Source organism: Pseudophryne corroboree, chromosome 4, assembly GCF_028390025.1.
Source record: "Pseudophryne corroboree isolate aPseCor3 chromosome 4, aPseCor3.hap2, whole genome shotgun sequence".
Taxonomy (NCBI): Eukaryota; Metazoa; Chordata; class Amphibia; order Anura; family Myobatrachidae; genus Pseudophryne; species Pseudophryne corroboree.
The window spans coordinates 280,986,063-281,130,241 of record NC_086447.1 but is presented as its reverse complement, the minus strand read 5'-3'; the positions used below and the strand labels follow the sequence as shown (position 1 = coordinate 281,130,241).

The 144,179-nt window shown below is 44.9% G+C and overlaps 1 protein-coding gene and 1 long non-coding RNA gene across 3 annotated transcripts; both read right to left on the bottom strand.

The window, feature by feature from the left end:
- Window positions 1-46,384: 46,384 nt before the first annotated feature.
- Window positions 46,385-113,769, bottom strand: LOC134911345 (polyglutamine-repeat protein pqn-41-like). Of its 2 annotated transcripts, XM_063919594.1 has the most exons (6): window positions 113,388-113,769; window positions 63,605-63,679; window positions 63,059-63,090; window positions 48,013-48,072; window positions 47,725-47,937; window positions 46,385-47,107 (listed from the first exon to the last, which is right to left on the bottom strand). In XM_063919594.1, the coding sequence occupies exons 1-6, from the start codon at window positions 113,390-113,392 to the stop codon at window positions 46,428-46,430; spliced, it is 1,065 nt and encodes a 354-aa protein (XP_063775664.1). In that variant the 5' UTR covers window positions 113,393-113,769; the 3' UTR covers window positions 46,385-46,427. The 2 variants fall into 2 exon arrangements, with proteins under 2 accessions (XP_063775664.1, XP_063775665.1); XM_063919595.1 differs by lacking the exon at window positions 113,388-113,769 and having other exon boundaries at window positions 63,059-63,122; window positions 63,605-63,681.
- Window positions 52,176-53,242, bottom strand: LOC134911344 (uncharacterized). Its single transcript, XR_010176496.1, has 3 exons — window positions 53,157-53,242; window positions 52,647-52,742; window positions 52,176-52,264 (listed from the first exon to the last, which is right to left on the bottom strand). It is a non-coding gene; the product is annotated as an uncharacterized LOC134911344 (long non-coding RNA).
- Window positions 113,770-144,179: the final 30,410 nt, after the last annotated feature.

Sequence of the window (144,179 nt, the reverse complement as noted above, 5' to 3'; positions counted from 1 at the left end):
TCAGCACACCATTGAAATCCGCCAGAAACGAAACCCACATAGCGAGGTCCCGCCAAATCTCAGCCGAGAAACGGACAAAATGGTGCGGCCTGGACACCCCAGCCGTGGACCGTTTCAACTTCCGACACAAAAACCCGGCCCATGGGAATCACCTGACAAGCAAAGTTCAACAGGCCTAGGAGGGATTGAGCCTCCCGCAACGTCACTTTACGCCGCTCCGAGCACTGCGCAATGGACTCCCAAAGTTTTGCAACCTTGTCCTGAGGCAGCCGGCAAGCCCCCGCAACCGTATCGATCTTGTTACCTAAAAAGGACAAACAGGAGAGGGACCCCTCCGTCTTGTCCTCGGCCACAGGGACGCCAAAATGCCCCAACAAGGCACGCAGCGAAAACAGCAGGAAACCACAGCGAGGTGAACCCGCGGGCCCCACGCACAAAAAATCTTCCAGGTAATGTGCAATCCTGCTACCTCCGCAAGAAAACTCCACACACCAATGTAAAAAGGCTGAACTTTTCGAAAAAGGCACACGAAACGGAACACCCCATAGGCAGACACTTGTCTACAAAGTATTCCTCCCCGACGCGGAAACCCATGAATCGAAATGACTCCAGGTGCAAAGGGGAGCAAGCGAAAAGCCAATTCAACATCCAGTTTAGCCATGAGGGCCCCGGGGCCACAGCCCCGAACCATGTCCAAAGCATCCTCAAAGGACTGATACAACACCGAACAATATTCCGGCGAAATTGCATCGTTCACCGAGGACCCAGATGGATAAGACAAATGTTGAATGAGCCGGAACTTACCCGGAGCCTTTTTGGGCACGACCCCCACCGGGGAAATAATCAAATCCTTGACAGGCGGCAGCGCAAAGGGGCCCGCCATTCTCCCCAGGTGAACCTCCTGCTCAACCTTTTCCCGAAGCACGTAGGGGAAATCCCGAGCAGACTGCAGGTTCCTGGCAGCCCGAACCAAAAACTCCCCCCACCACTGGTAAACGAAAACCCGATGCAAAACCCTCCCGCAGAAATTTTGCGTCATCTGTGTTTGGGTACCACCCCGACCATTTTAGCATGGCCCCCAAACGAACTGGGGTCGGCGCCCTAACTAGCGGCAAGCCCCCCAGCTGTTTTTCCGGCTGGGCCCGCGGCCGCCCTGGCACCAAGTCGCCCCCAGCGGAAGCATTCGGAAGCAGGGTGGGATCCGTTACATCGTAAGCAAAGGTGGCGAAAACGACACCATTGCCCGAGGGGGCACGTGGAATTGAACGCAAAACACTTCCCCTTTGCCGGCGCCTGCAGCAGAGAACGGGCCGCGGTCCAAGGGCGGCGCGGCGGAGCCTCAACCGCGGACCAAAACTGACTCGCCGCCGCGGCCTGTGCCACAGTCACCATCTTCATATCCTGCGCTCGCGTGACCCGAAGCCATACCTCCACATCTGACGAAATTGCTTGTCATAATGCAGCCACAAATCGTCCTTAGACTGACGCTGCATGTCATGCACGAGGTGGATATACCTGATGACGTTCATGTGTTCATCAGGGCGATCCTCCAAGTAGCACACCGCGAAGACACACAAACCAGTTGTCATACGAGCGGAAGGCCTCCGCCCCAATACCGCCCTTCTCAAGCGCTTCCTTACCTTCCCTCTTGGTGTCCTCCGTCAATGTAAAAAGGTTGACGTATTCCCCTCGTCTAATCTTCCTCCTGCAACTCTAATGCAACCCTCGCAAGACTGGCATGCACTCGCAGTGAACCACGCCCGGCAAATTACGCCTCCTCCTTTCCCGACGGGAACTACTACTACTCTTCCGAGACCGTTTATCTCGGTGCCGCGCCTCACGCCGCGCGTACTTGATAGCCCTCTTCCTAGCCTTTGCGGTGCTACTAACCGCAGACTGGCACGACGAAGAAGAGGAAGAAGATCTACTTGATGTACTGCCGTACGAGGAAGAAGAGGACTCCAGCGACATAGCAACTGTATCGGCGTCCCACTCACCAGCAGGCCCGCCTACGGAAGGCGAAATGTCGGCCACGACTGGCTCCTCGTCCTGATCGCCATCCGGATCCGCACCTGAAAAAGAAGGGACAACCGCCACAGGAGCCGAAGCCCCCCCGGCGGGAATGAAAGCAGACGCCCATGCGGGCGATGGGGTAGCGCTACCCAGCAATGCAGCGGCGGCACCCAGACTGCGACACGCCTATAGAAACTGCGCCATGGCGGGGCCAAAAGCACCTGGGAGAACGGCCGCGTCGACCGAAGCGGGAACCACGAGGATGGCTCCAACTGCGTCTTCACGCCACCCAGGCCGGCCCCACCTGTGACCGGCGCTAGCCGCCCTAAGAAACCCCATTCTCTCCTGCGGAGCACCACGAGCCACAGCGCTGCCCCGGCCCCCACTGGCCCCACCCCCACCGGGAGAACTCGCTGACCCCCGCCTCCAGGCATCACACCCCCCCCTCTGGTCCCGTACCGACACCACCAAAGGCCCCCGGGAGCCCCCCCTGCTAGAGCGAGGAGAGCGCCCAGGGAGTCCAGCAGCCCCACGGGCGCGCGCATGCGCCCGCGACACGGAAAACGCCTGGCTTAAGGGACGGCCAGTGGAAGAGCCACTGGCCCCATCCCTACAAGCAGTCCCCTCATTCTCTGGGGAGCCGCCGGTGACTCTCAGCGGTGGAGGGTGCAGGGAACGCGCGCGCACGCGTCCCCGCACTGCAGCAGCCGGCGGGGGATTCACACCAGCGGGCACCCCAGCCGGCTCCCCCCACCGGCTGCCAGATCCAGTTCGCCACCGGCTGCCGCCCTGTCCCCCGCCAGCCGCCGCCCGTGATCCGCCCATCGCCCGCGGCCTAGCCGGCAAAGGGGCGGACGCAAGCGCCCGTGGACGGGCGCCCGCAGCAGCACCAGCAGGCTCAGCCCCGGCCGTGAGCAAAGTGCTCAGGCCCGAGTCACCGGACGCCGGCTCCCGAGCAGGAGCTGTATCAATATAGCGGGCAGGGGGGCCAGAGGAGCGGCGGGGACGGGGCATGGCAGGCCACAAGTTCATACCCTCCAACAGTACCTTTTTAATAGGTACAGTACCTTTTTTTTTTTTATGGTCTGTACCAATTTTTGGCTCTCCAAACTTCCATTGAAAGCATAGGAAAAGGGGCGTGGTCACGCCCCCTTACCCGCGCCCACGCCCCTTTTTCTGCTTTGTACCGATTTTTCTGTGTAAAATGTTGGAGGGTATGCCAGTTAATCCCAGGTAATGGAGACAGAGGGGGCACAGTATAAAGCACACTGCCACAGCAGCAGCAACCTAATATTTCACAATGTGCAAGCAGCACAACAAGGAGACAAAGGGGGAAAGAGCACTCACCCTCACAACGACAAAAGCAGAAGAGGCTGACCCAGCCCCTTTCTCAGGCTTAAGAACCCATTCCACCTACCCCCAACATTCATTCCTATTGGCTGACAATAATACTCCCATAATGCCTTACCGTCCTGCCCCCAGACTAGTTGAGGTTTAACCCACTCCTCTCCTATTCTGTCAATTCGTTCTCCATACTGCTCACCTGTGTACCACTCTTACGGGTAGCTTTACTAAACTGCAGGTTTTTAGAAGTGGAGATGTTGCCAATATCAACCAATCAGGTTCCAGCTATTATATTTTAGAAGGTGCTAGATAAATGAATACGTAGGGCCTGTTAGGGATCTACCTGATGAGGTCACCTGGATGTGGTGGGTTTGCCAATATCTTTGTAAAGAACATCAGTTTTACTTGATGTTAAACTGCATCCTCTTTTGTGCGTGTGTGTGTGTGTGTGTGTGTGTGTGTGTGTGTGTGTGTGTGTGTGTGTGTGTGTGTGTGTGTGTGTGTAAAATAACAATCAAGAATACGTTTTGTACGGAACATAGATGCATGTTTCATCACTGGGCTCCTTGGAATGCTCAAATGTGTCTTCCCTAGTTTGTGTGTCACGTTTTACCAGTGTTTGAATTCATGCTAAAGCTGTTTAAGTACCGTTTAATGACCAAAGTTAGATTTTGAGGAAATTTGTGCACTGAACATATGTATAAAGATTCTGTTGCAAGAAAAAGAAAAAAAAAACATTCTTGTGTATTATGAACTGCACATGTTCTCCGTCTACATTCAACTTCCAAACCACAGTTTTTCTACAACAGGCATATGTCATACATACAAATGTTTTTACTTATGCCCCCTTTGGAGAGTGTGTAAGGCCATTTCACTTGGCATGGCTGCAGAGAGCTTGGCCATGTCCAGGTAATGCATAGCCTAAATTCTGGAGGTGTGGCCACACCCCCTTAGAAAAAAAATCTTTAAAAAGGTATTTTTGTACCATGAAGCAGTGCACCCCACTGAACAAGGGGTCCACCATGAGCCTCTCAACCAAGGGCAAATACAGGGTGGGGTGATTAGTGTGATCGTTTCCCTGCATAACGTGTGCTGGTCTATGGAGACAGTGACGCAGGATGCTTAATGAGAAGAGGGGACCAGTAAGGGGGCAGCAGACCAGGGGCCCTGCCAGGGCCCTTCAGCAATCCCCAAGTCCATGTCATTTTTATCCACCCCTGCCACCTGATGACCCAGCCAGACAAGAATCATCTGGGCGGCGTAGTCAGGCAGTGACATTTAGGGTCAGCAGTTTACAGTGGGGGAGTAGGAGTCATGTCAGAGCTGGGGAGCCAGGAGGGAGACAATGCACTCCAGGACTAAGTAGAACTAAGTAGCTGTGGTGGACAGTGGACACCATGATGCTGCAAAATTCTGCATGTGTGTAAGCCTGTGTGTGTGTGCAGAGGCTACACTACATGGCATCTGTATAGAACAATTCTGTGTAGAAAATATGAGATGTACAGAGACAGACCTGGTGGAAAGAGACACCTGTATTCCTCTGAGGAGCAAAAAGTGTGAGAGGACACCCATCAAAGGGTATTGTCACTTGTGAAGGCTGGTATGTAGACGTGACAACAGGAGTGTCAGCAGGCTGCATGTAAAAGACAGTCGACCTGTAAACCGAGTACCCTATATAATGATAGTTTCCCAAATAACCATTGAGCATACAGATGATTCCTGGGCTGTGAATAAAACAAATATCTATTGTGTAACAGATAACAATATAGACAACAAAAATAAATAATTAAAGAATAAGAGTTTTATTGTTAAGATTTTCATCAAAAATAACTAAGCCCCTTACAGAGAACTCGGGGATTTCTAGTAGTTTACCCATAACTTATTTATCATACAGCCACACAATGGTCAATGTGCCTTTGATGCAGAATCTGGAACATAGCCACAAGGTACGTAATTGTATAATACTGAAATAAAAATCCCTACTGTGACACTAATAGCACTTAGGCTAAGTCTAAGTCTTAATGCCTCATTAAGTCTTTTGCTTTAAAACTGTGTTTCAGACAGTTGTACAGGTACTTCTTTTTATTCTAGTGTAGTATACATAGAAGCTGTATTTATTTTTTTATTTTAATCAAAGCACACATTTGCAATAATTCAAGCAATTAGCCTTCATTGATTTAGCACAGGTTAGGCAATGAAAGATAATTACTGCTTAGTTAATGTACATTTTTGCATATTTGTACATTTTATTAAATAGCACTCATCAATAGCCATTTACGAACTTTAAAAAGCGAAGGTGCAGTGTAAAAATGCTCAGTCACAAACTTCATTGGAACATACTTGCTCTGCTTTTTTGATGGTAGTCTGAGCAAATCATTTGGTTTCTAGGGCTTCTATGAAATAAATCTGCTGGTCGTAAAAAGACATCTGTATAAAGTGCGTACCATCTTATTTGGGATGAAAAAGTTCAGAGATGTGACATCCAGACTGCTTTCATATAAAGTGTCACACATACTGTAACAGGGCTGATGTAGAGTTGGAAGTAGTGATGTGCACCGGAAATTTTTCGGGTTTTGTGTTTTGGTTTTGGATTTGGTTCCGAGGCCGTGTTTTGGATTCGGACGCGTTTTGGCAAAACCTCCCAGAAATTTTTTTGTCGTATTCGGGTGCGTTTTGGATTTGGGTGTTTTTTTACAAAAAAAAACTCAAAACAGCTTAAATCATATAATTTGGGGGTCATTTTGATCCCATAGTATTATTAACCTCAATAACCATAATTTCCACTCATTTCCAGTCTATTCTGAACACCTCACAATATTATTTTTAGTCCTAAAATTTGCACTGAGGTCGCTGGATGACTAAGCTAAGCGACCCAAGTGGCCGACACAAACACCTGGCCCATCAAGGAGTGGCACTGCAGTGTCAGACAGGATGGCACTTCCAAAAAATAGTCCCCAAACAGCACATGATGCAAAGAAAAAAAGAGGCGCAATGAGGTAGCTGTGTGACTAAGCTAAGCGACCAAAGTGGCCGACACAAAGACCTGGCCCATCTAGGAGTGGCACTGCAGTGTCAGACAGGATAGCACTTCCAAAAAATAGTCCCCAAACAGCACATGAGGCAAAGAAAAAAAGAGGTGCAATGAGGTCGCTGGATGACTAAGCTAAGCGACCCAAGTGGCCGACACAAACACCTGGCCCATCTAGGAGTGGCACTGCAGTGTTAGGCAGGATGGCACTTCAAAAAAATAGTCCCCAAACAGCACATGATGCAAAGAAAAATGAAAGCAAAAAGAGGTGCAAGATGGAATTGTCCTTGGTACCTCCCACCCACCCTTATGTTGTATAAACAGGACATGCACACTTTAACGAACTCATCATTTCAGCGACAGGGTCTGCCACACGACTGTGACTGAAATGACTGGTTGGTTTGGGCCCCCACCAAAAAAGAAGCAATCAATCTCTCCTTGCACAAACTGGCTCTACAGAGGCAAGATGTTCACCTCCTCCTCATCGTCCGATTCCTCACCCCTTTCACTGTGTACATCCCCTCCTCACAGATTATTAATTCGTCCCCACTGGAATCCACCATCTCAGGTCCCTGTGTACTTTCTGGAGGCAATTGCTGGTGAATGTCTCCACGGAGGAATTGATTATAATTCATTTTGATGAACATCATCTTCTCCACATTTTCTGGAAGTAACCTCGTACGCCGATTGCTGACAAGGTGAGCGGATGCACTAAACACTCTTTCGGAGTACACACTGGAGGGGGGGCAACTTAGGTAAAATAAAGCCAGTTTCTGCAAGGGCCTCCAAATTGCCTCTTTTTCCTGACAGTATACGTACGGACTGTCTGACGTGCCTACTTGGATGCGGTCACTCATATAATCCTCCACCATTCTTTCAATGGTGACAGAATCATATGCAGTGACAGTAGACGACATGTCCGTAATCGTTGTCAGGTCCTTCAGTCCGGACCAGATGTCAGCACTCGCTCCAGACTGCCCTGCATCACCGCCAGCGGGTGGGCTCGGAATTCTTAGCCTTTTCCTCGCAGCCCCAGTTGTGGGAGAATGTGAAGGAGGAGCTGTTGACGGGTCACGTTCCGCTTGACTTGACAATTTTCTCACCAGCAGGTCTTTGAACCTCTGAAGACTTGTGTCTGCCAGAAAGAGAGATACAACGTAGGTTTTAAATCTAGGATCGAGCACGGTGGCCAAAATGTAGTGCTCTGATTTCAACAGATTGACCACCCGTGAATCCTGGTTAAGCGAATTAAGGGCTCCATCCACAAGTCCCACATGCCTAGCGGAATCGCTCTGTTTTAGCTCCTCCTTCAATGTCTCCAGCTTCTTCTGCAAAAGCCTGATGAGGGGAATGACCTGACTCAGGCTGGCAGTGTCTGAACTGACTTCACGTGTGGCAAGTTCAAAGGGTTGCAGAACCTATCACAACGTTGAAATCATTCTCCACTGCGCTTGAGTCAGGTGCATTCCCCCTACTTTGCATATATCGTAGGCAGATGTATAGGCTTGAATGGCCTTTTGCTGCTCCTCCATCCTCTGAAGCATATAGAGGCTTGAATTCCACCTTGTTACCACCTCTTGCTTCAGATGATGGCAGGGCAGGTTCAGGACTGTTTGCTGGTGCTCCAGTCTTCGGCACGCGGTGGCTGAATGCCGAAAGTGGCCCGCAATTCTTCGGGCCACCGACAGCATCTCTTGCACGCCCCTGTCGTTTTTTAAATAATTCTACACCACCAAATTCAATGAATGTGGAAAACATGGAACGTGCTGGAATTTGCCCAGATGTAATGCACGCACAATATTGGTGGCGTTGTCCGATGTCACAAATCCCCAGGAGAGTCCAATTGGGGTAAGCCATTCTGCAATGATGTTCCTCAGTTTCCGTAAGAGGTTGTCAGCTGTGTGCCTTTTATGGAAAGCAATGATACAAAGCGTAGCCTGCGTAGGAACGAGTTGGCGTTTGCGAGATGCTGCTACTGGTGCCGCCGCTGCTGTTCTTGCTGCGGGAGGCAATACATCTACCCAGTGGGCTGTCACAGTCATATAGTCCTGAGTCTGCCCTGCTCCACTTGTCCACATGTCCGTGGTTAAGTGGACATTGGGTACAACTGCATTTTTTAGGACACTGGTGACTCTTTTTCTGACGTCTGTGTACATTTTCGGTATCGCCTGCCTAGAGAAATGGAACCTAGATGGTATTTGGTACCGGGGACACAGTACCTCAAGCAAGTCTCTAGTTGCCTGTGAATTAACGGTGGATACCGGAAACACGTTTCTCACCACCCAGGCTGCCAAGGCCTGAGTTATCCGCTTTGCAGCAGGATGACTGCTGTGATATTTCATCTTCCTTGCAAAGGACTGTTGGACAGTCAATTGCTTACTGGAAGTAGTACAAGTGGTCTTCCGACTTCCCCTCTGGGATGACTATTGACTCCCAGCAGCAACAACAGCAGCACCAGCAGCAGTAGGTTTTACACTCAAGGATGCATCGGAGGAATCCCAGGCAGGAGAGGACTCGTCAGACTTGACAGTGACATGGCCTGCAGGACTATTGGCTTTCCTGTGTAAGGAGGAAATTGACACTGAGGGAGTTGGTGGTGTGGTTTGCAGGAGCTTGGTTACAGGAGGAAGGGATTTAGTGGTCAGTGGACTGCTTCCGCTGTCATCCAAAGTTTTTGAACTTGTCACTGATTTCTGATTAATGCGGTCCAGGTGACGTATAAGGGAGGATGTTCCTAGTTGGTTAACAGCCTTACCCCTACTTATTACAGCTTGACAAAGGCAACACATGGCTTGACACCAGTTGTCCGCATTTCTGTTGAAATAATTCCACACCGAAGAGGTGATTTTTTTTGTATTTTGACCAGGCATGTCTATGGCCATATTCGTCCCACGGACAACAGGTGTCTCCCCGGGTGCCTGACTTAAACAAACCACCTCACCATCAGAATCCTCCTTGTCAATTTCCTCCCCAGCGCCAGCAACACCCATATCCTCATCCTGGTGTACTTCAACAGTGACATCTTCAATTTGACTATCAGGAACTGGACTGCGGGTGCTCCTTCCAGCACTTGCAGGGGGCGTGCAAATGGTGGAAGGCGCAACCTCTTCCCGTCCAGTGTTGGGAAGGTCAGGCATCGCAACCGACACAATTGGACTCTCCTTGGGGATTTGTGATTTCGAAGAACGCACAGCTCTTTGCTGTGCTTTTTCCATCTTAACTCTTTTAAGTTTTCTAGCAGGAGGATGACTGTTTCCATCCTCAGGTGAAGCTGAACCACTAGCCTTGAACATAGCCGTTCCTTGCCACTCTGTGTCGTAAATGGCACATTGGCAAGTTTACGCTTCTCCTCAGACGATTTAGATTTAGATTTTTGGGTCATTTTACTGAGCTTTATTTTTTGGGATTTTACATGCTCTCTACTGTGACATTGGGCATCGGCCTTGGCAGACGACGTTGATGGCATTTCATCATCTCGGCCATGACTAGTGGCAGCAGCTTCAGCATGAGGTGGAAGTGGATCTTGATCTTTCCCAATGTTACCCTCCACATTTTTGTTCTCCATTTTTTAATGTGTGGAATTATATGCCAGTAATATATCAATAGCAATGGCCTACTACTATATATACTGCGCACAGCTGAAATGCACCACAGGTATGGATGGATAGTATACTTGACGACACAGAGGTAGGTAGAGCAGTGGCCTACTGTACCATACTGCTATATAGTATATACTGGTGGTCAGCAAACTGTGCAAAACTGAAATGCACCACAGGTATGGATGGATAATAATAATAATAATTTTATTTATATAGCGCTCTTTCTCCAATAGTACTCAAGGCGCTTAACAGATACATAGCATAATATAGTACAGAAAATAATGAAGTACATTTTCATAAAATACAGAAGCATGAAGATACTAAAAGGGACATTATGGAAATGCTTGAGTAAACAGAAAAGTCTTGAGTCTACTTTTGAAGGATTCTATAGTTTGGGCCTCTCGCACTGTGCGGGGAAGTGAGTTCCATAGAGTCGGAGCCGCATGACTAAAAGCTCGACACCCAGATGAATTACGGTAGATTCTAGGTACTGCTAAAAGTCCTTCATCTACAGATCGCAGTAATCGAGTGGGGCAGTATGGGGTCAGAAGCTGTTTCAGGTACCTTGGGCCTTGGTCATGTAATGCTTTGAAACTCCGTAAGTCAATCTTGAAGATGATTCGCCATCTTACAGGCAGCCAGTAAAGGGAGTAGAGGATGGGTGTTATGTGGCTAGAACGGGGCTGGTTGGTTAATAGCCTGGCAGCTGTGTTTTGCACCAGCTGTAAGCGCTGCAATACTTTTGCTGGTAGACCAAGGTAGAGGGCATTACAGTAGTCTAAACGAGATGATACAAATGCATGTATGACTTTTGGCATATCATCTGAGGGAATTAAGTGCTTGATTCTGGCTATGTTCCTCAGGTGAAAGAATGAGGATTTGATTGTGGCTGATATCTGAAGTTTAAGTTTCAAGCCACCATCCAGGACAACGCCAAGATTCCGCACACGATCACTGGTCTGTAATTCTGAATCCCCGAGTGTAAGTCCAGTTGGTTGGCTATGCTGCAGTCTTGTCCTTTGATGTTGCGGTCATATCATAAGACCCCTGTTTTATCCGGGTTCAGTCGCAGCCAACTGGCGTTCATCCACTCCTGTAGTTCAGCTAGACAGCCATTTAGGGTTGCTATTGGGTTATCAGTGCCCGGAGCAAAGGACAAGTACAGTTGTGTATCATCTGCATAGCAGTGGTAGACCATGCCATGGTGCCTGATTATTTCGCCCAATGGGAGCATGTATACTGCAAAAAGCATGGGGGATAGTATAGAACCTTGTGGGACACCACATGGCAATGGCACTGGTGGTGATGAGTATAATCCAGATGATACTCTCTGTGACTTGCCTGTGAGAAATGATTTGATCCAGCTTAGGACTGTGCCATCCAGACCACAAAAATGTATCAGTCGCTCAATCAGAAGCCCATGGTCCACAGTATCAAATGCTGCTGAGAGATCCAGAAGGATTAATATTGAACAGTCACCTCTGTCTTTTGCCATCAGAAGATCATTTAACACACACACCAGGGCTGTTTCAGTGCTATGTCTTCTCCTGAATCCTGATTGAAATGGACCATAAATATCATGGGTTGTCAGGCGAGTTTCCAGTTGATTTGCAACGACTTTCTCAATAACCTTTCCTAGGAAAGGAAGGTTTGATACCGGTCTGTAGTTGGTCATGCAGTCGGGATCTAAATTAGGTTTTTTAAGAAGCGGTCTAACAATTGCTTCCTTTAGGGGTCCAGGAAAAATGCCTGTCTGCAAAGAGCATTGAACAATTTTTGTAAAGACAGGACCAATTATATCCATACAACCTATTAGAAGCTTGGTTGAGGCTGGGTCCAGATCACAGGTGGTGGGACGCATAATCTGAGCAATTTCAGCAGTGTCCTTTACATCCACTGGGTCAAAGCTGGTCCATGAAGGCAGGTAGCTTATATTGGCAGGCTTTGTAGTTTGGCACTCCTTTGATGGCACTGTGGAGATTCCAGCCCGGATGGTGGATATTTTATCTGCAAAGAAGTTTGCAAACTCGTTGCATCTTGCCTGGGAGAGGGTCTCATCAGTCTGCAGGCATGCTGGCTTGCAAAGCATCTCCACTGTGCGGAAAAGTTGAGCTGGCCTATTGTTTGCTGCTGGGATCTCATTTGACAGGAACTGTGCTTTCTTACGAGTGATTGTCGATTGATATTCTTCGTTATGCTTTATTAGTTTTATTTTGTCATCCACTAGGTTAGTCTTCCTCCATCGTCTTTCCAGTCTACGCCCCCTTTTCTTGAGCTCACTAACACTGTTGTCGAACCATGGAGCTTGACGTTGTGGTTTACAGGGTCTTAAACTAGAGATGTGCACTTGAAATTTTTCGGGTTTTGTGTTTTGGTTTTGGGTTCGGTTCCGCGGCCGTGTTTTGGGTTCGACCGCGTTTTGGCAAAACCTCACCGAATTTTTTTTGTCGGATTCGGGTGTGTTTTGGATTCGGGTGTTTTTTTTAAAAAACACTAAAAAACAGCTTAAATCATAGAATTTGGGGGTCATTTTGATCCCAAAGTATTATTAACCTCAAAAACCATAATTTCCACTCATTTTCAGTCTATTCTGAATACCTCACACCTCACAATATTATTTTTAGTCCTAAAATTTGCACCTAGGTCGCTGGATGACTAAGCTAAGCGACCCTAGTGGCCAACACAAACACCGTGCCCATCTAGGAGTGGCACTGCAGTGTCACGCAGGATGGCCCTTCCAAAAAACACTCCCCAAACAGCACATGACGCAAAGAAAAAAAGAGGCGCAATGAGGTAGCTGTGTGAGTAAGATAAGCGACCCTAGTGGCCGACACAAACACCGGGCCCATCTAGGAGTGGCACTGCAGTGTCACGCAGGATGGCCCTTCCAAAAAACCCTCCCCAAACAGCACATGACGCAAAGAAAAAAAGAGGCGCAATGAGGTAGCTGTGTGAGTAAGATAAGCGACCCTAGTGGCCGACACAAACACCGGGCCCATCTAGGAGTGGCACTGCAGTGTCACGCAGGATGGCCCTTCCAAAAAACCCTCCCCAAACAGCACATGACGCAAAGAAAAAAAGAGGCGCAATGAGGTAGCTGTGTGAGTAAGATAAGCGACCCTAGTGGCCGACACAAACACCGTGCCCATCTAGGAGTGGCACTGCAGTGTCACGCAGGATGGCCCTTCCAAAAAACCCTCCCCAAACAGCACATGACGCAAAGAAAAAAAGAGGCGCAATGAGGTAGCTGTGTGAGTAAGATAAGCGACCCCAGTGGCCGACACAAACACCGTGCCCATCTAGGAGTGGCACTGCAGTGTCACGCAGGATGGCCCTTCCAAAAAACCCTCCCCAAACAGCATATGACGCAAAGAAAAAAAGAGGCGCAATGAGGTAGCTGTGTGAGTAAGATAAGCGACCCTAGTGGCCGACACAAACACTGTGCCCATCTAGGAGTGGCACTGCAGTGTCACGCAGGATGGCCCTTCCAAAAAACCCTCCCCAAACAGCACATGACGCAAAGAAAAAAGAGGCGCAATGAGGTAGCTGTGTGAGTAAGATAAGCGACACTAGTGGCCGACACAAACACCGTGCCCATCTAGGAGTGGCACTGCAGTGTCACGCAGGATGGCCCTTCCAAAAAACCCTCCCCAAACAGCACATGACGCAAAGAAAAAAAGAGGCGCAATGAGGTAGCTGTGTGAGTAAGATAAGCGACCCTAGTGGCCGACACAAACACCGTGCCCATCTAGGAGTGGCACTGCAGTGTCACGCAGGATGGCCCTTCCAAAAAACCCTCCCCAAACTGCACATGACGCAAAGAAAAAAAGAGGCGCAATGAGGTAGCTGTGTGAGTAAGATAAGCGACCCTAGTGGCCGACACAAACACCGTGCCCATCTAGGAGTGGCACTGCAGTGTCACGCAGGATGGCCCTTCCAAAAAACCCTCCCCAAACAGCACATGACGCAAAGAAAAAAAGAGGCGCAATGAGGTAGCTGTGTGAGTAAGATAAGCGACCCTAGTGGCTGACACAAACACCGGGCCCATCTAGGAGTGGCACTGCAGTGTCACGCAGGATGGCCCTTCCAAAAAACCCTCCCCAAACAGCACATGACGCAAAGAAAAAAAGAGGCGCAATTAGGTAGCTGTGTGAGTAAGATAAGCGACCCTAGTGGCCGACACAAACACCGGGCCCATCTAGGAGTGGCACTGCAGTGTCACGCAGGATGGCCCTTCCAAAAAACCCTCCCCAAACAGCACATGACGCAAAGAAAAAAAGAGGCGCAATTAGGTAGCTGTGTGAGTAAGATATACGACCCTAGTGGCCGACACAAACACCGGGCCCATCTAGGAGTGGCACTGCAGTGTCACGCAGGATGGCCCTTCCAAAAAACATTCCACAAACAGCACATGACGCAAAGAAAAATGAAAGAAAAAAGAGGTGCAAGATGGAATTGTCCTTGGGCCCTCCCACCCACCCTTATGTTGTATAAACAGGACATGCACACTTTAACCAACCCATCATTTCAGTGACAGGGTCTGCCACACGACTGTGACTGAAATGACGGGTTGGTTTGGACCCCCACCAAAAAAGAAGCAATCAATCTCTCCTTGCACAAACTGGCTCTACAGAGGCAAGATGTCCACCTCATCATCATCCTCCGATATATCACCGTGTACATCCCCCTCCTCACAGATTATCAATTCGTCCCCACTGGAATCCACCATCTCAGCTCCCTGTGTACTTTGTGGAGGCAATTGCTGCTGGTCAATGTCTCCACGGAGGAATTGATTATAATTCATTTTAATGAACATCATCTTCTCCACATTTTCTGGATTTAACCTCGTTCATCATACGCCGATTGCTGACAAGGTGAGCGGCAGCACTAAACACTCTTTCGGAGTACACACTTGTGGGAGGGCAACTTAGGTAGAATAAAGCCAGTTTGTGCAAGTGCCTCCAAATTGCCTCTTTTTCCTGCCAGTATAAGTACGGACTGTGTGACGTGCCTACTTGGATGCGGTCACTCATATAATCCTCCACCATTCTTTCAATGGTGAGAGAATCATATGCAGTGACAGTAGACGACATGTCCGTAATCGTTGTCAGGTCCTTCAGTCCGGACCAGATGTCAGCATCAGCAGTCGCTCCAGACTGCCCTGCATCACCGCCAGCGGGTGGGCTCGGAATTCTGAGCCTTTTCCTCGCACCCCCAGTTGCGGGAGAATGTGAAGGAGGAGATGTTGACAGGTCGCGTTCCGCTTGACTTGACAATTTTCTCACCAGCAGGTCTTTCAACCCCAGCAGACTTGTGTCTGCCGGAAAGAGAGATCCAAGGTAGGCTTTAAATCTAGGATCGAGCACGGTGGCCAAAATGTAGTGCTCTGATTTCAACAGATTGACCACCCGTGAATCCTTGTTAAGCGAATTAAGGGCTCCATCCACAAGTCCCACATGCCTAGCGGAATCGCTCCGTGTTAGCTCCTCCTTCAATGTCTCCAGCTTCTTCTGCAAAAGCCTGATGAGGGGAATGACCTGACTCAGGCTGGCAGTGTCTGAACTGACTTCACGTGTATCAAGTTCAAAGGGCATCAGAACCTTGCACAACGTTGAAATCATTCTCCACTGCGCTTGAGACAGGTGCATTCCACCTCCTATATCGTGCTCAATTGTATAGGCTTGAATGGCCTTTTGCTGCTCCTCCAACCTCTGAAGCATATAGAGGGTTGAATTCCACCTCGTTACCACTTCTTGCTTCAGATGATGGCAGGGCAGGTTCAGTAGTTTTTGGTGGTGCTCCAGTCTTCTGTACGTGGTGCCTGTACGCCGAAAGTGTCCCGCAATCCTTCTGGCCACCGACAGCATCTCTTGCACGCCCCTGTCGTTTTTTAAAAAATTCTGCACCACCAAATTCAAGGTATGTGCAAAACATGGGACGTGCTGGAATTTGCCCATATTTAATGCACACACAATATTGCTGGCGTTGTCCGATGCCACAAATCCACAGGAGAGTCCAATTGGGGTAAGCCATTCCGCGATGATCTTCCTCAGTTGCCGTAAGAGGTTTTCAGCTGTGTGCGTATTCTGGAAAGCAGTGATACAAAGCGTAGCCTGCCTAGGAAAGAGTTGGCGTTTGCGAGATGCTGCTACTGGTGCCGCCGCTGCTGTTCTTGCGGCGGGAGTCCATACATCTACCCAGTGAGCTGTCACAGTCATATAGTCCTGACCCTGCCCTGCTCCACTTGTCCACATGTCCGTGGTTAAGTGGACATTGGGTACAGCTGCATTTTTTAGGACACTGGTGAGTCTTTTTCTGAGGTCTGTGTACATTTTCGGTATCGCCTGCCTAGAGAAGTGGAACCTAGATGGTATTTGGTAACGGGGGCACACTACCTCAAGAAATTGTGTAGTTCCCTGTGAACTAACGGCGGATACCGGACGCACGTCTAACACCAACATAGTTGTCAAGGCCTCAGTTATCCGCTTTGCAGCAGGATGACTGCTGTGATATTTCATCTTCCTCGCAAAGGACTGTTGAACAGTCAATTGCTTACTGGAAGTAGTACAAGTGGTCTTCCGACTTCCCCTCTGGGATGACCATCGACTCCCAGCAGCAACAACAGCAGCGCCAGCAGCAGTAGGCGTTACACGCAAGGATGCATCGGAGGAATCCCAGGCAGGAGAGGAATCGTCAGAATTGCCAGTGACATGGCCTGCAGGACTATTGGCATTCCTGGGGAAGGAGGAAATTGACACTGAGGGAGTTGGTGGGGTGGTTTGCGTGAGCTTGGTTACAAGAGGAAGGGATTTACTGGTCAGTGGACTGCTTCCGCTGTCACCCAAAGTTTTTGAACTTGTCACTGACTTATTATGAATGCGCTGCAGGTGACGTATAAGGGAGGATGTTCCGAGGTGGTTAACGTCCTTACCCCTACTTATTACAGCTTGACAAAGGCAACACACGGCTTGACACCTGTTGTCCGCTTTTCTGTTGAAATACCTCCACACTGAAGAGCTGATTTTTTTGGTATTTTCACCAGGCATGTCAACGGCCATATTCCTCCCACGGACAACAGGTGTCTCCCCGGGTGCCTGACTTAAACAAACCACCTCACCATCAGAATCCTCCTGGTCAATTTCCTCCCCAGCGCCAGCAACACCCATATCCTCCTCATCCTGGTGTACTTCAACACTGACATCTTCAATCTGACTATCAGGAACTGGACTGCGGGTGCTCCTTCCAGCACTTGCAGGGGGCGTGCAAATGCTGGAAGGCGCATGCTCTTCATGTCCAGTGTTGGGAAGGTCAGGCATCGCAACCGACACAATTGGACTCTCCTTGTGGATTTGGGATTTCGAAGAACGCACAGTTCTTTGCGGTGCTTTTGCCAGCTTGAGTCTTTTCAGTTTTCTAGCGAGAGGCTGAGTGCTTCCATCCTCATGTGAAGCTGAACCACTAGCCATGAACATAGGCCAGGGCCTCAGCCGTTCCTTGCCACTCCGTGTGGTAAATGGCATATTGGCAAGTTTACGCTTCTCCTCCGACAATTTTATTTTAGGTTTTGGAGTCCTTTTTTTACTGATATTTGGTGTTTTGGATTTGACATGCTCTGTACTATGACATTGGGCATCGGCCTTGGCAGACGACGTTGCTGGCATTTCATCGTCTCGGCCATGACTAGTGGCAGCAGCTTCAGCACGAGGTGGAAGTGGATCTTGATCTTTCCCTAATTTTGGAACCTCAACATTTTTGTTCTCCATATTTTAATAGGCACAACTAAAAGGCACCTCAGGTAAACAATGGAGATGGATGGATACTAGTATACTTATGGATGGACTGCCGAGTGCCGACACAGAGGTAGCTACAGCCGTGGACTACCGTACTGTGTCTGCTGCTAATATAGACTGGATGATTGATAATGAGATGAAATCAATATATATATGTATGTATATATAATATCACTAGTACTGCAGCCGGACAGGTAGATAATATATTTATTAGGTAATGATGACTGATGACGGACCTGCTGGACACTGTCAGCTCAGCAGCACCGCAGACTGCTACAGTAAGCTACTATACTATAGTAGTATGTACAAAGAAGAAAGAAAAAAAAAAACCACGGGTAGGTGGTATACAATTATGGATGGACTGCCGAGTGCCGACACAGAGGTAGCTACAGCCGTGGACTAACGTACTGTGTCTGCTGCTAATATAGACTGGATGATTGATAATGAGATGAAATCAATATATATATGTATGTATATATAATATCACTAGTACTGCAGCCGGACAGGTAGATAATATATTTATTAGGTAATGATGACTGATGACGGACCTGCTGGACACTGTCAGCTCAGCAGCACCGCAGACTGCTACAGTAAGCTACTATACTCTATAGTAGTATGTACAAAGAAGAAAGAAAAAAAAAAAACCACGGGTAGGTGGTATACAATTATGGATGGACTGCCGAGTGCCGACACAGAGGTAGCTACAGCCGTGGACTAACGTACTGTGTCTGCTGCTAATATAGAGTCTAGACTGGATGATAAATTATTGATAATGAGATGAAATCAATATAATATCACTAGTACTGCAGCCGGACAGGTACTATATATATTTATTATGTAATGACTGATGACGGACCTGCTGGACACTGTCAGGTCAGCACAGCACCGCAGACTGCTACAGTAAGCTACTATAGTAGTATGTATAAAGAAGAATGAAAAAAAAAAACCACGGGTAGGTGGTATACAATATTATATATATATATATATTATATACAATTATATATATATATATATATATATATATATATTAAACTGGTGGTGATTGATTATTAAACTGGTGGTCACTTCAGGTCACGTTGCAACTTGCAACTAGTACTCCGAGGCCTAAGCAGACAATCACAAAATATATTATTATACTGGTGGTCAGTGTGGTCACAACAATGGCAGTGTGGCACTGACTCTGGCAGCAAAAGTGTGCACTGTACGTTATATGTACTCCTGAGTCCTGCTCTCAGACTCTAACTGCTCCCCACTGTCAGTGTCTCCCCCACAAGTCAGATAATACACTTACAGTCACACTATCTATTATCTAATCTATAAATATCACTTCAGCAAGTAGTATAGTAGTATACAGTATAGTAGTACTCCTCCTAATAATGCTCCCCAAAATACTGTGTCTCTCTCTTCTCTAAACGGAGAGGACGCCAGCCACGTCCTCTCCCTATGACTCTCAATCCATGTGTGAAAATGGCGGCGACGCGCGGCTCCTTATATAGAATCCGAGTCTCGCGATAGAATCCGAGCCTCGCGAGAATCCGACAGCGTGATGATGACGTTCGGGCGCGCTCGGGTTAGCCGAGCAAGGCGGGAAGATCTGAGCCTGCTCGGACCCGTGTAAAAAACCTGAAGTTCGGGAGGGTTCGGATTCAGAGGAACCGAACCCGCTCATCTCTATCTTAAACGCACAAGGGCGATAATATCAATTGCAGCCATAACATCCCTATTTTAATAATGGACTAGGTAACAGGGATCTTCACAGGCACCCAGTATAGCAGAGAGATCCTGATTTGCTGCAAGAGCCTGGGGAGTCATACCCCTCCTTGGAAGATACCTGGTCAACTCCACGGGCAGAGATCTTATTTGAGGGGTTGCAACTGAGAACCAGAGGGAGTAGTGGTCTGACCAGATGGTTTATTTTTAGGTCAGTGACTTCTAATCCAATCTGAAAGACAAGGTCAAGAGTGTGACCACTTTTATGTGTGGCAGAGGGAATGACCTGTGTGAAGCCCAGACCATTCATTGTGCACAGGAGGTCTTGGCCAAGGCGTGAGAGCTCATCATCCACCCATGCATTGAAATCCCTGAGGATGAGCCATCTTTGATGTTCCAGAACCAGGCCAGCAACAGTGTCTGCAATTTCTTGTAGAAATATCTTTCCATCTCCAGGTGGCCGGTAAATGAGAAGTACTCTGAAAACCTAATCCTGTCGAACTCCGGGCAGCAATGCACTCAAATGAGCGAGTAGTTTCAATAGGGTGGACCTTAAGTTTAAGTTCTTTTTTGAAGCAGATAGCCACCCCGCCACCCCTGCGGTCCAGTCTTGGGTTGTGGATGACAGAGTAGTTTGTTGGTACTGCAGCCTCCAATATAGGTGCTGCATTTTCATCTAGCCAGGTCTCTGTAATACAGGCTAGATCTGCAGATTCAATAAGGTCAGCAATTGTTGCAGTCTTGTTTCTTATAGATCTGGCATTACAAAGGACTGACCTGATTGGGCATACCAGAGGGCCTTCAGTTTTCTTTATGTTAAGTGCAGGAGCTCTGGGTATGGGGGTCACAAAGTGAGAGTTGACAGTTCTGTCCTTCCAAACGTAGGGCCGTCTTTTGGGTATCAGTTCTATTTGATTGTTCTTTGAGTATGGGGGTGAGCAGGTGGGCAAAGGACTTAGATGGTTACCGGGGGAAATACATTTCCGGCCTGCTCGCTTCCCACGAATGCGCCTGTGTTTTCTTTTTAAAATGCCAAGGGATTGGAGAATAGAAGCCTGTGATGGTGTGATAGGAACTGCAGAACGTGGTGGACAGAGTGAAAGAATGTAGCTGGAGCAATACGTATACATTTGGTCATCAATGACAGATTACTATAAGTTTGAGCTGCATATGATGATGAGAGAGGGAGAGAAAGCAGTGTTATTTTTTTATTTATTTTTTATCTTGTTTTTTTTCTTTTTTCAATTTGGGTTTTGTTTTCCCCCAATTCGGTATGTGATCCAAAATTATAATGGAATTATTAACAAAGTTATTGCTATAACCTATTGTGTATATTTGAAGCAAGTATACTTGGATAGTATACTTGACGACACAGAGGTAGGTAGAGCAGTGGCCTACTGTACCGTAATGCTATATATTATATACTGGTGGACAGCAAACTGTGCAAAACTGAAATGCACCACAGGTATGGATGGATAGTATACTTGACGACACAGAGGTAGGTAGAGCAGTGGCCTACTGTACCGTACTGCTATCTATTATATACTGGTGGACAGCAAACTGTGCAAAACTGAAATGCACCACAGGTATGGATGGATAGTATACTTGACGACACAGAGGTAGGTAGAGCAGTGGCCTCCTGTACCGTACTGCTATATAGTATATACTGGTGGTCAGCAAACTGTGCAAAACTGAAATGCACCACAGGTATGGATGGATAGTATACTTGACGACACAGAGGTAGGTAGAGCAGTGGCCTACTGTACCGTACTGCTATATAGTATATACTGGGGGTCAGCAAACTGTGCAAAACTGAAATGCACCACAGGTATGGATGGATAGTATACTTGACGACACAGAGGTAGGTAGAGCAGTGGCCTACTGTACCGTAATGCTATATATTATATACTGGTGGACAGCAAACTGTGCAAAACTGAAATGCACCACAGGTATGGATGGATACTAGTATACTTGACGACACAGAGGTAGGTAGAGCAGTGGCCTACTGTACCGTACTGCTATATAGTATATACTGGTGGTCAGCAAACTGTGCAAAACTGAAATGCACCACAGGTATGGATGGATAGTTTACTTGACGACACAGAGTTAGGTAGAGCAGTGGCCTTCTGTACCGTACTGCTATACAGTGGCGGATTTAGGGGGGGCACCAAGGCACGTGCCCCCCCTGTCATTTTTAGTGCAGACTGACATGCGGACGAGCGTCCGCATGTCAGTCTGCGGTCTCGTTTCGTCCCCTGATGTTAGGAGGGACACGGAGGGCACAGTGCACGCCTCCCTGTGTCCCTCCTGGGTCTCCGGCGGCCGCGGGTCTCATAAAGGAAGTGCCGTTCGTGAGCACTTCCTTTATTACAGTGACCCGCGGCCGCCGGAGACACAGGAGGGACACAGGGAGGCGTGCACTGTGCCCTCCGTGTCCCTCCTAACAGCAGGGGAGCGGGGGGAGCAGCGGCGGCGGCGGAGGAAGGGGGGGGACGGGGGACGCACGCACTGGGGGGGAATATCTGGCACTGGGGGCATATTTGGCAGGGAGGGGGGGGGGAGAATATCTGGCACTGGGGACATATATGGCACTGGGGGGAATATCTGGCACTGGGGGCATATCTGGCACTGGGGGGGTATCTGGCACTGGGGGCATATGTGGCACTGGGGGGGGGATATCTGGCACTGGGGGGAATATCTGGCACTGGGGGGATATCTGGCACTGGGGCATTGTCTGGCACTGGGGGCATATGTGGCACTGGGGGGGGAATATCTGGCACTGGGGCATATGTGGCACTGGGGGCATATATAGCACTGGGGGGGCGATATCTGGCACTGGGGGCATATGTGGCACTGTCGGGGAATATCTGGCACTGGGGGTATATGTGTACCTGGCACATGGGGGGGGGGCTATATTTGGCACTGGGGGCATGTGAGTACCTGGCACCGTGGGGGAATATCTGGCACTGGGGACATATGTGGCACTGGGAGCACAGCCCTAGCAACAAGGACTACCTCCTAGCAACGAGCATGACACCAGGTGCATGAAACCCCTGGCAACGAGCATGACACCCAGTGCATGAAACCCCTGGCAACGAGCATGACACCCAGTGCATGAAACCCCTGGCAACAAGCATGACACCCTGAGCATGAAAACCCCTGGCACCGTGCATGGAACCAAGAGCATGAAACCCCTGGCAACGAGCATGACACCCAGTGCATGAAACCCCTGACAACGAGCAGGTATTTGAAAAGTAATTAGAAGCCTTACTGTAGGACTTAATGTGTAATGGGCATTACGGTGTGTGGCATAATGTATCACGGACATTGCGGTGTGTGTCATAATGTGTCACAGGCATTACGGTGTATGGTATACTATATCGCTGGCATTGTGATATGTGGTATAATGTCTCAGGGTCATTGCAGTGTGTGGCATAATGTATCACGGACATTGCGGTGTGTGTCATAATGTGTCAGGCATTACGGTGTGTGGTATACTATATCACGGGCATTGTGGTATGTGGTATGTCTCAGGGTCATTGCAGTGTGGCATAATATATAACGGGCATTGCGGTGTGTGGCATAGGGTATAACGGGCATTGCGGTATGTGTCACAGGCATTACGGTGTATGGTATACTATATCACGGGCATTGTGGTATAATGTCTCAAGGTCATTGCAGTGTGTGGCATAATGTGTCACAGGCATTGTATGTGCTATAATGTATCGGGCATTGCAGTGTGTGGTATAATGTATCACGGACATTGCAGTGTGTGTCATACTGTGTCACAGACATTGTATGTGCTATAATGTATCAGGGGCATTGCAGTGTGTAGCATAATGTATAACGGGCATTGCGATTCCTGTCATAATGTGTCACAGGCATTACGGTGTGTGGCATAATGTGTCGGGGGCATTACAGTGTGTGCATATTGTGTCATGTGCATTATTGTGTGTGGAATAATGTCTAAGGGCCATTGCAGTATGTGAAATAATGTATACTGGGCATTACTATAAGGAGGAAAAATGACAAATAATGTAAGGGGCATGAATCAGGATTATTTTTCTTTCCTGTGGTGGCAAACGTCTGGGCGTGCAGGTTGCAAAACTGGGGTATAAGGTAGTCTTTTCCTGCAATACCACGCCCATTCAAACGAAGCCACACCCATTCCAACGAAGCCACGTCCCTTATGGTGCCCCCCCTGTAATTTTTTTCTGGATCCGCCCCTGCTGCTATAGAGTATATACTGGTGGTCAGCAAACTGTGCAAAACTGAAATGCACCACAGGTATGGATGGATAGTATACTTGATGACACAGAGGTAGGTAGAGCAGTGGACTACTGTACCATACTGCTATATATATAGTTATTAGTGATGAGCGCCTGAAATTTTTCGGGTTTTGTGTTTTGGTTTTGGGTTCGGTTCCGCGGCCGTGTTTTGGGTTCGACCGCGTTTTGGCAAAACCTCACCGAATTTTTTTTGTCGGATTCGGGTGTTTTTTTCAAAAAACCCTAAAAAACAGCTTAAATCATAGAATTTGGGGGTCACTTTGATCCCATATTATTATTAACCTCAAAAACCATAATTTCCACTCATTTTCAGTCTATTCTGAATACCTCACACCTCACAATATTATTTTTAGTCCTAAAATTTGCACCGAGGTCGCTGGATGACTAAGCTAAGCGACCCTAGTGGCCGACACAAACACCTGGCCCATCTAGGAGTGGCACTGCAGTGTCACGCAGGATGTCCCTTCCAAAAAACCCTCCCCAAACAGCACATGACGCAAAGAAAAAAAGAGGCGCAATGAGGTAGCTGTGTGAGTAAGATTAGCGACCGTAGTGGCCGACACAAACACCGGGCCCATTTAGGAGTGGCACTGCAGTGTCACGCAGGATGTCCCTTCCAAAAAACCCTCCCCAAACAGCACATGACGCAAAGAAAAAAAGAGGCGCAATGAGGTAGCTGTGTGAGTAAGATTAGCGACCCTAGTGGCCGACACAAACACCGGGCCCATCTAGGAGTGGCACTGCAGTGTCACGCAGGATGGCCCTTCCAAAAAAACCCTCCCCAAACAGCACATGACGCAAAGAAAAAAAGAGGCGCAATGAGGTAGCTGACTGTGTGAGTAAGATAAGCGACCCTAGTGGCCGACACAAACACCGGGCCCATTTAGGAGTGGCACTGCAGTGTCACGCAGGATGTCCCTTCCAAAAAACCCTCCCCAAACAGCACATGACGCAAAGAAAAAGAAAAGAAAAAGAGGTGCAAGATGGAATTGTCCTTGGGCCCTCCCACCCACCCTTATGTTGTATAAACAAAACAGGACATGCACACTTTAACCAACCCATCATTTCAGTGACAGGGTCTGCCACACGACTGTGACTGATATGACGGGTTGGTTTGGACCCCCCCAAAAAAGAAGCAATTAATCTCTCCTTGCACAAACTGGCTCTACAGAGGCAAGATGTCCATCTCATCATCATCCTCCGATATATCACCGTGTACATCCCCCTCCTCACAGATTATCAATTCGTCCCCACTGGAATCCACCATCTCAGCTCCCTGTGTACTTTGTGGAGGCAATTGCTGCTGGTCAATGTCTCCGCGGAGGAATTGATTATAATTCATTTTAATGAACATCATCTTCTCCACATTTTCTGGATGTAACTTCGTACGCCGATTGCTGACAAGGTGAGCGGCGGCACTAAACACTCTTTCGGAGTACACACTTGTGGGAGGGCAACTTAGGTAGAATAAAGCCAGTTTGTGCAAGGGCCTCCAAATTGCCTCTTTTTCCTGCCAGTATAAGTATGGACTGTGTGACGTGCCTACTTGGATGCGGTCACTCATATAATCCTCCACCATTCTTTCAATGGGGAGAGAATCATATGCAGTGACAGTAGACGACATGTCCGTAATCGTTGTCAGGTCCTTCAGTCCGGACCAGATGTCAGCATCAGCAGTCGCTCCAGACTGCCCTGCATCACCGCCAGCGGGTGGGCTCGGAATTCTGAGCCTTTTCCTCGCACCCCCAGTTGCGGGAGAATGTGAAGGAGGAGATGTTGACAGGTCGCGTTCCGCTTGACTTGACAATTTTCTCACCAGCAGGTCTTTCAACCCCAGCAGACTTGTGTCTGCCGGAAAGAGAGATCCAAGGTAGGCTTTAAATCTAGGATCGAGCATGGTGGCCAAAATGTAGTGCTCTGATTTCAACAGATTGACCACCCGTGAATCCTTGTTAAGCGAATTAAGGGCTCCATCCACAAGTCCCACATGCCTAGCGGAATCGCTCCGTGTTAGCTCCTCCTTCAATGTCTCCAGCTTCTTCTGCAAAAGCCTGATGAGGGGAATGACCTGACTCAGGCTGGCAGTGTCTGAACTGACTTCACGTGTGGCAAGTTCAAAGGGCAGCAGAACCTTGCACAACGTTGAAATCATTCTCCACTGCGCTTGAGACAGGTGCATTCCACCTCCTATATCATGCTCAATTGTATAGGCTTGAATGGCCTTTTGCTGCTCCTCCAACCTCTGAAGCATATAGAGGGTTGAATTCCACCTCGTTACCACTTCTTGCTTCAGATGATGGCAGGGCAGGTTCAGTAGTTTTTGGTGGTGCTCCAGTCTTCTGTACGTGGTGCCTGTACGCCGAAAGTGTCCCGCAATTCTTCTGGCCACCGACAGCATCTCTTGCACGCCCCTGTCGTTTTTTAAATAATTCTGCACCACCAAATTCAAGGTATGTGCAAAACATGGGACGTGCTGGAATTTGCCCATATTTAATGCACACACAATATTGCTGGCGTTGTCCGATGCCACAAATCCACAGGAAAGTCCAATTGGGGTAAGCCATTCCGCGATGATCTTCCTCAGTTGCCGTAAGAGGTTTTCAGCTGTGTGCGTATTCTGGAAACCGGTGATACAAAGCGTAGCCTGCCTAGGAAAGAGTTGGCGTTTGCGAGATGCTGCTACTGGTGCCGCCGCTGCTGTTCTTGCGGCGGGAGTCCATACATCTACCCAGTGGGCTGTCACAGTCATATAGTCCTGACCCTGCCCTGCTCCACTTGTCCACATGTCCGTGGTTAAGTGGACATTGGGTACAGCTGCATTTTTTAGGACACTGGTGACTCTTTTTCTGAGGTCTGTGTACATTTTCGGTATCGCCTGCCTAGAGAAAAGGAACCTAGATGGTATTTGGTACCGGGGACACAGTACCTCCAACAAGTCTCTAGTTGGCTCTGCAGTAATGATGGATACCGGAACCACGTTTCTCACCACCCAGGATGCCAAGGCCTCAGTTATCCGCTTTGCAGTAGGATGACTGCTATGATATTTCATCTTCCTCGCAAAGGACTGTTGGACAGTCAATTGCTTGGTGGAAGTAGTAAAAGTGGTCTTACGACTTCCCCTCTGGGATGACCATCGACTCCCAGCAGCAACAACAGCAGCGCCAGCAGCAGTAGGCGTTACACGCAAGGATGCATCGGAGGAATCCCAGGCAGGAGAGGAATCATCAGAATTGCCAGTGACATGGCCTGCAGGACTATTGGCATTCCTGGGGAAGGAGGAAATTGACACTGAGGGAGTTGGTGGGGTGGTTTGCGTGAGCTTGGTTACAAGAGGAAGGGATTTACTGGTCAGTGGACTGCTTCCGCTGTCACCCAAAGTTTTTGAACTTGTCACTGACTTATTATGAATGCGCTGCAGGTGACGTATAAGGGAGGATGTTCCGAGGTGGTTAACGTCCTTACCCCTACTTATTACAGCTTGACAAAGGGAACACACGGCTTGACACCTGTTGTCCGCATTTCTGTTGAAATAGTTCCACACCGAAGAGCTGATTTTTTTGGTATTTTCACCAGGCATGTCAACGGCCATATTCCTCCCACGGACAACAGGTGTCTCCCCGGGTGCCTGACTTAAACAAACCACCTCACCATCAGAATCCTCCTGGTCAATTTCCTCCCCAGCGCCAGCAACACCCATATCCTCCTCATCCTGGTGTACTTCAACACTTACATCTTCAATCTGACTATCAGGAACTGGACTGCGGGTGCTCCTTCCAGCACTTGCAGGGGGCGTGCAAATGGTGGAAGGCGCATGCTCTTCACGTCCAGTGTTGGGAAGGTCAGGCATCGCAACCGACACAATTGTACTCTCCTTGTGGATTTGGGATTTCGAAGAACGCACAGTTCTTTGCGGTGCTACTGCTTTTGCCAGCTTGAGTCTTTTCATTTTTCTAGCGAGAGGCTGAGTGCCTCCATCCTCATGTGAAGCTTAACCACTAGCCATGAACATAGGCCAGGGCCTCAGCTGTTCCTTGCCACTCCGTGTGGTAAATGGCATATTGGCAAGTTTACGCTTCTCCTCCGACAATTTTATTTTAGGTTTTGGAGTCCTTTTTTTACTGATATTTGGTGTTTTGGATTTGACATGCTCTGTACTATGACATTGGGCATCGGCCTTGGCAGACGACGTTGCTGGCATTTCATCGTCTCGGCCATGACTAGTGGCAGCAGCTTCAGCACGAGGTGGAAGTGGATCTTGATCTTTCCCTAATTTTGGAACCTCAACATTTTTGTTCTCCATATTTTAATAGGCACAACTAAAAGGCACCTCAGGTAAACAATGGAGATGGATGGATACTAGTATACAATTATGGACGGACTGCCGAGTGCCGACACAGAGGTAGCTACAGCCGTGGACTACCGTACTGTACTGTGTCTGCTGCTAATATAGACTGGTTGATAAAGAGATGTAGTAGTATGTATGTATAAAGAAGAAAGAAAAAAAAAACACGGGTAGGTGGTATACAATTATGGATGGACTGCCGAGTGCCGACACAGAGGTAGCTACAGCCGTGAACTACCGTACTGTTCTGTGTCTGCTGCTAATATAGACTGGTTGATAAAGAGATGTAGTAGTATGTATGTATAAAGAAGAAAGAAAAAAAAACCACGGGTAGGTGGTATACAATTATGGACGGACTGCCGAGTGCCGACACAGAGGTAGCTACAGCCGTGGACTACCGTACTGTACTGTGTCTGCTGCTAATATAGACTGGTTGATAAAGAGATGTAGTAGAATGTATGTATAAAGAAGAAAGAAAAAAAACCACGGGTAGGTGGTATACAATTATGGACGGACTGCCGAGTGCCGACACAGAGGTAGCTACAGCCGTGAACTACCGTACTGTACTGTGTCTGCTGCTAATATAGACTGGTTGATAAAGAGATGTAGTAGTATGTATGTATAAAGAAGAAAGAAAAAAAAACCACGGGTAGGTGGTATACAATTATGGACGGACTGCCGAGTGCCGACACAGAGGTAGCTACAGCCGTGGGCTACCGTACTGTACTGTGTCTGCTGCTAATATAGACTGGTTGATAAAGAGATGTAGTAGTATGTATGTATAAAGAAGAAAGAAAAAAAAACCACGGGTAGGTGGTATACAATTATGGACGGACTGCCGAGTGCCGACACAGAGGTAGCTACAGCCGTGGACTACCGTACTGTACTGTGTCTGCTGCTAATATAGACTGGTTGATAAAGAGATGTAGTAGTATGTATGTATAAAGAAGAAAGAAAAAAAAACCACGGGTAGGTGGTATACAATTATGGACGGACTGCCGAGTGCCGACACAGAGGTAGCTACAGCCGTGGACTACCGTACTGTACTGTGTCTGCTGCTAATATAGACTGGTTGATAAAGAGATGTAGTAGTATGTATGTATAAAGAAGAAAGAAAAAAAACCAACGGGTAGGTGGTATACAATTATGGACGGACTGCCGAGTGCCGACACAGAGGTAGCTACAGCCGTGAACTACCGTACTGTACTGTGTCTGCTGCTAATATAGACTGGTTGATAAAGAGATGTAGTAGTATGTATGTATAAAGAAGAAAGAAAAAAAAACCACGGGTAGGTGGTATACAATTATGGACGGACTGCCGAGTGCCGACACAGAGGTAGCTACAGCCGTGGACTACCGTACTGTACTGTGTCTGCTGCTAATATAGACTGGTTGATAAAGAGATGTAGTAGTATGTATGTATAAAGAAGAAAGAAAAAAAAACCACGGGTAGGTGGTATACAATTATGGACGGACTGCCGAGTGCCGACACAGAGGTAGCTACAGCTGTGAACTACCGTACTGTACTGTGTCTGCTGCTAATATAGACTGGTTGATAAAGAGATGTAGTAGTATGTATGTATAAAGAAGAAAGAAAAAAAAAACACGGGTAGGTGGTATACAATTATGGACGGACTGCCGAGTGCCGACACAGAGGTAGCTACAGCCGTGGACTACCGTACTGTACTGTGTCTGCTGCTAATATAGACTGGTTGATAAAGAGATGTAGTAGTATGTATGTATAAAGAAGAAAGAAAAAAAAAACACGGGTAGGTGGTATACAATTATGGACGGACTGCCGAGTGCCGACACAGAGGTAGCTACAGCCGTGGACTACCGTACTGTACTGTGTCTGCTGCTAATATAGACTGGTTGATAAAGAGATGTAGTAGTATGTATGTATAAAGAAGAAAGAAAAAAAAACCACGGGTAGGTGGTATACAATTATGGACGGACTGCCGAGTGCCGACACAGATGTAGCTACAGCCGTGGACTACCGTACTGTACTGTGTCTGCTGCTAATATAGACTGGTTGATAAAGAGATGTAGTAGTATGTATGTATAAAGAAGAAAGAAAAAAAAACCACGGGTAGGTGGTATACAATTATGGACGGACTGCCGAGTGCCGACACAGAGGTAGCTACAGCCGTGAACTACCGTACTGTACTGTGTCTGCTGCTAATATAGACTGGTTGATAAAGAGATGTAGTAGTATGTATGTATAAAGAAGAAAGAAAAAAAAACCACGGGTAGGTGGTATACAATTATGGACGGACTGCCGAGTGCCGACACAGAGGTAGCTACAGCCGTGGACTACCGTACTGTACTGTGTCTGCTGCTAATATAGACTGGTTGATAAAGAGATGTAGTAGTATGTATGTATAAAGAAGAAAGAAAAAAAAAACACGGGTAGGTGGTATACAATTATGGATGGACTGCCGAGTGCCGACACAGAGGTAGCTACAGCCGTGAACTACCGTACTGTACTGTGTCTGCTGCTAATATAGACTGGTTGATAAAGAGATGTAGTAGTATGTATGTATAAAGAAGAAAGAAAAAAAAAACACGGGTAGGTGGTATACAATTATGGACGGACTGCCGAGTGCCGACACAGAGGTAGCTACAGCCGTGGACTACCGTACTGTACTGTGTCTGCTGCTAATATAGACTGGTTGATAAAGAGATGTAGTAGTATGTATGTATAAAGAAGAAAGAAAAAAAAACCACGGGTAGGTGGTATACAATTATGGACGGACTGCCGAGTGCCGACACAGATGTAGCTACAGCCGTGGACTACCGTACTGTACTGTGTCTGCTGCTAATATAGACTGGTTGATAAAGAGATGTAGTAGTATGTATGTATAAAGAAGAAAGAAAAAAAAACCACGGGTAGGTGGTATACAATTATGGACGGACTGCCGAGTGCCGACACAGAGGTAGCTACAGCCGTGAACTACCGTACTGTACTGTGTCTGCTGCTAATATAGACTGGTTGATAAAGAGATGTAGTAGTATGTATGTATAAAGAAGAAAGAAAAAAAAACCACGGGTAGGTGGTATACAATTATGGACGGACTGCCGAGTGCCGACACAGAGGTAGCTACAGCCGTGGACTACCGTACTGTACTGTGTCTGCTGCTAATATAGACTGGTTGATAAAGAGATGTAGTAGTATGTATGTATAAAGAAGAAAGAAAAAAAAAACACGGGTAGGTGGTATACAATTATGGATGGACTGCCGAGTGCCGACACAGAGGTAGCTACAGCCGTGAACTACCGTACTGTACTGTGTCTGCTGCTAATATAGACTGGTTGATAAAGAGATGTAGTAGTATGTATGTATAAAGAAGAAAGAAAAAAAAAACACGGGTAGGTGGTATACAATTATGGACGGACTGCCGAGTGCCGACACAGAGGTAGCTACAGCCGTGGACTACCGTACTGTACTGTGTCTGCTGCTAATATAGACTGGTTGATAAAGAGATGTAGTAGTATGTATGTATAAAGAAGAAAGAAAAAAAAACCACGGGTAGGTGGTATACAATTATGGACGGACTGCCGAGTGCCGACACAGATGTAGCTACAGCCGTGGACTACCGTACTGTACTGTGTCTGCTGCTAATATAGACTGGTTGATAAAGAGATGTAGTAGTATGTATGTATAAAGAAGAAAGAAAAAAAAAACACGGGTAGGTGGTATACAATTATGGATGGACTGCCGAGTGCCGACACAGAGGTAGCTACAGCCGTGAACTACCGTACTGTTCTGTGTCTGCTGCTAATATAGACTGGTTGATAAAGAGATGTAGTAGTATGTATGTATAAAGAAGAAAGAAAAAAAAACCACGGGTAGGTGGTATACAATTATGGACGGACTGCCGAGTGCCGACACAGAGGTAGCTACAGCCGTGGACTACCGTACTGTACTGTGTCTGCTGCTAATATAGACTGGTTGATAAAGAGATGTAGTAGTATGTATGTATAAAGAAGAAAGAAAAAAAAAACACGGGTAGGTGGTATACAATTATGGACGGACTGCCGAGTGCCGACACAGAGGTAGCTACAGCTGTGAACTACCGTACTGTACTGTGTCTGCTGCTAATATAGACTGGTTGATAAAGAGATGTAGTAGTATGTATGTATAAAGAAGAAAGAAAAAAAAAACACGGGTAGGTGGTATACAATTATGGACGGACTGCCGAGTGCCGACACAGAGGTAGCTACAGCCGTGGACTACCGTACTGTACTGTGTCTGCTGCTAATATAGACTGGTTGATAAAGAGATGTAGTAGTATGTATGTATAAAGAAGAAAGAAAAAAAAACACGGGTAGGTGGTATACAATTATGGACGGACTGCCGAGTGCCGACACAGAGGTAGCTACAGCCGTGGACTACCGTACTGTACTGTGTCTGCTGCTAATATAGACTGGTTGATAAAGAGATGTAGTAGTATGTATGTATAAAGAAGAAAGAAAAAAAAACCACGGGTAGGTGGTATACAATTATGGACGGACTGCCGAGTGCCGACACAGAGGTAGCTACAGCCGTGAACTACCGTACTGTACTGTGTCTGCTGCTAATATAGACTGGTTGATAAAGAGATGTAGTAGTATGTATGTATAAAGAAGAAAGAAAAAAAAACCACGGGTAGGTGGTATACAATTATGGACGGACTGCCGAGTGCCGACACAGAGGTAGCTACAGCCGTGGACTACCGTACTGTACTGTGTCTGCTGCTAATATAGACTGGTTGATAAAGAGATGTAGTAGTATGTATGTATAAAGAAGAAAGAAAAAAAAACCACGGGCAGGTGGTATACAATTATGGACGGACTGCCGAGTGCCGACACAGAGGTAGCTACAGCCGTGGACTACCGTACTGTACTGTGTCTGCTGCTAATATAGACTGGTTGATAAAGAGATGTAGTAGTATGTATGTATAAAGAAGAAAGAAAAAAAAACAACGGGTAGGTGGTATACAATTATGGACGGACTGCCGAGTGCCGACACAGAGGTAGCTACAGCCGTGGACTACCGTACTGTACTGTGTCTGCTGCTAATATAGACTGGTTGATAAAGAGATGTAGTAGTATGTATGTATAAAGAAGAAAGAAAAAAAAACCACGGGTAGGTGGTATACAATTATGGACGGACTGCCGAGTGCCGACACAGAGGTAGCTACAGCCGTGAACTACCGTACTGTACTGTGTCTGCTGCTAATATAGACTGGTTGATAAAGAGATGTAGTAGTATGTATGTATAAAGAAGAAAGAAAAAAAAACCACGGGTAGGTGGTATACAATTATGGATGGACTGCCGAGTGCCGACACAGAGGTAGCTACAGCCATGAACTACCGTACTGTGTCTGCTGCGACTGGATGATAAATAATGATATAAAAAATATATATATATCACTACTGCAGCCGGACAGGTATATATTATATAATGACGGACCTGCTGGACACTGTCTGTCAGCAGAATGAGTTTTTTATAGAATTAAAAAAAAAACACCACACAAGTGAAGTCACACGACGAGTGTTTAACTTTTTCAGGCAATCACAATATAGTATACTACTAACTATACTGGTGGTCAGTGTGGTCAGGTCACTGGTCAGTCACACTGGCAGTGGCACTCCTGCAGCAAAAGTGTGCACTGTTTAATTTTAATATAATATGTACTCCTGGCTCCTGCTATAACCTATAACTGGCACTGCAGTGCTCCCCAGTCTCCCCCACAATTATAAGCTGTGTGAGCTGAGCACAGTCAGATATATATACATAGATGATGCAGCACACTGGGCTGAGCAGTGCACACAGATATGGTATGTGACTGAGTCACTGTGTGTATCGTTTTTTTCAGGCAGAGAACGGATATATTAAATAAAACAAAACTGCACTGTCTGGTGGTCACTGTGGTCAGTCACTAGTAAACTCTGCACTCTCTACACTTCTACAGTACTCCTAAGCTCCAGTAAATCAGGTCAATCTCTCTCTCTCTCTCTCAACCCTAATCTAAATGGAGAGGACGCCAGCCACGTCCTCTCCCTATCAATCTCAATGCACGTGTGAAAATGGCGGCGACGCGCGGCTCCTTATATAGAATCCGAGTCTCGCGAGAATCCGACAGCATCATGATGACGTTCGGGCGCGCTCGGGTTAACCGAGCAAGGCGGGAGGATCCGAGTCTGCTCGGACCCGTGAAAAAAACCATGAAGTTCGGGCGGGTTCGGATTCAGAGAAACCGAACCCGCTCATCTCTAATAGTTATACTGGTGGTCAGCAAAATTCTGCACTGTCCTCCTACTATATACTACAATGCAGCACAGATATGGAGCGTTTTTCAGGCACAGAACGTATAATACTGGTGGTCACTGGTCAGCAAAACTCTTCACTGTCCTCCTACTATATAATACTGCTGGTCCCCAGTCCCCACAATAAAGCAATTAGCACACTGAGCACAGATATTTGCAGCACAGTCAGATATGGAACATAGATATTTGCACTTGCAGCACACTGAGCACAGATATTTGCAGCACAATTTGCAGCCCACTGAACATAGAAACTGAGAGGACGCCAGCCACGTCTTCTCACGATCATCTCCAATGCACGAGTGAAAAATGGCGGCGACGCGTGGCTCCTTATATAGAATACGAATCTCGCGAGAATCCGACCACGGGATGATGACGTTCGGGGGCGCTCGGGTTAACCGAGCAAGGCGGGAGGATCCGAGTCTGCCTCGGACCCGTGTAAAATGGGTGAAGTTGGGGGGGTTTCAGATCCCGAGGATCCGAACCCGCTCATCACTAGTTGGAAGTAAAGTGGACATGTTTGGAAAATGTAAATTTTTGCACATACGGTTTGCAGAGCTGTATGCATCTCGGGATGTGGGTGCCTTTGCATAGTACATAGGCGGCATACGTGCCTGGTTTACTACAAGTCATAATCTTCAGTGCACCTGCATCTGCCTTATACTCTCTAAAGTAGTTGTTTTAAGGCCTTATTCAGGTTTGTCAGCAAACCAAAAAATTAAGCAATTGGGCAAAACCATGTTGCACGGCAGGTGGGGCAGATGTAACATGTTTAACATGTGCAGAGAGATTTAGATTTGGGTGGGGTGTGTTCAAGCTGACATCTAAGTTGCAGTGTTAAATTAAGCAGCCAGTATTTACCCTGCACAGAAACAAAATAACCTACCCAAAATCTAAATCTCTGCACATGTTACATCTGCCCCACTTGCTGTGCAACATGGTTTTGCCCAATTGCTTACTTTTTTGGTTTGCTGACAACCCTGAATAACCTCCTTGGTCTACTTTTGTTGTCTACTGTATAAGCAGTAGTACTGTAACTGCTTGTAGCAATTAGAGATGTGCGGCGGGCAGTTTTCGTGTTTTGTGTTTTGGTTTTGGTTCTGATTCCATCCTCGTGTTTTGGATCTGGATTGGCTTTGCCAAAACCACCCTTTCGTGTTTTGGTTTTGGATCTGGATGATTTTTGTAATTTTGATCCCACGGTATTAACCTCAATAACATTCATTTCCACTAATTTCCAGTCTATTCTGAACACCTCACAATATTGTTTTTAGGCCAAAAGGTTGCACCGAGGTAGCTGTATGACTAAGCTAAGCGACACAAGTGTGGGGCACAAACACCTGGCCCATCTAGGAGTGGCACTGCAGTTGCAGACAGGGTGGCACTTAAAAAAACTAGGCTCCAAGCAGCACATCATGTAAAGAAGTAAAAGAGGTGCAATGAGGTAGCTGTATGACTAAGCTAAGCGACACAATTGTGCGGCACAAACACCTGGCCCCTCTAGTAGTGGCACTGCAGTTGCAGACAATATGGTACTTAAAAAACTAGGCCCCAAACAGCACATAATGCAAAGAATAAAAAGAGGTTTAATGAGGTAGCTGTATGACTAAGCTAAGCCACACAAGTGTGCGGCACAAACAACATGGGACGTGCTGGAATTTGCGAAGATGTAATACATGCACAATATTGGTGGCACAGGAGAGCGTACCCCTAAACCACAAACACACATGGCAAAGCCTGTAAAATTTATTTGGATAATAATAACCCTTTTATTTGGAGTTATTATAATAATATGCAGCACAGGCGAGCGTACCCCTACACCACACAGGGCAAACCCTGTAAAAATTATATTTTGATTAAATGTTAATAACCCCTTTATTTGGAGTAAATAATATACAGCACAAGACACTACCACTGGTCTGATGCAGGACAACACAGCCACACTGTAAGGGACTTATTATACAGCAGCACTGGACATATGGCATCAGAGGACACCACCACTGTGACTGGTCACTGGACTGACTGATGCACAGGACACTACCACTGGTCTGATGCAGGACAACACAGCCACACTGTAAGGGGCTTATTATACAGCAGCACTGGACATATGGCATCAGAGGACACCACCACTGTGACTGGTCACTGGACTGATTGATGCACAGGACACTACCACTGGTCTGATGCAGGACAACACAGCCACACTGTAAGGGACTTATTATACAGCAGCACTGGACATATGGTAGCAGAGGACACCACCACTGTGACTGATCACTGGACTGACTGATGCACAGGACACTACCACTGGTCTGATGCAGGATAACACAGTGACACTGTAAGGGACTTATTATACAGCAGCACTGGACATATGGTAGCAGAGGACACCACCACTGTGACTGGTCACTGGACTGACTGATGCACAGGACACTACCACTGGTCTGATGCAGGACAACACAGTGACACTGTAAGGGACTTATTATACAGCAACACTGGACATATGGCAGCAGAGGACACCACAACTGTGACTGGTCACTGGACTGACTGATGCACAGGACACTACCACTGGTCTCATGCAGGACAACACAGCAACACTGTAAGGGACTTATTATACAGCAGCACTAGACATATGGCAGCAGAGGACACCACCACTGTGACTGGTCACTGGACTGACTGATGCAGCTACACTGGACTGAGCAGCACAAGGCAGCACTATAATCGCCACCCCACTTTCCCGCCCACACAGACACTGAGGACGGAGACACATCCTCTCACTATACTCTCCAGGACTGGAGTGAAAATGGCGGCGATGCACTGCTCCTTATATGGTATCCAAACCCTGCAAGAATCCGACAGCAGGATGATGACGTTTTGCCTTGTTCTGGTTCCCGAGTCAGGTGGGAAAACTCGAGCCGGAATCAAATCCAGGCTTGGGTAGTGAAGTTCGGTAGGGTTTGGTTCTCTGAGAACCGAACCCGCTCATCTCTAGTAGCAATAGACGCACAATCAGCTTTTTGTAGAACCATTTATTGTCATGATATATGTAAAGTGATGACGGTACATTATAGAGCACCCCTGGAGCACACCGTTTATTTGTAAGGCATGCTACAGTATCACTGCTTCTCTGACGCACACCCATGCCGAAATTACAAAGTCCATGAGTATGGTACTAGTAGCAGTGTGTAAACAGCATGAGATTTTAATGTAAAATATACAGTTCTTTATATCCAGCATAATATTGATAACATCAGAATTCTAAATTATTTTAAAAAGTGTAACCATTTCTCATTTCCGGAAATTGAACCCAGGTACACGGGTATGCTAGACGGTCACAATACCACTAAACTAAAGAAGACATGGGCCTATATTTACTAATAATCCGAGTTTGACCGATTTGTGTTTTTTTTTCTAAGTCCCAACACGGGAATTCACTACGCACAAATCTCGGCAGTGTTTGGGCTATTCGTTCTGGTTTTCAAGGCTAAGTTCAGAAATACGAATGAATAGACCATCAGTCAAATGCGGCTGTTATTTCATACAACACGGGTATTCACTATTAATTCGTATTTTGGTGTTAGTCTCTGAATGCTCAAGTGCGTTTTTTTGTTTTTTTGCGATTCATTAAAAAAAGCAGCAAAAAAATAGACCTGCTTTTTCCTGGCGAGTTTGGATAAACATGCACGGATCAGTGAGATCTGTGCATGGTTATCTATGGGAAAGGGTCGTTTAGGGTGTAAAAATAATATTGTTTTTTGTAGCAGTACTACAAGTCCCAGCAAGCCTCCCCCGCAAGCTGGTACTTGGAGAACCACAAGTACCAACATGCGGTGGAAAAACGGGCCCGCTGGTACCCGTAGTACTACTACAAAAAAAATACCCAAATAAAAACAGAACTCACACACCTTGAAAGTAAAACTTTATTACATACAAGCACACCTACATTCACACATACTTACCTATGTTCACACGAGGATCGGTCCACTTCTCCAAGTAGAATCCACGGGGTACCTGTGAATAAAATTATACTCACACAATCCTGTGTAGATCGGTCTTCTTCTGAGCTTGTAATCCACGTACTTGGCAAAAAAACAAACCGAAAAACCCGAACCACGCACTGAAAGGGGCCCCATGTTTACACATGGGACCCCTTTCCCCGACTGCCAAGACCCCCCGTGACTTCTGTCACAGAGGGTCCCTTCAGCCAATCAGGGAGCGCCATGTCGTGGCACTCTCCTGATTGCCTGTGCGCTCCTGAGCTGCAAGTCAGGCAGCGCACGGTAGAGATACAATGTAGCGCATAGGCGCTCCATTGTATCCAATGGTGGGAACTTTGCGGTCAGCGGTGAGGTTACTCGCGGTCAACCGCTGACCGCAAAGTTCCCACCATTGGATACAATGTAGCGCCTATGCGCTACATTGTATCTCTGCCGTGTGCAGCCTGACTGAAAGCTCAGGAGCGCACAGGCAATCAGGAGAGTGCCACGACATGGCGCTCCCTGATTGGCTGAAGGGACCCTCTGTGACAGGAGTCATGGGGGCTCTTGGCAGTCGGGGAAGGGGTCCCATGTGTAAACATGGGACCCCTTTCAGTGCGTGGTTCGGGTTTTTCAGTTTTTTTTTTTGCCAAGTACGTGGATTACAAGCTCAGAAGAGGACCAATCTACACTGGATTTTTGTGAGTATAATTTTATTCACAGGTACCCCGTGGATTCTACATGGAGAAGTGGACCGACCCTCGTGTGAACATAGGTAAGTATGTGTGTATGTAGGTGTGCATGTATGTAATAAAGTTTTACTATCACGGTGTGTGTGTTCTGTGTTTTGTTGGGTATTTTTTTTGTAGTAGTACTACAGGTACCAGCAGGCCCGTTTTTCCACCGCATGTTGGTACTTGTGGTTCTCCAAGTACCAGCTTGCGGGGGAGGCTTGCTTGGGACTTGTAGTACTGCTACAAAAAACAATAAAAAAAATTACACTTGGCTATCAGCCCACCATCCGCCGCCCTTGGATGGGGGGACAGCCTCGGGCTTCACCCCTGGCCCTTGGGTGGCTGGAGGGGGGACCCCTTGATTGAAGGGGTCCCCACTCCTCCAGGGTACCCCGGCCAGGGGTGACTAGTTAGTGATTTAATGCCAGGGCCGCAGGGACCTATATAAAAGTGTCCCCCGGCTGTGGCATTATCTCTCTGACTAGTGGAGCCCGGTGCTGGTGTTAAAAATACAGGGGACCCCTACGCTTTTTGTCCCCTGTGTTTTTGGCACCAGGACTAGGTGCAGAGCCTGGTGCTGGTTGATCAAATATGGGGGTACCCCTGTCAATTTTTCCCCCATATTTTTTCAACCAGGACCTTCTCAAAGAGCCAGAGGCTGGTTTTGCTTAGGAGGGGGGACCCCACACAATTTTTTAATTGATTTTTAACACTTTAATTTTTTTTTTAAAGATGCACAATGAAGCCCTGCACGGATCTCACAGATCCGTCCGGGATTCCTTGGGGTAAATTTACTAACATGGGAGTTCTATTTAAGATGGGTTGTTGCCCATAGCAACCAATCAGATTCTACTTCTCATTTATCTAGCACCTTCTAGAAGATAATATCTGGAATCTGATTGGTTGCTATTAGCAACATCTCATCTTAAATAGAACTACCATCTTAGTAAATTTACCCCCTTGTGTTTTGTCAGGCAGTGTGACTCATCACTCCCGTAAAACGCTGCCTGACATTACGAATCACATCGACATCGGAAAAGACGAATGTTGCAAACTCGGCAGCTTAGTAAATGACCGTCACAGGATTCAAAAAGTTGCAGTAAAATGCACCCGATACCATTCGAGTTCAAACACCCTTAAAAACGGCTAAAACACGAATATTAGTAAATATACCCCCTGGAGTCTTCTTTTTCACACCAGCAGTGATAAAGTGATGTCACTGACTGCAATGTCTTTTTTTTTTTTTTTTACTGTGCTGGTACTGTGTATGGTAGTTGTTAACTATCATTTTCAGTTGGCCAACAGATGCACAGTCAGCTTAATGCAAAAATACCTTTTTCTGATACCGGTAGTCACTGTATATGAATGTAACTTCACCAGCCATGTACTGTATAAGCAGCAGTACTGTAATCAATCACTGACAGTCTGCTGCCGTCCTGCTACCTTCATTGCAGGACTCGTCCAGTACAGTATGTGAAGAACGGGTCCTGCTTATGTGCAAAGTACTGATAATCTGGTCTTTGCGCATCCAGTAGCAGTTGCTATGGTATCTGAATAAAGAGTCTCTTATCTCCATCATTCTGGCAGACTTAGGCATTTCCATCTGAGTCAGTCACCGGTTCTTTCTTAGAATGAAGGTACATGATCATCCCTTTCCAGTTTCTGGCATTACCATTTGGATGGTCCACAGCTCCTTGTGTTTTCACATGGGTCAGGGCAGCTCATCTATCGTTCAGGAGTCTTAGGGGGATGTTCAGTTGTTAGAAAAGCCAGTTGGGTGTCTGTTTTTTCCTATCTAATAGACAGGAAAAAACACTCAACCGACTTTTCAAACATTTGAATTCCCCCCTTAGTATTTAACCTTTTCTAAATGTCCTACTTATACTTGCAGTCACTGAATGTCCTTAGGGAACACATCTGTCTCTTGATAGATCTTCTCTAGTCCCACAAAAGGATCATTGATTGGAAGAAGCTCTCTTTGACTCTCATGAATTGTTACCACTGACATATTTATAATATGTGCAGTGTGTGCGGTGCACACGAGTCCCCGGGGTCAAGGGGGACCCACAATGAACACCCTGTACCCATTATTTTTAATACTTACCCTCCGGAGTCCCACGGCGCAGCAGCAGCGCAGTAGGAAAATCACTGGGAAAATGGCCATGGTGATCTGCGCATGCACTGTAGACCTTGGTACAGTGCCAGGGTCCTCTAGGGACCATAGTGGCCAGAAATACAGCACTGCAGGCTACCAAGGAGGGGGCCCAGACAGAGCCTCTCTAGATGCGCCCCTGGATGTTACAGTACATTGAAAGCGTTGCTGGACTGCAGATTTCATTGAGTGTTCCTCCCTGCAGACAGACTTTGGAACTTGCCAACACAGATTTGTCTATTCTGGTGTCACCACCGAGTGTCAATGCACTTTTGTATACAGTCCCTGGGTACTCTAGTTTCAACCCTCAACACTGTGGTGTATGCTCCGTTTCACTCCCATCCTCTTCAGTGGAACAAATCCCTTCTGCAACTAAAGACGTTAATCCTCTGTTGGGATATCTGACACTCACTCTTGGGGTGACTCCAGAGGTCCCACTTGGATAAGTGACACCCCTTTTTGGATTCAGGTCTGAAGTCCTCCTCACTATCTTAGGTGGCAGAACAGTATCCAGTAATCAAACTTTACAGGGCCAGTGGATGGCACAGAAAGTAAAGCTCTCAATCCACTTTCTGAACATCTGAGTGATCTTCAAAGCTCTCTGTCTAACTCTGAAGCATGCTACTCATCCAGCGTCATCTGGTCCAGCTACAGTCAGACATTGTTACAGAATTTGCCTTCATAAGCCCTCAGGATGGCACTCACAGTCACAGCGCCATGTAGGGAGGTCAGTTGCATCCTCATCATCTTCCAGCATTTGCTTTTCAGCTCTTAGTTATTGCTGGGGCTTGTCATACATCAATAGAATGGGGTCGCATCACAAACACAGGCTACCAAGATATAGTTCCTGTGCCTGAAAGCTTTGAGCTCTCCTGGTGGATGCTCTAACATTACAGAGGACATTACCCACTTTCATATGCGTCTGTCCTCTGATCTCAGGGATCCTGCGGGTCCATTGTAGGTTGAAATTGGAGTGATGCATGGTGAGCCTCTTGGCTTCAAACTGCTCATGGCATCCATAGACTGTAAATCTTCTACAGTACACCACACACCGTCATGCCTGTGACACATTATGACACACACCGCAATGCCTGTTATACATTATGCCACACACTTCAATACCCCTGAGACATTATACCACATACCACAATGCCTGTGATATAGTATACCACACACCGTAATGCCTGTGACACATACCGCATGCCCGTTATATTTTATGCCACACACCGCAATGCCCGTTCCACATTATGCCACACACTGCAATGCCCCTGAGAAATTATACCACATACCACAATGCCCGTGATATAGTATACCACACACCATAAGGCCTGTGAAACATTATGACACACACCGAAATGTCCGTGATACATTATGCCACACACCGTAATGCCCGTGATACATTATGCCACACACCGCAATGCCCATTACACATTAAGCCCTACAGTAAGGCTTTTAATTACTTTTAAATTACCTGCTCATTGCCAGAGGTTTCATGCTCTTGGTTCCATGCATGGTGCCAGGGGTTTTCATGCTCAGGGTGTCATGCTCGTTGCCAGGGGTTTCATGTGCTAGGTGTTATGCTTGTTGCCAGGGGTATCATGTGCTGGGTGTCAAGCTCATTGCCAGTGGGTAATATTCATTGCCAGGGGTTTCATGCACTAGGTGTCATGCTCATTGCTAGGGGGTAATGCTTGTTGCCAGGGATTTCATGAGCTGGGTGTTGTGCTTGTGACCAGGGGGTAATGCTTGTTGCTAGGGCTGTGCTCCCAGTGCCACATATTCCCCCACAGTGCTAGATAAAAATATGCCCCCACAGTATCAGATACACATATGCCCCCAATGCCAAATATGCCCCCCCGTGCCATATACACACATGCCCCCAGTGTCCCATATGCCCCCAGTGCCAAATATGCCCCCCCAGTGCCAGGTACACACCCACCCCCCGCTGCTGTGCTGTATGGGAAGGAGGGTACAGTCTGTGAGTCCGGGAAGGAGCCGGAGGGCACATCGCATGCGTCTCCTGTGTCCGTCCTGTGTCTCCAGCGGCATGTCTGTCAAATTAAGTGTCGGTTCGTGAGCCAATCATAGCTCGTGGACCAGCAGCTGCGGCTCCTAATTGGCTGCCGGTCCACGAGCTCTGATTGGCTCACAAACCAGCACTTCATTTGACAGACACGCCACCACCGCTGCCGCCACCGGAGACCGAGGAGGGACATAGGAGAGGCACGCTCTGTGCCCTCCAGCTCCTTCCCGAACTCACAGCAGCAATCAGTGGCGGCACCCCCACAGCCCTGTGCCTCCAAGCCTCTGCAGTGGCTGTGGGGGTGGTAGTTACGCCACTGACTAAGGGCTGATACTAATTTGCCATTGCACTTCTTGCTTTGCATAAGATTCACATATTTCTGTTGGCACTCAAATGCTTTGTGACCTATCTTTTGAGAATTACAGCATTTGAATTTTCTGAATTATTCACTTTTTGTATGCAATGCAGTAGTTTCGGTATTAGAAGATCAGTAACTTTGCTCTGACTGTGTATGTGGTTAACTTTGCTGTGTTTGCACCAGGATCTATTGTAACCATCCAAAACATTTCACACTTCTGTTTCATTTCCATAGAAATTTTTCAGGTTGTATAATTCTCTAAATCTTTTTAGCTTGATAACCCCATTATGGGTGTACACTCAATCACCAATAGTACTGAAGTAGCTGCAAAGAGAAGTGAGGTGGGGAATTGCATCACGGACCTGGTTTACCGCTACACAGTGGGTCCGATGCATTTAGTCAACATTACAAATACACCAAGAACTTGTATGTATAGTGGCTACGATTGCTGATTTTTGTGACCTCACCTCCCAGAAATCCAGTACGGGAGGTTCAAGTGGCAAGTGCAATGGGTGTGTTTGTGTGTGTGTGGGGGGGGAGATGATTTGCATCATCATGGCTCCACCCCCAACAACTGCAAATTGTGTCATCATGGTGCAGTGGGTTATGGAGTACTCTTCAAAGTTCAGTTGGCTTTCCATACGTTCCTGGGAGAGAAGGCAATTATTACTATATATCTAAACCTTTATGTCATATGCCTTGCAGTATCCCTAATCATTGCACCAATGACCACCAAACCTTTACACCTTGGGGTAAATTTACTAAGCTCCCGATTTTGACCGAGATGCCGTTTTTTCATCAAAGTGTCATCTCGGTAATTTACTAAACTCAAATCACGGCAGTGATGTGGGCATTCGTAATATTTTGGAAGTTCAAGGTAAAAATCACGAATGAATACACCATCGGTCAAAATACGCCTGTTTAGATATGAATCTCGGTCATTTACTAACCATTCGTAATTGTAATTTCTGCCGTGAAAATGCATTTGCGGCCGCGAAAAAATACAATTCGTAAAAAATTCCTAAAAAAAAACGCGCCAGCTTTTGAAAAGCGTGTTTACATGTGTACTCAATTATCCATTACTCACACCTGAATGTTTGGCCCTATAAAAGTGTTCCAGGCACATTTTGAATTTCTCTCACTCTGAAATGGCGGCTGTGGTGTGTGCCAATGAATTTATGTTTGCTGTGGGATACCTTAGACTGCTCCATGAGGCTTCCAGGAATCAGGCCCAGGTAAGTGAACATGGTCAGCAGGTTGTCCAGGTGCCGCGGAGGCTGCGCCAGCCTCATTTTTTTAGAGGTCGTTTAAAACTTAAACGCATTGTCCGATGATAGGGTCATACAGATGTTCCGCCTAAATAGAACCAACATTTTCCACCTGTATGACCTTGTCAAACTGGGCCTAGACCCTGAGACAGCACGCTCTCGCTCTGTCTCAGGCCTACACAAACTCCTGGCTGTGTTACACTTTATGGCTACTGGGAGCTTCCAGGCTGTGGCAGGCGACGTGATTGGTATCTCACAGCCCACCTTTTCAAGATATTTGAATCAGGTGAGTCTAAAAATACATAGGCGGTTATGTCTAAGTGTTGCTTCTGTAAGTACAAACAACACAGTATTGTATAGAATACCTAACATGACACTCACCTTAGCTTGTTTAATGTCCACTCAGGTTTTGGATGTCTTGGATCCACATATTAATGCCTCAATCTGCTTCCCTACCGAGGAGTCGGAGTGGCGTGCTGTCAGGGTAGCTTTCTATGAGCTTGCTGGCATGCCCAATGTGCTGGGGGCCTTAGATTGCACACACGTTCAGCTGAGATCACCTAGGGGCCGCCAATACATATATACGAATAGACATCTGGCCCAATCAACTAATGTCCAGGTGGTCTGTGATGCAAACTTTAAAATTATGAGTGTTGTTGCAGGTTACCCTGGTGGCTGCCATGACTCCTTCATCCTCAGTCAGTCATCGCTCTTCGATAAATTTGAGGCCGGACAAATGCCTGATGGCTGGCTGTTGGGTATGTTTAAAATGTTTTGTGTGTATGTCTTTTAACCACAAACTCTAGTTTTGACTAGGGGAATGAATAATCTAACACATGTACTAATGTTGACTATATCTGTTTTTCAGGTGATGGGGGTTACGGCTGCTACTCTTGGCTCCTTACTCCATTGTCCCAACCTGATTCTCCTGCTGAACACAGTTACAATCATGCACATAAGGCTACGCGGAATGTGATAGAAAGATGTTTTGGTGTGCTGAAGTCACGGTTTCGGTGTCTGGATAAATCTGCAGGCCTTTTGTTGTATAGTCCCTCAAAGGTGACTAGAATTGTGTTCTGCTGCTGTTTTCTCCATAATCTGTGTTTAAGTCAACATCTGGCACATGATGAGGGAGAAAGCAGTCAGCAAGCAGAGGAGTTAGAACCATCTGGTGACAGTGTGAGTACATATGTAGGGAGGCAGGTACGGCAAGAAGTGATCCAGCGGTATTTTTCTGGTAAGTTTTTGTCGGATGTAATTATCCTTGACTAAACACTTTGCAATACTTTCAATTGTGTGTTTTGTTACTTACTGTTTGTTGTTTATAGTGGTGTGTACATTGTACTTAGTTTATGTTATAAATACATTTTCAGTCATTACCCATGAAAAACATACATACATACATACATAGCAGCTTCTACAATGTTTGAGACGGACACAGGAAGTTGTGTGTTTGTCAAATCAAAATTTTTATTGCGTAAATCAAATTTGTCAAAAGTCTTATTTTTTCCGCTTGTGTGTGCTGGGTGCTGTGCTTTGTGCTGGTTCACTGGCACGTGCTCGGGAGGAACGCCGAACAGGGGAGGTTACTGGCGTTTGGATAGGGGTCGTGGTTCCAGAGCTGGAGGTCACTTGTTGAGCTGCCATCAATGTTATGTTGTTGCTCAAATTATTTATGCTAGCATTCAGTTGTGTGTTGGTTGCAGTGTGGCTGGCTACAATCCGGGATAAAGACTCATTCACAACCTGGTTGTGCTGAATGAGTTGTACGAGTGCCTGCTGATGGCGCTGTTGCTCATCAATGATGCGCGTTAAATGAGCCAGCATTTGGTTGTTGTCTGCCCGTATTTGCTCCATCGATGTTGCGATTCGGCCTACTTGGACAATCAGTCTGCCCGAGTTGCGACTAATGCGCGGTAGATGATGGGGCAGACTGGCAAGGTGTTGGGTATGTGCGGTCAGGCTGGCATTGCTTTGTGCCTGTTGGCTTGTCCAACTGGCCCAAAAGTCATCTGGTATTTGTGGCTGGGGTGGAGCTTGTGCCAGTTGTGGACTCATGGAGGCTTGGGGGATATCCTGCAGCTGTATTGGCTGGCTCGGGTCAACAGGTGTTAGTTGCAGTGTGAAGGTTGCCTGTTGGTCTTGTCCCTGCTGGTCCACGCCGGCCATCAAGCTGGGCTCTGTATGGAGTGGCCAACATGCAATGTTTATTTTTCTTAAAATATATTTGCTAGTTCTACACATTACTACATTCATAATACTCCATTTCTCAAGTTTTTAGAGTTGTTTTTCTAAACTTATAATTTGTTTTTTCTCAAAAAACATATATACCATCACAGGCGTGCACATAGACAGACTTGCGTAATCCTCACCTAACTACCTCCCCTCCACAGCATTACAGTGTTATGTCACCTCCCCTGTCCACGATATAGACTGCTTACCTGGATAGTCCAGAGGAGCGGAGCAAGTAAGCAGTCTACATACCGGACAGGGGAGATGTGTGAACACTATAATGTTGTGGAGGGTGTTTATTTAAATGTTTTTTTTTTTTTTTTTATTATTTTTATGTGCACGTGTGTGGCCAAAATTTTAACAAATGTATGTTCGTTTTTAAAAATGATGTTGGCGATATCAACCACTAAGACATTGAAAAATTAAGCATTTGCACCTTTAACAATTGAAGACGTAACATCACATTGCTTGTTATGGCAAACATGTAATCTCAACTCCAACTCACAACATAGTAACTGTACTGTGTAGATTATTTGCTATGTGTTTAGTTTCTGTTTTGACTCACCAGATAACTGAGGTGATCGGGGCTCATCACTCTGTGGACTCGCCAATAGTGCCAGTGGTGGCTGGGGTGACACTGCAGAAATGCGCCGCCTGGGTGGGGAAGATGGAGCCGCAGATTCCGTGCCAAGACGCCGTGTCTTACTTGGCCTCCTGGGTAAGTGCCCCGAGCCCTGTGATGGGCGCCTTACAGGAGGTCGGCTTACAGAAGCAGAACCTATGAGAATATATAAACATTAATATTTTGTACTTCTATGTGTTTGCAGAATATGTGACTACAGTGAAGTCTTACCTGCAATCCCAGCATCATCCTGAGTTGTCTGAGGCCTGTCTGGCCGGCTGGTCTGTCGGACTGTTGAAAAAGTGGAGCAAACATTATTACCATGCTTTGTGTAAAAATTATAACTGCAAAGCCTTAGTGTACTGTAACCATCTATTAGGTATTCTAAATTAAACTAATTTCTGCTTAAGATCTTCGTGCTTCCTTAATTTGTGGTGTATATCAAAATGTACATGGTGTTGCACCAAATAAATCTGTTACATTTGAGAATTATGTGTCAGATATTGCATAGATTGAATACTTGCAAATTTAACCAAAATGTAATTTTGAATTTGTAGGAACCTTTTTTTTGAAGTAAATAAATAAAATATTAAAAAATGCTATTAGATACAACACCGATGTCCAAGCAATATCGCAAAATTATTATTGCAAATACACATACCAGCAGGCATTGCACCTGTTTTTGAGCAAAATTAAATAAAAAATACAGCCAAGGCAAGATGGAAAATGCAATTTGTAAACACAAACACACCTTAAGGGTGCATAGGCCTGCAATATCTGACCAACAATTTTTGCATCCTTTAACCTTAAAAAAAAAAAAAAAAAAAACATTTAGAGGACATTTTAAAATAAATTTAACAAATCCAACTCACCATCCTGCGTGGGTCGGTCCGAATCCCGGACATGAGTTGCAGACACCACTTCTGCAGGAATCAATGCCCGCACCGGCTCCTCCCACTCCCGATAGGTTGCCCGGAAAGGGGGGCCACCTCCGGTTTTGCGGGCTGATTTTGCCTCTTTGGCCATCTTGGCCTTGACACGCCGCTTTATGTCATAGAACCTCTTGCGACACGTGTCCTCAGTCCGCCTCACCACACCCTCACTATTGACGGCAACTATTACTTGCCCCCACAGGACAGACTTCTTGCGGGAGGACACCTTGCCAGCATCCTGACCAAACAATTGGCGATGGTGCTTCATCAGCTCACGCACCAACGCCATGTTTTCAGCATAGCTGAACTTAATATTCCTGCCAGTCTTGGTAGTGGTGCGTGGCTGCGGAGCCACAACACCATCACTATCACTGGAGAATGCAGCAACAGGCACCCCCTCCTCCTCCTCCTCACTAACCTCCTCCCTCTCACTAACCCCCTCCACCTCACTAACAGCCTCCACCTCACTAACAGCCTCCACCTCACTAACAGCCTCCACCTCACTAACAGCCTCCACCTCACTAACAGCCTCCACCTCACTAACCTCCGCCACCACACTGACCTCTGAGTCTGACATGAGGACAAACGACAAAAAACACTGAAAAATAAATACACAAAACACACTCCTCCACTACTACTACTACTACACACCACACAGCCAACACACACGCTCACTCACTCACTCACTCACAAACAATGACAAAAGACTAAAAAAAAATAACAAGGACAAAAAAGTTGACAAACTGAGAAAAAACAATACTACAAATATGACAAGACTACTTACACACACAGTACAGCACTCAACAATCACAAAACTCCTCTCCAAATCCTCCAAAAACTCCACCAAACTCACCAACTCCAAATACACCTTCCTCTCTCCTCTCCACTAGCTAAACCCACGAGGTGCGGTGTGTTTGGGGCGGTTTTATAGTAATATGCACAGACACTCCTCCTTCACGAATACAACCAATCACGGACGCGTGACAAAAACGAAACTTAGGACTAAAAACGCGGCCGCAATATCAAAATCACTGCCGTAACAGACATGTGACGCAGTCGTAAAAAAACCCACAAACACGGCCGCGAAACAACAAAATCGGCCGCATTCTACAGCAGAAAACCACGAATGACATCGACATCGGAACAAAAGAAAAACCCGAATACGACAGCTTAGTAAATTAGTCGTAATCAATTCAAAAAGTTGCAATTTTACACTGTCGATGTCAGTCGTGATTGAACTTTGACCTGAAACTGGAAAATACGAATCTTAGTAAATTTACCCCCTTGAGTTTGCTTCAGAGTTGCATGCAAATCAGCTGCATTGATGCCTTGAATATGAATGCAGATCTTCACCTGTATTCAGAGCTGTCTGCTTCTATGCAGTCAAACGTCCCCCATACATCTGCTTGTATTCAGAGTTGGCTGCATCTATACAGCTGAATCCCCCCTATAAATCTGCTTGTGAAAGTAATCATCATCACTGCCTGTTCGCATTTGCACCAGCCCTAACTTTGGTGCAAGAGATCTACATGAACTAGGTGGATCTCTGCATACGCCCGACATGCCTTCAGAACAAAGTCTGCCCAGGGCCGAAACTAGGGGGGGGGCTAGGGGGGCAGGCGACCTGGGCGCCAGATTGGAGGGGGCGCCGAGACCCCCTAACACCCGCCGCGGCACTTACTTTTAAACCCCCTTCTCCCGAGTGCCCAGCTCGGGGGGCGGGGTTTCGCGGAATGACGCGATTGCGTTGTGACGTCACGGCGCAAACGCGTCATTCCACGAAACCCCGCCGGAGGAGGGAGAAGGGGGAGCCCGGAGCCGCGCAGACGAGGAGGGAGAGGCGGCTGAAGAGCGGCGAGAACCGCTTCAAATGTAAGTCAGCCCCTCTCCCTTCCTCTCTCTCTCTCTCCCTCCACCACCTGCCGCAATGTGTAAAATGGGGACCTGTGCCTGCCGCAATGTGTAAAATGGGGACACTTGCCAGCGTACTGTGTAAAATGGGGACCTGTGCCTGCCGCTATGTGTAAAATGGGGACACTTGCCAGCGTACTGTGTAAAATGGGGACCTGTGCCTGCCGCTATGTGTAAAATGGGGACACTTGCCAGCGTACTGTGTAAAATGGGGACCTGTGCCTGCCGCAATGTGTAAAATGGGGACACTTGCCAGCGTACTGTGTAAAATGGGGACCTGTGCCTGCCGCTATGTGTAAAATGGGGACACTTGCCAGCGTACTGTGTAAAATGGGGACCTGTGCCTGCCGCTATGTGTAAAATGGGGACACTTGCCAGCGTACTGTGTAAAATGGGGACCTGTGCCTGCCGCAATGTGTAAAATTGGGACCTGTGCCTGCCGCAATGTGTAAAATGGGGACACTTGCCAGCGTACTGTGTAAAATGGGGACCTGTGCCTGCCGCTATGTGTAAAATGGGGACACTTGCCAGCGTACTGTGTAAAATGGGGACCTGTGCCTGCCGCAATGTGTAAAATGGGGACACTTGCCAGCGTACTGTGTAAAATGGGGACCTGTGCCTGCCGCTATGTGTAAAATGGGGACACTTGCCAGCGTACTGTGTAAAATGGGGACCTGTGCCTGCCGCAATGTGTAAAATGGGGACCTGTGCCTGCCGCAATGTGTAAAATGGGGACCTGTGCCTGCCGCAATGTGTAAAATGGGGACACTTGCCAGCGTACTGTGTAAAATGGGGACCTGTGCCTGCCGCAATGTGTAAAATGGGGACCTGTGCCTGCCGCAATGTGTAAAATGGGGACACTTTTTCCTGCCGCAATGTGTAAAATGGGGACACTTTTTCCTGCCGCAATGTGTAAAATGGGGACACCTGTCTGCCGCAATGTGTAAAATGGGGAATGGGGACACTTGCCTGTCGTACTGTGTAAAATGGGGACACTTTTTCCTGGATATGAAATTTATGTTAGAAAAGGCAGTTTTTCAGGTAAAAAAGTTCTGAAAGAGATATATATATATATATATATATATACATATATATATATATAGTATGGGGTTAAGACCCAGTTAACGCGCTGTAGGGATAAGCTACAACTTTGGGATTACCCCCTGTTAGGTGGGGTACAGTATAGAAATAGAAAAAAGACAGTTTCCCAAAGGAGCTTGTAGTAATGCTTTGGTATGTATCAATATAAATAGTGTCCTTAATTTTTTATATATAAAAAAAGGATTTTATTTCCTTTAGAAGTACAATACATAAAAATTGTTCAATTACATTCAGTAACACTTTATACATGAGATGATTAAAATTCCATTCTTAGTCATATAGTGGTGACTCTTGAAGAACGCAATAGTTGTCTCAGAAACCCAACGCGTTTCATCCTTCGGACTTCATCAGGGGCTTTGCAATCTAAGCATTTAAAGAACATTTTGTGAACTCCCGACTCTCAAATGGAGTCACTATATCACCTCATAGATACAAGTATACATACCAAGAGACTTCAAAACAGATAATCAGCATATAAATCTTCTATAAGTGGACAATTTACCAGAGCGGTATTGGATAATATTCACCTCATGGATTATCTGTAAAACCATTGTATACAACATCAATATATATAAAGTATACAGTACATACATATATAAAACATCAATCAATAAATAAAATAAAATAGAATATGGCCAGAATATATTGAAAAGGAGGAGGAATAGGAGATGAGAAGGTGATCCATGGATAGGAATCAAATTCTTTTAGAAGGTCAGACTCATTTGAGCTTGATATCATTTCAAAGGTATGACTTTTAATTTAGAAAAGTCATTCAGTATAAATGTAAATAATACATAAGGTTGTCATAGGCTGCATATGAAATTACAGCTGATTTCAACTATTAAAGAATTACTCGTGGTGAATGTTAATATTTTCACATGTGCTGTTCTTTCATTTATATTGAGACATGTTCATACATACCACTTCGCTTATTCAGAGGTTTATAAGACAATTAATTCCCAGAATTGGGCCAGAATTGTTTTGACAAAGAGTCAATATAAATGACTGTCGCAATGCCTGTGACAGAAAAATACATACATGTAATCGTGATTAACCACCTTAGTCATATCGCCACGATATATATAGAAGTGTCAATGTGACATTACTCATGATAAAATTAGATCAATTATCAAAGTATGGAAGTCAGAAGTAATTCATAGCTAAAGAAGGCTATAATAGCAACATCCATAATTGAAAAATTTCCAATATTTTTAAAAATAAATAATTGTTTCCTACATCAATATATTCATCAATCCATGATTGGAGAACATGAAAATAGATCAATTGTCAAAGTCAGAAATAATTCATAATAAAAGAAGGCTATAATAGCAACATCCATAATTGAAAAAGTGTCCAATCTCTTTAGAAATAGTTCCAACATTAATATATTAATCAATCAATGATAGGGGACCATGAAAGTAGGGTGCTCACCTCTCTGTAGTACACAATGTTCCAGTCAGCTGTATAAACTGGATCCAAACCCACTGGGTTTATATACCCCTGGGTGCCTGACCTCACTTCCTGTGTGAAAATAACCTAAATTAATACTAAACCCTATTAAAGACTGATCTATTATATATCCTTTGTATGTAGACCAAACAGATTAGGGGAATTGTCAATATTTAAATAAAAATCAGTTGGACAAAATGTTGAATTGGAGGCAAAAAAGTCCTAATTAAAAATTGCGTTTCATTGGGCCGGCGCGGCGTGCGTTCCAAAGCGCTACTTCCGCTTCCTGTTTGATAATCTCCATGTGTGGCCACATTTTTTTCGAAGATGTATTGACGTACATCCACCCAATTCTCATAGGGGGGTGTGCGTCCATCTGGTTCACGGTGTGCGTTCCAACCCATCTCACTTCCGCCTGTTACTGCCGGAAGTAGGTGAATGACGCACTTCCGGTCCGGCGTGCGCTCCATTGACTAAACTGCGTTCCATTAGCTTGTGGATGTTTCCCGTTTCCAATACCTCCAGCACCAAACGATCCATTATTGGGGGAACATATAGATCGCTAATCAAGCCACTGGCTATAGAAGTAATACGTATATTTATGATAAAGTGACCATAAAGATATATATTTATAACGAAGATCTATATATTGTGAGTGACAGAATTCCGATCTAGTGCGCACTAAATTAACTAAACAGCATTTAATTTGCTCATAGAAGCTCCCCGTTGCTAAGGGAAACACAGCGATTTCTTCCAACATCAATCCATCCATTTCTGGGGGAACATATAAAATGCTAATAAAAGCCAGTGATTATAATTACCATCTATGTGTATTAAAGTGATATACAAATAATAATCATGAATTATCATATATATTAGGTGCTCATGTCAATAAGAGATCAAATCTATCCCTAGTGAATTATTATAAACAAGTGTTAGATGCTATAAAAATGATAATATTAATTAATAATATGAAAATATATATAAATTATACAAAAATATATATAAAAAAATATATAAAAAATATATATATATATGTGCCACATATTTTCATGGTCCCCCATTTACAATACAAAAAATCTAATCTTATACAGTCAGAATTAAATACTTGTATAACAAAAAATTCATCTGACACTAACCATTAAAGACCTTATAATCTGATAGAGCATCTAAAAAAAGACTCTATAGAAAGGAAACTATGTCGATGCCCTCATTATGACCATTAGGAGATTGAGTGTTCAACGTGTAAATCCAAAATGTTTCACGTTTGGCCAAATTTAGTTCCCTACTACTCCCTCTGGGATCAACAGGTATAAATTCTAGAACAGTAAAAGAAAAATTTTCCTTACTTATAAGGGAATTGTGCTTCTCCCTATAGTGTCTCGGTAGGCTATGAGTTGTTAGTTTGTTTTTTATATTCCTCATATGCTCTTGAATTCTGATCTTAATAGGTCTCTTAGTTTTCCCTACATAGGACGAATGGCAGCCACATTCTGGGAATTAATTGTCTTATAAACCTCTGAATAAGCGAAGTGGTATGTATGAACATGTCTCAATATAAATGAAAGAACAGCACATGTGAAAATATTAACATTCACCACGAGTAATTCTTTAATAGTTGAAATCAGCTGTAATTTCATATGCAGCCTATGACAACCTTATGTATTATTTACATTTATACTAAATGACTTTTCTAAATTAAAAGTCATACCTTTGAAATGATATCAAGCTCAAATGAGTCTGACCTTCTAAAAGAATTTGATTCCTATCCATGGATCACCTTCTCATCTCCTATTCCTCCTCCTTTTCAATATATTCTGGCCATATTCTATTTTATTTTATTTATTGATTGATGTTTTATATATGTATGTACTGTATACTTTATATATATTGATGTTGTATACAATGGTTTTACAGATAATCCATGAGGTGAATATTATCCAATACCGCTCTGGTAAATTGTCCACTTATAGAAGATTTATATGCTGATTATCTGTTTTGAAGTCTCTTGGTATGTATACTTGTATCTATGAGGTGATATAGTGACTCCATTTGAGAGTCGGGAGTTCACAAAATGTTCTTTAAATGCTTAGATTGCAAAGCCCCTGATGAAGTCCGAAGGACGAAACGCGTTGGGTTTCTGAGACAACTATTGCGTTCTTCAAGAGTCACCACTATATGACTAAGAATGGAATTTTAATCATCTCATGTATAAAGTGTTACTGAATGTAATTGAACAATTTTTATGTATTGTACTTCTAAAGGAAATAAAATCCTTTTTTTATATATAAAAAATTAAGGACACTATTTATATTGATACATACCAAAGCATTACTACAAGCTCCTTTGGGAAACTGTCTTTTTTCTATATATATATATATATATATATATATATATATCCAGATAAGTCCACACTCACTGCTACAGTCCACAACATAGGCGGTGCTCCATAAGGGGCTCCAGAGAAGTCCAAAATATATCCAAAAAGAGTACAGGCACTCACCACTTTTCCTTGAAAATAGAAGAATTTATTGCCACTCACAGGTGTGTCTCACATGGAGACAGTCAGCATAACAGCATATAGTGTCGACGTTTCGGCTCCCATCGAGCCTTCTTCAAGACAGACAGAAAAACAACAGGTGTATACCCAGCAGCCCATACCACACACTGCACCCAGGATTGCTTATGTAGCAAAGGACCACACACAGGTCCCGCCCATCAATTAGCCAACAGGAAATGACCATACTAATGAAATACACCTGGCAACCAACCTAATGAACTGGATAACAGACAGCCTTGTTACTCAAATAAATGAGCCATAGTAGAATGTGGTGTAGAGGAGGAAAACTACAACATCCTAAAGCAGATAGCGGCTAATCGCGGCAAATTGCCGCGAAACCGGAAGTAGCATGCGTTCCATTGGCCGTGGAACGCACGCCCAGCCGGTATAATACCGGAAGCACTGTGCGTTCCACCGCCGTGGAGCGCAACCACGTGACCGGAACTTTGGGAAGGCGCAGTGCGGCTGTTAGCCGTCGCTCAGATACCAAACTAAAACACAGAAAGTTGTCATGGGGGCTGCTTATAATCAAAGCCCTGCGCGAATGCAGTAACTTAGAGCAAACATATAATGGAATAAACTCACATGGTAATCCCCGGAACATAGTATACAAATAATAAATGTTAACAAAAAATAAAAAGATGAATATAGATCTAAGATCTGATTTTAGTTGTAAAAATGACTGAAAAAGCACATAATGAAAGATAGACAGCAAATGGTTTATAAAGACTGTAGGGCCACCGGACACTAACCGGATGGCCCAACCACCATCCCCTGAATAAACACGCCCAACAGGGCAACAACAGGGGAAGGGGAACAATGATAATTGTATACATGTATCCTAGGACACAAAGTGGCTCATATTGGGACCTGCAGTGTGACCCATGTCACAAATAGCAATCCAGGGTGCTAACCAACACATAAACAAATAAAACAAAAAAACAGACATACATAACATCACATAATAAACCACAGTGAACTCGGAAAGAGTTCGCTGTGTGTTTTAAAAAATTATTTAGTAATTCAGCGATAGCCCTATCCAAGAAAAATGTTGAATGGATTAGCCTCATTTAGCCCCCGGGGGGCTAGAGTGTCCAATTCATAGATCCATTTGGCTTCTCGTTGACGTAGTTGCCTTTCCCAGTCGCCCCCACGGGGAGGTCTCGGTACATGATCGATCAACATACACTTCAAACTGGATATCGAATGTCCTCTGGATACGAAGTGTTGTGCTACCGGTTTATCAGACATCTTGGAGATCAATGCAGCTCGAATTGATGTGCGATGGTGGGCCATCCGATCACGGAAGTTCCTTGTCGTCATCCCAACGTAGTAATACCCGCAAGGACACACAATTATATAAATTACATGGTCCATAGTGCAATGTAACCGCTGACGGATCATAATCTGTCGACCACTATGCGGATGTGCAAAACTTGCACCAGACATCATTGATCGGCAAGTGGTGCAATTGGGGCACCGATAACAGCCTTTCTTGCTGTCAGGTAGCCAGGTCTTATTGGTTGCCAGTGGTTGTAGAGTAGGGCGCATTAACAGTTGTCTGAGATTTTTACCTCGTCTGTATGCACACAGTGGTGGCTGTAGATTAGACCCCTTAAATACTGGGTCTGAGGCCACAATCGGCCAATGTTTCCGCAGCACTTTCTCAGATTGTGATGAAGCGACATCATAAGTGGATGCAAATATCATTCTCTTAATAGGACCCTTGGCACCTTGGTCGTTGGGGTGGGAGTGCCTGTACTTCGCTTTCTTGAGACATCTTGCGACTGTTTTTTTGGTGTAGCCACGTTCATAGAATCTCTCTGCCATCGCACTGATCTGCTGCTCGGTGTCTGTTGGTAGGGTGTTATTGCGTAACACCCGCATAAACTGCGAGATCGGTAGACTCTCCTTGAGGTGGACCGGGTGGTGACTGGAGGCATGGAGAAGTGTATTTCTGTCGGTCTCTTTTCTAAAAAGGGTCGAGGCTAATCTTCCTTTGTGACGAAACAAAGTCACATCCAAGAAATCAACCTTGTCACGGTTGATGTGATAGGTGAAGCGGATAGGGCTGTCGAGGCTGTGGAGGTGGTCAACCATCTCTTGAAACTCATTGTCGGTCCCTAGCCAAATAATGAACACATCGTCGATGTAGCGGACAAAAAATAGACACTTGGACCCAAACATAGGTATAATATTATTGGACTCATATTTGTGCATGTACAGATTAGCGTACGATGGGGCCAAATTCGACCCCATCGCAGTACCACTGCATTGTATGTAGAAGTCATTACCATAAGAAAAATGGTTCTTTTTTAATACTAGCCCAGCGAGGTCAAGTAAAAATTCCGATGGGGGACCATCATATGGCCCCATAATTAAAGCTTCCCGCATGGCATCAAGGCCTTCCTTGTGGGGAATCACTGTATATAGTGACTGAATATCCATGGTTATCAGCCATGTATCATCAGGTATTGGGCCAAGTGAAGCAATTCTGTCAAGCAAATCTGTAGTATCCCTGATGTAACTGGGCATCATGGTGACAAGTGGTTGTAAAAACGAATCAATGAAAATGGCTAGTGGCTGTAAAACAGATCCCATTGCCGAAATGATCGGACGACCGGGAGGGTCACTCATTGATTTATGCACCTTCGGTAGTGTGTAAATGATCGGACATATCGGATTGTCTACAGTTAAGTAGCCAGCAATCTTCTGGTCCAACCATCCACACACCACAGCTTGAGTGATGGTAGTATCAACTGATTTTTTAATTTGTAACATAGGATTACCCCTACATTTAACATATACTTTGGAGTCTGCCAATTGCCTAAGTATTTCAGTGTTATACTTATGCCAATCCTGCGCAACCACGGCACCGCCCTTATCGGCTTGTCGAATAACTATGTGTTCATTGTTGATTAGACTCTTCAATGCATCCCTCTGTTCAGAAGAGAGGTTGTTGTAACGTGGTTGTGCAGTATTGGCTTGCATATCGCTGTCGGTTAACCGAAGAAATGTGCGTATGCTTGGATTGGTGGACTGAGGGTCAAAAGCACTTGGTCTAGTTAATCCAGTGATTTGAGTCACCTCTTGGGCCTTGTCCATGAAAAACTCCCGCAGCCTAAGTTTTCTCCCAAATTTGTAATGATCTATAGCCCATCCAAATTTATTGTGTGGGACAGTAGGAACAAATGTAAGTCCTAGGGCTAAAAGTTCGGTCTCAACTGTTGAGAGATTATAGGTTGACAAATTAAAGACAGTGTCTATTGGTATTTTCTTGGGCGTCCCCTTCGCCTTGTGACCGCCCCTCCTCGAGGGGAACCTCGTTCTGTGTTTCTGTTGGGGTTTACGTTGGTCCGAGCGTTCCTCCCTAAAAAAGCACCAGAGGGGGGTCTATTTTCAGTCACCTCGTTCTCTGAATTTGATTGCGATGAGGAATTATCTATGGGGCCCTGATAACTACCTCTGTTATATGTGCGTGTTCTTCTGCCTGAAAAGCTTTTAGAATCACCCCTCAACCACCTGTAAACCTGATTATTAGTGTAGTCAGAATTGACAGTAACCAATTTTTTACGCTTAAATGTAATAAGTTCTTGTTGATAGATATTAACCTGTTCGGTTAAACGATCCACCCACTTATTAGCAGTGTCAACCACCAATGTGGAAAAATGTAAAGAAATTAAATTTAGCCAAGTCCTCTCGCACTTGTTTTAATTCTGTCCCCACCTCCTCAATGACGAGGAGGATGAGGTCCAACGAACATTTATTAAGAACACCACACCACTTGGTGCAAAATGTGGGACTATTGCGTCCAATGGTGGGTACGTTGTTTACTCGAAACCCTCTTGGGATTTTTTTATTCCGATAATAGTCCGAGAGGAATTGGCCATGTAAAGTAAGATCCACTTCACGTTTTCTTAATCTCAATATTTTGTGAAACAAGTCCAGGGGTGTCTCATCAGGTAGTTTGGAAAACTCTGTATGGTCAAAGAGCACCTTTTCGGCGTCATCATCCATCAAAGATAGAAAGGTGCTATGTGCTAACTGGAAAGTAACCTCATCAATCACATAATTAGGATCAATTGACATCCTGACCACAACTCAGCTGAATCAATACAATAATAGGTACTGGATTTAGTCAAATGAATAGATCAAAGATAAACACATAAGTCAAAAAAACGACATTAGAGTTTCAGAGATGGCTGACCAATCCTATAATCAGCAAAAAATTGTAAAAAAAAAGGTTTTGTTTTTTTTTTTTATATATATTTTATATTTTTGATAAAAAATCACCGTGTGTTGGTATAACTGGTGACCAAGAGGCTGTTTGGGACAAAAATTACCAACAAATAATGCTGATGTGCAAATATAGGCGGGTGTTAGACTAAAGAAACAGTTTGGCACCCAAACCGTTTCCCAATATATCCAGATAAGTCCACACTCACTGCTACAGTCCACAACATAGGCGGTGCTCCATAAGGGGCTCCAGAGAAGTCCAAAATATATCCAAAAAGAGTACAGGCACTCACCACTCTTTATAAACCATTTGCTGTCTATCTTTCATTATGTGCTTTTTCAGTCATTTTTACAACTAAATCAGATCTTAGATCTATATTCATCTTTTTATTTTTTGTTAACATTTATTATTTGTATACTATGTTCCGGGGATTACCATGTGAGTTTATTCCATTATATGTTTGCTCTAAGTTACTGCATTCGCGCAGGGCTTTGATTATAAGCAGCCCCCATGACAACTTTCTGTGTTTTAGTTTGGTATCTGAGCGACGGCTAACAGCCGCACTGCGCCTTCCCGAAGTTCCGGTCACGTGGTTGCGCTCCACGGCGGTGGAACGCACAGTGCTTCCGGTATTATACCGGCTGGGCGTGCGTTCCACGGCCAATGGAACGCATGCTACTTCCGGTTTCGCGGCAATTTGCCGCGATTAGTCGCTATCTGCATTAGGATGTTGTAGTTTTCCTCCTCTACACCACATTCTACTATGGCTCATTTATTTGAGTAACAAGGCTGTCTGTTATCCAGTTCATTAGGTTGGTTGCCAGGTGTATTTTATTAGTATGGTCATTTCCTGTTGGCTAATTGATGGGCGGGACCTGTGTGTGGTCCTTTGCTACATAAGCAATCCTGGGTGCAGTGTGTGGTATGGGCTGCTGGGTATACACCTGTTGTTTTTCTGTCTGTCTTGAAGAAGGCTCGATGGGAGCCGAAACGTCGACACTATATGCTGTTATGCTGACTGTCTCCATGTGAGACACACCTGTGAGTGGCAATAAATTCTTCTATTTTCAAGGAAAAGTGGTGAGTGCCTGTACTCTTTTTGGATATATATATATATATATATATATATATATAATATTTTTATTCATTTATTTTTTATTTTATTTACTTTATTTTATTATTTTTATTTATTTATTGTAAAATATATTATTATTTTTTGCGGGGGGGGGGGGGGTGTCAAATGACTACCTTGCCCCAGGTGACAAAAATCCTAGTTTCGGCCCTGGTCTGCCTATGTGTAAATGCCCAGTTGCTGCCCAGCAACTCCTGTTCAGCAGATGCAGCTGAAAAGTGTTCAAATTCAAATCGCCTGCAGTTGCTCAAAGTAGCGTATGCTTAGCTACGGTGTGAAAAATGTCACATGCAGTATTAAAAATTGCAGGATCCGTCAGGAGCAATTTAAGAAAGGAAAGGTCCATGTGCCAGAGTCTACTGTGCATGCACAGGTCTTTGGCAATATAGCGCCCACCCTATATTCCCAACATCTTTTTTACTGTGAAATCACAAACATCTGGGAAAGTGACCGCTGTGCCATTTTCCTGGTGATTTCTGTCTGCAGTGCTGGAAAACGCAGGACTCTGGATAGGTCCAGTAAGTATAATTATATGGGTGCAGGGTGTGCAGTGTGGGCCCTTTTGAACTGCACACTCTACAATAGGGGTGGGCAACAGGCGGCCCGCGGACCGATCCTGCCTGGCCCGCTGTGCCCCACCAGAGTGCAATGACAAGCGGCCCGACAGGCCGCTTGTCATTGCACTGCTCTCAGACGCGGCGCCGCTGAGGAAATCCCGGTCACGTCACAGGGTCAGCTGACCGGGATTTCCTCTGTTAGCTGGGCGGCACGGGGAGCGGGCACTGCAGTGAGCAGGAGCGGCGGCCTGTGAGGAGGAGATTGAGCGGTGGCCAGTGAGGAGAAGCAGCGGGCAGCGAGCCGGAGCAGGAGAGGCCACATCAGTGGTGACTCCGGCCGGCAGCAGCGCGGATCATCGGACAGCGGGGATCGTCTGCCACTGTGACAAACAGGTAAACCCCCTGTCCAGCCAGCCCCTGGATCAGTTCTTAAGCTGCCATGTAGGTTTAGGGTGGGGAGGGAGGGGAGTTAAAAACTGCAATATGGGTTTAGGGGAGGGGAGGAAAGGGGGGTAGGGACTGTCTGCCGTAATGTATAAAAAGGGGAACGCTGTCTGCCGTAATGTGTAAAAAGGGGACGCTGTCTGCCGTAATGTGTAAAAAGGGGGCGCTGTCTGCCGTAATGTGTAAAAAGGGGACGCTGTCTGCTGTAATGTGTAAAAAGGGGACGCTGTCTGCCGTAATGTGTAAAAACGGGGGCGCTGTCTGCTGTAATGTGTAAAAAGGGGATGCTGTCTGCCTTAATGTGTAAAAAGGGGGACGCTGTCTGCCGTAATGTGTAAAAAGAGCACACTGTCTGCCGTATTGTGTAAAAAAATGGGGATGCTGTCTGCCGTAATGTGTAAAAAGAGGGACGCTCTCTGCCGTAATGTGTAAAAAAGGGCACGCTGTCTGCCGTAATGTGTAAAAAGGGGACTCTGAGTATTTTGTGTGTGGCCCTCGAATATTCGCTGGAAGTGTTAAGCGGCCCCCCAGCTGAAATAATTGCCCACCCCTGCTCTACAACCATTGTAGACACGCCAACAGTTCCACCCACAGAACAGACTGCAAAATAGCATTGTCATACTGTGCTTACCAATAGCTCTGTTTTGTTTTGGACAGCTTCAGACCACAACAAGATCGTGATCTACCACATCACCTTAGATTTTACCACACCTTTGGCTTCTCTGTTGAAGAATTTAAAATCCTTGCACAATTTATTGAATCAGAGATACCATATAATTATCTACTATATATGTAGTTGTAAGAAGTGACAAATACATGTTTAGAAGAATACCCAAGATCTGATTATAGGAAAATTTCTAGGTCTAAAGCTGCTATTGTGATTAGTAACTGCCAGTGACAACATGCTAACATTATAGAGTGATTACGCAAATTCAGAGATAAACTGGAACAAACCATTAATGATGTCCTGTTCTTTCTGATCTCTCCTGCATAAAGAAGACGTCATCATAAAATCATCCTATAGGAACAAATCATGAACAATGATGCCTGATCTGTTATCCAGTATTTGAAAGGCAAGTTAATTGATAGTTGAGTGCAAAGCTAAGGTCTGCTGTATGCACTTTAAGCCCTAGCTCAGTGAAAAGTCCAGATATTTTGTTTCTTTGCCTTACGTTTCATATTTGTCCAGTGTTTAGTGCACGACTCATTGATATCTACAGGGTAAAATCACATGCACAGTTGCACACCTTTGGTCGTAAAGTCATTTTGATCTTTTCATTAGTCAAACAGATAATTGTGCAGCACAATAAGCTGCTAAGAAAATAATTTCATGGGACATGATAAATTGAAGTGGGTATTCATTTTTCACAGGATACAAATAGGTATATATTTCACTTTAAAGAGTGATTGACTCTACCAGAGCTAATTACACTGATAAATTGATTTATTTGTTTTTCTTCCTGTGCTATGTGACTTCCCTCTTAAGTAATGTTACTGTACCTTAAATTGGAGTTCGAATTGTGATTCTTTAGCCACCAATGGTAATTATCAATATTTTTCATTGCTGAGTTTGACCTTTAAAAAAATGAAAGAAAATGTGAAGCTGCAGAAGTTATATCAATACATAATGTTTATTTTTAAACAACACATTTTAAATGATGTATGATCAGCTTTCTTCCCGTAGTCATGTAGGCTTAGAGCAATGTGCCCAAATTCAAATTATTGACTTGCATTTATTATTTTTTTTAAATACAGCACTATCTTTGTGAGGCTTTGCAATAGTTATTAGCATTGTACTGGCTGAAATTTATTTGGGGAATGCTTCTAAAATAGAACCTAATACACACAAGTAAGTGGGATCTTTGCAGGATTGTTCTGCTCTCATTCAGGTTATACATTATTACAACCTATAAAACATCTAACAGATATTTGGTTATTTGGTTCCTTCAGCTTTTGAGAAGTTTTATACTGGATAAAATCATTAGAAATGAAATCCTGAAGATGCAGACCTCACTCCAAGAAATAGGGGCACGGCAACACAGCTCAGCCTACACTCATCCCTAATCAATCAGGCTGCGGCTCACGAGGCACTGCGTGTGAGGATGCAGAACCTGTTCTGCACATGCGTAGAGCAGGTCCTGTACATATGCAGGATCCTGACAATCGGAGATGTACACAAACGATTGTGTTTACGTACATCTGTGAATCAGGCACAAAGTTAGGCATTCAGGGGCTGATTCTGTATACAGTAAAAAAGAAGAAGGAACCTTGCAACTGAGCAAAACCATGTTGCTTTGCAGGTGGGGTAGATTTAAAACGTGGAGTAAAATTTAAATTTGAGTGGAGTGTGTCCAAACTGTAATCTACATTGCAGGGTAAAAAATAAAGCTGTCCAGCATTTGTGAGCTACATTCAAAAGCAGCCAGTGCTTGAAAAAAAAAAAAATGAAATGAAATGTAATTGCACCCCTTGCTTTGCAAGATGGTTTGTTCCAGATATGAAGTTACCTGCTTTTTTTTTCTTTGCTCCAAATCAGTACAGAAATGTAGCCATAACTTAAGTTAAACAGTCAAAAACTGCCCCACCAATTAAACTGTGTAGACAATGTCAAAGTCAGAAAAATATCTCTATACACACTGCCATATTTGCACCTCATACACGTCCGCGCTGCGCATGCGTACGCTCTCCCGTGCGTGCGCATACTCACAGTCGCGGGCACCCGCAGGCGCACGGTATGCGTATTTACGGTAGAGTTTATGTGATCGTAGCGTGCGACTCAATCGTTACATATTTTAACTATATAGTGTATTTTGTAGATCATGGTCCCTTTGATAGATTCTGAAAGTTTAGTTAATATAGCATGTTCCTGGACAGAGAGATCCCTCCTTGTATTGTACGAAGGGTCTAACAGGAGTCATACAGTGGAGTTTAGTATCCATCGGAAGAACATTTAAAGAGCAATATTCCGGTGTTGGTTTGGAGCGGATTAATCGCTCGTGCGAATAGTTATGGACATAAGAAGTTTATGTCCATTTACTATTATTTACTCTTACTTAGCCATGCGGCGGGAAACCCAGTATCCCACCCACCTGAACAGTTGGAAGTAGCCACAGCCCACCTGTATGAATCAACCTATGACCTTTTGTTATAATGCGAAGCCGAATTCCTGTGTCCAATGAACAATGAGATTGTAGGGACCATTGAATTTTATTGTGTGTGGGGCATAAATAGACAAGCCGATCACATCCAGCTCACTCTTCAACGGTTATCATTGCTGAAAATCGGGAGCTGGATGTCCAGAGGCGCTTGCGATCGTTCCCCTTGTGCGTAAGTTTTCTCCGCAATCATATTGTTCTTACTGTTATCTCTCTCTCTCTCTCTTCTCCACTTTCTCTCTTATTTTTCCCTTAAAACGTAATTGTATTGTATTGTATTTCCTGTGTAGTTATCTGGTTAGGTAGTCTATGTTATATTGTAGTGTATGACTTGTATTGTGTTAATTCTTTTGCAAGTATATCATTCATAATATATATTTATTAGGCGTTGGACCCTAAGCCCAGGTATCTGTGTATTTCTTATAGTGTTTAGTATTCTCAGAGCGTCGGTGACGCTCGAACAGCATTTGAGTTAATAAGGTTACACTAGGTTGCATCTACACCCTATCTCTACACTAAGGCTTTACAGCATATTACATTGTTTATGGTTTAGATATAAAGGGTTAACAGTGTGAGCGTCTGCGCCGCTCACGATCTCCTCGTGGTCCCGAGCGTCCGCTACGCTGATAGCGTAGCATTACGGTAGTCGCTCACCTATAAGTGTGCCCAATACCAACAGCGTATTCTCGCGAGCGTCTGTATCGCTCGAGCAGCCCGCTCCCGATACAGCGTCCGTTACGCTATAGTGAACCATTACGTTAGACGGCAGCCAATAGCGTGCCTGCCTGTGATCTCTTGGCCGTGAGCGAACGTGACGCTTGAGCGTCTCGACTACGGCTAAGCGATTGCTACGCAACGAGCGTACCCTTACGGTACTCCATACGTGAATAGCGTACAGTGTTCTTAGACCTCATAAAGGGTTTTATATAAGATAAATATTTAGCTTTATCAATTGGCGGCTCGCCCGTCCTTCACATATCTGCACTAGGTAATTTCAGCAGACATTATCCAGCAGCAAAGGGCGGGAGGTCATATTCCTCGTAGTGCTGTTTGGATAAGCGTCTGCTTCGCTTAGTAAAGGGTGCTGAAGGAATCCGGGACCGGAGGTAAGAACAAAACGATAGTGTCTTTTTAAAACTGTTTATTTCTGTCTTGCGTACACACGCACGCATATCTGCATTTCTTTCCATTCGTGTATTTTCATATATCACTCTCCTGTTTGCCATTGTATAATTGATAAACGTACTAAGAGAGATTTGCCGCTATTTCATAGTTAAAGAGTAAAGGTAATACAGTTAAGGTATAGAAATACACACAGCTCTACCTAAAGATAAAAGGAGAGATTGGTGTGGTGTGCGGTAGATGATCGAGGATCATCTACATTGATAAAACGTGTTAGTTGTGTTACGGTGGACATTGGTTTTGTGTACACGTGTCTCTAACAAAGAACTGAGACTCGCGTGCGCAAAGGCCGACGCACGCAGCGTAAATTACGCAACGGAGCGTCTGGGTACGCCCACGTAACTCAAGTCACACGATAGTGTTGATTTTTAAGTAACGCAACAGGCGATAAGTAACGCAACAAGCGATAAATAGCGCAACAGGCGATAAGTAGCGCAAATCTATTTTAAATTCAAAATTTAAATTAATAGATCCTTCTCCTAATTTGTAACACATCTGGTCTAAAGAGAAATTTCTGCGCAGAAATAGAAATAGAAACAAAAGTGTATATGTGGTGAGTGAGTGTTTGTTTTTACAATTTTGAGGATTGAACCAAAAGAAATCATCGAGTTCTCGTGAGGTACTTACGTGTAAGTGACATGCACGGTGGCTAGGGAGGCATCCTTGGTTAAACATAAAATTTGAGCATTAGAGTGTAGCAGACCAGGAGGTCATACTGTAACAGACCAGGAGGTCAGACCAGGAGGTCGCATAACAGACCAGGAGGTCTAGGTACAGCAGACAAGGAAGTCCGCTATAGAGTCCACAGGCACAACACCAAAAAAAGGGTTGGTGCAACACCCATATAGGCCATACAAGCTCTTGCTGAAGGAATTCGCAGCCGCAATTTTCGATTCCGCTGGTCACTCCGTACATAAGATTAGTTGCTTATGTGCTGAACGATTGTACCGCACGTAATTGTGTGCATTAGTAAACCTGACCAGTACTATTTGTGTACGAAGGTCATAAACGCTATTTGTACATTCTGACGTGATTTGTGTAATTTTTTATTTTTACAAAGGGAAGTTCGCTGGTCACTCAGGAATTATCCAACAACCTCACCTTTACTGGAAAGAGTAAGTGTTCTGCGGATATCCCTCGCATGTTCCAGTAAACAAAGGTTAATAGGTGCCCTGGGTCGAGTACGCCAGCACCATATCGGTGTGATCAGGTCGTATTGGTCGGCGTGGGCAGAGTGAGTAAGGTGCTCGGTAAACCTTACCGCCAACCTATCGTGAATATTTTGGTTTTTTGTAAGGTTCCGTAACACCTGCAAATTATGGGGGCCAGTTGTTCAGGAAGGGGGCGATCAACCTCGGTTCGGGTTGATTCTATAAACCGACCAGTCGGGTCGGCAAGGTACGTAATGTGTGAAAAGTACGGAAGTCACACAGAAGCTTTATGTGATGAATGGGAGAGAATGACAGTACATGACGGGGAGAAATTCCCAAGAGTAGGTAGCTTCAGCACAGAAGTGTTAACGAATTTAAGGAGAAGGATATGTCTCATTAAATCAGCAAAGAGACGAATCAAGCATTATGATTATTTGCAGTTGTGGCAACAGGAGGGTGACATACAGAGAGGATTGGCTCAGGAAACTGATAGCCACGGCCCCACGGCCCCACCGCCACCATACATACCAGGAGAGAAATTGGTTGCGGAGAATGACGCACTAAGGTGTAACAAACAAACACTTAGCAACTGTGTAAATGTTAAAGATAATGTTAACCAATTAACCAATGCAAGTATTAACCCGTGCAAGTTGTACCCTGTTTTGAACTTTCCTCAGGAGTGTGATCAAGAGGACGAATCGGCAACAATTTCAGCGCTCTCTCTAGCAGCCACCATAGCAGAGACCACAGTAGGCACAGCTCCACCCCCGAGATTAGTAACAAAGGCCCCTAGCGGAGGGATAGGTGAGGTCGTATCAACGGGTAAGTACGGCACCATACACTATGCTGAAACTATTTCACCACAGCCTGTAGAATCTACACAGAATGAGGTTGTTAGAGTTAATCCTGTTAAGGTAATAGTAGTTCCAAATGGGAAAACAGACACTTCAGGAGTCACTCCTGTTAGGAACATCACCATGTATAGCCCGTTTACCCGAATGGAATTAAGGACCATAGTGTCTGAATTCCCTGACCCTAGAAAAGACTTAGTTGCCAGCCAAAAATACATCAGAGACCTAGGTAACACGTTAGAGCCCAACAACAAAGACTGGCAGATATTGCTGAGAGCATGTTTACCCTCCAATGTTGACGCAACTCAATTTTTAGTTGACTGTGGATTAGATCAGGATGTACCTCTTACAGATGTGTACAATAAAGATAATGTAAAAAGAATAAGCTTACAGTTAAAGGAGTATTTCCCAGCGGTAGTTAAATGGAACAAGATATTCTCCATTAAACAAAAGGAGTCAGAAACAGCTGCAGAGTATTTTCACCGGGCATTATTAGAAATGGCAAAATACACAGGCATAGAGGACATTAGAACAAACATAAACCATCGAGAAGTAGCAGTATCGGTACTGATGGATGGTTTAAAAGAGTCATTAAAGATTAGGGTACAGACCACACAACCATGTTGGCGAGGTCTGTCAGTGGCTACTTTGAGAGAGGCTGCTATTGATCACGACCGGAATATCACCAGACACAGGGAGTCACAAGGTGATAAGTTAATGTCAGTAAGTATACAGGCCCTGACCACAAAACAGCCTGTGTTAATATCACCAAACCCTGTGGGTAAGTCAAATGTGGTAACATGTTATTTTTGTCACAAACAGGGACACTTTGCACGAGACTGTAGATCGAGAAATATACAAAAATCTTATCAACCCCCTAGACAACGACACGATACACGACATTGGGATCAGGGTCCGCAGAAACGGGGTTATGAGCCACATGCAGGGGAAACAAAAAGATACCCCCGAACAGAGACTGGCACGCCTCTGGTAGTTCCCAGCTAACTCCCTCACAAGTAGTTGCTGCCAGCGGGATTCAGGGAGGTCACCATACCCAATAGGGGTGTGGCCATACCTGTAATCTGCAGCCAGTAAAATTGATTGCAAGCCTTGGAAGTGAACCAGAAATTGCAATTAATGTAGCTGGAAAATCATTAAACTTTCTTGTAGATACGGGGGCGGCCAAATCAGTGATAAATTCGACAGTGGGCATGAGAACCACTGGTAGGACAATTCCAGCCATGGGAGTAACAGGAGTAGTCCAGCATTACCCTGTTAGCAAGCCAGCCGAGATTACAATAGGGCCTTTACATACCAAGCATTCCTTTTTGCTGGCTGCATCGGCACCGACTAATCTCCTGGGAAGAGACTTACTGTGTAAAATGGGATGCGTCATTTATTGTACTCCTGAAGGTGTATTCTTGGACATACCTGAGAATCACGCTCAGGAAGTGCGAGACATGTTAGACTCCCCGTCAAAATTAATGTCACATACCATTATGACAAATAGGACTCCATCCCAAGTAGAGGAAATGACATCTCAGATACCAGAGTCACTTTGGACTAAAGATGGACAGGACACTGGATTAATGGCAAACGTAGCTCCGGTAGTTGTACAAGTAAAAGATGGTAGGATAGCTCCAAAAATCCCACAGTACCCTCTGAAGCCAGAGGTGGAGTTAGGAGTTTACCCAGTAATAGAGCGCTTGCTACAACAGGGCATTCTGGTAAGAACGTCCAGCACTGCCAATAGTCCCATCTTCCCTGTGAAAAAGAGTGGGGGGAGGGGTTACAGGCTAGTGCAGGATCTAAGGGGGATTAACAAAATAGTTGAGAGTCAGTTCCCCGTAGTGCCAAATCCAGCTGTCATCCTAATGCAAATCCCTCCCACTGCGAAATTTTTCACTGTTATTGACCTCTGCTCCGCTTTCTTTTCGGTACCTCTGCACCCTGACAGCCAATATTTGTTCGCATTTACATACAGAGGAGTCCAATACACATGGACTCGATTACCACAAGGATTCATAGATAGTCCAAGTATATTTTCTCAGGCTTTGCATGATTGTTTACAGTCTTTCCAACCAGTGAGTGGATCAGTATTAATACAGTACGTGGATGATCTACTACTGTGTTCTGATTCATTGGAAGCATCCCTGAAGGATACGAAACAGCTCCTGTTTCATCTTTCAGACACAGGACACAAGGTTTCCAAAGACAAGTTGCAATTATGCCAAACTAAGGTAAAATATTTGGGACACTGTCTAACACAAGGACTGAGACACCTGACCGCTGATAGAATTCAAGAAATTAGAGACATGACTCTGCCACAAACCCAGCAACAGATCAGAACGTTTTTAGGAATGTGTGGGTATTGCCGTAACTGGATCCCAGGATTTTCCATTCTAGCGTTACCTTTGCAGGAGATGGTCTCCTCAAACAAACCTGATCGGATTTCACATACAGACGAGTCTGAGACGGCATTTGAGAGACTTAAACAGTGCCTAACGCAGGCACCAGCATTAGGTATGCCAGACTATGGGAAACCCTTTGAGCTGTACGGAACAGAAAGTGCTGGATGCGCGGCAGGCGTACTAACCCAAAAGCACGGTGATGCCAGCAGGCCAGTAGCATATTACAGCGCTCAGCTAGACACGGTAGCGCGATCCCTCCCCACATGCTTGCGAAGCGTTGCTGCGATAGCATTGCTAGTAACGAAAAGCGAAGATGTCGTGCTAGGTCACAACCTCACAATTCATACACCACATGCAGTGTCAGCCTTGTTAAATTCTGCCCAAACCAGGCACGTCTCATCAGCGCGGTTTACAAGATGGGAATTGGCACTAATGGCCCCCGTAAACATCACCATAAGGAGATGCAGTGCATTAAACCCTGCAACATATCTCCCAGGTGTGCCTGGACAGGCACAAAGGGTGGAGGATGAGAGTGGTGGGGAAGGAGAATTTAACACAAAGGAGGACACACATGATTGTAGGGAATATTTGACCCAAAATTTTACCGCAAGGCCTGACATCAGTGACAACCCACTGGAAGATGTAGAACTTACGTTCTACACGGACGGTAGTTGTCATAGACAGTCAGACTCGGGAGACTTGTGTACTGGATACGCAGTCGTAGACGACCAAGGCACCATAGAAGCGGAACCGCTAGGCCCACCTCACTCAGCCCAGGTTGCTGAACTGGTCGCCCTAACCAGAGCATGTGAATTGGCTAAGGGCAAATCAGCCAATATCTACACCGACTCTAGATACGCATTCGGGGTAGTCCATGATTTCAGAGCCCTATGGCACTTAGAAATTTCATGACGGCAGCTGGTACACCGATAGCGCATGCAGCTCGCATAAAAAGGCTTCTAACAGCGATACAGGAACCCGACAGAGTGGCTGTTATCAAATGTAAAGCACACACATATAGCCAAGACCCAGTATCACTTGGTAACAGCCGAGCAGACGAAGCTGCTAAGTTAGCAGCTGGTACCCCCAGACAGACAGACACCACACAATTGATGGTATTTAATACCATCAACACACAGAAGTTGTGTGAGATGCAAAATTTGTGTTCCACACAGGAAAAGGCAGTCTGGAAGGCAAAAGGATATGGCCAGGAGTCCTCAGGACTCTGGACGGATGGACACGGTAAACCAGTGGCCCCCAGAGCATACCTTCCATGTTTAGCTGAGGCAGCTCATGGGCTGACTCATCTGGGCAAGGAAGGGATGTGCAAGTTGGTAAGAGCATATTGGTGTGCCCCAGGATTTTCATCTCATGCGAGTAAAAGAGCAATGTCATGCCTTACCTGTTTGAGAAAGAACATCGGAAAGGCAATACCTACAGAACCATCTCATATCCCACCTGCCGGCGGCCCTTTCCAGGTAATACAGATTGACTTTATACAATTACCCCCTTGTCGAAATTTGAAATATGTACTTGTTTGTATAGATGTTTTCTCAAATTGGGTCGAAGCATTTCCTGCGGCCACAAATACCGCTATGTTTACTGCTAAGAAAATTGTGCAGGAATTTGTATGTAGATATGGTATCCCTAGAATTATCGAAAGTGATAGGGGTACCCATTTTACAGGTGATGTCTTTCAAGGAATGTGTAAGTTGATGGGAATTGATAGCAAGCTGCACACTCCATACCGTCCACAGGCGAGTGCGAAAGTGGAAAGAGTGAACAGCACTATTAAAAATAAACTGAGTAAAGTGATGGCAGAGATAGGATTGACATGGCCAGAAGCTTTACCCATTGTACTGTACAGCATCAGAACCACTCCCAGGTCCCCTCTTAATCTGTCTCCCTTTGAAATCTTGTTTGGTCGACAACCGCATGTTATGATTAACCCTCAGGATGATTTGAAGTGTAACAATGAAGTGACTGTAAAATACTTGATTAACATGAGTAAACAGTTAAGGAATCAAAATGATAATCTGAAGTTAGTGATTCCTGATTTACCAGATAGTAATTGTCATGACATTGAACCTGGGGATTATGTAATGATACGGAATTTTCTACGCTCAGGTTGCCTTATTGACAGATGGGAAGGACCATACCAGGTCTTATTGACTAGCACTACAGCATTGAAGGTTACTGAGAGAGAGACTTGGGTTCATTCGTCCCACTGTAAGAAGGTTGCTGATCCAGAGAGGTCCCGTGATAAGGAACAGACGGTAGAGGTTGTATCACTGGAGTGTCTGTTCCAGGAGGATTGAGGCGGCACCTGAGCATTGAAAATCACAAGACCAAAAGCAGTTGTCGATCCCCTGTTCCCTTTTATTGTTTTTCTCCAACTTCCCATCCCCTCTCCCTCAAATTATTTTTCCCCCTTCTCATTCTTCTTCGTTTCCTCCTATAAGATGGACTTGCCCCAAGAGACTGTGATCCGGATTTTCCTGTTGACCATGATGTTGACCAGAGCAGTCTGTTCCGGCGAGAGTACCATGGAGGTCGAGGGAGGTTCTGGAATGAGTTCTGATGATAAAGATGGAGGCGTAGTTTTCCAAGAACAACATAATCAACAAGCAAAGGCGAGTATCAGAAAACGATCCGATAGCATTGACCATAGAAGGAATTGTGAAGGATTGTTAGCTGAAGAAAACTGTATCTGTAGGCTCTGTGACAACGTAGTGGAGGATGGGTGCATTAAGAAATGCCAATCCAGTTTTAATATCCATATGGACCGGCATCCATTGAGTGACTATCACTCCTTAGTGGGTAGTGTGTTAAATAAAACAGATTGTTGGGTATGCTCTCAAGTACCTCAAGGTCATAGCAAATCAGGGCTAGTACCATTTCCTTTAACGTTAGGGGAGGTACTTGAGTTAAGTGGTGGGAGACCGGTGGACAGGAGGTTTAATATCTCCAGCCCTCCTAGTTTGAAGCTCCACCAATACCATGTGGATAGGTCCCTATTATGTTTTAACATCTCCAATCCCCGAAAGCCGGGAAATTGGGAAGTGTCATGGAGTAACCAAACCATGACCTTTTCGCATAGAGCAGATAGAATGCCTACAGATACAGAGCTTATACGCCACATAGCCAGTAGAGGAAAATCTTTCCGGTATAGGTATACCTTAGGAAATAGGATTACGAGAGTTGGAGAGGTATCACCAGGATACTGTGCACATATCGTACAACCTGATACGTGTACTAAGCAGATGGAAGAATTAGGGTTAGGAGATTTCACATGGAAGGTGTGTAATATGGTTATGTCCTACTCCGTCCCATATGTTCTCCCCTATGATGCATATTTCATATGCGGGAGAAAGGCGTATAAGTGGCTTGCCCCAAACTCTGAAGGATTGTGTTATATTGGAAAAGTACTGCCTGAAGTAATGACTGTATCACATGACAAAATGAAAGACATACACCGTGTTGCCCAAACTCCTTATACTCACACCCATTACGAGCACGTAGTTAAACGGCACCTGATAGAAAGAACAGAGCATCCGGCCTCTGACATGATCCATGAATCCACCGGGATTCAGGTTCTAATCGCGTTAGACTTCACTCGCACCGCTCGAGGAGTGATGAACTATAAATACATATCTGCGCTCGCAAATTTGTTAGATAATATCACTGAAATGTATGACGACACGTTTAGGTATACTGGAAGAGAACTTCAAGCTTATAAAACAGAACTGGTACAGCATAGAATGGTTCTTAATTACCTCACAGCAGTGACAGGCGGATATTGTGTCACACTGGCAACACAATACGGCGTGAAATGTTGCACATATATTACGAATAGCACCGAGGACCCGGTCGAGGTCATAGACCAAAAGATGGACGATATTCTCCAACTGAAGTGGGAATTTCGCAGGAGACACAATCTCACTCTTGCTGCTGTAGGTAATGAGCTGACTGGTTGGGTGTCATGGTTAAACCCGCAAAATTGGTTTTCTGGTTTAGGAGAATGGGCTCAAGGAGTCATAATGGATGTTGGGAAGTTTCTCCTATGTATCTTAGGTGTTGTCATATCAATTGGTTTGATATTTAGATGCGGTCAGGCTTTAATAAAGTGCAATCGTCATACTAGGGTAATGAGTCTGAGGAGTGAGGAAACTGTAATTCCAATGGATTTGCTTTATGACCCAAATGTAGAAACAATGATGTGATGAAAATGCGATTTCTACGGTCCGTTTCTTTCACCTGTTTTCCGTTTCCTCCAAGGTAAAAAGACCCACTTGGACGAGGAATTTGATGAGCCGATATACAGACAACAGATGGATTAAAGAAGAAGTTTTGACAACCTGATACACAGATTTTTGATGAACTTTGCCATAGATCCCCAGTTTCCCTAGAAATTTTAAAATCACGCTAGCCCAACACTTTTGTAAATCTATGGACATTGACAAAGCTTTTGCTCGCACCTTATGGGCAAAAGCACAAAGAAGACTGCATTCAACAGACACCAAACAAGACCTCAATCGACGAATGTACATTTACCTGACATAGAATACCACCGCATTTACCGTAATTATGTCTTTTCTTCATCTCTACAACCTTCAGGTAATTACACACATAGTATAGGGAATACAGGCACAGATATCAGCAATCACATATTCCCCCATTCATGTATCATCAACTAAAATGTGCTCCCCATTTTGTTACAACCAAAAGCCGAAAAGAGCTCGGTAAAGTTTGACAGCCCATCCACAGACCCGTACCACGGGATAAGAAGGAATTCAAATGTATACTTCGCAATACCTCGAAGCTTGATTTAAAACACGTACGGCACGATGATACATGACCCCCAAGCACGGATTCATACACACATGCTTCTGCTATCTCACTAGGTCATACCCTTTTCCTACCTTCTCCTCTCCTCCCCTACCCAACCATGTAAATGTATTAACCCCTGACATATATTTTTCTCTTTTTGAAATGTTTTAGGAAGTGGCAGTTATTATTGACTGCCAAAGGGTGGACTGTCAAAGTCAGAAAAATATCTCTATACACACTGCCATATTTGCACCTCATACACGTCCGCGCTGCGCATGCGTACGCTCTCCCGTGCGTACGCATACTCACAGTCGCGGGCACCCGCAGGCGCACGGTATGCGTATTTACGGTAGAGTTTATGTGATCGTAGCGTGCGACTCAATCGTTACATATTTTAACTATATAGTGTATTTTGTAGATCATGGTCCCTTTGATAGATTCTGAAAGTTTAGTTAATATAGCATGTTCCTGGACAGAGAGATCCCTCCTTGTATTGTACGAAGGGTCTAACAGGAGTCATACAGTGGTGTTTAGTATCCATCGGAAGAACATTTAAAGAGCAATATTCCGGTGTTGGTTTGGAGCGGATTAATCGCTCGTGCGAATAGTTATGGACATAAGAAGTTTATGTCCATTTACTATTATTTACTCTTACTTAGCCATGCGGCGGGAAACCCAGTATCCCACCCACCTGAACAGTTGGAAGTAGCCACAGCCCACCTGTATGAATCAACCTATGACCTTTTGTTATAATGCGAAGCCGAATTCCTGTGTCCAATGAACAATGAGATTGTAGGGACCATTGAATTGTATTGTGTGTGGGGCATAAATAGACAAGCCGATCACATCCAGCTCACTCTTCAACGGTTATCATTGCTGAAAATCGGGAGCTGGATGTCCAGAGGCGCTTGCGATCGTTCCCCTTGTGCGTAAGTTTTCTCCGCAATCATATTGTTCTTACTGTTATTGTGAGCCATATCTCTCTCTCTCTCTCTCTCTCTCTTCTCCACTTTCTCTCTTATTTTTCCCTTAAAACATAATTGTATTGTATTGTATTTCCTGTGTAGTTATCTGGTTAGGTAGTCTATGTTATATTGTAGTGTATGACTTGTATTGTGTTAATTCTTTTGCAAGTATATCATTCATAATATATATTTATTAGGCGTTGGACCCTAAGCCCAGGTATCTGTGTATTTCTTATAGTGTTTAGTATTCTCAGAGCGTCGGTGACGCTCGAACAGCATTTGAGTTAATAAGGTTACACTAGGTTGCATCTACACCCTATCTCTACACTAAGGCTTTACAGCATATTACATTGTTTATGGTTTAGATATAAAGGGTTAACAGTGTGAGCGTCTGCGCCGCTCGCGATCTCCTCGTGGTCCCGAGCGTCCGCTACGCTGATAGCGTAGCATTACGGTAGTCGCTCACCTATAAGTGTGCCCAATACCAACAGCGTATTCTCGCGAGCGTCTGTATCGCTCGAGCAGCCCGCTCCCGATACAGCGTCCGTTACGCTATAGTGAACCATTACGTTAGACGGCAGCCAATAGCGTGCCTGCCTGTGATCTCTTGGCCGTGAGCAAACGTGACGCTTGAGCGTCTCGACTACGGCTAAGTGATTGCTACGCAACGAGCGTACCCTTACGATACTCCATACGTGAATAGCGTACAGTGTTCTTAGACCTCATAAAGTGTTTTATATAAGATAAATATTTAGCTTTATCAACAATTATTAACATACAGTATATAATAAAATTGTAAGGGTTGTGTCGGTACATAGCAATTTTGGGGGAAATATACTTTTCAAGATAAAGGAGATATTATCTGCGCAAACTCCTTTAGGAAATGGAGTTTAGAATTTAAATTTGCAGCCGTAGGACAAACCGTTACCCTTAATGGTTATGAGATTTTAAAATGTGAGATCCAGGCGCAACATTTAAATTTGAAAGTAAAGGTAATAAAAGACAGAATATGAAGAAATATCAGACTGAATGATTGAATTAAATTATAGCACATTTATTTCCCAAAAAATTAATTAAAAATCTGTATAAGCACAATAAATGGGACAGTTTATATCTAGAATCTTTCTCCAGTACCAGTCCCTATATATAAAATGATCCACACAGTCACAGCCTGATCGGCTTAAAATGTCCTGAGACCTGATTTCCTTTGCCACAAAGGCTTCCGGTATTATAAAAACCGTGCTTTTTATATATAAAAGGTGTGCTATAGAACATCACACTAAGGTCCCATATAATGTTTTAGTGACAAAATGGGACCATACACACCCTAAGTGAACTGGTGTAGGCTGACAGAATTATTCCGGATAGCAATAAGTACTGTTTCTATTTCCTGATAGCGGTGCGCAATACAGGTGTACCTTCTGCCCTTTGCTCCGTCTGTCGGCTCTCCGTCTCTGTCCGGGCTCCCTCCTTGGTTGTTTGGCCAACCGCCGCCTCCCAGAGCCTCAGTGCTCCTTCGTCCTGCACTGCTGGTGGGCTGTGGAACGCACCACTATGGCTTCCGGTTTCGCGGTCCGTGGCTTCCGGGGGTGTGAGCGGTCAGCGTTCACTCGGGTGATTGACTCTCGGTGCAGCTCCAACGCGTTTCCCCCCCTCAGGGGCTTCGTCAGGGATAGCTGCTATCCAAATCTATTCGCTTTATATATGCTAAGTCCATGCCTTGATTGAACTTAATTATTCAATCAGTTGTTAATCATATGGTTGTTTCGTTAATTAAAACACATTCAGTCTGACATAGATTAGAGAAGAAAAGGAAGGGGAAAGAAAGGGGAAAAGGAAGGGAAGATCATAGTGCTAGGGGGACAAGGATAATCATGTTTATAATGAATCATTTCTATAATGAATCGTCTAATCATTAATTCACAAGAAGGCTGCTAAATCAAAATCTATATTTAGACCCTTTGGTGTAATGGTGTCGATATAGTAAATCCATTTTGCTTCTTCCTTGGATATCTCCATTATCTTATCGCCACCTCTCCAATTGTTCCTGATCTTCTTGATACCCACAAATTTCAGACCTGCAGGATCGCTGTTATAGAAGTTTGTAAAATGTACCGGGACACTGTGTGTTTCCACATTCTTTTTATATTCCGTATGTGCTCTGCAATGCGTATTTGTAAGGGTCTAATGGTTCTCCCGACGTATTGTAGCCCACATGGGCATTCCAGCAGATAGATGATTCCCTTAGTGTCACACGTGACAGAATCTTCAATTTTGAATTCTTTTTTGTTGGTATTTGAACAGAAGGTCTGAACACTCCTTGTGCTTGTTTGTTTTAAGTTTTTACAGTTCTGGCATCGTAAACAGTAGTGGAAACCTTTTCTTTCCCCACTATTCATCCAAGTCTGTATTTCCACCTTATTTGTGTTGGAATGTAGGGCACTTTTTACTAGTGAGGATCTAAGATTTTTTGCTCTTCGATATATAAGGCGTGGTTTCTTGGGGAGTAGTTGGTTCAATTTCTCATCTTTTAGTAGAATTGGCCAATATTTAGTTAGGATTCCTTCCAAATCCCTTGCCTGGGAGCTATATTGGGTGATGAAATACACAAAGAAAGGTTAAAGCGCTTGCTGGTCATATAAGAGAGAAGAATGGTCACATTGAAAATCACACATTTATTAGAGCATTAAAATAAATTAAAATGTATTAAAAAGTACGGTAGGAAAGAAGTTAGAGAACACAATGTGCGTTAAATCTCAAGACGGCTGTGCCCCTCTCGGTCTCAGTGAGAGTTGTTGGGAAACATTCAAACCTGTTCCAAAATACAGTCCCCTAGTGATAGACTCTAGTGTCCCGTTAGTAATCCATCGTGTGTATATTTACCACCAGCAGTTGTCCAAGGTGTTTTAAGCGGTTGGCATCCGCAATGAGTTGTCCCTTGTATGGCTGTGTAAAAAGTTCCACGGTGGAATGTTGTCCTTCTAACGGGATCCACAGGTAGAGACAGTAGTGGGGACCTGGTTCAGGTGAAAAGTTCCTCAGGAGATTGAGTGATGAACACTGGGCACGCACAGCAGCAATCACCAACGCGTTTCGTTGCGTTCACGCAACTTTTTCAAGGTATTGATAGTGCTGTTAGCCAGGGTTTTTATACCCTCACCAATATGGGTGCTCATTTGCATAAGTGATTGACAGTGACCAAATCCTCTCATTATATGACCAAATAATGACAGACAGAATATACAGAATGTTAAATATTCAACACACAATTAATCATGTGTATAATATACCTTATTATTCATAACTGCAAATAAATTTGTTTCTCTAAAAACAAGTCACATGACTAGCATGATATAAAAGGGGAGGGAATGATAAAAAACCCGAAATGGATTAGAGAGAACTCCTAATGGTCCTTAGGTAATCGGACTGGGAGTATTTATCCATTTTTTTCCCACACATCCGGCTAAGGACAGGTGTAAAAATTACCTCTTAGTGTGCACGTCATGGATCTGCGCCAGGAGGTCCGGGTGGCGGCATGTGAGCGCCCTCGACAGGGCGCGTCACTAGCCGCCGCCCGGGAATCACTGACGCGCTAGTCAGGTCCGGCCTACCTCAGTGATGGTGCACGGCCGGAATTGGTGTGTCATTCTAACGCGACCAAAGGTACTGGTAGGCGTGGCGGTTGCCGTAGCGACGGACAACGTAGTATGCGTCGTCTAGGCAACATGACCACACTGTCCAGCTCCACGGCAAACAGAAATGGAAAAAGGACAATTATATGGAATAAAATAACTCAATGGGAGTGTGGATAATCACAGTCAATGGTCCGGGTTAAATTAAAAAAATAAGGAAATGAAACTAGAGGGTTCAATGTGGTAATCTTCCGTAGTACACAATAATTAAGGATGTTGATATTGGCAAACATTATAAGATAACAAATAAGTGCATGTATAATGGAAAATAATAAATAATAACAATGGATGATAAATAAAGAATGTCAATACATAAAATCGGGCATCACAAGGATACCATTAATAAAAAAAAATATATTAAAAAAATAATAATAATAATAATAATAATAATAATAATAAAAAAATAAATAAATAAAAAAATAATAATAATAATAATAATAAATAAAAATATGAGTGGGAGACAAGGGGAGGGGAATGTAGCCAAGGGTGAGTACATACATAAAATATGCACCCCTATCAGGGGTGATTACTTGGGAGTAGATACAAGCCAAAAATCTGTCTAGAAGGAGCAGGGAGGAAGGGATCACTTATTTAGGTCACTAGATTTAATTCAACTTGTTCATTCAGACCAGAAGGATGTATCGTGTTCAGCCTGAACATCCAATAGAGCTCTTGTTTACATAATGCTTTGTAACGATCCCCACCTCTCTTGGTTTTCACCACATGTTCAATGGCTACTACGCTAAGGGAACTCGGATCACTATCATGACAGTCTCTAAAATGCCTAGAAACACTGTGTGTTTGTAATTTATTGATAATGTTCCGACGGTGTTCCATGAACCGGACTTTGATACTTCTTATCGTCCGTCCCACGTATCTTTTATTACATGTACATGTCAGCAAATATATGACATAATTAGTGTCACAGTTCATGAAGTTGGTCAAATTGTATTCCTCGCATCCCTCAACCGTAATTGATGTAGTTTTCCTAGGGATGTGTTTACACGTGGTACATCTGGTTGTGCCACAGCGATGGAAGCCTGGGGGACGCACTGGTATCCATGATTCCCGTGTCTCTCCCTCTACATCCACTGAAGGAATTGTTTTGAGAAAACTAGGGGCCAGGATGTTCTTGAGGGAGCGTCCTTTTTTAAAAATAAAGGAAGGTCTGTTTGGCAAGGTTCCTCTAAGAAGCGTGTCTTGGTTGAGTATCCCAAAATTCTTACATATTATTCGTTTAATGGACATGCTTTCGCTGTTAAAAGTTGATATGAAAGCTGAATCTTCCTGATAAACAGCGTGAGCATGACTACCCTCCTGACCTGATAAAGGAGGTTTCTTGTTAATTTTTGATTTGAGAAGAGTGTCCCTATCTACATGTAGGACTTCTTGCATGGTTCTCTTTAGCGGTGATAATGGGTAGCCCCTTAGTTGAAACGCTTCGATCATTGAGTTCGCTTGTTCCAAATATTTATTATCATCCGTACAATTACGCCGCAGGCGTAAGAGTTGCCCCCGAGGAATATTTTTCTTCCACGGGGGGTAGTGGGCGCTCTGATAGTGCAGATAGGCGTTAGTCGCAACTTCTTTGATGAAGTTGGAAGTGTGTATTTTGCCATCCCTGGCTTCAAGAGTAATATCCAAAAAGTTGATAGTGGTAGGGTGATAGGAGTGAGTGAAACGAAGATTAAAGTGATTGGAGTTTAAACTATTAACAAAGTGAAGTGCCGATGACAGATCCCCATCCCAAATAGCGCGTCAGTGATTCCCGGGCGGCGGCTAGTGACGCAGATCCATGACGTGCACACTAAAAGGTAATTTTTACACCTGTCCTTAGCCGGATGTGTGGGAAAAAAATGGATAAATACTCCCAGTCCGATTACCTAAGGACCATTAGGAGTTCTCTCTAATCCATTTCGGGTTTTTTATCATTCCCTCCCCTTTTATATCATGCTAGTCATGTGACTTGTTTTTAGAGAAACAAATTTATTTGCAGTTATGAATAATAAGGTATATTATACACATGATTAATTGTGTGTTGAATATTTAACATTCTGTATATTCTGTCTGTCATTATTTGGTCATATAATGAGAGGATTTGGTCACTGTCAATCACTTATGCAAATGAGCACCCATATTGGTGAGGGTATAAAAACCCTGGCTAACAGCACTATCAATACCTTGAAAAAGTTGCGTGAACGCAACGAAACGCGTTGGTGATTGCTGCTGTGTGTGCCCAGTGTTCATCACTCAATCTCCTGAGGAACTTTTCACCTGAACCAGGTCCCCACTACTGTCTCTACTTGTGGATCCCGTTAGAAGGACAATATTCCACCGTGGAACTTTTTACACAGCCATACAAGGGACAACTCATTGCGGATGCCAACCGCTTAAAACACCTTGGACAACTGCTGGTGGTAAATATACACACGATGGATTACTAACGGGACACTAGAGTCTATCACTAGGGGACTGTATTTTGGAACAGGTTTGAATGTTTCCCAACAACTCTCACTGAGACCGAGAGGGGCACAGCCGTCTTGAGATTTAACGCACATTGTGTTCTCTAACTTCTTTCCTACCGTACTTTTTAATACATTTTAATTTATTTTAATGCTCTAATAAATGTGTGATTTTCAATGTGACCATTCTTCTCTCTTATATGACCAGCAAGCGCTTTAACCTTTCTTTGTGTATTGCTTGTGATTTGGGGGTCTGACCAACCTCCCTTTGTTACAGCTGCTGTGTAGCACCTCCCCAATCAGCGCCTGGAGAAAAATCCACCCTAGGGTGTGTTTTCTTTCTGTTGCATTTTCCACTTAGTCCCTCTCCAGGCTGCAGGGATGGGGAGTTTCTCCACGTATAATGACAGACATACTAGGAGGATGGGTTTTCTCAGTAAATGGGATAACCCTACAGAAAATGATGGTACTGATATGACTAATCAATTAAAGAATGAGTTCTATCAATTGGAGGATTTGATGAGGTCTGAGACCAAGCATTGGCTTGATGGGGTCAATCTCCAGAAGTATGTGGATAAGAATATGATACCCCGTGGTCTCAGGCTCTTCAAACCCTCCATTTTTAATGGGAACAGAGAATTTGAGGAACTATGGGAAAAAACCTTAGACAGATGTTCCCTCAACCTAATGGAATTAGTAATTAAATATAGGAATCAGAAAGCCAAGGAGGTGGAGCTAGAGATTGAGTCTCTCAAAATTAAATTGGAACCTTTTGCTAATACAAAGGATTACCAAGAGAGAGACAAACTAGTCATGGAAAGAATGACTAAGTTTGAACAAACAGTTGTAGATAACAAATGTAAGAAATTCCAGAGAGACATTGTAGATTATAAAACAGGACGCATTAGGAATTATAAGAATACCAATCAAGGTGCTAATAAGGAATACACCACCACGACTAGAGAGTGGAGAAAGAAAGGAACTCCCAGAGGTAACTCTGTCAAACCCAGTAATAGAGGGTTAGAGAGTTATCACCTCCCTCCCAATCGTTCTGACATGAATCAGACCGACTGGTCCAACCGTACTAATCCCCCCTCTCAATTAGGAGCAAGACCTAGGGAAAAAAGACCCATTAGGCAACAAGATGACCCCAAATCTGAGGTTTTTTTAGAAGAAAGACCAGAGGGAGGACGAGGCCCACCACCAAGAACCTCATGGGGAAAACAAACACCAAAAAGAAGGAGATCAAGAAGCACCGAGGGTGTAGGGGGGAAAAAAAGAAGACAGCCAAGAGGTTGGGATTAACAGATAAACTAAGACCCCCTAATAACATCTTCAATCTGTCTAGTAAAATACTCTCTGAAACTGAGAAGTCTATCCTAACTAAAGGACTTGGTTTCGCACCTACAAATACCCCCAATATGTTCAATTTGTTTGTGGAATTGAATAGATTCATCCGCGCCTTATGTAGGAAACGCTATTTCATACAACGTAATTTACGACAGCACAATGAAGAGGGCTTCGCGATCACCCTCGATTCAGGGGATGATCCAGCCCTCACTATTTTACAAGAACTCTTGGACGCTAATACTGAGAATCCAGCTGACATCCCCAGAAAAGTGTTTGATGTCAATAGGAATACTTTCAGACGCAAGTCCGAGTTCTACCCCCTCTCTTATAAGAGCTCAATGATAGAATGCTTTTACAAGACCACCCTGAATGATTTTAGAAACCTTTGCCAACAGGGAAAAGTTAAAGATAAGAGATCACATACCAATTTAAACAAATGGGAACGTAAAGCATTACGGGACCTGACTAAAGATACCTCCCTAGTATTCAGGGAGGCAGACAAGGGGGGAGGTCTGGTAGTGCAGAATAGAACGGATTATATCATTGAGGCTCACAGACAACTCAAGGATACGGCATTCTATAGGAAATTGGATTCTGATCCCACACAAAATTTCCTCAGTGAGTTTCAGCATTTACTTGATGATGCCCTGGCCGATGGAGTTATCTCCAAAGATGAATTTAATTTTCTATTCACCAAACACCCTACTGTTCCTATTTTTTATCACCTTCCCAAGATACACAAATCACTTAGTGCACCTCCTGGTCGTCCCATTATCTCAGGTATTGGTTCTTTATCCTCCAATCTGTCATTTTATGTTGATTCCTTCCTCCAACCTCGTGTCTCTACACTAAGGTCCCACATCAAAGATACCACCCATTTCTTACAACAGTTACAAGATGTGACATGGAAAGAGGGTTATTCATTTATGACCCTCGATGTACAAAGTTTGTACACTAATATTCCACATGATTTGGGCCGTGATGCAATAGCATTGAGACTACGAGCAGATGGGGACCTTTCAGAGAGACACGAGACTTTTTTGTTGGATGCTATCTCCTTCATTCTCAAACACAATTATTTTATGTTTTTGGACACGTACTATCTCCAGGTGATGGGTACGGCCATGGGGACCAGATTTGCGCCGAGTTACGCCAACCTCTACATGGGTGCCTTTGAGGACACCCATGTGTGGGGCGGGGACTTTGGCGCGAATCTGGTCCTCTATGGCCGGTATATAGATGATCTTTTTATTATTTGGGATGGGGATCTGTCATCGGCACTTCACTTTGTTAATAGTTTAAACTCCAATCACTTTAATCTTCATTTCACTCACTCCTATCACCCTACCACTATCAACTTTTTGGATATTACTCTTGAAGCCAGGGATGGCAAAATACATACTTCCAACTTCATCAAAGAAGTTGCGACTAACGCCTATCTGCACTACCAGAGCGCCCACTACCCCCCGTGGAAGAAAAATATTCCTCGGGGGCAACTCTTACGCCTGCGGCGTAATTGTACGGATGATAATAAATATTTGGAACAAGCGAACTCAATGATCGAAGCGTTTCAACTAAGGGGCTACCCATTATCACCGCTAAAGAGAACCATGCAAGAAGTCCTACATGTAGATAGGGACACTCTTCTCAAGTCAAAAATTAACAAGAAACCTCCTTTATCAGGTCAGGAGGGTAGTCATGCTCACGCTGTTTATCAGGAAGATTTAGCTTTCATATCAACTTTTAACAGCGAAAGCATGTCCATTAAACGAATAATATGTAAGAATTTTGGGATACTCAACCAAGACACGCTTCTTAGAGGAACCTTGCCAAATAGACCTTCCTTTATTTTTAAAAAAGGACGCTCCCTCAAGAACATCCTGGCCCCTAGTTTTCTCAAAACAATTCCTTCAGTGGATGTAGAGGGAGAGACACGGGAATCATGGATACCAGTGCGTCCCCCAGGCTTCCATCGCTGTGGCACAACCAGATGTACCACGTGTAAACACATCCCTAGGAAAACTACATCAATTACGGTTGAGGGAGGCGAGGAATACAATTTGACCAACTTCATGAACTGTGACACTAATTATGTCATATATTTGCTGACATGTACATGTAATAAAAGATACGTGGGACGGACGATAAGAAGTATCAAAGTCCGGTTCATGGAACACCGTCGGAACATTATCAATAAATTACAAACACACAGTGTTTCTAGGCATTTTAGAGACTGTCATGATAGTGATCCGAGTTCCCTTAGCGTAGTAGCCATTGAACATGTGGTGAAAACCAAGAGAGGTGGGGATCGTTACAAAGCATTATGTAAACAAGAGCTCTATTGGATGTTCAGGCTGAACACGATACATCCTTCTGGTCTGAATGAACAAGTTGAATTAAATCTAGTGACCTAAACAAGTGATCCCTTCCTCCCTGCTCCTTCTAGACAGATTTTTGGCTTGTATCTACTCCCAAGTAATCACCCCTGATAGGGGTGCATATTTTATGTATGTACTCACCCTTGGCTACATTCCCCTCCCCTTGTCTCCCACTCATATTTTTATTTATTATTATTATTATTTTATTTTTATTTATTTATTATTATTATTATTATTATTATTATTTTTATATATATTTTTTTATTAATGGTATCCTTGTGATGCCCCGATTTTATGTATTGACATTCTTTATTTATCATCCATTGTTATTATTTATTATTTTCCATTATACATGCACTTATTTGTTATCATAATGTTTGCCAATATCAACATCCTTAATTATTGTGTACTACGGAAGATTACCACATTGAACCCTCTAGTTTCATTTCCTTATTTTTTTAATTTAACCCGGACCATTGACTGTGATTATCCACACTCCCTTTGAGTTATTTTATTCCATATAATTGTCCTTTTTCCATTTCTGTTTGCCGTGGAGCAGGACAGTGTGGTCATGTTGCCTAGACGACGCATACTACGTTGTCCGTCGCTACGGCAACCGCCACGCCTACCAGTACCTTTGGTCGCGTTAGAATGACACACCAATTCCGGCCGTGCACCATCACTGAGGTAGGCCGGACCTGACTAGCGCGTCAGTGATTCCCGGGCGGCGGCTAGTGACGCGCCCTGTCGAGGGCGCTCACATGCCGCCACCCGGACCTCCTGGCGCAGATCCATGACGTGCACACTAAGGGGTAATTTTTACACCTGTCCTTAGCCGGATGTGTGGGAAAAAAATGGATAAATACTCCCAGTCCGATTACCTAAGGACCATTAGGAGTTCTCTCTAATCCATTTCGGGTTTTTTATCATTCCCTCCCCTTTTATATCATGCTAGTCATGTGACTTGTTTTTAGAGAAACAAATTTATTTGCAGTTATGAATAATAAGGTATATTATACACATGATTAATTGTGTGTTGAATATTTAACATTCTGTATATTCTGTCTGTCATTATTTGGTCATATAATGAGAGGATTTGGTCACTGTCAATCACTTATGCAAATGAGCACCCATATTGGTGAGGGTATAAAAATTCTGGCTAACAGCACTATCAATACCTTGAAAAAGTTGCGTGAACACAACGAAACGCGTTGGTGATTGCTGCTGTGCGTGCCCAGTGTTCATCACTCAATCTCCTGAGGAACTTTTCACCTGAACCAGGTCCCCACTACTGTCTCTACCTGTGGATCCCGTTAGAAGGACAACATTCCACCGTGGAACTTTTTACACAGCCATACAAGGGACAACTCATTGCGGATGCCAACCGCTTAAAACACCTTGGACAACTGCTGGTGGTAAATATACACACGATGGATTACTAACGGGACACTAGAGTCTATCACTAGGGGACTGTATTTTGGAACAGGTTTGAATGTTTCCCAACAACTCTCACTGAGACCGAGAGGGGCACAGCCGTCTTGAGATTTAACGCACATTGTGTTCTCTAACTTCTTTCCTACCGTACTTTTTAATACATTTTAATTTATTTTAATGCTCTAATAAATGTGTGATTTTCAATGTGACCATTCTTCTCTCTTATATGACCAGCAAGCGCTTTAACCTTTCTTTGTGTATTGCTTGTGATTTGGGGGTCTGACCAACCTCCCTTTGTTACAGCTGCTGTGTAGCACCTCCCCAATCAGCGCCTGGAGAAAAATCCACCCTAGGGTGTGTTTTCTTTCTGTTGCATATTGGGTGATGAAGGATACTTCATTTTTCATCTTCTCTTCTTTTTCTTTGTTTTTGGGAATCATGAGGCTATTCCTGCTAAGTCCACCTACTTCTTCGTGGTCCCTTTTTAATTCAGTTTTGTCATATCCCTTTTCCATAAACCTTTTCGTCATATCCTCTGCCTGTTTCTGATATTCATCATTCTTCGAGCAATTCTTTTTAATCGCTTAAACTTGCCCTTCGGGATATTTCGGAGCCAGTTTGGGTGGTGGGCACTGGTCTTCTCAATGTAGGTATTGCAGTCAACTTCCTTTATATGGGTTCGGGTCTCAAGTAGATTGTTCTCCACATAAATTTCCAGGTCTAGAAAAACTACTTTTTCTTTACTGCAGTTTGCAGTGAAGCGGAGATTCAATTCATTCTGGTTCATGTATATAATGAATCTATCCAGGTCCTCTTGTGTTCCCGACCAGATGAATATCACATCATCTATAAATCTTTTCCACAGTTTTATATTGTTTCTCATTGGATTGTTATCCCAAATCCTTTGGTTCTCCCATTCCGCCACAAACAGGTTCGCGTACCCCGGCGCGAATTTCATTCCCATCGCGGTCCCGCGAACCTGCCTGTAGTAAGTATTTTCGAACCAAAAATAGTTGTGGCTCAGAATGAATCTAATCACCTCAATGATGAAGTTAATCTGTCGGTGATGGATGGTGTTGTCTTCACATAGGATTTTTTCCACATATTCACATCCCTCTTCGTGCTCAATCACACTATATAACGAGGTGATATCGCAAGTGACTAGAGTGTAACCTTCTTTCCAATCAAACTCCGCTAGGGTTTGTAGAATATCCATAGAATCCCTTAGATGACTCTGTTGTTTAGGTACTAGTGGCTGAAGGAATTGATCGATATATTCGGAGAGATTGCTGGTGAGGGAATCTATTCCTGCCACTATGGGCCTACCTGGCGGATTCCTCTTATCCTTATGGATTTTCGGCAGGATATAAAACACTGGCAATTTAGGGTGGTTTTGGTAGATGTAATCATACTCCTTTTTATTTAGAATCCCCAAATCGAGTGCTTCTTTTAGCATGCTTTTCAGTTCCTCTTCATATTCCCCCGTGGGGTCCTTGGAAAGCTTTTCATAAGTGGAGGTGTCTTCTAAGATCTTCATGGCTTCTCCTATATACTGCGACCTATCCATAATCACCAAACCGCCCCCCTTATCTGCTGGTTTGATGCATATATCAAGGTTAGCTTCTAATTCTTTTAATGCCTTGTGCTCTTGCGTGGTCAAGTTGTACTTCTTATTTTTTGTTGTGAGGTCTTCCAGTTCCTTCTCCACCATACGTTGGAATGTCTCTATAAAGGGACCCTTTTGATGAATAGGGTAGAATTTGGACTTCTTTTTCAGAGTGGTATGTTGATAGGTGGAAGATTCCATTGTGCCTACATTTTCCTCCCGAGTTTTCATAAAGTATTTTTTCAGTGTCAAATTCCTTACGAATTTATGTAGACTAATATACGTTTCAAATTTGTTTAAGTTCTTTTGGGGTGCATATTTCAGCCCTTTACTTAGAACTGTTTCTTGTTGTTTAGTAAGAGTGACACTGCTGATATTGAAGATCCCTTCGGTTTTTACTTCCTTATTTTCGCCCTTGCTCCTCTTGCGTATTCCTCCTCTCTTTCCTCGCTTGGTCTTAGTTTTCTTTTTTGAGTTAGACTCCACTCTGCTTTTTCCATTGGCATGCTTTGCTCTGCTAACTCTAAAAAATGATTCATATTCTCCTCAGCACTTTCATAATCCTGATCGTTCTTTTCATTCCGGTGTTTTCCTGTCGTGCCTACCCCTTTAGTATAGGTTTCTAGATTCATAAGGAGTTCCCTTTTAGTTCTGACACTTTCCTTCTTTGCTTCGTTGATCCCCTTTTGATAACCCTCCCATGCTTTAGTGGACCGTCGACCAAATTCTAATCTACTATCCTGATTGCCCCTATGGTTCCTTTGATTTGATTGCGTTCTGTCTCTTCTCTGACTTCCATTTCTACCTCCGTTGTTCCTCCATTCATTTTGATATCTATACTCCTTAGGGTAGATATGTTGCCTTTCACAACTCTTCTCATAGTTTCCTTTGTGGTGATTCCACTTGTTACCTCTATATTCAGTTTTTCTTGATGAATATAGTCGACCTCTTCCCCGGAATTGCTGATCCTGGTAATAATTCCTAGGATGGTTCTGTGTTTTATCCATCTCCTTTGAATTGGTCTCATCATGATATACATTGGATGTGTTTTTCTGATTAAACTGTTGATAATTGGTGGCTTGAGGTTTGTTGATGGGTTTTTTCCCATAGCCTTCCTTGTGATCTTGAAGATCTCTTCTATACTTCTTTTGTTTAATTTTAATCACTTCGTCCTCCACGGTGTTTAGATGTTGCTGTGTAAGATCTTCCAGTTTTTTATATTCATCTAGATGCTGAACTGGAGATAATTTTTCCTGTATCAGCACAATCTCTTTCTCAATTTCCTTTAGAGATCTTTGTCTGTCCTTGACGATAAGCTCCATCAATTTACAAGAGCAATCGTCTAGGATTTGGTTCCATTCGGTCCCAAAAGACTCATCTTTTGAACTGAACGAAGCTTCCTTATATACTTTTAGAGGCTGTTTATGAACTATGGAGAAGAAAATTTAAATTTGGGGAATTTTTGTGTGTTTGTTTCGGCATCACGCAAAAACTATTGGATGACTTTTAATAATTTCTTCCCTATTGTATAACTTAGTGACCTAGAAAGAAACTGAGGTACTGTATTTATGATCTCGATGTGACATCAGGGAGAGGAGCAATTAAGGAAAAAACAGACGCATGACACACTTCGCACTGAAAGTTGGTGTTCCGATCATACTTCTGCGGAACCTGACTTTGCCCAAGTTTTCCAACCAAACCCAATTTAAAATGACTGCTCTGCATAAGAACCTAAATGAGACAGAGATTACAATGGGATGTGTCACAGGAGAGACTGTATACCACGTATCCCCAACAAAGGTCCTTTTCAGTTCTAACGCTTGCGGTTTCCTGTAAGCGTCTGCTTTGCTATGATGATCATCAAGTCACAGGGACAAACGCTTAGGGTTGCAGGTGTACATCTTATGACCAGCTGCTTCTCCCACAGTCAGCTTTACGTGGCTTGTTTATGAGTTAGTAGCCCCAAGCTTCTGTTTGTGTTAATCCTTGAAGGAAACACTGCAAATATTATTTACAGATACATTTTGTGATCAATGTATACAATATAAAATATACATCACAATATGAGATGACCCTACTGTCTTTGTAAAATGAGTTTCGCTGATCAATAACAGACATCCACGAGAGCAAAACCACGGGCAAATACTAGTTTAATATAACTTTAACACAAAGTAGTATAAACCACTATGCTTGCTCACCACCAATCACTGTAATTAAAAAATAGGATTTTTATTACCTGCCGGTAAATCCTTTTCTCATAGTCCGTAGAGGATGCTGGGGTCTATATTAGTACCATGGGGTATAGATGGGTCCACCAGGAGCCATTGGTACTTTAAGAGTTTAAGAGTGTGGGCTGGCTCCTCCCTCTATGCCCCTCCTACCAGACTCAGTCTAGAAACTGTGCCCGAGGAGATGACATACTTAGAGAGAAGGAATTACACAGATAGTGGCGAGATTCATACCAGCTCACACAAACATGCGAATCAGGCCAACATGCCGGAACAAATCAGCAACAGCTGAAACATAAATAACGCAGAACTTACCTAGGAACCAGGTAACACTGAACCATAAACCCAAGGCAGGAAAACGAAGTGCTGGGCGGGCGCCCAACATCCTCTACTGACTATGAGAAAAGGATTTACCGACAGGTAATTAAAATCCTATTTTCTCTTACATACTAGAGGATGCTATGGGTCCAGGGGCGGATCCAGAAAAAAATTACAGGGGGGGCACCATAAGGGGCGTGGCTTCATTGGAATGGGCGTGGCTTCGTTGGAATGGGCGTGGTATTGCAGGAAAAGACTACCTTATACCCCAGTTTTGCAACCTGCACGCCCAGACGTTGGCCACCACAGGAAAGAAAAATAATCCTGATTCATGCCCCTTACATTATTTGTCATTTTTCCTCCTTATAGTAATGCCCAGTATACATTATGCCACATACTGCAATGGCCCTTAGACATTATGCCACACACAAAAATGCACATGACACAGTATGCACACACCGTAATGCCCCCGACACATTATGCCACACACCGTAATGCCCCCGACACATTATGCCACACACTATAATGCCTGTGACACATTATGACAGTAATTGCAATGCCCGTTATATATTATGCTACACACTGCACTGCCCCTGATACATTATAGCACATACAATGTCTGTGACACATTATGACACACACTGCAATGTCCGTGATACATTATACCACACACTGCAATGCCCGATACATTATAGCACATACAATGCCTGTGACACATTATGCCACACACTGCAATGACCTTGAGACATTATACCACAATGCCCGTGATATAGTATACCATACACCGTAATGCCTGTGACACATACCGCAATGCCCGTTATACCCTATGCCACACACCGCAATGCCCGTTATATATTATGCCACACTGCAATGACCCTGAGACATTATACCACATACCACAATGCCCGTGATATAGTATAACACACACCGTAATGCCTGACACATTATGACACACACCGCAATGTCCGTGATACATTATGCCACACACTGCAATGACCCTGAGACATTAGACCACATATCACAATGCCAGCGATATAGTATACCATACACCGTAATGCCTGTGACACATTATGACACACACCGCAATGTCCGTGATACATTATGCCACACACCATAATGCCCATTACACTTTAAGTCCTAAAGTAAGGCTTCTAATTACTTTTCAAATACCTGCTCGTTGTCAGGGGTTTCATGCACTGGGTGTCATGCTCGTTGCCAGGGGTTTCATGCTCTTGGTTCCATGCACGGTGCCAGGGGTTTTCATGCTCAGGGTGTCATGCTCGTTGCCAGGGGTTTCATGCACTGGGTGTCATGCTCGTTGCCAGGGGTTTCATGCACTGGGTGTCATGCTCGTTGCCAGGGGTTTCATGCACTGGGTGTCATGCTCGTTGCTAGGAGGTAGTCCTTGTTGCTAGGGCTGTGCTCCCAGTGCCACATATGTCCCCAGTGCCAGATATTCCCCCACGGTGCCAGGTACTCACATGCCCCCAGTGCCAAATATAGCCCCCCACCCATGTGCCAGGTACACATATACCCCCCCAGTGCCACATATGCCCCCAGTGCCAGATATTCCCCGACAGTGCCACATATGCTCCCAGTGCCAGATATCCCCCCCCCAGTGCCACATATGCCCCAGTGCCAGATATTCCCCCCCAGTGCCAGATATTCCCCCCCAGTGCCACATATGCCCCCAGTGCCAGATATTCCCCCAGTGCCACATATGCCCCCAGTGCCAGATACCCCCCCCCCAGTGCCATATATGACCCCAGTGCCAGATATTCCCCCCAGTGCCATATATGTCCTCAGTGCCAGATATTCTCCCCCCCCCTCCCTGCCAAATATGCCCCCAGTGCCAGATATTCCCCCCCAGTGCCAGATATGCCCCCTCAGTGCGTCCCCCCCCGCTTCCTCCGCCGCCGCCGCTCCCCCCGCTCCCCTGCTGTTAGGAGGGACACGGAGGGCACAGTGCACGCCTCTCTGTGGCCCTCCTGTGTCTCCGGCGGCCGCGGGTCACTCTAATAAAGGAAGTGCTCACGAACGGCACTTCCTTTATGAGACCCGCGGCCGCCGGAGACCCAGGAGGGACACAGGGAGGCGTGCACTGTGCCCTCCGTTTCCCTCCTAACAGCAGGGGAGGAAACGAGACCACAGACTGACATGCGGACGCTCGTCCGCATGTCAGTCTGCACTAAATCAGTGGCGCCCCCGCACTGCCCGCAGCAATACAAAAATCAACTAAAAATGACAGGGGGGGCACGTGCCTTGGTGCCCCCCCCCCTAAATCCGCCACTGTATGGGTCCATATTAGTACCATGGGGATGTACCAAAGCTCCCAGTATGGGAGGAAGAGCGCGGAGGCTCCTGCAATACTGCCTGACCAAACTTGAGGTCATCAGAGGCCAGAGTATCGAACTTGTAAAACTTGGCAAATGTGTTCGAACCAGACCAAGTAGTAGCTCGGCACAGCTGTAAGGCCGAGACACAACAGGCAGCTGCCCAGGAAGAACCCACTTTACGAGTAGAGTGGGCCTTAACCGATTTCAGACATGGCAATCCAGCCGTAGCATACGCATGCTGGATAGTGAACCTGATCCAGCGCGAAATCGACTGCTTAGAAGCAGGACACCCAATTTTCTTGGGATCGTACAGGACAAATAGAGAGTCAGATTTCCTATGACGAGCAGTCCTCTTCACATAGATCTTCTAAGCCCGTACAACATCCAAGGCCTTTGAAGCAATTGAGGAGTCAGTAGCCACTAGCACCACAATAGGTTGGTTGATATGGAAAGCCGATACAACCTTAGGTAGGAACTGTGGATGAGTCCTAAGTTCTGCCCTGTCTTCATGGAAGATCAGATAAGGACTTTTGCAAGATAAAGCCCCCAATTCCGACATGCGTCGTGCAGAAGCCAAGGCCAACAGAGTGACCGCCTTCCACGTGAGAAACTTGATGTCAGCCTCCAGTAGAGGCTCAAACCATGCTGATCGTAGGAACTGCAACACCACATCTAGATCCCAGGGTGCCGTGGGCGCCACAAAGGGAGGCTGGATGTGCAGAACCCCTTTCAAAAAGGTCTGAACCTCAGGGAGGACAGCCAATTGTTTTTGAAAGAAGATGGACAAAGCAGATATTTGGACCTTGATGGATCCCAATCTCAGGCCCATATCCACACCTGCCTGTAGGAAAAGGAGAAAACGTCCAAGTTGAAACTCCACCGCAGGAAACTTCCTGGCTTCACACCAAGAAACATATTTCTTCCAAATACGGTGGTAATGTTTAGACGTCACCCCCTTCCCAGCCTGAATTAGGATAGGAATGACCTTACTCGGAATACCTTTCCAAGCTAAGATCTGGCGTTCAACCGCCATGCCGTCAAACGTAGCCGTGGTAAGTCTTGATAGGCAAACGGCCCCTGCAGCAGCAGATCCTCCCCGAAGAGGTAAGGGCCTTGGATCTTCCAGCAGAAGATTCAGTAGATCCGCATACCAAGCCCTCCTTGGCCAATCCGGAGCAATGAGGATTGCCAGAACCTTTTTTCTTTTTACCAGCTGAAGGACCTTTGGAATCAGAGGAAGTGGAGGGAACACATACACTGACGGGAACACCCATGGTGTTACCAGTGCGTCCACCGCCACTGCCTATGGGTCCCTCGACCTGGAACAGTACCTCCCCAGCTTCTTCTTGAGGTGGGAGGCCATCATGTCTATGTGAGGAACCCCCCACCAACTGATTACCTCCTCAAATACCTCCGGATGGAGGCCCCACTCCCCTGGATGGAGATCGTGTCTGCTGAGGAAGTCTACTTCCCAGTTGTCTACTCCCGGAAGAAGAATGCCGACATCGCTACAGCGTGCCTTTCTGCCCAGAGGAGGATTCTTGACACCTCTGACATGGCAGCCCTGCTCTTCGTTCCACGTTGTCGGTTTATGTAGGCCACTGTGGTCACGTTGTCCGACTGCACCTGAACAGCCCGATCCTGTAGAAGGTGTGCTGCTTGCAGAAGGGCGTTGTACATGGCCCTTAGCTCCAGGATGTTTATTGGGAGAAGAGATTCTTGATTCGACCACCTTCCTTGGAAGGTTTCCCCTAGAGCGACTGCTCCCCAACCTCTTAGACTTGCATCTGTGGTTAAAAGGATCCAGTCCTGAATTCCGAACCTTCGGCCTTCCAGAAGGTGAGGAAGTTGCAGCCACCAGAGGAGTGAAATACTGACTTTCGTAGACAGGCGTATCCTCTTGTGCATGTGTAGGTGAGAGTCCGACCACTGGTCCAATAGGTCCAGCTGAAAAGGACGAGCATGAAACCTGCCGTACTGCAGAGCCTCGTAGGCAGCAAGCATCTTCCCCAGAAGACATATGCATTGATGAACCGATACCCGGGTAGGCCTTAGGACATCCCAGGCCATTGCTTGAATCACCAACTCTTTCTCCAACGGGAGAAATACCCTCTGCACTTTCGTGTCGAGGATCATTCCCAAGAAAGACAGCCACCTTGTCGGTTCCAGATGAGACTTTGGAAGGTTTAGGATCCAACTGTGCCTCGTGAGCAGTTGTGTCGTGAGCGCGATGGACCGCAACAACCTCTCCCTGGATGACGCCTTGATCAGGAAATCGTCCAGATATGGAATTATGTTCACTCCCTGTTTGCGGAGGAGAACCATCATCTCCGCCATCACCTTGGTGAAGATCCTCGGTGCTGTGGAAAGGCCAAACGGCAGCGCCTGGAACTGATAGTGATCGTCCATCAGAGCAAACCGGAGATATGCTTGATGCGGCGCCCAAATGGGAATGTGGAGGTAAGCATCCTTGATGTACAGAGACACCAGGAACTCCCCGTCCGTCAGTCCTGAGATGACAGCTCTCAGAGAGATTCCATCTTGAATTTGAACTCCCTGAGATAAGGGTTCAAAGACTTTAAGTTTAGAATAGGCCGTACCGAACCATCCGGTTTTGGTACCACAAAAAGGTTTGAATAATAACCCTTGTTCCACTGCTGAAGTGGGACCGGAACAATGACCTCTGACACCACCAATTTTCTGATGGCCTCCAGAAGAATTGTCCTGTCTGCCAGCAGGGCTGGCAAGCCTGACTTGAAAAAGCGGTGAGGTGGGGGATCTTGAAACTCCAGTCTGTACCCTCTAGACACTATATCCATTACCCAGGGGTCCAGACCCGATGACAAGCAGACGTGGCTGAACTGCCGGAGTCTTGCCCCCACCTGACCCCCCTCCAGGCCTAGCTGTCCACCATCATGCGGAGGACTTAGGGGTATCAGAAGCGGGTTCTGGGTCTTGGAACCTGCGGGAGCAGGCTTCTTTCCTTTGGCACGACCACCTCTGAAGAAGGTGTTCGAAGGCTTATTCTTTCTAGGCCTCGAACGCTTAAAGGACTGTGATGTGGTAGATGAAAAAGGCTTCTTCATAGCCGTTGCAGCTGAGGGGAGAAAAGGAGACATACTCGCGGTAGCGGTGGCAATCCATGCATCCAGTGCATCCCCAAAAAGAGCCTGACCCTTGTACGGTAGGCCCTCCACACACTTTCTGGATTCCGCAGACCAGTTGCGCAGCCAGAGACCCCTGCGAGCTGAGACGGACATGGAGGAGATCCCTGCATCCATGGAACCCAGGTCTTTCATGGAATCCACCATGAACCCTGCAGAATCCTGAATATTACGTAAAAATAAATCAATGTCACCTTTGTCCAGCGTAGTCGATTCCACCTGCAGAGTGATTGACCTCCTGGCAATAGCTTTAGCAATCCAAGCACAGGCTATAGTAGGCCGAAATATAGCCCCTGAAGCCGTGTAAATGGATTTCAGCGTTGCATCCACCTTGCGATCTGCCGGATCCTTTAACGCGGTAGATCCCGGGACCGGTAATACCACCTGTTTGGACAGCCTGGAGACAGAGGCATCGACTATCGGCGGGGAATCTCATCTCTTCCTATCTTCCTCTGGAAAGGGAAAAGCCACCTAGACTCTCTTGGGAATCTGGAATTTCTTTTCCGGAGTTTCCCATGCCTTTTCAAAGATAGCATTCAATTCTTTGGACGCCGGGAAGGTGAGGGGGGGCTTCTTATTATCTGTAAAGAAGGCCTCCTCCACCTGTTCCGGAGCTTTGTCTGAAATGTGTAAAACATCCCTAACAGCCTCAATCATCAACTGCACCCCATTGGCAAGTGATACTGTTCCCCTCAACACATCCCCGTCACCGTTTGCAGCGTCAGAGTCTGTGTCCGTGCCATCCTGCATAATTGCAAGTGCACGTTTGTGAGAATGCACCGTGGGGGACCCCGAGGAGGCAGTATCAGACCATACAACCATAGAGGACTGGAGGACCTGAGTGGCATGCTCAGTCCTAGCAACCCTATCGGAAATCTGAGAAATAGTCCCCCTCAGAGATACTAACCATTCTGGCTCTCTAGCTGGGATCTGCGCTAAAACAGTGCAATACTGATTACATGGATTGGAGTCTTCCTGGGAAGACAAATCCTCTGCAGCATATGAAACAGTGTCCCTAGACATGTTGTCACACACCCTCAAACACCCCACAAACACACAGGGTACTGGGCAGATAGTTTCCCCCCAAGAATGGCAGAGAGACACAAAGATTGGAGCCAACCCATACACAGCGCTGTTAGAGTATAGGGAGACCCTAAACCCGTGCTGACTGTGTCCCTTAATAGGTGACACAGCCTTAACACAGTCTACCCCCCCCCCCCCTTCTACAGCCCTCTGGTACCGTACAGATAGCTGGAGTCGTTCAGGAGGGACCTAGCATCCACTGGCAGTGAGCTGCAGGCTGGAAAATGGCGCTGAACGCTGCTGGGTCCACTCTGAGGAGAAGCTCCGCCCCCTCAATCGCGCTGTCTTCCAGCTCAATGAAGATTATACTGGCCAGAGGGATTTATGCTGGCCTGGATCCACAGGCTGCTTGTGGTCAGTGTAGTGACAAAGCTAAATATTTATCTTATATAAAACCCTTTATGAGGTCTAAGAACACTGTACGCTATTTACGTATGGAGTACCGTAAGGGTACGCTCGTTGCGTAACAATCGCTTAGCCGTGGTCGAGACGCTCAAGCGTCACGTTCGCTCACGGCCAAGAGATCACAGGCAGGCACGCTATTGGCTGCTGACTAACGTAATGGTTCACTATAGCGTAACGGGCGCTGTATCGGGAGCGGGCTGCTCGAGCGATACAGATGCTCACGAGAATACGCTGTTGGTATCGGGCCCACTTATAGGTGAGCGACTACCGTAATGCTACGCTATCAGAGTGTAGCGGACGCTCGAGACCACGAGGAGATCACGAGCGGCGCAGACGCTCACAATGTTAAACCTTTATATCTAAACCATAAACAATGTAATATGCTGTAAAACCTTAGTGTAGAGATAGGGTGTAGATGCAACACAGTGTAACCTTATTAACTTGAAAGCTGTTTGAGCGTCACCGACGCTCTGAGAATACTTAACACTATAAGAAATACACAGATACCATGCTTAGGGTCCAACGCCTAATATATATATATTAGAATGTTATACTTGCAAAAGAATTAATACAATACAAGTCATACACTACAATATAACATAGACTACCTAACCAGATAACTACACAGGAAATACAATACAATACTATTACGTTTTAAGAGAATACGAGAGAAAGAGGAGAAGAGAGAGAGAGATATGGCCCATAACAACAAGATAGACAATATGATTGCGGAGAAAACTTACGCACAAAGGAAACGATCGCATGCGCCTCTGGACATCCAGCTCCCGATTTTCAGCAATGATAACCGTTGAAGAGTGAGAGCTGGACGTGATCGGCTTGTCTATTTATGCCCCACACACAATACAATTCAATGGTCCCTACAATCTCATTGTTCATTGGACACAGGAATTCCTCCTCGCATTATAACAAAAGGTCATAGGTTGATTCATACAGGTGGGCTGTGACTATTTCCAACAGCTCAGGTGGGAGGGAAACTGGGTTTCCCGCCGCATGGATAAGTAAGTGCAAATACAGTAAATGGACATAAACTTCTTATGTCCATAATTATTCGCACGAGCGATTAATCCGCTTCAAACCAACACCGGAATATTGCTAATTAAAAACTCTTCCGATGGATACTAAACACCACTGTATTACTCCTGCCTGACCCTTCGTATCAAACAAAGGGGGATTTCTCTGTTCATGAACATTCTACATTAACCAAACTTTCAGAATCTATCAAAGGGACCATGATCTACAAAATACATTATATAGTGAAAATATGTAACGATTGAGTCGCACGCTACGAACACATGAACTCTACCGTAAATGCACATACCGCGCGCCCGCGGGTGCCCGCAACAGCGAGTATGCGCACGCACGGGAGAGCGCACGCATTCGCAGCGCAGACCTGTGTGAGGTGCAAATATGGCAGTGTGCATAGAGATATTTTTCTGACTTTGACAGTCCACCCTTTGGCAGTCAACAATAACTGCCACTTCCTAAAACATTTCAAAAAGAGAAAAATATATGTCAGGGGTTAATACATTTACATGGTTTGGGTAGGGGAGGAGAGGAGAAGGTAGGAAAAGGGTATGACCTAGTGAGATAGCAGAAGCATGTGTGTATGAATCCGTGCTTGGGGGTCATGTATCATCGTGCCGTACGTGTTTTAAATCAAGCTTCGAGGTATTGCGAAGTATACATTTGAATTCCTTCTTATCCCGTGGTACGGGTCTGTGGATGGGCTGTCAAACTTTACCGAGCTCTTTTCGGATTTTGGTTGCAACAAACTGGGGAGCACATTTTAGTTGATGATACATGAATGGGGGAATATGTGATTGCTGATATTTGTGCCTGTATTCCCTATACTATGTGTGTGCTTTACCTGAAGGTTGTAGAGATGAAGAAAAGACATAATTACGGTAAATGCAGTGGTATTCTATGTCAGGTAAATGAACATTTGTCGGTTGAAGTCTTGTTCGGTGTCTGTTGAATGCAGTCTTCTTTGTGCTTTTGCCCATAAGGTGCGAGCAAAAGCTTTGTCAATGTCCATAGATTTACAAAAGTGTTGGGCTAGCGTAATTTTAAAATTTCTAGGGAAACTGGGGATCTATGGCAAAGTTCATCAAAAATCTGTGTATCAGGTTGTCAAAACTTCTTCTTTAATCCATCCGTTGTCTGTATATCGGCTCATCAAATTCCTCGTCCAAGTGGGTCTTTTTACCTTGGAGGAAAACGGAAAAACAGGTGAAAGAAACGGACCGTATAATCGCATTTTCATTACATCATTGTTTCTACCGTCGGGTCATAAATCAAATCCATTGGAATTACAGTTTCCTCACTCCTTAAACTCATCACCCTGGTACTTCGTTTGCACTTCGTTAAAGCCTGACCGCATCTAAATATCAAGCCAATCGTTATGATAACACCTAAGATACATAGGAGAAACTTCCCTACATCCATTATGATTCCTTGAGCCCATTCTCCTAAACCGGAGAACCAATTTCGCTGGTTCAACCATGACACCCAACCAGTCAGCTCATTACTCACAGCAGCAAGGGTGAGATTGTGTCTCCTGCGAAATTCCCACTTCAATTGGAGAATATCGTCCATCTTTTGGTCTATGACCTCGACCGGGTCCTCGGTACTATTTGTAATATGTGCAACATTTCACGCCGTACTGCGTTGCCAGTGTGACACAATATCCACCTGTTACTGCCGTGAGATAATTGAGAATCATTCTATGCTGAACCAGTTCTGTTTTATAAGCTTGAAGTTCTCTTCCAGTATACCTAAACGTGTCATCATACATTTCTGTGATATTGTCTAACAAATTTGCGAGCGCAGATATGTATTTGTAATTCAACACTCCTCTGGCGGTGCGAGTGATGTCTAACGCGATTAGAAACTGAATCCCGGTGGATTCATGGATCATGTCAGAGGCCGGATGCTCTGTTCTTTCTATCAGGTGCCGTTTAACTACGTGCTCGTAATGGGTGTGAGTATAAGGAGCTTGGGCAACACGGTGTATATCTTTCATTTTGGCATGTGATACAGTCATTACTTCAGGCAATACTTTTCCAATATAACACAATCCTTCCGAGTTTGGGGCAAGCCACTTATACGCCTTCCTCCCGCATATGAAATATGCATCATCGGGGAGAACATATGGGACGGAGTAGGACATAACCATATTACACATCTTCCATGTGAAATCTCCTAACCCTAATTCTCCCATCTGTCTAGTACACGTATCAGCTTGTACGATATGTGCACAGTATCCTGGTGATACCTCTCCAACTCTCGTGATCCTATTTCCTAGGGTATACCTATATCGGAAAGATTTTCCTCTACTGGCTATGTGGCGTATAAGCTCTGTATCTGTCGGCATTCTATCTGCTCTATATGAAAAGGTCATGGTTTGGTTACTCCATGACACTTCCCAATTTCCCGGCTTTCGGGGATTGGAAATGTTAAAACATATGAGGGATCTATCCACATGATATTGGTGGAGCTTCAAACTAGGAGGACTGGAGATATTAAACCTCCTGTCCACCGGCCTCCCACCACTTAGCTCAAGTACCTCCCCTATCGTTAAAGGAAATGGTACTAGTCCTGATTTGCTATGACCTTGAGGTACTTGAGAGCATACCCAACAATCTGTTTGATTTAACACACTACCCACTAAGGAGTGATAGTCACTCAATGGATGCCGGTCCATGTGGATATTAAAACTGGATTGGCATTTCTTAATGCACCCATCCTCGACTACGTTGTCACAGAGCTTACAGATACAGTTTTCTTCAGCTAACAATCCTTCACAATTCCTTCTATGGTCAATGCTATCGGATCGTTTTCTGATACTCGCCTTTGCTTGTTGATTATGTTGTTCTCGGAAAACTACGCCTCCATCTCTGTCATCAGAACCCATTCCAGAACCTCTCTCGACCTCCATGGTACTCTCGCCGGAACAGACTGCTCTGGTCAACAGAAAAATCCATATCACAGTCTCTTGGGGCAAGTCCATCTTACAGGAGGAGAAAAGAAGAAATTTGTAATGGGGGTACAGGAAAACAGTTTGAGGGGGAGAGAAACTTGTTACGATAATTAAGTTCTCTAGTCTTGTTGTTCTTCTTGTTCTGCTGTCATCTCAAAGGTGCTGTCTCTCAGTCTTCCAAACGAACATTCCGGTGATGCAATATTCCTTCCAAACCAGCGATCTCTCTGTAAGGAGCAAAAAATCTTGCATTACCATTTGCCTAACTGAGGTGTGACATACCATCTTTAAAACATGAAAACATGAGAAAGAAGAGAGAAAACAAAAAAAAACAAAAGAGAGAGAGAACAATTCATATATGTATATATCACATAAATCAACAGAGAACAACAACAGGGAAAAAAACATTTTTCAAACATAAACGTTTTCTAAAACATTGTCAGATCATCAGGCTGTCATATCTACATGTCCAATGGTTTCCTTGCGCAGTCCCTCCCCCCAGCACTTCCATATTCCACTGTCTGTATCTGGCCAGAATACATTGGTGCGGATAGGTCATGCTGGGGTTTGGTAGACTTCTGCAAAGACCAAGTATATATGCAATGTTTGAATCCTACCAATAATCGTCAGAGATGGGGAGAGAGAAAAAGAAACATTCCACAGATACATTTACAACGTTTCACCCGGTCATTCCTGTGTCTTCAGGGAATGACCTCCCAATTTATTAACTATAACCTCAGGCTTACCATCAGTCCTAATGATCACCTTTCCTGATTGCACATTATGGGTGTGGCTCAAAATTCTCCTATCTGATCCCTGATTATAACTTGGTGTGTCCTAACTTTTGCTCATTTTCATGTCTAGGGGGTCTGACTTTATGTGGGCTGTTGCAGTTACTGGCATAATGCCCTTCTCTTTTACAAAGGTAACAAACCCTGGGTTTCCTCCAAGTGTCAATGACCTGAGGTCTTGGTTGATTTGATGCCTCCTCAAATGCTCGGATGCTCATTGCCATCAACCGTTTTCCCTGTGCTTCCCTGATTCCTTGGATACCATGATTATGTCGTTGTCTAGGGGGCTGATGTGACTGTTGTCTACTTCCTGATCTACAATCTCTTGCAAAATGACCTTTCTTCTGGCAATTGTAACAGATTTCCACATTTGAATTTCTCGCAGGGGTTTGGGGCTTATGCTGGAGTGGTCTTGTGGTTAGGGCCTGTATACTTGCGGCCATTAATTTATCACTTTGTGACTCTGTATCTGGTGATATTTCGATCAATATCAATAGCGGCCTCTCTTAATGCGGCCACTGAGATATTTCTCCAGTTTGGGTTGGTGGTCTGTACCCTTGTTCTCAATACCTCCTTTAAACCATTCATTAATACCTTAACCGCTATTTCTCTATGCTGTGCGCATGTTTTGATGTCTGTGATCCCAGTGTTCCTAGCCATTACTTGCAGTGCTCGATTGAAATAATTGGAAATACTTTCCCTTTCGTTTTGTCTTATGGAGAAGATTTCATTCCACTTGACAACGGCAGGGAAATGTACTTCCAACTGTTGGTTTATCTGCTTAATACATTCCTGATTGTGTTCCTCCGTTTGAGGTACTTCTGTGTCTAATTGACAATCAGTAATAAATGTCGCAGAGTCAACACCGGAGGGCAAACATGCCCTCAGCACTGTCCGCCAATCTTTGTTGGTGGGTTCTGTTGAGTTTCCTAGTTCTTTAATGAACCTTTGACATGCGACTAGATTTTTCCTTGGATCAGGAAATTCGGACATAATTGATCTCAATTCGGTCCGGGACCAGGGACAGCGCATTGCACTGTCCTGGACGGGAATGGTTCCCTGATCGTCAGTCTTCCCATTGGGGACTGTGATCACCTTGACAGGACTAAACTCAATTACATCACCTTGTTTTGGTCTTACAATATGGGGTACATTTGTTTGTGCGTGATATAAAACATTGTACGTACCTGTGGACACGACCTCACCTGACCCTCCGTTAGGGGGTTTGATTATTGCCTTTACCGATTTGGTCGCGTCCACCTGGATGTCTTGTGTGATGGCTGCTGGAAGAGGTGCCGACATCGTGTTGGGTTCACTTTCTTGCTCGTATTCCTGAGGGAAGTTTGACATGGGGTGCAACTTGCACGGGTTAATAGTTGTACATTTAACAGCATTACAATTATCATTGTTATGTTTATTACACTTATTCTTATCATCTATACTACAGTTGCTAAGTGCGTTTTTATTGTTCAACATTGTGCCTTTCTCCGCAACCATAATCCTCTCCATTGCCACATCTCTCCTCCCAAGATGAGAGTCAGATATGTCAGTTAGCTCTCTTTGCATTTCACTTTCCTGTTGCCATAACTTTAAACAATCATAATGTTTGATCCGTCTCTTTGCTGGTTCAATAAGACCTATCCTTCTCCTTAGATTTAGTAACACTTCTGGGCTAAAGCTACCTATTCTTGGGAATTTCTCCCCGTCATGTACAGTCATTCTTTCCCATTCATCACATAAAACCTCTGTGTGTGAACCGTATTTTTCACACATTACATACCTGGCCGACCCGATTGGTCGGTTTACTAAATCAACCCGAACCGAGGTTGATCGCCCCCTACCTGAACAACTGGCCCCCATAACTTGCAGGTGTTGCTTTTCTTCAGCGAACCCTTACAAAAACCAAGATGTCCGGGGCAGGCTGGCGGTGAAGTTTACCGAGTACTCCACTCACTTCTCGCCCACGTTGGCCAGTAACACAATCACTGTATCCAGAGCTGTTGTACCCAACCTAGGGCCCCTGTGAACCTTTATTTACTGGGGCGCGTTCCCCAGCAAGTATCGGTTGTTGGATAGTTCCTGAGTGACCAGCGAACTTCCCTTAAAATAAAAAAATTTCACAAATCACGTTAAAATGTACAAATAGCGTTTATGACCTTCGTACACAAATAATACCGGTCAGGTTTACTAATGCACACAATTACGTGCGGTACAATCGTTCAGCACATAAGCAACTAATCTTATGTGCGGAGCGACCAGTGGAATCGAAAATTTCGGCTGCGAATTCCTTCAGCCAGAGCTTAATGGCCTATATGGGTTCCGCACCAACCCTTCTTGGTGTTGTGCTACTTGTCTCTATAGCGGACTTCCTTGTCTGCTGTACCTGGACCTCCTGGTCTGTTATGCGACCTCCTGGTCTGTTACAGTATGACCTCCTGGTCTGCTACACTCTAATGCTCAAATTTTATGTTTAACCAGGGATGCCTCCCTAGCCACCATGCACGTCACTTACATGTATGTACCTTCACGAGAACTCGATACTTTTCTTGTGGTTCAACCTCAAAATTGTATAATTGCAAACACTCACTCACCACATGTACACTTTTGTTTCTATTTCTATTTCTGCGCAGAAATTTTTCTTTAGACCAGATGTGTTGTAAATTTGGAGAAGGATCTGTTAATTTAAATTTCGGATTTAAAATAGATTTGCGCTACTTATCGCCTGATGCGCTATTTATCGCCTGTTGCGCTATTTAAAAATCAACACTATCGTGTGACTTGAGTTACGTGGGCGTACCCAGATGCTCCGTTGCGTAATTTACGCTGCGTGCGTCGGCCTTTGCGTACGCGAGTCTCAGCCCTTTGTTAGAGACACATGTACACAAAACCAATGTCCACCGTAACACAACTAACACGTTTATCAATGTAGATGATCCTCGATCGTCTACCGCGCAACACACCAATCTCTCCTTTTATCTTTAGGTAGAGCTGCGTGTGTGCTTTACACTTTATCCCTTAACGCATTACTTTTACACTTTTAACTATGAAATAGCGACAATCTCTTTTAGCACGTTATCAATTATAAAATGGCAAACAGGAGAGTGATATATGAAAATACACGAATGAAAAAGAAATGCAGATATGTGCGTGTGTACGCAAGACAGAAATAAACAGTTTTAAAAGACACTAGTGTGTTGTTCTTACCTCCGGTTCCGGATTCCTTCAGCACCCTTTACTAAGCAAAGCAGACGCTTATCCCGTCAGCACTGCGAAGAATATGATCTCCCGCCCTTTGCTGATGGATAATGTCTGCTGAAATTACGTAGCAGAGATATGTGAAGGACAGGACGAGCCGCCAATTGACAAAGCTAAATATTTATCTTATATAAAACCCTTTATGAGGTCTAAGAACACTGTACGCTATTTACGTATGGAGTACCGTAAGGGTACGCTCGTTGCGTAACAATCGCTTAGCCGTGGTCGAGACGCTCAAGCGTCACGTTCGCTCACGGCCAAGAGATCACAGGCAGGCACGCTATTGGCTGCTGACTAACGTAATGGTTCACTATAGCGTAACGGGCGCTGTATCGGGAGCGGGCTGCTCGAGCGATACAGATGCTCACGAGAATACGCTGTTGGTATCGGGCCCACTTATAGGTGAGCGACTACCGTAATGCTACGCTATCAGAGTGTAGCGGACGCTCGAGACCACGAGGAGATCACGAGCGGCGCAGACGCTCACAATGTTAAACCTTTATATCTAAACCATAAACAATGTAATATGCTGTAAAACCTTAGTGTAGAGATAGGGTGTAGATGCAACACAGTGTAACCTTATTAACTTGAAAGCTGTTTGAGCGTCACCGACGCTCTGAGAATACTTAACACTATAAGAAATACACAGATACCGTGCTTAGGGTCCAACGCCTAATATATATATATTAGAATGTTATACTTGCAAAAGAATTAATACAATACAAGTCATACACTACAATATAACATAGACTACCTAACCAGATAACTACACAGGAAATACAATACAATACTATTACGTTTTAAGAGAATACGAGAGAAAGAGGAGAAGAGAGAGAGAGAGAGAGAGAGAGAGATATGGCCCATAACAACAAGATAGACAATATGATTGCGGAGAAAACTTACGCACAAAGGAAACGATCGCATGCGCCTCTGGACATCCAGCTCCCGATTTTCAGCAATGATAACCGTTGAAGAGTGAGAGCTGGACGTGATCGGCTTGTCTATTTATGCCCCACACACAATACAATTCAATGGTCCCTACAATCTCATTGTTCATTGGACACAGGAATTCCTCCTCGCATTATAACAAAAGGTCATAGGTTGATTCATACAGGTGGGCTGTGACTATTTCCAACAGCTCAGGTGGGAGGGAAACTGGGTTTCCCGCCGCATGGATAAGTGCAAATACAGTAAATGGACATAAACTTCTTATGTCCATAATTATTCGCACGAGCGATTAATCCGCTTCAAACCAACACCGGAATATTGCTAATTAAAAACTCTTCCGATGGATACTAAACACCACTGTATTACTCCTGTCTGACCCTTCGTATCAAACAAAGGGGGATTTCTCTGTTCATGAACATTCTACATTAACCAAACTTTCAGAATCTATCAAAGGGACCATGATCTACAAAATACATTATATAGTGAAAATATGTAATGATTGAGTCGCACGCTACGAACACATGAACTCTACCGTAAATGCACATACCGCGCGCCCGCGGGTGCCCGCAACAGCGAGTATGCGCACGCACGGGAGAGCGCACGCATTCGCAGCGCAGACCTGTGTGAGGTGCAAATATGGCAGTGTGCATAGAGATATTTTTCTGACTTTGACAGTAGGGTCCGGAGCTGGCCCAGGGCGCCCCCCCCCAGCACCGCACCGCAGTACCGCTGAGCCTTCCAGGAGCGCGGTTAAGACTGCGCTCTTACCCTCTAACCGCCTTCTTCACACTGTCCCCCCGCTTGCAAGGGGGGACAGTGACTCACTCACCACACTTCAGCTCCCTGAGGGGGTGGCGGCTGGCTGCCGGGGCGAGCGTTCCCCTGCGGCGGGGCGCGATCAGACCCCTCTGGAGCTCAGCGTCCAGTCAGCGGGAGCAGTGGCTCAAGACCCCGCAGGTCGGACACTGCTCCACCCCCCCCCCCCCCTCAGTCCCACTCTGCAGAGAGACTGTCGCCAGCAGCCTCACTGTAAAAAAATAAACTCTGAAATAAAGAAAATAAACTTTTCCTAAGAGAACTCTGTAGAGCTCCCCTAGCTGTGACCGGCTCCTCCGGGCACATTTTCTAAACTGAGTCTGGTAGGAGGGGCACAGAGGGAGGAGCCAGCCCACACTCTTACACTCTTAAAGTGCCAATGGCTCCTGGTGGACCCGTCTATACTCCATGGTACTAATATGGACCCCAGCATCCTCTAGGACGTAAGAGAAATTAATGTTAAACCCTGTGATATTACTCTGTGTACTGCACCAGGGCTGAACTGGTCTTCTGGCACTTCTGGAAAATGCGAGAATGACTGATGGCCTGATGGGCTTGTCTGGCCTAAAAGCCTGGCCAAGCAGCTCTGCTCAACCACATGGTACTCAGGGAGCCCCCCGATGCTTTGCTCAGGCACTTGGCATAGAGAGATGGTGGTTTGATGCGAGGCAGGCCCTAGTGACTCCTAGAACACCCCCTTGTGATGTGACCATGCCCCATTGGCGTGCGCACAGTAGAATGTCAGGGCTGTTTTAGAGCCCCAGTCTGTCCTTTTGCTGCACTGGAAAAGAACATGTAAAGTATTATTTGCCAGTCACTGCATTAAACAAAGGGCTTATTATTGTTGTGCTAATGTCACTACTGTACCTCAGACAGGGTCAGAGAAGGGCATAGCAGGTGTGCCATAATTTGGGGATTAGAGGTCTGCTCTGTAGATGTAAAATCTTTTGTGATCTAGCAAATGTCAAGAACGTGGTTTGATTATGTATAAAGCTGTAGAAACAGTGTAGTCATACCTATGTGTAGTAGAAGGAAGACTTCAGTGCAAAAGTCTAAATTATTAGATCAAAAACCTGTATCAATATTTGTTAATATAATATGACCTTGATAGACTCCGTGACCTCCTTATTCAATACATTTTATTAATGATAGCAAAGGTAAAATGATAAGCATGCACCAACAAAAACCCATGAAAAAACCCATATACACAGTAGTTTAATAAGTATGCAATAGGAACTAAACCATACAGCAATCCAACTAATTACTGTATTAAATGAATTCAGGTATTCCTGCCCCAACTTATGAAGACCAGTTCCATTAGAGGGATAATTATAGAACAGTTATCCATTTAGACACTACTTGGTAAGAGACATACTGTATGTCAAATGGTTATGGTATGATAGGTTGACACCAAATAGTCGACATGCACAAGGTCAACATGGTTAAAAGGTCAACATGGAAATGGTCGACACATGAAAAGGTAGACATGAGTTTTTCATATATTTTTTGGTGTCGAATTTTACTTTCCAGCACGAGGATCCCCATTTAGTGCACCGCATCCCCTTGCATGGCTTGCTCCACGCGCCATGTTTCGGGCAGGTGCCTCACTCCATTACCGTTGCGGTCAGCACATGTTACCATTCCAAACTGTAGTCCAAGTGGTTGGTAAAGTATGGAAAAAAGAAAACCTCATGTCGACCTTATGCTGTTTCCACCTTTGTCATGTAGACCATTTAAACCTGTCGAACCTTTGGCCACGTTGACCATATGCATGTCGACCATTTGGTGTTTACCTATTGACTGTCAACCTTTTAACTGTCTATCTATCATCTGGATGCCATATCATATACAGCCTTAGCACAATGAACTAGCCACGGAAATTCAGTATGATAAATAAACAATACATAATTTCATAATTTTACTCTAGGAATACCTGTATGTGATACAGTATTCTTGCATTCTTCAGCAATGTTAATTTCTATGGACATGCAATTTCATCTGTATTCCATGTATATACAGTACAGTAGCAGCGACCATAGTGGTATGCACTATTTCTAGCCAGCTAAATCAGTATTAATGTGTTACAACTGTAGATTCTTCCTTCCACACTGGAGGAGCTTGCTGAGGATCTTCTGGGCAGTGACCCGTGTACACCCAGGGTTAAGATTCGTAGAGCTCACCATCGGGTCTTCTTGCCTATACCAGCCGCTCTTCCCATAAGGCAGAACATGCCTACCAGTACTAGGATGCCGCCAGGTCTTACGCCGCTGGCAATAGTATAAGCTCAACCCTGAGTGACCTGGATCCATGCAGGTAGAAACGACTGAAAAGACAAAACCAAGAATACAAGAAGACAAAAACGAGACCATAGAATAATGAATTAATAACTAAAAAGTAATCTGATTAAAGAGACATGTAAGGAACATATATAAACTGGTACATAAATAACAAGGAATGCTCTGTACCAGCAATAGTAACTACTGGCAACAACAGAAGAAAATGACAATGGAGTCCAGACAGGGAGAACAGAACAGATACACAAATGACACAGAATGCTCCAGGCCAGTGGATGTTTCTCCTGGCAACTGCAGTAGCCAACACTAAGAAGAGACACTATTGTCAAGAGATGATTACAGCACAACAGGAGTGCTAGGTACTCAGGTGGTGTTTGCTGTTCAGCATCCAATGAACGATACAATGTAACCTACAGACAGCACTTGAAACAAACGATGGACTGGTTACAGGAACAAACAACAGGGAATCTGCAGAGCTGCAGCTGTAGAAGAATGGAAGACAGTATTCATACAATGTACTCCTACAGACAGCATATGAAACGGGTGGTATTCATGTGACCGACGGTTGGGAGACCGACGGTCACATGACCTCCTCCAGCATCCCGACCCCCACTATCCCGATGGTCAGCATGCCGACCAACAGGGACTATTTCCACTCGTGGGTGTCCACGACACCCATAGAGTGGGAATAGAACCCGTAGTGACCGTAGGTCACCACTGAGCCCGCAGCATGGCGAGCGCAGCGAGCCCGCAAGGGGCTTGCTGCACTCGCCCCGCCCCACCGGGATCCCGGCGTCGTTATGCTGCCGGGATCCCGGCGTCGGTAAGCTGACCGGCGGTCAGCCATACTACACCCTATGAAACAGGGGCACAAACAATGGGCTGGTAACAGGAACGAACAACAGGGAATCTGAGGAGCTGCAGCTGTGGAAGAAGGGAAGAAAGTATTCATACAATGTACTCCTACAGATAGGGGTGGCACTACCATTAGGCAGCTTTGGTCAGCTGCGTATGGGCGCTGGTACTTTAAGGGCGGTGCTGATGCAACAACAACAACAAAAAATTAAGGAAGTGACTGTGCTCGCCTTGAGGGATGTGAGGGGGACCTGTTCCCTGCTAACCCATATGTCGGATCTGCTGGGTTAGAGCCACATGTCCCTCCTGCATCGCTCGCTCGCTCCCCCCACTCTTCCGCCCCTGTCTGACCCCATGACCATGTAGATTTTTATATTTGTACCCTCCAGTGGAACCACAAACCGGCCACAGAGTTGCTGGAAGCCGGGTGCCGGTGGAGTTTAGGAAGTTATTTATTTGCCACCCAGCACCCGCCAGTAGGAGCACCCAGCAGCCAGAGGCAGAACTTTCCATAGAGGATGATGCTCAAGAGCACATCGCTGGGGCCGGCTAAGCTTACAATGCACTACCGGGTTGCTGGTTGACCCCTCAGCAGGGACCAGCGGCCGCCTCTCTGAAAATGCTTCTTCCACGGGGAGTGGACATTACAGGAGCCTCAGCATTGGAAACAGGGGGCCGGGGGCACCGGGACTTGTGCTGCTGGTGCTTCAGGGTCAGTCAGTGACTGTAAAAAAGGAAAAATACAACTGCGCCCGGGATTAGCAGAAGATTGAATATACCTTAATTGAACAATTGATTAAATATGGATATAAATGCAAATACAAGCCACTGAGTGTCAATAAACAAGTACACTAATCAATGTTGCACATAAATGTTTATAAACAAATAAAAATTACTGTTAAAAATTAACTGTGCACAGTATACATTTTATAATGGAAAAAAAAATGTAAATAAAAAGAAAATAATGTAGCATAAAAATGTGTCCAAGTATGAAAATAAACACTGTATCATATGCGGTATCTCAAACTGTCTCAGCTAAATAGACATCTCCATTAGGATACACTGTTGCGCAATGAATATGATGAGTAGCTATATAAATAACCAGTCTCCAGAATCCACATAGATATATGTTATTAGCTTTCAAAAAGTCTCTCTGGTATTCAGGTCCGTGACAAATATGCTTTTTGTGTATTAGATAGCAGTTCGTACAGTTATATGAAGAGGATTGTAAAGTGCTTGTTTATAGAGCTGGTACGTGTGGCGTCCCACCGTGCTATTACCTGGTCCAGTTGTGAGAAAAAAACGGAATCAGGCTGTGCTCACCTCATACGACTGCTGGATTGTTTGTCAGTAAAGAGGACCACTGACCCTTAGTTGGAAGTTGGCCAAACGTGTAGATAGCTGGTGCCAGACTGCGCTGGCTGAGGTGATCCCCTCGTAGTACTCTCACCGGAAACTCGTCCTGCAGCGATGGGGAGCCGAGCCGGGGCTGTGTCACCTCATATATGGCTTGTTGGGTCAGTTCCAATGTAGTGACCGGTATGCGGTAGCAGGGGCCGGCCGGCCACGTCTCATAAGCACCGGACGGCGCTAACGGAGTTGTTCAGACCTCTGGGTAACCTCACCAGAGGTCTTTCATATAGCAGGTATTCCAGGTGGAAACAATAGGGAGGAGTTCTAACGCATTTCGTCACGCCCACGTGACTTTCTCAAAGGTATGACTCCTATAGCCAAGATCAGAGTTATATACCTCTTCCATGGAGCACCTGTGTTGTATTTTAATCACAGTGCAAAGCTGTCATAAGCCTTAGACCTGATTAGGCACATTCACATAAGGTCTTTAACGGATACCCACAAGGATGTATTTAATAAAAGAGGAACTATAAAGAACAATAATAAAACTTTATTAGGCTGCATATTATTTTCCAATTTAAATCGGAAAAGAAATGACACTCAGTGGCTTGGATTCACAGTATTAATAATAACATCTAATAAAATAATATAACAATACCGATAATACATAAGGGGATATATGACAATTGTACACAGAGAGAGGAATATATGTATATATTTTTATATACATTTATACGAGATTTATTACCTCATGGATACCAAGATAAAGTATATAGATAACCCTAAAAATAAATTAAACTCAAACATAAATTGATGTTAAATGTAAGTATATCATAAAAAATTATTATTATAAATGTAATATTTCATATATGAACATAGTTCAGAATTAGCTATGACATTTATTTACTTCTATGCTAGGGCATATGCAAATTGGTTACTATAGTGTTGATAAAATTAATAAACACAGAGATTGTTAAGACAGATTACCTATATAAATTTTACTATAATTATATCATTTATTCAATTTATAAAAAAGTAAGAGAAAAAATAGAGAGGAATATTGAGGAGATATATATGAGACATATACAAGAGGGAGGGGGGGAAGGAGGGGGGAAGGGGTGATAGTCTTAGGTTGAGAACTATGAGTGAAAAGGATATAAAAAAATTAAAGATCTATATCAATATGTTCGTTGAGTCCCTTGGGAACGAGGGTCCCTAACCTATGTTTCTAATAGTTTTCTTTCACACAGAGTTTTCTATACCTATCCCCTCCCCTCAATGTTGGACTTATAGTTTCAATACCCAACAGTTTCAGATCACATGGATTCCTACAGTGGAATTCCGAAAAATGTTTGGATAACCCATGTGTGAGGATACCCTTAAGAATATTACGTCTATGCTCAAGGAAGCGTGTTTTTAGTGGTCTAGTAGTTCTGCCCTCGTACTTCATATTGCAATCGCATATTAGCACATATATAACATATGTGCTATTGCAATTGATGAAGGACTGTATTTCAAAAATCTCACCATTTGGGGTATTAGTCGCCTCAAATCGTCGTGTGTTATTTAAAATAAAAGAGCAAGTTATACAGATGTTATGGCCGCATTTAAAACACCCTTTAGGTTTCTCTGGAAGCCACTGTAAGGGACCATTGCTTGTTACATGATCAATTTGTCTCTTATCAACAAAAAAACTAGGAGCTAAGCTCTGTTGTAAACTAGAGGATTTCTTGAAAATAACTGAAGGGATCTCCTTGATGCACTTCTTTAGGAGAGGATCAGCATGAAGAATAGATACATTATTTGTTATAATCTTCTTAATCTTGGCGGAAGCAGTGTTGTATTTAGTGACAAAATGTGGATTAGTGGAATCAAAAGAGGATTTCTTTCCCCTGTGTTCCAAAAGATCATCCCTATTTATTTTTGAGATTTCTTTATAAGCTGCCTCAATCAAATTAGTTGGATATCCCCTCTGGTGAAGAGCGGTAGTTAATTCTTTAGCTTGTTAATCCAAGATCTATGATGTGAACTATTGTAGTGTAAAAAGTTATAATTATCTACTGATTTCCTATATGTTTTAGTCATGATGCGATTGGCGTCAACAGATAGTGTAATGTCAAGAAAAGAGATGGAGTGAGTCTCAATACTACTGGTGAATAACAAATTAAAATAATTATTATTAAGAAGTGCTGTGAAGTTAGTGAATGAAGAAACGTTCCCATCGAAGATGAAAAATAAATCATCAATGTATCAGCCATAGAAGACGAGGTCCGCGCCTAAGTCCCGCCTTCATATGTGCGCCTCCTTGGAAGGCGCCCATATATATGTTGACGAAACTTGGCGCGAACCTCGTCCCCATGGCCGTACCGAGTGTCTGCAAAAAAAATTCACAATTGAATAAAAAATAATTATGTGTCAAGATGAATTGAATGGAATTTAAAATAAATTCACGTAAATCCTCGGACATCGATTGGTTGTTCTCCAGACAAGATCTTACAGCCTGGATGCCTTTCTGATGTGGAATGTTTGAATATAAAGCTTGCACATCGCAAGTGACAAAAAAATATGTATCCTTCCATGTAATTTTGGACATAGAATTGAGAAATGCAGTTGTGTCTTTAATGTGTGAATGTAAAACTGTGACTTGTGGCTGGAGAAAAAAATCTATAAAGTGAGATAAATTAGCTGTGAGAGAACCAACACTAGAAATAATAGGTCTACCCGGGGGTGTGTTAAGTGTTTTGTGAATTTTAGGAAGGTGATAATATGTGGCAGTGACAGGGTGAATAGGGACTAGATACTTCATCTCTTCTCTTGTGACTATCCCTTTGTTGAATGCCTCTTCTACTAAATTACTTAAGGTGTTAAGATATTCCCTAGTCGGGTCTGATGTTAACTTAGTGCTTGTATTGATATCTCTCAGCTGTCTTTCTGCTTCTTTTAGGTAATCTGCAGTGTCCTGAATAACTATCCCCCCTCCCTTGTCCGCCGGCTTGATTACAAGGGAGGGGTCGCTCGCTCCCCCCACTCTTCCGCCCCTGTCCGACCCCATGACCATGTAGATTTTTATATTTGCTACCTCCAGTGGAACCACAAACCGGCCACAGAGTTGCTGGAAGCCGGGTGCCGGTGGAGTTTATGAAGTTATTTATTTGCCACCCAGCACCCGCCAGTAGGAGCACCCAGCAGCCAGAGGCAGAACTTTCCTTAGAGGATGATGCACAGGGTGCTACTGACTATGAGCCGGCTCAAGAGCACATAGCTGGGGCCGGCTAAGCTTACAATGCACTACCGGATTGCTGGTTGACCCCTCAGTAGGGACCAGCGGCCGCCTCTCTGAAAATGCTCCTTCCACGGGGAGTAGACATTACAGGAGCCTCAGCATTGGAAACAGGGGGCCGGGGGCACTGGGACTTGTGCTGCGGTTCTTCAGGGTCAGTCAGTGACTGTCACTGACTTTGGCTGCCTAGTGTACACCCGCAGCAGGTCACTAGTACATCCCCATGCCCTACTGTATGCGGCACCCTGACTGCTCCTTATGCCTCTGGCTGCTCCCAATGCCCCTGATACACCCCTGACTGCTCCCTATGCCCCTACTGCTCCCTATGTCCCTGATACACTTCTGACTGCTCCCTATCTCCCTGACTTCTCCCTATGTCCCTGATACATCCCTGTCTGCTCCCTATGCCCCTGACTGCTCCCTATGTCCCTGATACACTTCTGACTGCTCCCTATGTCCCTGACTGCTCCTTATGTCCCTGATACATCTCTGTCTGCTCCCTTTGCCCCTGACTGCTCCCTATGTCCCTGACTACTCTGTATGTCTCTGATACACCTCTGACTTCTCCCCATGCCCCTGACTGATCCCATGTCCCTGATACACCTCTGACTGCTCCCTATGCCCCTGACTGCTCCCTATGTCCCTGATGCACCCCTGACTGTTCCCAATGCCCCTGACTTCTCCCTATACCCCTGACTGCTCCCTATGTCCCTGATACACCTCTGACTGCCCCTATGTCCCTGATACACCCTTGACTGTTCCCTATGTCCCTGATATGCCCCAGACTGTCCCCTATGTCCCTGACTGCTTTCTATGTCCCTGATAACCCCCTGACTTCTCCCTATGCCCCTGACTGCTCCCTATGCCCCTAATACACCCCTGACTGCTCCTATGTCCCTGATACACCCCTGACTGCTCCTATGTCCCTGATACACCCCTGACTGTTCCCTTTGTCCCTGATATGCTCGACTGCCCCCTATGCCCCTGACTGCTTTCTATGTCCCTGATACACCCCTGACTGCTCCCTATGCCCCTGACTATTTCCTATGTCCCTGATACACACCTGACTGCTAAGTACCTGATTGCTTCCTATGCCCCTGATAAACCCCTGACTACTTCTTATGTCCCTGATATGACCCTAACTTCTCCATATGCCCCTGACTGCTCCCAATGTCCCTGAAACACCCCTGACTGCTTCCTATGCCCCTGAAAGCTCACTATGTCCCTGATACACCCCTGACTGCTCCCTGTGTCCCTAACTGTTCAGTATGTCCCTGATACACCCCTGACTACTCCTTATGCCCCTGACTGCACCCTATTCCCCTGACTGCTCTCTATGTCCATGATACACCCTTGACTGCTCCCTATGTCACTTGGAGATCCAATAATGTGGCAGTGTGGGATGGATTTTTATATATGTGTCACACATTTTCACCTGAATGGGCTCTGTATTTTGCAGGTGGTTATGGTGGTGGTGGTGGGGTTGTGCTGTTGATTCTCCAACGGTGCTGAGAAACCTTTCACCGGCCTTGCCTACAGACAGCACATGAAACAGGGGCACAAACAATGGACTGGCTGCAGGAACAAACAACAGGGATTCTGCAGTGCAGCAGCTGTGGAGGAATGGAAGTCAGCATTCCAACAGAACTAGGACCTGACACAAAGGGACAAGGGCTCCAGCTGCAACTAAGCTCTATGACCAGCAAGCAGTGCAAGACAGGTTCAGTAGATAAAGGGAACAGGAGCCCATCAACAGACTCCTGCAGCCAAGCCTCCAAAGATCACAAATCCCATGCAGCTGCTACAGCAATTAAGCATACAGAACAGAGCTGCAGACAGCACATGTAACATAATGTAACACATTTTTTCCATGTACCAACTATCTATCCCACTGGTAGCTTGCAATTAACTCGTCACTTCTGATGTATATTGGCCCTCATTCCGAGTTGTTCGCTCGGTAAAAATCTTCGCATCGCAGCGATTTTCCGCTTAGTGCGCATGCGCAATGTCTGCACTGCGACTGCGCCAAGTAAATTTGCTATGAAGTTTGGATTTTTACTCACGGCTTTTTCTTCGCTCAGGCGATCGTAGTGTGATTGACAGGAAATGGGTGTTACTGGGCGGAAACAGGCCGTTTTATGGGCGTGTGGGAAAAAACGCTACCGTTTCCGGAAAAAACGCAGGAGTGGCTGGAGAAACGGAGGAGTGTCTGGGCGAACGCTGGGTGTGTTTGTGACGTCAAACCAGGAACGACAAGCACTGAACTGATCGCAGATGCCGAGTAAGTCTGAAGCTACTCAGAAACTGCTACGAGGTGTGTAATCGCAATATTGCGAATACGTCGTTCGCAATTTTAAGATGCTAAGATTCACTCCCAGTAGGCGGCGGCTTAGCGTGTGCAATACTGCTAAAATCGCCTTGCGAGCGAACAACTCGGAATGACCTCCCTTATTTCTTCCAATATTGCAGCTACAGCAGAACTTGTGTACTGTGTACTATACACGACTTTAATCTCTGGTAAAGGTCAATAAAAAGAGACCCCTGAACACAGTACATGCCAGGATCCAGTGTATTTTGTTTTTTATTCCCAATAATTCTGTTTTTGCCCAGACAGACCACATTTTCAGATCACATTGCAATTGTGGTTGGGTAGTGGATTGTGGTTAATAGGTTACGGTGCTTAAGTTGTCCCTCCTGATGTCTATGACATATTGGCCCTCATTCCGAGTTGTTAGCTCGCTAGCAGATTTTAGCAGCATTGCACACGCTAAGCCGCCGCCCTCTGGGAGTGTATCTTAGCTTAGCAGAATTGCGAACGAAAGATTAGCAGAATTGCAAATAGAAATTTCTTAGCAGTTCCTGAGTAGCTCCAGACTTACTCCTACACTGCGATCAGCTCAGCCCGTTTCGTTCCTGGTTTTACGTCACAAACACGCCCTGCGTTCGGCCAGCCACTCCCCCGTTTCTCCAGACACTCCCGCATTTTCCCTGACACGCCTGCGTTTTTTAGCCAATGCCGGGAAAACGCTGAGTTGCCGCCCAGAGACTCCCCTTTCCTGTCAATCATTTACTGAACACCAGTGCGACTGAAAAGCGCCGCAGACGCTACAGCAAAACAGCTAAGTTTTGTGTAAAATAACTAAGCGCATGCGCTCTGCGTACCATGCGCATGCGCAGTTAGCGACTAATCGCAGTATAGCGAAAATCGGCAACGAGCGAACAACTCAGAATGACCCCCATTGGGAGGTATGTTTGTCATAATTTCACATAGGTTTTTTTTATGTTTACTGTTTTGCAATAGATACATTATATTGATGTGTATGATTATTATCTGTGCAAACAAAGAGTTGCGTCAGAAACACTTGTATATTATAAAGCATTAATCACTACGTACTGCAAACGATTCTGTATATTAGAAATCTTTTTGATCACTGTGACCCGCCCAAACACATTAAGCCTGCAGCTTTGTACATTTGTTTACTTACAGAACTTGCAGACTAATTTAGAAGAGACTGCAATGTACAGTACCATGATTATTCCAACTTGAAGGTTTAGACAGTTTCTCTTTGATCTTGAAGATATTTTAATTGAGAAGATATTAAGGACCACATTGCTTAGTCAGTGGTAACATTGATGTGATCACTCCAGTAGCTTATATCAAAGTACCATGTGATTATAAGATGCATAAATGTGAAACAGAAAACTTGGGCACCCCTGTATTATAAGATTTATTAAACCATTCCATTTGTTATTTGGAGTGCCTACTGCGGTGGATAAGTATAACTTTCACCTATGGCTCAGTAATCTGACTTATAGATAGATAAGCATTCTGGATCAGTCATTCACCGTAACACAAAAGGTACAGTATAATGTGGGATCCCTATATTTCACAGGCAATGCACAGTGATGCATCAGAATATACAGTACACAAGGCATGAAAGACAATAAAGTTCTGATTACTATGGCACAAGTCACATATGATAATGTACAAATAGCATCACCACACTTAAGACAGATAAATCCTTGTCAACATCCATTGTTTTATTTTAGCCTTCATCTGAACTCAGTGTTGGGTCATGATATTGAAGGTTGAATATCTGAGAGTGGGAGAAGTGTCATCATTCTATAAAGTAGCATACCAGGCTTCTTAAGGTGATGAGATGCAGTATGCATGATTTATGTGGATAACTATTTAAACATGTGATATGAATAGACAATGAGTGTGTTCCTTGGTGCCGGGCAACAGACAATTTATCCTTGAAGTGCTTTGTTTGAATGAGTAATTAGCTGACAATGCCTGGTGATTTTTAGCTCAGAGTGCAATGTATCACATAAGCAATTTCAAATCTGTCATTTTTGAGCAAACAGAGATTGAAAGCTGGCAAAAACCAGGACCCTACATTAGCACCATTTTGTACCAAATAAAAATGCAATAACTATAATGGACAATGAGTCTTGCAGTTCAACGTACAATGTGTAAAATTCTACTATTAATGCTTTCATAAAGCAAAGAAGAATGAAGAATAATGCAATTATCTACAATATACAAGAGTGTGTAAATCATTCACATAAGACTTTTTGAACTCTTAAAAATTTAATTATGCTGAAAGTCTACCAAGAAATGTTTAGGCAATCCAGAAATATCCTCTAATGATGAAGCTTCATAATAAAACTGTAAATTCTATTGATGTAGTTGAACTAATAAAATACACTTGTATGCTAAAGTTGCATTCTTTTTTGTTTTAATGTTTTTTTCCACTTACAGACGAAATGAAAAAAGCAATTTGACAAAAATCTATTATATAAGGATCTCATTAAAGCAGCGTAAATCTTGTGTCCTTGAAAACAGCTATTATGTTGCAATTATAGGTTTAGGATAAGGTTGACACTCTAGTTGAAGTTCTCACTACACTAAGAAGGCTATCTATCAAAGCTTGTAGAGAGATAATGTGGAGATATATACAGTAGCAACCAATCAATTGGCTTCTGACTGACATTTTTAAAACAGAGCCTGTAAAATGACAGACACTGATTGGTTTGTACTTGTACTCATATTTTTCTCTCTCCAGTGTTTGATAAATCTCCCCAAAAGGCTGGTCTTGTATGTGTCACATTAGTTGTTGGTAAACAACTAAATCTATATGAGAGGGCATTTATAAATTGGTGCAGGCAGAAATAGGGGCCCTTGTGAAAGCAAACATTTTGACTGTTATCACTGGGATCTCAAAAGTGGTGATTCAGGGGCAGATTTATTGAGCCTGGTGAAGTGATAAAGTGGAAGGTGATAACGCACCAGCCAATCAGCTCCTAACTTCCATGTTACAGACTGCGTTTGAAAAAATGACAGTTAGTAGCTGACTGGCTGGGGCATTATCACCTTCCACTTTATCACTTCACCAGGCTTAATAAATCTGCCCCTTAGTAACAGTATTGAATAGAGACACCTTTTCAATTACAGACACATTATTGCAATAAAGTGCTGTACATGGGGCCTTATTCAGGTTGGATCACTTAAGCGATCCAACACGCAGTTTCCCATTCTGCGCATGTACAAATTGGGTCCTGCGATCGCACTGTAATAATACGAACGCCTCTGCTTGATTGACAGGCATAGGTGTTCGGGGGGAGGTACAGAGGGGGGATGGCAGCATTGCCGGAAACAGGGGCGTGTCATCCCCATTTTCCAGGAGTGGCGAGGCCATGGACTGTGTCCCAGACGCAGCTTCCTATGCCTCGCAAACCTCCCTGCAACGGCAAGCCTGAGTAAGCTCATGCTTTCTCATCCTGTAGTCGCAGATGAACATTGCGTCCAATGGTTGCAATGTTCATCCAGATCTGCGATTGCATCTCAGTGTACAGATCGCAAATGCATAGAGGAGGTACTGCATTTGCATTGCTAAGGATTGCATTTGCAAAGCTGTTGCGAGCAGCTTTGCAGATGCAATCCTTACTGAATTAGACCCATTGTGTAGAAGGAGGTCCTTACCTGGTCTGCCTCTTCTTAGGTGTACATGAACAAATGTGTTCCTACCTACAGTATATAGGCTTCCCAAAGCTGTGTGCCTTGGCAGTTATGGCCATAAAGGTAGGGTTTCAGCCACCATACACTCTGGGATGACACTGTCCTACAGTATATCAGCACTCTGCATCTATAAAAGTCTAAGCTTGACAAATTGATGTCTTCAATCCTGGGTGCAATTGTCAATCAGGGTATATTTTTACCATTCCTTATTTATTCCCTGTCTGCTCCTTCTTGCCAACTGCCTTGACTTTTTGCTTACTTATTAACCTTGACGTTTCTTTGGTGATCTTGTACTACCGTGTTTGTATGAGTTTGACCTGTTTCTCAGAGTAGTCTCTATTACTCACTAGCTGTAAGTTAAACTATGCTGGTCAGTGACTATAGTTGCTTGTACAAAACCTGGGGTCAATTTTATACCATTGTATACAATAATTTCTATGAAAAAGATGGCTGCTAACCATGAAGAGCATGCCTATACAGGCTATAGTAGCTGACATATTAGTGTCACTTGTGAACATTACCGTAATAAAGTAAAGCCTTACATGTGGTAATACAACAGATGACCAGCCTCTATTTTTATTCCGTTCTCCTCTCCAGACATCATTCTTCAGGATTTTTTTTAACTAGATTTGGCTACTGTTAGTGTTTGTACAATCCAAACTGACAATAAACATTCAATGCAGAGTATGATACTGGTCATGGTAATATAGGGTAGCAATATGTTTCAGACAAAAAGGAAGAAGTGAAGACTTATAATTAGTCTCCATTTGGATCTCTTGATCTGAACTGTTTTGTGCAATGTTACAATAGTGCTTTAGCCTTACAGTCCTAGATAAGCTAAGATCATAGAATGGTGGTCAGATGAAAGAGCACCAGAAGGATAAATGGCACAGCCCACACCTAATGGTACTGCTGGTTTACTGAAGACCTCCCTGCCAAAGTCACATAAAATTTGCTTGAGGAACCTCAGTACTTGGTTATTGCTCAACATTGTGTTTAAAAATAAGCACACAACACTGTCATAGTCTAGAGCTAAAAGAATACAATGAAGGTTAAATGGTGTTTTAGAGCCTGCACAATCACAATGCAAGCAAGGAACAGCTCGTTCTCCATGCAACATGTTCCATTTTGTACTTTGTGCTATTGTGAACATAATATAAATGCAAATAGAACATTACTTTCAAAATGCAAACAATATTTGAAGTATAGAGGGTATACAAAAGAAGACATCTGACATAATGGCCTGAAAATGTTCTCTGCCAGGCAAAGAGAAGAGAGGAGGTTAACGTAAGGTGAATTTAGAGACACTAAATCAGAATACAAGAAGAGAATGCCAAGAAGGACTAAATGAATACAGTGCATATAACGCCCTTTTGGAAAATAATTTTTGCTTTTGACAGCTTGTTGGAAATTGAGTTACTACCAAAAATACATTTTTTTTTTCACACAAATACTCTGAATGTGCAAATGACATTTGGATGACAATGTATCATGATTTTTAGCCCACAGTAGAATACATCATATAAGCAATTTAAAATATGTCATTTCCAAGCAAAGAAAGATTGCTGCATGTGGCAAACAAATATAAATGCAATAAATATGATTGGAATGGAACCTTGTTTGTGCTGGAAAGTTGTAGCTGATTGACTTGTGAATTGGATTTTTTCCAGTACTAAAGGCCAACTTCACAGTTCATATGATGAAGATTCACTGACAACTAATTGCACACCAGCATTGTTCTTGAACTGTTATTACAAGACGGAAATATCAGCTGGGGGAAGGCCACTTCATTGCAATTAAACCAGCTGCAATATAAGATTTGGCATGTTCATGAAAAGAAATATAGAAAATTATACTGTTGTTACGTAATTGTTAAAAAAAAAAAAAGTGAAATTACAGACATAAACAGTATTATAATGCCAAATGACTCAAATGCACTCAGTGGTATTGCAAGATTAAAAATTCATAAATAACCATTTTTATGGGGTATTTTGAAAAAATAAAATAAAAAAGGGTGTGATTTGGAGAAAGGTCATGTAAATGTACATCTCGTATTGAATGTTACCTCTGAGTAAAGATATTGTTGCTAAGCATTGAAAAATCGAAAGACACACAAATCCGATTTTCCTCAGCACACCAAGAATTTTCTTTCCATGTTGTTTACAAAATGCCTCAAAGGACTTGAGAAATATATACATATATATATATATATATATATATATATATATATATAAAATCTATAGTAGTCGCCTAGGTGCCCTCCTTACCACTAAAAGTGGAATACGCAAATGGAAAAGAACTGGCGGCACTCTCAGGTATTAATATAAGTAAATAATATAAAGGCACCTACTGCCTATAAGTCATCAACGTTTCAGTTTTATTACAAAAACTTTTGTCAGGATACAGAAATATAGCAAACACATACCTTTATAGAGTATATTGGTGAAGGCAAGCTGTATGTTTTTCAGCTTTTATACTTTGATGTTTATTCAGGTCGCTAGGCAACAGCTGATGGACCTTTGGTGTATATTCAGCACCCGTCGCAGATGGTGTGACGTCACTTACCCCAGCTGCGGCCCCGGGACCACGAGTCAGCTATATTTCTGTATCCTGGCGAAAGTTTTTGTAATAAAACTGAATCGTTGATGACTTATAGGCAGTAGGTGCCTTTATATTATTTACCTATATTAAGACCTGAGAGTGCCGCCAGTTCTTCTCTCTCTCTCTCTCTCTCTCTATATATATATATATATATATATAGTCTTTTGGAAAAATACGGCACTCCAGGACTTATAGAAACATGCCAGCAGCAACTTCAAAGAAAAGCTGTCCAAGCAGCTTGATGCAGTCAACGTTTCATTTAATTAGATTAAATTTCGTCAGGACAATATAGAGAAAACATGTACATAAGCTTACCTTAAATACCCACACCACATACAGATTAGTCCACGCAGCATGAGCGGGTCCCGGCCGAGGACTGATGACGTCACCCAACGGCGACGCGCGCTCTCCAGCGCCGTTGTCATGGTAACCCGCCGGGCTAAGCCGCACCAATGCTGAGAGTCAAAACACAACAATAACAGTACCGTGCAACTGTATATAACACTGTGACAACATAAAACATAAAACATGTATATAAAAAAAATATATATATAGATCTGCAATAGGGCAAGAGAGAACAACTACATTGATTAATTAGAATAGTAATACAACAATGTACTTTTAGATTATTCCCAAGTCGTATCAGAGGTGATCAGAGCTACCTTAAACTGGTGGTTATTTGAACAAATGTCTATACATACTAAAGGTTTACCCATTATATTAAAGGGATCTATCTGATGTTGTTTCCACTGAATAAGAATAAAATAACCAAAATGTACACGAAGGATAAATATGTGTAAACAACCAATTAAAAACTATACGGGGTTAATCAAGAACTGTAAGAGGTTAATCAAACGAATAATTATAGGAAACATCCTAGATGATTAGATTCATTGAGCCCATTCGGGGCCAATGTGCGCAGTTTTTTTTTACTGGCACCTGGGCATTCCATACTGCATGATTCATAGGAGTGCCGGTCCTTGTCTTCATTGGTATATATATATATATATATATATGGGTTCACTACGATATGCCGGCGGCCGGGCTCCCGGCGACCAGCATACCGGTGCCGGGAGCCCGACCGCCGGCTTACCGACAGTGTGGCGAGCGCAAATGAGCCTCTTGCGGGCTCGCTGCGCTCGCCACGCTACGGGCATGGTGGCACACTATTTTATTCTCCCTCCAGGGGGGTCGTGGATCCCCACGAGGGAGAATAAGTGTCGGTATGCCGGCTGTCGGGCTCCCGGCGCCGGTACGCTGGTCGCCGGGAGCCCGACCGCCGGCATACTGAAGACCACCCAGATATATAATAGGATTTTAATACCTACCGGTAAATCCTTTTCTCTTAGTCCATAGAGGATGCTGGGGTCACCATTAGAACCATGGGGTATAGATGGGATCCGCAGGAGACATGGGCACTTTAAGACGTTGAAAGGGTGTGAACTGGCTCCTCCCTCTATGCCCCTCCTCCAGACTCCAGTTATACGAACTGTGCCCAGGGAGACGGACATTTCGAGGAAAGGATTTATTGTTAAACTAAGGTGAGATTCATACCAGCTCACACCTCAAGCATGCCGCACAATGTGGCATTTAACAGAACACAAGCCAACGGCATGACCAATAACAGCAACATGCTGACAATAAACGTAACACAACATGTGTGCAACCACAACTAATAACTTCAGATACAGTACGCACTGGGATGGGCGCCCAGCATCCTCTACGGACTAAGAGAAAAGGATTTATACTAGAGATGAGCGGGTTCGGTTTCTTTGAATCCGAACCCGCACGAACTTCACTTTTTTTTCCACGGGTCCGAGCGACTCGGATCTTCCCGCCTTGCTCGGTTAACCCGAGCGCGCCCGAACGTCATCATGACGCTGTCGGATTCTCGCGAGGCTCGGATTCTATCGCGAGACTCGGATTCTATATAAGGAGCCGCGCGTCGCCGCCATTTTCACTCGTGCATTGAGATTGATAGGGAGAGGACGTGTCTGGCGTCCTCTCCATTAGAATAGAGATAGATAGATTAGATAGAGAGAGATTGTGCAGAGTCGCAGACAGAGTTAGTTTACCACAGTCAGTGACCAGTGCAGTTGCTAGTTAACTTTTATTTAATATAATATATCCGTTCACTTCTCTCTGCTATATCCGTTCTCTGCCTGAAAAAAAAAACGATACACAGCACAGTCAGTCACACAGTGTGACTCAGTCTGTGTGCACTCAGCTCAGCCCAGTGTGCTGCACAGTCATCAATGTATAAATTAAAAGCTTATAATTAATTGTGGGGGAGACTGGGGAGCACTGCAGGTTGTTAGCAGGAGCCAGGAGTACAATTATATTAATTAACAGTGCACACTTTTGCTGCAGGAGTGGTGACCAGTGCCTGACCACCAGTATAGTATTGTTGTATACTACTAATATCTCTTTAAATATCAACCAGTCTATATTAGCAGCAGACACAGTACAGTGCGGTAGTTCACGGCTGTGGCTACCTCTGTGTCGGCACACGGCAGGCAGTCCGTCCGACCAGAATTGTATTATTTATTATTATATACCTACCACCTAACCGTGGTTTTTTTTTTCATTCTTTATACCGTCATAGTGTCATCCTAATTGTTACGAGTATACTACTATCTCTTTATCAACCAGTGTACAGTGCGGTAGTTCACGGCTGTGGCTACCTCTGTGTCGGCACACGGCAGGCAGTCCGTCCGACCAGAATTGTATTATTTATTATTATATACCTACCACCTAACCGTGGTTTTTTTTTCATTCTTTATACCGTCATAGTGTCATCCTAATTGTTACGAGTATACTACTATCTCTTTATCAACCAGTGTACAGTGCGGTAGTTCACGGCTGTGGCTACCTCTGTGTCGGCACACGGCAGGCAGTCCGTCCGACCAGAATTGTATTATTTATTATTATATACCTACCACCTAACCGTGGTTTTTTTTTCATTCTTTATACCGTCATAGTGTCATCCTAATTGTTACGAGTATACTACTATCTCTTTATCAACCAGTGTACAGTGCGGTAGTTCACGGCTGTGGCTACCTCTGTGTCGGCACACGGCAGGCAGTCCGTCCGACCAGAATTGTATTATTTATTATTATATACCTACCACCTAACCGTGGTTTTTTTTTCATTCTTTATACCGTCATAGTGTCATCCTAATTGTTACGAGTATACTACTATCTCTTTATCAACCAGTGTACAGTGCGGTAGTTCACGGCTGTGGCTACCTCTGTGTCGGCACACGGCAGGCAGTCCGTCCGACCAGAATTGTATTATTTATTATTATATACCTACCACCTAACCGTGGTTTTTTTTTCATTCTTTATACCGTCATAGTGTCATCCTAATTGTTACGAGTATACTACTATCTCTTTATCAACCAGTGTACAGTGCGGTAGTTCACGGCTGTGGCTACCTCTGTGTCGGCAGTCGGCAGGCAGTCCGTCCATCCATAATTGTATTATTATTATAATATATACCACCTAACCGTGGTTTTTTTTTCATTCTTTATACCGTCATAGTGTCATACTAGTTGTTACGAGTATACTACTATCTCTTTATCAACCAGTGTACAGTGCGGTAGTTCACGGCTGTGGCTACCTCTGTGTCGGCAGTCGGCAGGCAGTCCGTCCATCCATAATTGTATTATTATTATAATATATACCACCTAACTGTGGTTTTTTTTGCATTCTTTATACCGTCGACATAGTGTCATACTAGTTGTTACGAGTATACTACTATCTCTTTATCAACCAGTGTACAGTGCGGTAGTTCACGGCTGTGGCTACCTCTGTGTCGGCAGTCGGCAGGCAGTCCGTCCATCCATAATTGTATTATTATTATAATATATACCACCTAACCGTGGTTTTTTTTTCATTCTTTATACCGTCGTCATAGTGTCATACTAGTTGTTACGAGTATACTACTATCTCTTTATCAACCAGTGTACAGTGCGGTAGTTCACGGCTGTGGCTACCTCTGTGTCGGCAGTCGGCAGGCAGTCCGTCCATCCATAATTGTATTATTATTATAATATATACCACCTAACCGTGGTTTTTTTTTCATTCTTTATACCGTCGTCATAGTGTCATACTAGTTGTTACGAGTATACTACTATCTCTTTATCAACCAGTGTACAGTGCGGTAGTTCACGGCTGTGGCTACCTCTGTGTCGGCAGTCGGCAGGCAGTCCGTCCATCCATAATTGTATTATTATTATAATATATACCACCTAACCGTGGTTTTTTTTTCATTCTTTATACCGTCGTCATAGTGTCATACTAGTTGTTACGAGTATACTACTATCTCTTTATCAACCAGTGTACAGTGCGGTAGTTCACGGCTGTGGCTACCTCTGTGTCGGCAGTCGGCAGGCAGTCCGTCCATCCATAATTGTATTATTATTATAATATATACCACCTAACCGTGGTTTTTTTTTCATTCTTTATACCGTCGTCATAGTGTCATACTAGTTGTTACGAGTATACTACTATCTCTTTATCAACCAGTGTACAGTGCGGTAGTTCACGGCTGTGGCTACCTCTGTGTCGGCAGTCGGCAGGCAGTCCGTCCATCCATAATTGTATTATTATTATAATATATACCACCTAACCGTGGTTTTTTTTTCATTCTTTATACCGTCGTCATAGTGTCATACTAGTTGTTACGAGTATACTACTATCTCTTTATCAACCAGTGTACAGTGCGGTAGTTCACGGCTGTGGCTACCTCTGTGTCGGCAGTCGGCAGGCAGTCCAACCATCCATAATTGTATTATTATTATAATATATACCACCTAACCGTGGTTTTTTTATACCACCTAACCGTGGCAGTCCGTCCATAATTGTATACTAGTATCCAATCCATCCATCTCCATTGTTTACCTGAGGTGCCTTTTAGTTCTGCCTATAAAATATGGAGAACAAAAAAGTTGAGGTTTCAAAATTAGGGAAAGATCAAGATCCACTTCCACCTCGTGCTGAAGCTGCTGCCACTAGTCATGGCCGAGACGATGAAATGCCAGCAACGTCGTCTGCCAAGGCCGATGCCCAATGTCATAGTACAGAGCATGTCAAATCCAAAACACCAAATATCAGAAAAAAAAGGACTCCAAAACCTAAAATAAAATTGTCGGAGGAGAAGCGTAAACTTGCCAATATGCCATTTACCACACGGAGTGGCAAGGAACGGCTGAGGCCCTGGCCTATGTTCATGGCTAGTGGTTCAGCTTCACATGAGGATGGAAGCACTCAGCCTCTCGCTAGAAAACTGAAAAGACTCAAGCTGGCAAAAGCACCGCAAAGAACTGTGCGTTCTTTGAAATCCCAAATCCACAAGGAGAGTCCAATTGTGTCGTTTGCGATGCCTGACCTTCCCAACACTGGACGTGAAGAGCATGCGCCTTCCACTATTTGCATGCCCCCTGCAAGTGCTGGAAGGAGCACCCGCAGTCCAGTTCCTGATAGTCAGATTGAAGATGTCAGTGTTGAAGTACACCAGGATGAGGAGGATATGGGTGTTGCTGGCGCTGGGGAGGAAATTGACCAGGAGGATTCTGATGGTGAGGTGGTTTGTTTAAGTCAGGCACCCGGGGAGACACCTGTTGTCCGTGGGAGGAATATGGCCGTTGACATGCCAGGTGAAAATACCAAAAAAATCAGCTCTTCGGTGTGGAGGTATTTCACCAGAAATGCGGACAACAGGTGTCAAGCCGTGTGTTCCCTTTGTCAAGCTGTAATAAGTAGGGGTAAGGACGTTAACCACCTCGGAACATCCTCCCTTATACGTCACCTGCAGCGCATTCATAATAAGTCAGTGACAAGTTCAAAAACTTTGGGTGACAGCGGAAGCAGTCCACTGACCAGTAAATCCCTTCCTCTTGTAACCAAGCTCACGCAAACCACCCCACCAACTCCCTCAGTGTCAATTTCCTCCTTCCCCAGGAATGCCAATAGTCCTGCAGGCCATGTCACTGGCAAGTCTGACGAGTCCTCTCCTGCCTGGGATTCCTCCGATGCATCCTTGCGTGTAACGCCTACTGCTGCTGGCGCTGCTGTTGTTGCCGCTGGGAGTCGATGGTCATCCCAGAGGGGAAGTCGTAAGCCCACTTGTACTATTTCCAGTAAGCAATTGACTGTTCAACAGTCCTTTGCGAGGAAGATGAAATATCACAGCAGTCATCCTACTGCAAAGCGGATAACTGAGTCCTTGACAACTATGTTGGTGTTAGACGTGCGTCCGGTATCCGCCGTTAGTTCACAGGGAACTAGACAATTTATTGAGGCAGTGTGCCCCCGTTACCAAATACCATCTAGGTTCCACTTCTCTAGGCAGGCGATACCGAGAATGTACACGGACGTCAGAAAAAGACTCACCAGTCTCCTAAAAAATGCAGTTGTACCCAATGTCCACTTAACCACGGACATGTGGACAAGTGGAGCAGGGCAGGGTCAGGACTATATGACTGTGACAGCCCACTGGGTAGATGTATGGACTCCCGCCGCAAGAACAGCAGCGGCGGCACCAGTAGCAGCATCTCGCAAACGCCAACTCTTTCCTAGGCAGGCTACGCTTTGTATCACCGCTTTCCAGAATACGCACACAGCTGAAAACCTCTTACGGCAACTGAGGAAGATCATCGCGGAATGGCTTACCCCAATTGGACTCTCCTGTGGATTTGTGGCATCGGACAACGCCAGCAATATTGTGTGTGCATTAAATATGGGCAAATTCCAGCACGTCCCATGTTTTGCACATACCTTGAATTTGGTGGTGCAGAATTTTTTAAAAAACGACAGGGGCGTGCAAGAGATGCTGTCGGTGGCCAGAAAAATTGCGGGACACTTTCGGCGTACAGGCACCACGTACAGAAGACTGGAGCACCACCAAAAACTACTGAACCTGCCCTGCCATCATCTGAAGCAAGAAGTGGTAACGAGGTGGAATTCAACCCTCTATATGCTTCAGAGGTTGGAGGAGCAGCAAAAGGCCATTCAAGCCTATACAATTGAGCACGATATAGGAGATGGAATGCACCTGTCTCAAGTGCAGTGGAGAATGATTTCAACGTTGTGCAAGGTTCTGATGCCCTTTGAACTTGCCACACGTGAAGTCAGTTCAGACACTGCCAGCCTGAGTCAGGTCATTCCCCTCATCAGGCTTTTGCAGAAGAAGCTGGAGGCATTGAAGAAGGAGCTAACACGGAGCGATTCCGCTAGGCATGTGGGACTTGTGGATGCAGCCCTTAATTCGCTTAACAAGGATTCACGGGTGGTCAATCTGTTGAAATCAGAGCACTACATTTTGGCCACCGTGCTCGATCCTAGATTTAAAGCCTACCTTGGATCTCTCTTTCCGGCAGACACAGGTCTGCTGGGGTTGAAAGACCTGCTGGTGACAAAATTGTCAAGTCAAGCGGAACGCGACCTGTCAACATCTCCTCCTTCACATTCTCCCGCAACTGGGGGTGCGAGGAAAAGGCTCAGAATTCCGAGCCCACCCGCTGGCGGTGATGCAGGGCAGTCTGGAGCGACTGCTGATGCTGACATCTGGTCCGGACTGAAGGACCTGCCAACGATTACGGACATGTCGTCTACTGTCACTGCATATGATTCTCTCAACATTGATAGAATGGTGGAGGATTATATGAGTGACCGCATCCAAGTAGGCACGTCACACAGTCCGTACTTATACTGGCAGGAAAAAGAGGCAATTTGGAGGCCCTTGCACAAACTGGCTTTATTCTACCTAAGTTGCCCTCCCACAAGTGTGTACTCCGAAAGAGTGTTTAGTGCCGCCGCTCACCTTGTCAGCAATCGGCGTACGAGGTTACATCCAGAAAATGTGGAGAAGATGATGTTCATTAAAATGAATTATAATCAATTCCTCCGCGGAGACATTGACCAGCAGCAATTGCCTCCACAAAGTACACAGGGAGCTGAGATGGTGGATTCCAGTGGGGACGAATTGATAATCTGTGAGGAGGGGGATGTACACGGTGATATATCGGAGGGTGAAGATGAGGTGGACATCTTGCCTCTGTAGAGCCAGTTTGTGCAAGGAGAGATTAATTGCTTCTTTTTTGGGGGGGGTCCAAACCAACCCGTCATATCAGTCACAGTCGTGTGGCAGACCCTGTCACTGAAATGATGGGTTGGTTAAAGTGTGCATGTCCTGTTTTGTTTATACAACATAAGGGTGGGTGGGAGGGCCCAAGGATAATTCCATCTTGCACCTCTTTTTTCTTTTCTTTTTCTTTGCATCATGTGCTGATTGGGGAGGGTTTTTTGGAAGGGACATCCTGCGTGACACTGCAGTGCCACTCCTAGATGGGCCCGGTGTTTGTGTCGGCCACTAGGGTCGCTAATCTTACTCACACAGCTACCTCATTGCGCCTCTTTTTTTCTTTGCGTCATGTGCTGTTTGGGGAGGGTTTTTTGGAAGGGACATCCTGCGTGACACTGCAGTGCCACTCCTAGATGGGCCCGGTGTTTGTGTCGGCCACTAGGGTCGCTAATCTTACTCACACAGTCAGCTACCTCATTGCGCCTCTTTTTTTCTTTGCGTCATGTGCTGTTTGGGGAGGGTTTTTTGGAAGGGCCATCCTGCGTGACACTGCAGTGCCACTCCTAGATGGGCCCGGTGTTTGTGTCGGCCACTAGGGTCGCTAATCTTACTCACACAGCTACCTCATTGCGCCTCTTTTTTTCTTTGCGTCATGTGCTGTTTGGGGAGGGTTTTTTGGAAGGGCCATCCTGCGTGACACTGCAGTGCCACTCCTAGATGGGCCCGGTGTTTGTGTCGGCCACTAGGGTCGCTAATCTTACTCACACAGCTACCTCATTGCGCCTCTTTTTTTCTTTGCGTCATGTGCTGTTTGGGGAGGGTTTTTTGGAAGGGACATCCTGCGTGACACTGCAGTGCCACTCCTAGATGGGCCCGGTGTTTGTGTCGGCCACTAGGGTCGCTTATCTTACTCACACAGCGACCTCGGTGCAAATTTTAGGACTAAAAATAATATTGTGAGGTGTGAGGTATTCAGAATAGACTGAAAATGAGTGTAAATTATGGTTTTTGAGGTTAATAATACTTTGGGATCAAAATGACCCCCAAATTCTATGATTTAAGCTGTTTTTTAGTGTTTTTGGAAAAAAACACCCGAATCCAAAACACACCCGAATCCGACAAAAATAATTCGGTGAGGTTTTGCCAAAACGCATTCGAACCCAAAACACGGCCGCGGAACCGAACCCAAAACCAAAACACAAAACCCGAAAAATTTCAGGCGCTCATCTCTAATTTATACGTCCTAGAGGATGCTGGGGTCACCATTAGAACCATGCGGTTATACCAAAGCTCTAGAACAGGCGGGAGAGTGCGGATGACTCTGCATCACAGAAAGATCAAATTTGAGGTCATCATCGGCCAAGGTATCAAACTTGTAAAACTTAGCAAAAGTGTTTGATCTTGACCAAGTAGCTGCTCGACAAAGCTGTAACGCCGAGACCCCCCGGCAGCCGTCCAGGACGAGCCCACCTGTCTAGTAGAATGGGCCTTCACCGAGTTCGGTAACGGCAATCCTTCAGTGGAATGAGCACGCTGAATCGTACCACAGATCCAGCGCGCAATGGTCTGCTTGGAAGCAGGACACCCAATCTTGTTGGGAGCATACAGGACAAACAGAGCCTCTGTTCTCCTAATCTGAGCCGTTCTGGCGACATAAATCTTCAAAGCTCTGACCACATCCAGAGACTTTGACTCAGCGAAGGCGTCAGTAGCCACAGGCACCCCAATAGGTTGGTTCATGTGCAAAGTGGAAACCACCTTCGGTAGAAATTGCTGACGTGTCCTCAATTCAGCTCTATCCTCATGGAAAATCAAATAAGGGCTCTTGTGAGACAAGGCCGCTAACTCAGACACCCGCTTTGCAGATGCCAAGGCCAACAGGATGACCACTTTCCAAGTGAGGAATTTCAACTCCATCTTCTGTAAAGGTTCAAACCAATGTGATTGAAGGAACTGCAACACCCCTTTAAGATTGAAGGTTGGATGTGCAACACGCCTTTCACGAAAGTCTGAACTTCTGGAAGGGAGGCCAATTGTTTCTGAAAGAAAACCAATAATGCTGAAATTTGTACCTTAATTGAGCCAAATTTTAGGCCCGCATACACACCTGCTTGTAGAAAATGGAGAAAATTTCCTAGCTGAAACTCTTCCGTAGGAGCCTTCTTGGATTCACACCAAGAAACATATTTTCTCCAAATACGGTGGTAATGTCTAGACGTTACCCCTTTTCTGGCCTGAATAAGTGTGGGAATGACTTTACTGGGAATACCCTTACGGGCTAGGATTTGGCGCTCAACCACCATGTCGTCAAACGTAGCCGCGGTAAGTCCTGATACACGCATGGCCCCTGTTGTAATAGGTCCTCGCGCAGAGGAAGAGGCTAGATATCTCCTATGACTAATTCCTGAAGATCTGGGTACGAAGCCCTCCTTGGCCAGTCTGGGACAATGAGGATTGCCCGAATCTTTGTTCTTCTTATGATCTTTAGAACTTTTGGAATGAGAGGAAGTTGAGGAAATACATACACCGACTGAAACCCCCACGGTGTCACCAGTGCAACCACTACTATTGCTTGAGGGTCTCTCGACCTGGAACAATATCTCTGAAGCTTCTTGTTGAGACAAGATGCCATCATGTCTACTTGAGGAACTCCCCAATGACTTGTCACCTCTGCGAAGACTTCTTGGTGGAGGCCCCACTCTCCTGGATGGAGATTGTGTCTGCTGAGGAAGTCTGCTTCCCAGTTGTCCACTCCTGGAATGAAGATCACTGACAGAGTGCTTGAATGCTTTTCCGCCCAGCGGAAAATCCTTGTGGCTTCTGCCATTGCCGCTCTGCTTTTCGTTCCACCCTGACGGTTCATGTACGCTACTGCTGTTACATTGTCCGACTGGATCAGTACGGATAGATCTCGAAGAAGATGTTCCGCTTGCAGAAGACCATTGTGAATGGCCCTTAAGTCCAGAACGTTTATGTGGCGACAAGTTTCCTGACTTGACCATCTTCCTTGGAAGTTTTTTCCAAGCATGACTGCCCCCCCCCCCCAGCCTCGGAGGCTTGCATCCATGGTTATTAGGATCCAGTCCTGGATCCCGAACCTGTGCCCCTCTAGGAGGTGAGAGCTGTGCAGCCACCACAGGAGTGAGACCTTGGTCTTGGAAGACAGGATTATCCTCCAGTGCATGTGTAGGTGGGACCCAGACCATTTGTCCAACAGGCCCACCTGGAACACTCTTGCATGGAACCTGCCAAACTGAATGGCCTTGTAGGCCGCAACCATCTTCCCCAGCAACCGAATGCATTGATGGATTGACACTCTTGCTGGTTTCAGAACTTGTTTGACCAGACACTGGATCTCCCGAGCCTTTTCCACTGGAAGAAAAACTCTCTGAAGTTCTGTGTCCAGTATCATTCCCAAAAACGACAAACGCGTTGTTGGAAGCAACTGTGACTTTGGCAAGTTTAGGAGCCAACCATGTTGTTGAAGACCTGTTAGGAAGAGTGCAATGTTTCGCACCAACTGGTCCCTGGATCTCGCCTTTATCAGGAGATCATCCAATCATGGGATAATAGTGACTCCTATTTGCGAAGGAGGAACATAATTTCCGCCATTACCTTGGTGAATATCCTCGAAGCCGTGGATAGACCAAACAGCAACGTCTGAAATTGGTAATGACAATCCTGAATCGCAAATCTCAGGTAAGCCTGATGCAGAGGATAAATGGGAACATGTGAATAGGCATCCTTTATGTCCACCGAAACCATGAAATCTCCTTCCTCCAGACTGGAGATCACTGCCCTGAGAGACTCCATTCTGAATTTGAACTTCTTCAGGTAGAAATTTAGGGATTCCAGGATTAGGATTGGTCTGACTGACCACCCGGCTTCTGGACCACGAAAAAGCTTGAATAAAAGCCTTCTCCCTGTCGTGACAGGGGAACCAGGATAATGACTTGATTCTGACACAACTTTTGTAAAGCCTCGCTTACTACCTCCCTGTCCGGAGGAGAAACTGGTAAGGCCGATTTGAAAAATTGGTGAGGGGGAACATCTTGAAACTCCAGTTCGTACCCTTGGGACACTATTTGTAAAACCCCCGGGTCTAGGCCCAAATGAATCCAGAACTGACTGAAGAGTTTTAGACGTGCCCCCACCGGTGCGGACTTCCGCAAGAGAGCCCCCGCGTCATGCGGTGGATTTGGCAGAAGCAGGGGAAGACTCCTGCTCCTGCAAACTCAACATGGTTGTTGATCCTTTACCTCTTCCCCTCCTACTACTAGCAAGGACGGAAGAGCCTCGCATTCTTCTGTATTTATTGGGCCGAAAGGACTGCATTTGATAGTGGTGCGTTTTCTTTTGTTGCTGAGGACTATAAGGCAAGAAATATGACTTACCCGCGGTAGCCGTAGATACCAAATCATTGAGGCCATCCCCAAACAAGACACCATCTTTATATGGGAGAGACTCTATATTTTTCTTGGAGTCTGCATCAGCATTCCATTGGCGAATCCACAATGCTCGCCTAACCGAGACCGCCATGGCATTGGTTTTTGATCCCAAAAGGCCAATACCTCTCTCCTTTAGGTATGCTGCAGCTTCCTTGATATAACCCAGCGTCAAGAGGATGCTATCCCTATCCAGTGTATCTATGTCAGTTGACAAGTTATCTGCCAACTTTTCAATAGCACTACTCACCCTTGCAGATGCAATGGCAGGTCTGAGCAGCGTACCTGTGGTCGCATAAATGGATTTTAACGTAGTTTCTTGCTTACGATCTGCTGGCTCCTTGAGGGCCGCCATGCCCGGTGCTGGGAAACGGATAAGTCACCGGAATCCTTTTAGGGATTTGAAACTTTCTGTCAGGGTTTTCCCAGACTTTATCAAATAGAGCGTTCATGAGAGGGAGGAACGTCACCTCCAGTTTCTTTTCTTTATACATACAGACCCGTTTATCAGGACCAACAGGGTCCTCAGTGATACGCCATACATCTTTTATAGCCACAATCATGTACTGAATGCTCTTAGCCTATTTCAGATCTAATCTGGGATCACTATAGTCGACACTGGAATCAGTGTCCATGTCGGTATCAGTGTTAACCAACTTTGTGACCCCGAAGGGTCCTGAACCTGCGATAACACATCCTCCTTACTGATACGAGTCCTATTCGCATTCAAGACATTCACCCAGTCAGGAGTCGGCAGTGGCAACAGGGTCTCACCCACATATATCTGTGTCCCCAATACAGTCTCCTCCTGGGAAGAGCACTCAGCCTCAGACATGTCTACACACATGTACCAAACACTCACAGACACACCGGGCATATAATGGGACAGACCCACAGTAAAGTCTGATAGAGGGACACATAGAGGATTTGCCAGCTCACAACCCAGCGCCAACAACAACCCTGAAAACACGAAATAATGCCCCAGAAGTTGTAGCGCTTTTCTGCCAATATATTGCACCAAAAACTACTGCTCCCCCTCCCTCCGTTTTGCACCCTGATAATTGTCAGACAGTGGAAGGGAGGACCAGCATCTCTGAAGCCTTGTGAGAGGAAATGGCGCTGAGCAGTGAGCTGAGGGAGTGAGGAAGCAGTCCGTAATGGCTCGCTTCTGCCCGCTCCTAAAAAAATAAATAATTATACTGGCGGGGGTTCGGACAGTGCCTAGGCACTAATGTCCTCTCTTGCCAGGTCAAATTGAGGATTTTATGCTGCCCAGGGCGCCCCCCCCCCACGCCCTGCACCCTGCAGTGCCTGTAATTTGTGTGGGAGCATGGCGCGCAGCGTCTCGCCCGCCGCGCGGTACCTCATAAAGCCGTCACTGAAGAGAAGTCTTCTTTCTTCTGCTACTCACCTGTCTTCTGACTTCTGGCTCTGTAAGGGGGTGACGGCAGGCTGTGGGAGTGAGCATCTAGGCGTACCCAGTGATCATCACCCTCAGGAGCTAATGGTGTCCTGTCAGCCAGAAGCAGAGCCTTTGAACTCACTAGAAGTAGGTCATACCTCTCTCCCCTAAGTCCCAAGAAGCAGGGAGACTGTTGCCAGCAGCCTCCCTGAAAATAAAAAACCTAGCATAAGTCTTTTCAGAGAAACTCAGTAGAGCTCCCCTGTAGTGCATCCAGTCTAACTGGGCACAATTCTAAAACTGGAGTCTGGAGGAGGGGCATAGAGGGAGGAACCAGTTCACACCCTTTCAAAGTCTTAAAGTGCCCATGTCTCCTGCGGATCCTGTCTATACCCCATGGTTCTAATGGTGACCCCAGCATCCTCTAGGACGTATGAAATAAATATATATATATATATATATATATATATATATGTATGTGTATATATATATATATATATATATATATATACAGGGTTATATTTTGGCTGTAACGCCATTCCTGGAGGTCACATGAAAATGAAGTCACCAGTGTGGGTGGGTGCAGTGTGTAACAATAATAACCGCAGCGGCTTCGGAGCACTGGTGGCTGCAGGGATGCCTGTCTGCAGCCAGTGTAAAAGGCACCCTAAAAATGGCTGCACCGTAGCAGGAGACGTGACCTCTAGCGTCTGTCAGTGAAGATGCCACAAATAGTGTTATCAGGAAGTGCTGTGAATACTGGCACCTCTGGGAGATGATGCAGAAATGCATCTCCCATGAAACCTCTGACAATGAACATGAAACCCTTGGCAATGAGCATGAGACCCCTGGCAACGAGCATGAGACCCCAAGCATGAAACCCCTAACAATGAGCAGTTAATCCCTGACAATGATCATGAAACCACGGGCAATGATCATGGAACCCAGAGCATGAAACCCCTGGCAACGAGTATGAAATCCCTGGCAACAAGCATGACACCCCTGACAATGAGCATTAGACTCCTGACAACGAGCAGGTAATTTAAAAGGGCATAATAGAGGATTTGTGTGTAAAAGTGGAACAGGATGAGGTGGATGTGTGTACTACTATCTGACACTGAGGATGTTGATGATGTTGTTTGTGTAAGTCAGCCACCAGTGGCTGCAGTTCTTGCTCATGATTAAAAAAAGACATTGTGATAAGACCATAAAAGCCACTTCTTGGGTGTGGGATTATTTTTACCCAAATCCTGACAATGGGGAGTCATTCAGACCCGATCGCACACTGCCTTTTTATGCAGCCATGCGATCGGGTCAGAACAGTGCATGCATGCGGGCCGCAATGCGCAGGCATGTCGCTGGCCGGCGACAAGGGTCATCGGACAGCGACGGATTTTACGAAAAAAGCTATCGCAGCGGTGATCGCAAGAAGATTGACAGGAAGAAGGCGTTCATGGGCGGCAACTCAGAATTTTCAGGGAGTGTCCAGGAAAACGCAGGCGTGCCCAGCCTTGTCCAGGGAGGTTTCCTGACGTCAGCTCCATCCAGGATCATCGCAGCAGCTGAGTAAGTCCTGGGCTGTGCAGAGACTGCACAAACTTTAGTTTGTGCAGCTCTCTGCACAAGCGTTCGTACCACTGCACAGCGATTACCCCCTCCCCTGTAGGCGGCGACTACCTGATTGCTGCAGTGCAAAAAATAGCCTGCTAGCGATCAGATCTGAATCACCCCCATTGTTTGTGAAGGCATCTGCTCCATTTGTGAGGCCAAAGTTAGTAGAGGTAGGAATGTTATACATCTAGGCAACTCCTCCATGTTACGTCATTTTCGGCGACTTCATGAAATGTGTTGTTATAATGTAATTAACACCCTTATCATCATCATCCTTTTAGTTATCGGAAGTAGTCCTTTCCAAAAAATAGTTTTGAGGGGGCCCTGACAAAGCAGGCACTTCAGCCACAAAAGTGTCAGTCCCTCAGTTAAACTGTGAATGTCCTTTTTAATAACCAACATAAGGGTGGGAGGGAGAGCCCAAGGACAATTCCATCTTGCACCACTTTTAATTTGGGCACTGCTGTGTGGCAATGTTTCATAGATGTGCTATAAACTGCCGGTACAAAAACTGGCCCAAATTCTGTAATTTTTACTCTTTTTTATGAATTTTGGAGGTAATTCCAAGTTGATCACAGCAGGATAATTTTTAGCAGTTGGGCAAAACCATGTGCACTGCAGGGGGGGCAGATATAACATTTGCAGACAGAGTTAGATTTGGGTGGGTTATTTTTAGTGATGAGCGGGTTCGGTTCCTCGGAAACCGAACCCCCCGAACCATTTTACACGGGTCCGAGGCATACTCGGATTCTCCCGTATGGCTCGGTTAACCCGAGCGCGCCCGAACGTCATCATCCCGCTGTCGGATTCTCGCGAGATTCGGATTCTATATAAGCAGCCGCGCGTCGCCGCCATTTTCACTCGTGCATTGGAAATGTTAGGGAGAGGACGTGGCTGGCGTCCTCTCCGTTTATTCATTGTTGATGCAAATATTTGTGCTTGCTTATACCTTAATTGTGGGGACTGGGGAGCAGCTGTATTATTAATATAGGAGGAGTACAGTGCAGAGTTTTGCTGATCAGTGACCACCAGTTTTATCCGTTCTCTGCCTGAAAAAAACGCTCCTTATCCGTTATCTGTGCTCAGTGTGCTGCATATATCTGTGCTCACACTGCTTAATTGTGGGGACTAGGGAGCAGCAGTATTATATAGGAGGAGTACAGTGCAGAGTTTTGCTGACAGTGACCACCAGTATACGTTGTCTGCTCAAAAACACTCCATATCTGTGCTGCATTGTAGTATATAGTAGGAGTACAGTGCATAATTTTGCTGACCACCAGTATATAATATATAGGAGTACAGTACAGAAGGCCACTGCTGTACCTACCTCTGTGTCGTCAAGTATACTATCCATCCATACCTGTGGTGCATTTCAGTTTTGCACAGTTTGCTGACCACCAGTATATAATATATAGCATTACGGTACAGTAAGCCACTGCTGTACCTACCTCTGTGTCGTCAAGTATACTATCCATCCATACCTGTGGTGCATTTCAGTTTTGCACAGTTTGCTGACCACCAGTATATAATATATAGCATTACGGTACAGTAGGCCACTGCTGTACCTACCTCTGTGTCGTCAAGTATACTATCCATCCATACCTGTGGTGCATTTCAGTTTTGCACAGTTTGCTGACCACCAGTATATACTATATAGCATTACGGTACAGTAGGCCACTGCTGTACCTACCTCTGTGTCGTCAAGTATACTATCCATCCATACCTGTGGTGCATTTCAGTTTTGCAGAGTTTGCTGACCACCAGTATATAATATATAGCATTACGGTACAGTAGGCCACTGCTGTACCTACCTCTGTGTCGTCAAGTATACTATCCATCCACACCTGTGGTGCATTTCAGTTTTGCACAGTTTGCTGACCACCAGTATATAATATATAGCATTACGGTACAGTAGGCCACTGCTGTACCTACCTCTGTGTCGTCAAGTATACTATCCATCCATACCTGTGGTGCATTTCAGTTGTGCGCAGTATATATAGTAGTAGGCCATTGCTATTGATACTGGCATATAATTCCACACATTAAAAAATGGAGAACAAAAATGTGGAGGTTAAAATAGGGAAAGATCAAGATCCACTTCCACCTCGTGCTGAAGCTGCTGCCACTAGTCATGGCCGAGACGATGAAATGCCATCAACGTCGTCTGCCAAGGCCGATGCCCAATGTCATAGTAGAGAGCATGTAAAATCCAAAAAACAAAAGTTCAGTAAAATGACCCAAAAATCAAAATTGAAAGCGTAAACTTGCCAATATGCCATTTACGACACGGAGTGGCAAGGAACGGCTGAGGCCCTGGCCTATGTTCATGGCTAGTGGTTCAGATTCACATGAGGATGGAAGCACTCATCCTCTCGCTAGAAAAATGAAAAGACTTAAGCTGGCAAAAGCACAGCAAAGAACTGTGCGTTCTTCTAAATCACAAATCCCCAAGGAGAGTCCAATTGTGTCGGTTGCGATGCCTGACCTTCCCAACACTGGACGGGAAGAGCTTGCACCTTCCACCATTTGCACGCCCCCTGCAAGGGCTGGAAGGAGCACCCGCAGTCCAGTTCCTGATAGTCAAATTGAAGATGTCACTGTTGAAGTACACCGGGATGAGTATATGGGTGTTGCTGGTGCTGGGGAGGAAATTGACAAGGAGGATTCTGATGGTGAGGTGGTTAGTTTAAGTCAGGCACCCGGGGAGACACCTGTTGTCTGTGGGACGAATATGGCCATTGACATGCCTGGTCAAAATACAAAAAAAAATCAGCTCTTCGGTGTGGAATTATTTCAACACAAATGCGGACAACAGGTGTCAAGCCGTGTGTTGCCTTTGTCAAGCTGTAATAAGTAGGGGTAAGGACGTTAACCACCTAGGAACATCCTCCCTTATACGTCACCTGGACCACATTCATCATAAGTCAGTGACAAGTTCAAAAACTTTGGGTGACAGCGGAAGCAGTCCACTGACAACTAAATCCCTTCCTCTTGTAACCAAGCTCCTGCAAACCACACCACCAACTCCCTCAGTGTCAATTTCCTCCTTACACAGGAAAGCCAATAGTCCTGCAGGCCATGTCACTGGCAAGTCTGACGAGTCCTCTCCTGCCTGGGATTCCTCCGATGCATCCTTGAGTGTAACACCTACTGCTGCTGGCGCTGCTGTTGTTGCTGCTGGGAGTCGATCGTCATCCCAGAGGGGAAGACGGAAGACCACTTGTACTACTTCCAGTAAGCAATTGACTGTCCAACAGTCCTTTGCGAGGAAGATGAAATATCACAGCAGTCATCCTGCTGCAAAGCGGATAACTCA

Excerpts from the sequence above, each read along its gene's own strand:
- LOC134911345 (XM_063919594.1), bottom strand. Across the intron at positions 48,073-63,058 it reads AGAACAGGACATCATTAATG|TCCGACAGACCAGCCGGCCA; the intron begins GTTTGTTCCAGT and ends CTTTTTCAACAG. Across the intron at positions 47,108-47,724 it reads CCGATCACCTCAGTTATCTG|AGCCCAGCTTGATGGCCGGC; the intron begins GTGAGTCAAAAC and ends CACTCCATACAG.